At 38.7% G+C, this 144179-nt stretch overlaps 5 protein-coding genes and 1 long non-coding RNA gene across 7 annotated transcripts; 4 read left to right on the top strand and 2 right to left on the bottom strand.

Moving 5' to 3' along the window:
• Positions 1-2624: 2624 nt before the first annotated feature.
• LOC148348593 (uncharacterized) lies at positions 2625-24351 on the top strand. The gene is made up of 6 exons (XM_088322537.1): positions 2625-2737; positions 14028-14069; positions 19110-19220; positions 19292-19408; positions 23914-23997; positions 24075-24351. The coding sequence occupies exons 1-6, from the start codon at positions 2627-2629 to the stop codon at positions 24126-24128; spliced, it is 519 nt and encodes a 172-aa protein (XP_088178663.1). The 5' UTR covers positions 2625-2626; the 3' UTR covers positions 24129-24351.
• Positions 24352-26014: 1663 nt separating this feature from the next.
• On the top strand, positions 26015-52736 carry LOC148348592 (uncharacterized). Its single transcript, XR_015847660.1, has 3 exons — positions 26015-26277; positions 50612-50823; positions 52619-52736. It is a non-coding gene; the product is annotated as an uncharacterized LOC148348592 (long non-coding RNA).
• A 3933-nt stretch (positions 52737-56669) lies between these two features.
• LOC148348591 (sperm-associated antigen 16 protein-like) lies at positions 56670-61413 on the bottom strand. Its single transcript, XM_088322751.1, has 2 exons — positions 60763-61413; positions 56670-57720 (listed from the first exon to the last, which is right to left on the bottom strand). Exons 1-2 carry the CDS (start codon positions 61270-61272, stop codon positions 57349-57351), a joined length of 882 nt encoding a protein of 293 aa, XP_088178877.1. The 5' UTR covers positions 61273-61413; the 3' UTR covers positions 56670-57348.
• A 1577-nt stretch (positions 61414-62990) lies between these two features.
• ndufb4 (NADH:ubiquinone oxidoreductase subunit B4) lies at positions 62991-65782 on the top strand. The gene is made up of 3 exons (XM_088322731.1): positions 62991-63208; positions 65397-65540; positions 65633-65782. The coding sequence occupies exons 1-3, from the start codon at positions 63032-63034 to the stop codon at positions 65693-65695; spliced, it is 384 nt and encodes a 127-aa protein (XP_088178857.1). The 5' UTR covers positions 62991-63031; the 3' UTR covers positions 65696-65782.
• A 920-nt stretch (positions 65783-66702) lies between these two features.
• Positions 66703-103761, bottom strand: hgd (homogentisate 1,2-dioxygenase). 2 transcript variants are annotated; one of them, XM_088322035.1, is made up of 16 exons: positions 102640-103761; positions 92950-93071; positions 89409-89567; positions 86506-86577; positions 85268-85356; positions 85091-85196; positions 81266-81325; positions 81094-81185; positions 79909-79943; positions 79713-79792; positions 78207-78306; positions 75058-75182; positions 69668-69772; positions 69469-69595; positions 67570-67751; positions 66703-67505 (listed from the first exon to the last, which is right to left on the bottom strand). In XM_088322035.1, exons 3-16 carry the CDS (start codon positions 89421-89423, stop codon positions 67362-67364), a joined length of 1332 nt encoding a protein of 443 aa, XP_088178161.1. In that variant the 5' UTR covers positions 89424-89567; positions 92950-93071; positions 102640-103761; the 3' UTR covers positions 66703-67361. The 2 variants fall into 2 exon arrangements, with proteins under 2 accessions (XP_088178161.1, XP_088178162.1); XM_088322036.1 differs by having other exon boundaries at positions 92950-93065.
• Positions 103762-120310: 16549 nt separating this feature from the next.
• arxa (aristaless related homeobox a) lies at positions 120311-138059 on the top strand. The gene is made up of 5 exons (XM_088322037.1): positions 120311-120487; positions 123574-124114; positions 126032-126077; positions 133486-133808; positions 136366-138059. Exons 1-5 carry the CDS (start codon positions 120334-120336, stop codon positions 136604-136606), a joined length of 1305 nt encoding a protein of 434 aa, XP_088178163.1. The 5' UTR covers positions 120311-120333; the 3' UTR covers positions 136607-138059.
• Positions 138060-144179: the final 6120 nt, after the last annotated feature.

The following is a 144179-nucleotide window of genomic DNA, read 5'->3' as shown; positions in this document are numbered from 1 at the left end:
AGTTCCCCGCTGTTCCTGTAAGCATCATTCTCCACTAGGTTGCATTGACCTCGCCCCACAGCTCAGCCAGTGAATATCTTTTGCATTTAAATGTAATTTGTATTTGATCATACAAAATCCTTTATAGTCAATTGTATGAAATCCTTCAACACACACACTCACACACCGATAGCAGCGTCAGCTATGCGAGGCAACTACCTGCTTATTGGTTATCAGTGTCAAGCCAGGGGACACTTCGATATATAACACAGAGGATCCGGGAATCGAACCTGCGACGTCTCGATCCCGAGACGAGCGCTGGGACAGACTGCAAAGCGTTTCGACACGTCACATAAACTCATCCTCCGAACTTCTTGAGAAGGTCCCAGTTTGAGTGCCAAAAACAACCCAGGTCGTTTTTCACTCGTTCTCTTCGCGTCTCCAGACCTTCATCCGTCCTGTCAGCAGGCCTGCAGTTGTGGTCTCACTTGAGAGACATTCACAATAACAGTCTCCTCAACATTCTTGGCCCTGGTGGGGAAATTTCTGGAACAAGGACATGTTTCTTTAAGAAAACTGTGTAACCTGGAGAGAACCTATTTACTCCACTTCTTCTCCACTGAGGGTTTCCAATACCAGAGGGGAACAATACAGGAAGTCCTGGAGGCTCTTATAGAGTCACTCCTTCCATCCAGTTAGACAAAAGGACTATTCATGCACAACTTACCCAAGGATTGTCAGGACTGGAACAAGCAGTGGACCCAAACGTGTAACGTTTCGCACGATGCTTTATTGAGGGATCGGGGAAGTCAGGACGAGAGGAAAAAGACAGCGATCTGGTGCTCACTGGGCAGGAGGAGCAGGAAGTCAGAGAGAATGGTGACACGTGGCGGGGCAGACAGGCGGGGCCGGAGAGCAGAGCGTGATCGTGGATCGGAGCAAGTCGGGGAGCTGTGACGGGAGAGCGAAGCGTGGATCGGGGATCGATACAGGAGACAGGGGACAGAACAGGCAGGATACGGGTAGCCGGGACAGGAGAACGAAGCATGATCGTGGATCGGAACAAGTCAGGTAGCCGGGATGGGAGAACGAAGCGTGGATCGGGGATTGATACAGGAGACTGGGGACGGAGTCATGCAGGATACGGGTAGCCGGGACAGGAGAACGGAGCGTGAATCGGAACAAGTCAGGAAGCACGAAGCGTGGATCGGGGATCGATACAGGAGACAGGGGATGGAAACAGGCAGGATGCGGGTATCCAGGACACGAGAACGGAGTGTTGATCGGAACAAGTCGGGTACCTGGGACGGGAGAACGAAGCATGATCGGGAATCAAAACAAGTCGGGAAGCCGGGATGGCAGAATGAAGCGTGGATAGGGGATCGATTCAGGAGACAGGGGACAGAATCAGGCAGGAACGGAGCGTGGATCGGGGATCGATACAGGAAACAGGGGATGGAATCAGGCAGGATAGCCGGGACGGGAGAACTAAGCGTGATTGTGGATCTGAACAAGTCGGGTGTCCGGGACGAGAGAATGAAGCGTGGATGGGGGATTGATACAGGAGAACAGGAGACAGGGGACAGGATCAGGCAGGAAACAGGTAGCCGGGACAGGGGAATGGAGCGTGTATCGGACAAGTTGGGTAGCTGGGACAGGAGAACGAAGCGTGATCGTGGATCCGAAAAAGTCGGGTAGCCAGGACGGGAGAACGAAGTGTGGACAGGGGATCGATACAGGAAACAGGGGACGGAATAAGGCAGGATACGGGTAGCAAGGGAACAGAACGTGGATTGGGCATCGATACAGGAAACAGGGGACGGAATCAGGCAGGATAGAAGAACAGGTCGGGAACAAAACGGGAGCCAGAGTCAAAAGTGCCATCCTTGCATGCGCTGAGGTTTGCTGACGGACTGACAAGGAGTGAACGAGAATGACGTGCTTAAATAGGGACAGGAGTCATTAGGAAACGAGTGGCAGCTGGGGCTGAAAGAGTGAGCGCAGTTGAGGGCAATTCAAGTCTGGTCTTTCACGTAGTAAGCATATATAAGTTCCCGAACGGTTATTCGACTTCCTGTAGTGTGCAAACTATCTTTACACCATCCCCTGATTCAAATTGTTAGGGCTGTGGTTTATTAAAAAAGCACCAAAGAGCTGCATGTTCTTCTTGTACACGAGAGCAAATGTTTATCAATTGGTATTTACTGGGGCCACCTTGACACAAAACCAAGTTAAAAACACTCGCAGGGGCTTAAAGGGCGACTATGAACTTTTGGCACGAGAACCGGTTCTACCGTTTTGGAACTTATAAGTCACATACAAACACACACAAAAATAAAGACGAATAAAGTAGTTTAGTTTAGCAAAAAAACACGATAGAATCGTGTAGGTTGACTGGTATGAAATCTTTATTGTTGCTTGACGGTGTTTGGAGCGAATCCGGTCTTCAGAAGATGTCTCTTACACGTTCGCGCTGGACCGCGGTCGGTTGGCTTGAGTGGGGAGCGCTTGGTTTGCGGCGAACTGCGTGTCTGCATGAAATCTGGCAGGGGCGCATGTTTCCCCGGCATCTGGTCCTCATTAGAGGAGGCGAGAGTATAAAGGGAGGAGCGGACGGGGGTTGGGAACACTCCGCTTCTGGGACCGGATGGCGATGGGGCTTACTCCGTGGTTGTTTTTGCTCTGCCTGCAGGCCAGCCTGCTGTCTTATGCGCTGGACTGCCCCGCAGACTCTTGCGTCGAGTCCGCCCAAGAGCAGGTAGGACTTATCTTCTGACATTTGCGGACCTGATTCAGAAAACGCTCAGAGAAGCGCGAGAGAAAAACGAGCTGCTGGTTGGAATATGTCCACTTGATCTTGCCAAAGCCAGGTGCCACTCACAAATGCTTCAGTTGTATTTCTTTCTCTGTCTCTTTCTTTTACTCCCTTACTCTCTATTTCTCTCTTTCACCCTTTTTCTCTCTTTTTCTCTCTCTTTGTCTCTTTCTCTCTCTGTGTCTCTTTACCTTCTTTTGATCCCTCTTCCTATTTTCCTTTTCTTTCTTTTCTCTCTTTCTCTGACTTACTTTCCCCTTCTCTCTTCCTCCTCTTCTCTATTTTTTCTTCCTTTATTTTCTCTTCATTCTCTCTTCCTCTCCTTCTATTTCTCTTTGGATTTATTTCTATGTCTCGTTTTTCCCCCTCTCGCACTATTTCTCTTTTTATATCTTTTGTTTATTATGTTCTAACTCTGTCTCTCTCTCTTTCACTGTGTCTCTCTTTCTCTCTCTGTCTTTTTACCTATTTTTACTCTATTTTGTCTTTTTCCTTTTCTCTCTTTTCTCTCTTTCTCCCATTTGCTTTCCCTTTCTCTCCTTATCTTCTTCTCTCTTTCTTTCCTTCTCTTTTCCCTACTCTCTTTCTCTCTTTCTATTTCTCATTGTATTTTTTTTTCTTTCTCTCTCATTCTTTCCCCCTCTCTTACTATCTCTCTTTTTATCTATTTTGTTTCTCATGTTTTCTCTCTCTCACTCTTTTCTTTCTCTCTCTCTCTCTCTCTCTCTCTCTTCCTTCCTTTTTCTCTCACTTTCTGTCTCTCTCTTGTTCAGTCTGTGTGTCTCTCTTTTTCTCTTTCTTTGTTCCTCTTTGTTTCTTTCTCTGTGTGTCTTTTTACCTTCCTTTGCTCCCTCTTTCTTTTTTGTTTACTCTCTTTTCTCTCTTTCTCTCACTCGCTTTCCCTTCTCTCTTTCCCTTTTTCTGTCTTTCTACTTCTCTTTGGATTTCTTTCTTTCTCTTTCTTCCACTCTCTCTCACAATTTCTCTTTTTATCTATTTTGTTTCTCACGTTCTCTCCCTCTCTTTCTTCTCTCTCTAGCTCTGTCTCTCTCTTTTTCACTCATTTTTTTCTTTCTCTTTTTCTCTCTTTCTATTTCTTTTTGGATTTCTTTCTTTCTCTCGCTTTCTTTCCCCCCTCTCTCACAATTTCTCTTTTTATATATTTAGTTTCTCTCGTTCTCTCTTTCTCTTTTATCTCTCTTTCTTTGTCCCACCCTCTCTCTTTCTCTCCCTGTCTTTCAGATTATTTCTTTCTCTCTCTTTCTGTTTCTCTCTAATCTACTAGTCCGGCCCCCGAGTTAAAATGAGTTCCCCCCTGTTCTCTTTCTATCCAAGAAATGAAATTGCCTTCAATTCTGGACTACAAAGCGCTCCTTAACAAAACCGACATGCGTCATTATAAGAACAAAACTCCATTTGTTTTTCTCTGTACAAGCCTCGCTGGATTTTAAGCCGCAGTGTGTCATGTTGGAACGCCAGATCTCTCCGGAGGGTGTCCCTCAACAGAAAACGAGTGCTAAATAAGCAAGAAGGAATACAAACTATGAATCAAAGCGGCCGCGTTATTTTCCCTGTATTTACTGAAATGTATTCAAAACTGAGGGGCAGCCGATATTTGTAACACTTGTTCTCGGTTACGCTTTGCGAAACAGTGACATCTAGTGGTCATTTTTAACACAGTGTCCCTTTAAGACAGGGGGTCTTAGAGCTACTTTTTGTTTCTAAGTAGCGCAAAGAGCATCCGGTTTGATATGAATTTCTCAAATAGAAACTTAGCTAGATGGCTTTTTAAATACGTAGCTAAAAGGGTTAGCTTGATAGCGAGAAAGGTAAACAGGCAAAAACAAACTAAAAGGAAGTTAGCTCAAAGAGCAAAAAGTCAATCAAATAGCCAGATGGAACACTAAAAAGGCTAATAGCTAGCTAGTAATGAAGCCAGAACATAACTTGATAACTAGCAAAAAAGAGAGAAATAGAAACTTAGCTAGGTGACTTCCTAAATAGCTAAAAAGTTAGCGTGAAGGCTAGAAAGGTAAGCAGGTAAAAAAAAAACTAAAAGGGAGCTAGCTCAAAGAGCAAAAAAACAATTAAATAGCCAGATAGAACGCTAAAAAGGCTAATAGCTAGCTAGTAATGAAGCCAGAACATAGCTTGATAACTAGCAAAAAAGAGAGAAATAGAAACTTAGCTAGGTGACTTCCTAAATAGCTAAAAGGTAGCATGATAGCTAGAAGGGTAAACAGGTAAAAAAAAAAACTAAAAGGAAGCCAGCTCAAAGAGCAAAAAGTCAATTAAATAGCCAGATAGAACGCTAAAAAAAGGTTAATAGCTAGCTAATAATGAACCAGTTCAGGGTACCCTGCCCACTGCTAGGATGGGCTCCAGCACCCCTGCGACCCTACTGGGGATAAGCGGTGAAGATAATGGATGGATGGATGGGTGGATGGATGGATAACACAATCTTCACTCATTGTACCACCCTGTACAACAATGTTTTGGCTGAACTCTTTCCCATAATGCCCCATTATAACCGTATCTAAAAAAGTAGCAGACTTCACTGTAGCAACGAACACTCGTAATATGTCATTGTAAAACAAATACTTTAATGACTAGAGAGAGAGAGAGAGAGAGAGGGAGAGAAAGAGAGAGAGAGAGAGAGAGAGAGAGAGAGAGACAGAGAGAGAGAGAGAGAGAGAGAGAGAGAGTACAGTGAACATTCGTTTGGGTCATGTTCCATGAGGAATTTTCTTTCTTTCTCCTTCTTTGTCCCTCTTTCTTTCTCTCCCTCGCTTTCCATTCCTCCTTTTCTTTCCTTCTCTCTCCATCCCTCCCTTTCTTTCTCTCTCTCTTTCTTTCTCTTTCTCTTTCTTTTTTCTTTCTTTCTCTATTTCTCCTATGTTTTCCCTCTCTTTTTCTTTTCATCTCTACTTCTTCTCTTGTTTACCTCTCTTTTCTCTCACTATTTCTTTCTTTTTTCCTCCACTTTGCCCCTCTTAAAATTAACTGACAATTTATTTACATTAAATAGACAGTTTTTCTATTTATTTAAACAACAAAAACGATCATGTTTGTGTTTTGGTTGTTTTTTTTGTTTTTAATGCGTTTTGCGCTTATAAATAAAGTGCTCGATAACATACATCGCTTTAGACGATATCCGCCACATGTGAAAAGAAAGATCTCGGGGGGCCAGACTAGTAGATGAAAGAGGAAGAATGGAAGAGAGAGGTACAGAAAAAGAGAAAAAGGGAGGGAGAAAAAAAGCAAAGAAAGGGAAAGAGAGAGTGAGAGAGAAAGAGAAAAAAGAAAAAGAGGTGAGAAAGAGAATATAAAGAAAAGAGAAAGGGAAGAGAAAGAGAAGTGAAAGAGAAGAGAAAGAGAAGAGATAGAGAAGAGAAAGAGAAGAGAGAGAGAAAAGAAAGAGAAGAGAAAGAGAAGAGAAAGAGAGGAGAAAGAGAAATAAGATAAGGAGGGGGTGGAAAAATAAGAAAGAAATAGTGAGAGAAGAGAGAGGGAAAAAGAGATAAAGAAGAGATAAAAAGAAATAGTGAGAAAAGAGAGAGGGGAAATAAAGAAGGAAAAGAGAAAGAAAAAAAGAAAGAGAGAGAGAAAGAAAGAGAGACAAAGAGTAAAAAAGAAAGAAAAAGAGAGAGACAAAGATAGAGAAAAAAGACAGAGAGAAAGAAATAAAAACAGAAAGAGAAAAACAGAGAGAGAGAAAAGAAAGAGAGAGAAAAAACAGAAAGAAAAGAAACAGAAAGAGAGAGCGAGAGAAAGATAGAGACAAACAGAAGTGTGTGAGAGAGAGAGAGAAAGGGAAAGAGAAACTGAGAGAGAAAGAGACAGAGACAGAGACAGAGAGAGAGAAAGAGAGAAAGAGAGAGAGATAAAGATAGAGGAAGAGAAAAAAAAAGAGGAAAAGCCATAAAGCAAATCATCTCCAGCATCTTTGTGAGTGGCACCTGACTTTGGAGAAATCAAATGGACTTATTTCATAGGGTAGCCCGTATTTCTCATGTCACGCGTGCCTGATCCGGCCCGCGGGCCGCCTTTTAGACACACCTGCCTTAAAGGCTCCTTGTCTAATTAAGGACTTTGCCTAATATATAATATATATAAAAAATAGATTAATAGGTTACTTCACAAATTAAAAAATAATAATATAAGACCCATTTCTAAATAAATAGATTGAAAATTAAAAACGTACTTTACCAAAAAATACCCCCAAAAATGACAAAAAAACTTAAAAAAAAAAAAAAAATTCGACTAAAGATGTGTTAATAACGCCCCACTGAGTTCAAAGAGCCCTTATGCATTAAATCCCATGGCACCTATCTGCTTTTATTCCATTTTTAATCAGGGGCGGAACAAACCCCCAAAAAGATGAAATAAGAAGAGCGAGTCTACGAAATAAACTCAAAACACGTGTTACTCTGCTGCCATCTCCTGGCTTAAAGTCATGATTGCAGGATAACAATATACCTAAACCTAAATAACTGGAAAAAAAAAAATATTTTTCCATAATTAACGATCTGTACTACAGTAGAATTTTCAAAAACTAGGGTCTCGAACTCACGACCTAAATATAACAGTTTAAAGGGACAGTGTATATTATTTAGCACCCTCTACTGGTAGAAAACAACAATCATGAAAAAGGAATAATTAGAACATCAATTTTTTTAACTACTCGTCCATCAAAAAACTTGTAAAAAGTACACATAACTACAGGCTCACCTAGCTGACATAGTGGTTTGCCATCTTGCTGCTACGGGTACCCAAAAACCTCAAAAAGGCTGAGGAGCGAAATGGTGCGTTATGGTCACTTCGTCGTTGGTATTCTTTATGTAGCTTGTAGCACTCGTTTTTCGGTTGTACTACATTGGTAGAGTTACCGTATTTTCCGCACTATAAGGCGCACCGGGTTATAGGGCGCACCCCCAAAAAATTGTTTTTGGTCCTATATTTTCCATACATAAGGCGCACCAGATTATAAGGCGCTACAATGGGAACGTCGTAGACACGTGCGGATGCGGTGTCCGTACGATGTCACTCAAATGCATCGTTCCATCATTCGGAAGGTTAAAGTCTTGGGATTCAAGAAATGCCAACCATTCCTTAGTTTCTATTTTCTTTTTCGCTCGCAACTTTATTGTGCATATGACAATAAACACTTGGAATTGAGTTTAATTTAAAAATAGACACTCCATTCCATCCATTATCTGCACCGCTTATCACAGTTCAGTCTGAAACAAGATACAGGGAAAATATATAGCCGGAGTAGCTCACCGAAGTCGTTGTGTTCAATAATAATGTGCAACCATGGTCCTCTTATATCCGTGAGTGTAGTAAATCCAGGAGAATATAATATTTACAAATACAGAATAGTAAAAAATGCTTTCCCTATGCTGTCAACCCAACGTGTGATTCACATTCATCTTTTTCAGCCAATTGCAGGCTTTGTTTTGCCGCTTTAGCCTATGCCAGCCTGTAAATGATAAAAAGGATCCGCCCCTTGACCTCCGAATAACTTTAGCCAATAGTGAGCGATTCAAATGATGATTGACACATTGGTTAGCCAATGAAACGCCGGTAAATAAATCCCAGCATACACCGCGTTCTTTGCGACTTAATATTGATCCATATATAAGGCGCACTGTATTATAAGGCGCATGGTCAGCTTTTGAAAAAAATAAAGGCTTTTAGGTGCGCCTTATAGTGCAGAAAATACGGTACTTAAAAACGGAGATAAATTCAGCAGTACTACAGAATTTAAAAAAAAACACAAAAGAGGAGTGTTTTTTACCCCAAAAAACACACTTAAGTACTTCGTAGGTTCCCCTCAGAAAGAGAAAGCATCCACGTGTGATAGCGTCTGTGCACTTGGAAATCGCAGCAGACAAAATAACTCCGAAAAGCAATTCCATATAATTAGATTTCCAAAGCGGACCAACATCTCATTGTAATGGTTTTTGCAGCAATCTTGCCCAAAACACTCCAAATAAAACCCACTGTGGAAACAAAAAACCCTTTGAGCTTCATGTGGCCGCAGCCTGTTTGACTTCAAGCTTGCGGTGAAGCCGTTTTCTGCAGGAACTTGGAGGCTTTTGTCCATAATGGTCCTCCTCATCTGGTCTAGGGATTGTCCGGCCGCAAGAGTTTAAAAAAAAAAAAAAAAAAAAAAAAAAAAAAAAAAAAAAGGCTCCGCCACCACATGGAAGAAACTTTCTTCTCGATCTAGAGGAGGGGTGTCGATGTTGTTGTAGCTCACTTGGTAGAAAAAGCACTGGTAAATTCAAGGGAAAGAAAGAAAGAAAGAAAGAAAGAAAGAAAGAAAGAAAGAAAGAAAGAAAGTGAAAGAAAAGAAAGAGAACAATAAAGAAAGTGAAAGAAAAACAAAGAAAGTGAACAAAAATAGAGAGAAGAGAGAGAAAGAGAAAAGAGAAAGAAAAAGAGAGGGAAAACACAGACGTTAGACAGAAAGAAACAAAAAGAAAGAAATATAAAAAGGGTGAGAGAGAGAAATAAGAAGAAAAATAGAAAGGGAAAATAGAGGAAAGGAGAAGGTGAGAAAGAAAGAGAGAGAGAAATGGAGGAACAAAAAGAAAACGAGAAAGAGAGAAAAAGAGGGAAAGGGATTAAGAAAATAGTTAAAAAATAGAAAAAAAGAAAGATGAAGAAAAAGATAATAAAAGAGATTGAGAGAGAGAGAGCGAAAGAGAGAGAGAAAGAGAGAGAGAATGAGACAGAAGAGAGAGGAGTAAGAAAAGACACAGGGGAGATTAAGTGAAAGAGATAAATGGAGTGAAAGAAAGAGAGAAGGAAATGGAAAGAGAAAGAAAGAAAGAAAGAAAGAAAGAAAGAAAGAAAGAAAGAAAGAAAGAAAGAAAGAAAGAAAGAAAGAAAGGAATATAAATAAAGTGAAAGACAAACAAAGAAAGTGAAAAAAACAGAGAGAGAAGAGAGGGAAAGAGAAAACAGAGAGAGAAAAAAAAAAGGGGGGGAGACAGTCATTGAGCGAGAGAAAGAAACTAAAAGAAAGAAACAGCCAGAGAGAGGAAATGAAAAATAAATAAAAAGGGAAGAGGGAACAAAAGAAAGATAGATTGAGTGAAAAAGAAGAAAACAGATGATGAAATAGAGAAGAAATACAAACAAGAGAGAAAGAGAAAGAAAAAGAGAATAAAAGAGAGAGGGAGGGAGAGGGGGAGAGAGAGACAAAGAGAAATAAAGAGAACTAATTAGACAGAAGAAAGAGGGATAAGGAAAGAGAGAGACAGAAAGAGTGAAAGAGATAAAGAGAGGGAAAGTGAGAGAAAGAAAGAGAGGATGTGATAGAGAAAAAAAGGATTCAAAGAAATAGAAATAGAAAGAGAAAGAGGGATAGAAAGAGAGTGACAGAAAGAGAGAGAGGGAACAGAGAGAGAGGGGGGTAAGAAAAGAGAGTGAAAGAAAGAGAGAAAGGAAGAGAAAGTGATAGAGAAAAAAGGAAGTCAAAGAAATAGAAAGCGTAAGATAGACTGAAAGAGTGAGAGAAAAAGGGAGACAAGGAGAAAGAAAGAATGAAAGGAAGAGAAAAAGAGTGAAAAAACAGTGATAAACAGAGAAAGAAAGATACAAAACAAAGATAGAAAGAAACAAAAAGAGAGAGAGAAACGGCTTCGGCGACATCACGAGGACATATTTAAAACCTCAGCTCGTTCTTCTCTCGCTCTTCTCTCACCCTTGCCTCGCGGACCGGATTAAACATCATTGGTGGACCAGATCCTGCCAGCGGGCCTTATTTTTGACACCCCTGATCTAAAAAGCCTGTGCCACACATGTGCTTTTCTCATGGAAATCCAAGAGTTTAAATGTACGTGACGGAGATCCAGAACCACATGTTGACTTTCCCCTGCTCATTAGCACTTTGAATCCAATGAAAAGTCTGAAGAAGGAATTTACAACACTCTGGCTCATAAGAGAGGAAAACGGGAGGCCGCTTTTAAGAGAAAAACCTGTCCAACTCATTGCTCTGAAATGTGGGCAGTGAGGAGAAATAAACTAAAAGAAAGAAACAGTGAGGGTAAAAATACAAAGAGAAATAGAAAGGGAAGAGGGAACAAAAAGAAAGAGAGGGAAAGAGATGATGAAATAGACAAGAAATAGAAACAAGAGAGAAAGAGAAAGAAAAAGAGAATAAAAGAGAGAGGGAGAGAAAAAGACAGAGGGTGAGACACAAAGAGAAACAAAGAGAAGAAAAGGGACAGAAGAAAGAGGGATAAGGAAAGAGTGAAAGAGATAAAGAGTGAAAGTGAGAGAGAGGGAAATTGAGAGAGATAGAACGTGAGAGAAAGACAGAGAGGGAGTGATAGAGGAAAAAAATGATTCAAAGAAATAGAAAGAGAAAGATAGACCGAAAGAGAGTTAGAGAAAAAGGGAGACAAAGAGAAAGAGAGAATGAACAAAAGAAAGAGAAAGAGAGAAAGAAAAGAGAGAGAAAACGGGAGGCCGCTTTTAAGAGAAAAACCTGTCCAAGTCATTGCTCTGAAATGTGGGAGGTGGGCATTGGGGAGAAAGAAACCAAAAGAAAGAAACAGTGAGGATAAAAATAAAAAGAGAAATAGAAAGGTAAGAGGGAACAAAAAGAAAGAGAAGGAAAGAGATGATGAAATAGATAAGAAAAAGAAACAAGAGAGAAAGAGAAAGAAAAAGAGAATAAAAGAGAGAGGGAGAGAGAGAGAAAGACAGAGGGTGAGAGACAAAGAGAAACAAAGAGAAAGAATGAGACAGAAGAAAGAGGGATAAGGAAAGACAGAGAGACAGAAAAAATGAAAGAGATAAAGAGAGTGAAAGTGAGAGAGAGGGAAATTGAGAGAGATAGAATGTGAGAGAAAGACAGAGAGGGAGTGATAGAGGAAAAAATGATTCAAAGAAATAGAAAGAGAAAGATAGACCGAAAGAGAGTTAGAAAAAAAGGACACAAAGAGAAAGAGAGAATGAACAAAAGAAAGAGAAAGAGAGAAAGAAAAGAGAGAGAAAACGGGAGGCCGCTTTTAAGAGAAAAGTCATTTTTCTGAAATTTGGGAGGGGTGCAGTGAGGAGAAAGAAACTAAAAGAAAGAAACAGTGAGGGTAAAAATAAAAATAGAAATAGAAAAGGAAGAGGGAACCAAAAGAAAGAGAGGGAAAGAGATGATGAAATAGACAAGAAATAGAAACAAGAGAGAAAGAGAAAGAAAAAGAGAATAAAAGAGAGAGGGAGAGAGAGAGAAAGACAGAGGGTGAGAGACAAAGAGAAACAAAGAGAAAGAATGAGACAGAAGAAAGAGGGATAAAGAAAGAGAGAGACAGAAAGAGCGAAAGAGATAGAAACAAAGAGAAGAAAAGGGACATAAGAAAGAGGGATAAAGAAAGAGAGAGACAGAAAGAGCAAAAGAGATAGAAACAAATATAATTAAGTAGGATGATACATTTACTTATTCAATTAGAAATTCATTTTCTGCATTCAATTATTGTTGGTAATATACAGATTCAAGGGATAACCACAAACCTGTCTTTTTTCATTTTCTCCTTTTATACTTCCTTTGTTTTTAACTTCTTTATACAACATAATAATACGTAATATAATGCATCAAAGCAAAGGAGCCGTTTGAGAGCCGGCTCTCTTTAATGAGTTGAGCCGAAAAAGCCGGTTCTCTAAAAAGAGACGGACTTCCTTTCACTACACAACTACCACATAAAATCCAATGTTTTTTAAGACCACAGCCAGCTCTCTTTAATGAGTTGAGCCGAAAATGCCGCTTCACTAAAAAGAGACGGACTTCCTTTCACTACACAACTACTACATGAAATCTGATGTTTTTTAAGACCACTTGTATTTCAAATTTACTCAATCAACAACGCGTGTTGTTTTCAGATCAGAATGACTTGCGAACTCGTTTGACTTGATTGGGTTGCCGTTTGGTGATAGTCGGTGTTTAACGGACGGTACCCATCATTGACAAATTTGCGTTTTTCCGTACAGATTTTTTCGTACGTCGTACACGTCTCAAAATGCATAATAAAGGTACTTTGTACGGCAAAAACGTATGGGTTGACAGGTATGCGTCTTATTAAAACAATCCAAGTTAGAGGTAAGATAGGGCCTAAAAATTTCAGCCCGACCCGAACCGAGTCATGGGTATATAAACCCGAACCCGCCTAAACCCGACGGATTAACTTGATTTGATAACCGAGCCCGAAATAAACCCCAAGCTTGACTACGGCTGTGCATACTTCAACACCGAACTGGGCGTTACTTGGAGTCCGTCAAATCAGGTCGAGATCATACTAATATTTCATTCCTGCAGTCCAAATTAATAAAATGAGATAATTTAGTACAATTTTTCACCGCACAACTGCTATTTAAGAGCAACAAAAACAGTGTGCCAGAAAACATCCGTAAATTATTCATTCGGAAAGAGGGAAATTATAACTTAAGGGGCTGTAGTGAATTCATAATCCCATAGGTGAGAACCACCAGGAAAAGTATGTGTGTGTCTGTGTGTGGAGTCAAACTTTGGAACAATTTACAAGACGAAATCAACAATGTCCAACTATTCACTTGTTCAAATTTAAACACAAAAAAACATGTTTTTATTTTGAATAAAGTTTTCATTCATTCATTCATTCAATCAGGTCTGCACTGCAAGTGCGCATCTCGGCGGCGTGCAGCGTAGGAAAGTGAAACCGAACAAAATGGCACTGAAAAGAAAATCGTATTCCGCAGATGACAAGCTGCAAATAGTGAAAGAAAAAAACTTTGTGAAGCTTGTAAGCTATTGGCAAGAAGCAGAAATGACGCATGACGTAAGGGAGGTGGAAGGAGGAAGTCACGCGGTTTTTACCTTCAACACAGAGGAGGAAAATGTCTTTGGATTTTGTGATTTGGAAAAAAAAAAAGAAAGAAAAAGGCGAGAGAGAAGTGTTTTCTGGAGCATACTTGTACCCAAAATACAACGTCTAGAACTCGTCTTTATAAAATACTGTCTTTTAAACACAGCCCAGTATCGGCCTGACACCGATACTTGCTATCGCTACAAGCCCATCCATAAAACAAGTGGTATCAGTACTTGGTATTGGCCTAAAAAGACCCCATGTGGCCCCATCATCACGGAGAAGAGCGTCGCGATGTCTGTCCTTGTGCGTCTGGCCTTCTCGAATTGCTGTTGAAAAGAAATGAATTTAACATTTTGTTTTTTCTGTCATTTTATTTTCAGAAGGGCGATCAAGGCCCGGAGCGATCTGCAAGCGAAGATCAGGTATGTTTATAGTGAAGTGTCGAAAAAATAAATTGTACTATAATAAAATAGAATTATGAAATAATAAAATACATTTTATAAAAGCATTAAGTCATTATGTGCATAGTGTTCCAGAATATATGGCAATGTATCGATAGAACCGTTTGCGTGGCTCTTTTTAGTGAGCCGAGCCAAAAGAGCCGGCTCTCTGTAAAAAGCCGGAATTTCCATCACTGTTGGACAGGAAGTGAAAGAAAAGTTACAGGAAGTGAAGCAAAATGTCTCCAAATCCCTACAAGAGGTTTAGGGGGTGTCATGGCCTATTTCTAGAAATTTGTTAAAGCTTTCAGGAAGTGAGTCCTCTTCTACGGGAAGTCATTCTAAATTGCACAGGAAGTGAACAAAAAGTTACAGGAAGAGAATCATAACTTATCGGAAATCATAAGAGTGGCATAGGGCATGTTAAAGCCAATTTACAGATTGTTTGAAGCTTCCAGGATGTGAATGTTCTTCCACAGGAAGTAATTCCCAATTGGACAGGAAGTGAACCAAAAGTTACAGGAAGTGAAGCATAATTCTATGAGTGGTTTACAATATTTCACAGCCTATTTCCATGTATTGGTTGAAGCTTCCAGAAGGCGAGCGGTCTTGTACAGGAAGTTGTTCCAAAATTTACAGGAAGTGAACACAAAATTACAGGAAATGAAGCCCAATGTGTCCAAATTACTATGATAGTGTCAAAGTATTTCACAGCCTTTTGCCAGAAATGGGTGAAATATTCCAGGAAGTGAGTACTCATCTATAGAAAGTGATTCCAAATTTGGCAGTAAGAGAACAAAAAGTTACAGGAAGCGGTTCTGGATTGAAAAGGAAGTGAACAAAAAGTCACAGGAAGTAAGGCAGAATGAGTTTAAATTCTTAATATTGGTTTGCACTACAGCCCCCCCCCCCTCTATATTTCCAGACTTTGGTTTAAGCTTCCAGAAAGTGAGACCTCCTGTACAGGAAGTGGTTCCAAATCTTACAGGAAGTGAACACAAAATGGGTGAAATATTCCAGGAAGTGAGTACACATCTATAGAAAGTGATTCCAAATTTGTCAGTAGAAGAACAAAAAGTTACAGGAAGTGAGTCACACTTTTGAGTCCTATTCCCAGAAATTGGTTCCAGAAAATGAGTGCCCTTTTACAGGAAGTGATCCCAAATTGGACAGGAAGTGAACAGAAAGATACAGGAAGTGATATACCAAAATACCAAAAATTGGTTTAGGGTCCGTCACAGCATATTTATAGAAATTAGTTAAAGCTTCCAGAAAGTGAGTGCTCTTTTACAGGAAGTGGTTCCAAATTTTACAGGAAGTAACAACAAAATTACAGGAAGTGAAGCTCAACATGTCCAAATTCCCATAAGAGTTTTAAGAAATTTTATAGCCTATTTCCAGAAATGGGTGAAATATTCCAGTACTCATTGAAATAAAGTGATTCAAAATTTGGCAGTAAAAGAACAAAAAGTTACAGGAAATCCAGATATTGGCTCCAGAAAATGAGTGCCCTTTTACAGGAAGTGATCCCAAATTGGACAGGAAGTGAACAGAAAGACACAGGAAGTGAAACACAATATACCAAAATACCAAAAAGTGGTTTAGGGTACGTCGCAGTATATTTATAGAAATTAGTTAAAGCTTCCAGAAAGTGAGTGCTCTTGTACAGGAAGTGGTTCCAAGTTTTACAGGAAGTGAACACAAAATTACAGGAAGTGAAGCACAATGTGTCCAAATTCCTACAATAGTTTTAAGCTATTTTATAGCCTATTTCCAGAAATGGGTGAAATATTACAGGAAGGGAGTACTCATCCATAGAAAATAATACAAAATTTGGCAATAAAAGAACAAAAAGTTACAGGAAGTGAGTCACAATTTTGAGTTCTATTTCCAGAAATTGGTTCCACAAAACGAGTGCCCTCTTACAGGAAGTGATGCCAAATTGGACAGGAAGTGAATAGAAAGATACCGGAAGTGAACAACAATATACCAAAATACCAAAAATGATTTGAAGCTTCCGGAAAGTGATCAACAAATGAATCCAAAGAGTCGTTCATTAGCCAAAAAGAGCCGTCTCCTTTTAGCGACCCATGACCAAAGAGCCAGAATTCCCACAACTAGCGCTCTACCCTCCAGATCTCTTTCAGACACACGAACCTCCATTTCTAAACGAGTGAGGAAAATGAAATGAAGCACGGCTCGTTTGCTGATTTGAATCTTCTCTACGCTGCGAAACGACGACACGGTTTCATCCGAAGCTATTAAGACTCGATCGGCGATTCGCGTAATCGAGCTACTACGGCGTGACCATGGAAACATGGCCAAGCCCAGATGAGCAATCTGGTTTCTTGCCAGTCGGGAAAACAGGAAGCTATGAGATGCAGGTTTCAATTATTTCGGTGAAAAGATGGACACAATTGTATCAATGAGGTCTCAAAGGCGATCAAGAAGCATTAAGAACAAGGAAAGCTGGACTTATAACATTGGTAAAATGGCGGCGCCCTCTGTTGGCTGCGGCTGCATCGGCTCGCTACAACGGGTCAGGTGTATCGACATTTCGTTCTGTGTACATTGTTACAAAGAATGACAATACAAAGGAAATTATTATTATTAATTATTATTGTTCCGGGTCAAAAATGGAGTTATGATCTCGATCAATGCATAGGTAACACTGGAGTCGTAGGGGCATCATTTCCTGTGGTGTGTCTTGGGCAAGTACAACCTGGTGGTACCCATCCCTCTCCAGGCCAACATGTGTTTTCACCCGGTCTCGAACCAGGGAGCGTTACCGATTTAGCTGAATGTGCTAACCACTGCACTCCATGTCAAAAAACATGACAAAATACATGACAAAACATATGACAAAATACATGAAAAAAAATACATGAAAATATACACTACAAATACATGAAAAAATAAACGACAAAATACTTGACAAAATAAATGACAAAATAAATGAAAAATAATTGTCAAAACACCCGAAAAAATACATGAAAATATACACTACAAAAGCACAACAAAATACACGACAAAATAAATGACAAAATACATGAAAATCTACACTACAAATACATGGAAAAAATACACAACAAATACTTGACAAAATACACAGAAAAATACATGAAAATATACACTACCAATACACAACAAAAAACATGACAAAATAAATGACAAAATACATGAAAATATACACTACAATTGCATGAAAAATACACAACAAATACTTGACAAAATAAATGACAAAATACACAGAAAAATACATGAAAATATACACTACAAATACTTGACAAAATACTTGACAAAATAAATGACAAAAAAAATGACAAAACACCTGAAAAAATACATGAAAATATACACTACAAATACACGACAAAATAAATGACAAAATAAATGACAAAACACCCAAAAAAATACATGAAAATATACACTACAAATATACAATAAAATACACGACAAAATAAATGACAAAATACATGAAAATATACACTACAAATACATGGAAAAAATACACAACAAATACTTGACAAAATACACAGAAAAATACATTAAAATATACACTACCAATACACAACAAAATACATGACAAAATAAATGACAAAATACATGAAAATATACACTACAATTGCATGAAAAATACACAACAAATACTTGACAAAATAAATGACAAAATACACAAAAAAATACATGCAAATATACACTACAAGTACACAACAAAATACTTGACAAAATAAATGACAAAATAAATGACAAAACACCTGAAAAAATACATAAAAATATACACTACAAATACACGACAAAATAAATGACAAAATAAATGACAAAATAAATGACAAAATAAATGAAAATATACACTACAAATACATGGAAAAAAATACACAACAAAATACTTGCCAAAATAAATGACAAAAGACACAGAAAAATACATGAAAATATACACTACAAATACACAACAAAATATACGACAAAATAAATGACAAAATACATGAAAATATACACTACAAATACATGAAAAAATACACAACAAATACCTGACAAAAAAATGACAAAATACACAATACCGAGATGGTGGGGCCGCGTGTTTTTTTTTTGCCTGGCACGCCCATGGGAGGAGCCGGCACGCCAGCTTGCGGGAAAAAACGTGGGCCGAGGGAGAGAAAGAAAATCTAGAGGGAGAATCGAGAGAGAAGGCTTGACAGAGACTCAAGCGACACTAATTCGGCTAATTCGATGGAGTTCACTTAGTTGAATACTTTAAGAAATTAAAACTGCCCCCATGTGGAAATGTCGGCCTCTTGTCCATATTTTCCCATCAAAAAATGAGCATGCATTGTTAGAAGAATGCAGGTTGTGTTTGGTTAATGGAGTCACATAACTAATAAGAACAATTTGGTAAACGGTACATTAATAATATTATTACCTAACAGTTATAAGGCGTAGGGCAGCACGGCGGCGCAGTGGTTAGCGCGTGTGCGGCACAGTTCTAAGGTCTTGGGAATCTCCTGTGTGGGTTCAAATCCAGCTATCGGACTTCCTGTGCGGAGTTTGTATGTTCTCCCCGTGCTTGCGTGGGTTTCTTCCCACATTCCAAAGAAATGCATTTCAGGTGGATTGGCCGGTCCAAATTGTCCCGAGGTGTGAATGAGCGAGCGAGTTGTCTGTCCCTGTGTGCCCTGTGATTGGCTGGCAACCAGTTCAGGGTGTCCCCTGCCCACTGCCCGATGATTACTGGGATGGACTCTAGCACCCCCGCGACCCTACTGAGGATAAGCGGTGCAGCGAATGAGATGAGATGAGTTATAAGGCGCACTTACAAATGATTGGCCGGTTTGGGGGTTTTAGGTGCGCTTATAGTCCGGAAAATACGGTACATTAGAAGAAATTGGAAACCATGCTGATAGTCCATTTCTTAGAGAACACAGCTTTATGACTTTGTATTGTGAATACTCAGATCAATGAGAAAAGCCAGAATTGATTTCCATGGACAGCGTGTTTAAATGATGGTGTTCATTCTTTACGTTTCAGGTCCTGCTTCGGCGTAAGAGACAATCGGAGAGGAGAAGCCACCTTCACTCGGGTCACACCAAACTCCCCGGAGCTTTTACTGTGAAAGGATTCCCCAACAGTCTCATCCAGGTACAAGTACAAGCGTTTCAGATATTGTCGGAGGAAGCTAGTTTCTAATCGCCACGGCAACTGCCTCTCAGGCCGACAGGTCCAGGAGACACTTGCCTCACGCGGCCAACAAGAAGAAGAACAAGCGCAAATCCCGAGTCGGCTCTTTTTCCCTCCTTAGCAACGATAAGAAATCCAACCCCCTGCAGGTGAGTCTCCATGACAACCCTCAAGTAGACACACAGCTCGGGGAGAGCGAGTCGGATCAATGTGCAGGATGCGCCCATAAAAGGAGGACTGATCAGTGTTCCCTCTAAGCTATGCGCGTGCGCAATTGCGCACTACTCACACATTCTCAGCGCACAAGAAAATCTAGCCAGCGCACAAAAATCAGGGCTCGAAATTGCTAATTAAGAAGCGAACTAAGTCAAAGTTACAGTGCATGAAGGTAAAAATACACGGGTACCCCTGACCTTGTGTCCTAAATGTGGTGTTTTGAAGTCGAGTCGAAGTAGAACGAAGTTGAGTAAAGTTAGTAGAGTTTGTCAGGAACTGGCTTCTTCGGCTCGGCTCACTAAAAGCAACCGGCTCTTTCGGGTTCTAAACGGCTCTTCGGGTTGTTTTTGCTTCTTTAATCCCAACATGACCAAATATTATGTAAAATTATGCAAAAAAATGACTTAAAGGAAGGGGGGAATAGAACAAAAAAGAAAAAAAATACCAAAATGAAGAAGTAGTGAAAAGCTGAGAAAAAAAGAAACAAAAGGTAGAGAAAAAAAAGAAGGAAAAATTTAGAAAAAAAGCCAGAAAAAAACAAAAGAAAGAAACGTAGGAAAAAAAGTAAATAGAGAACAAAAAGAAAAAAGTAACAGCTCGGAAAAAATAGACACGATGAGATTTTTTTTAAAGAAATTTTTAAAAAGTAGAAAAAAACACTGAAAAAAGAATAAAAAGTTTGTGTTGCATTCAAATAATTTCCCATTATATCAAGTGAATCTTGTTGCCAACATTGTACTTCCACTCAAAAATGTGATTAAGTACAGTTCTGTATCCTATAACCGACTAAAGCCCCCAAAAATGTGAATATTATGCGACAAAATATATCAGGAAATAAAAAGAAATGGATATCTTGTGAATGAATTGTAAGAACAAACGACGTATGTAGGCCGTACAACCTTTGCAATAGTACATGAGTCAATTCATTCAAAAGAGAAAAATCATTTTGTATTTGCGGAAACTCAACAAAATGTAACTTGATGTCAAGTTTTGGACATGTTTGATCATAAATTATCTTGCCACACTTGGGATTATGGTTGCTCACTGTTGTTTTAAGCGTTGCTCACCGACTTTGTGTGAACGCTCAGATCCGTGGAAAATTACAGGGAACATTGGGACTGATCCTCAATTGTATGCATATTCTCATTTATTGATGTGATTAAGGGCTAAACACATAAACGTGACTTGACTATTTAAGTATGTTTTCGTCATAAGTTTCTTCGTATAACAACAAAATGTTATTCAAATGAGGGGGCGGGTCAAACTGACTGAGCTCTTCACCTATTGGTTGATCAGGGAGAAACTTGGTGGCTGTCTACTCGCTAGGGGAAGACAGGCATTGCACCCGTCAATCAACCAATAGGTAAAAAGCAATATACATAACAAAATACCTGAAAATATACATTACGAAGTACATGATAAAATGCACTTTAAAATAAATACCGAAATATATATGAAACAAAAATACCCGAGATAAAATGACAAATGGTTGGTTGGGTGGTTGGTTGGTTGGTTGGTTAACCACAAATTACATAAATACACAATTAAATACACAACAAAATACAAGACAAAAACATGACAAAATACATGAAATGTTATATTACAAATTACCTGACAAAATACTTGACAAAATACATGACAAAATCTGTACCAAAATAAATATGTAAAAAAAATAAATTCAAAATACATAACAAAATACAAGACAAAATACATCAGATGTTATGTTACAAAATACACTACAAAATACTTGAAAATTACATGATAAAATAAATACCAAACTAAATTTATCAAAAATAGAATTAAAACATACAAACAAAACACAAGACAAAAAATGACACAGTACCTGACAAAATACTTGACAAAATGCACTACAAAATACATGAAATATTATATTACAAATTACCCGACAAAATACATGAAGAAATATACGACAAAACACACAACAAAATAAATGACAAAATACATACGAAAACAAATGTACGAAAAATTAAAATAAAAAACACACAACAAAATACATGAAATATTATATCACAATTTATCTGACAAAATACATAACAAAATACATGACAAAATAAATACCAAAATACCGAAAAAAATAAATATATGAAAAAACTACATAAAAAATTTACAACAAAATACAAGACAAAACCATGACAAATACACGTCAAAATACATGAAATATCGTGTGACAGATTAACCGATAAAATACTTGACAAAATACATGACAAATTACACAACGAAATACTTGAAAAAATAAATACCAAAATAAGTATATGAAAAAATAAAATAAAAAACACACAACAAATACAAGACAAAAACATGACAAAATAGATGACAAAACAAATACTAAAATAAAATTGACAAAACACACAACAAAAAACACAATAAAAAAACTGACAAAATACACAACAAAATACATGACCCCCCAAAAAATTGAAATGAACAAATGACAAAAAACACAACAAAATAAAACACAAAAATACTAAAATAAAACTGACAAAATACACAACAAAAAAACACGAAAAAGAAAAAAATGACAAAATACATGACAGAAAATTTTTAATGAATTAATGACGAAAAACACAACAACATAAACGACAAAACAAATATTAAAATAAAATTGACAAACACACAACCAAAAAACACAATAAAAGAAAACACTGACAAAATACACAGCAAAATGCATGACCCCCAAAAAATTAAAATGAATAAATGACAAAAAACGCAACCAAATAAACGACAAAACAACTACTAAAATAAATATGACAAAACACACAACCAAAAACAGGAAAATAGAAAAAGATGAAAAAATACATGACAGAACTTTTTTTAATGAATAAATGACAAAAAACACAACACAATAAAGTACAAAAATACTCAAATAAAATTGACAAAACACACAACCAAAAAACACAATGAAAGAAAACACTGACAAAATACACAACAAAATACATGACCCGAAAAAAATTTAAATGAATAAATGACGAAAAACTCAACAAAATAATTGACAAAACGAATACCAAAATAAAATTGACCAAACACACACCCAAAGAACACGCTAAAAGAAAAAAAAAAAGAAAAAATACACCATTAAATAAATACAGAAATAAATAAATGACAAAGTAAATGTCAACACACATGAATATATAAATAACTTGCATTTAAGTCATGTATTTGGATATTACATGATTCATTTATGTGTTCACTTGTTCACATGGCATATACCGTATTTTCCGCACTATAGGGCGCACCGGGTTATAGGGCACACCCCCAAAAAATAGTTTTTGGTCCTATATCTTCCATAGATAAGGCGCACCGGATTATAAGGCGCTACAATGGGAATGTCGACAAAACAGTCAGATAGTTCAGTCGAAATGATTACCCCCTTAACATTCCCAAAGCTTGCAAAGAAACAAATACGTGTAGTAGACACGTGCGGATGCGGTGTTCGTACGATGTCACTCGAATGCATCATTCCAAATATAGTTCGGAAGGTTAAAGTCTTGGGATTCAAGAAATGCCAACCATTCCTTAGTTTCTATTTTCTTTTTCGCTCGCAACTTTACTGAGCATATGACAATAAACACTTGGAATTGAGTTTAATTTAAAAAAAGACCCATCACAGAAACATCGATATCACTCTGAAACAAGATACTGGGAAAATATATAGCCGGAGTAGCTCACCGAAGTCGTTGTGTTCAATAATGATGTGCAACCAAGGTCCTCTTAAATCCGTGAGTGTAGTAAATCCAGGAGAATAAAATATTTACAAATACAGAATAGTAAAACATGCTTTCTCTATGCCATAGACAACAAACCAAACTTGCTATTCACATTCATCTTTTTCGGCCAATTGCAGGCTTTGTTTTGTCCCTTTAGCCTATACGAGCCTGTAAATGATAAAAAAGGATCCACCCCCTTTACCTCGAATAACTTTAGCCAATAGTGATCGATTCAACTGATGATTAACTCATCTTTTTCGGCCAATTGCAGGGTTTGTTTTGCCCCTTTAGCCTATCCGAGCCTGTAAATGATAAAAAGGATCCGCCCCCTTTACCTCCGAATAAGTTTAGCCAATAGTGATTGATTCAAATGATGATTGATACATTGGTTAGCCAATGAAACACCGGTATATAAATCCCATCATACACCACGGACTACTTCACGTTCGGGGGAAAATCTAGTCGCGGCTGTTGCACTAGTTGCAAGACTTTGCGACACACCATTCAGCCATATATAAGGCGCACTGTATTATAAGGCGCATGGTCAGTTTTTGAAAAAAAAAATTAAGACTTTTAGGTGCGCCTTATAGTGCAGTAAATACGGTATATGTATGCATTTTTTAATTTCTTTTTACATTTGGCGGGATCCGATTGGTCCTCCAAACCGACCCCATACAGAAACTGAAAAGGGATTTACCGGTATGTTTCTCCTTCAGGTGATCAGAGCCAGAAGACATTTGAAGAACCAGGAACCCGGATCCCAAAAGTCGTCCGGCTCCCGTACTTTCTCTGCCCTGTTGGTGAGTCACCGAGTGTATCGGATCGTTTCCTCCTTCCTCCAAAACATGTCTTCTCATAAGTTGCGTTTGATGTCCAGGGAGATCCGCGGAATGGAAAACCCCAGAGGAGCATCAAGACCAGAACACCGTAGTGCCGCGTTACTGTCACGAGATCTTAGAAGGCAAACAAAGACACAGGCGGTTTCATAGTTTGTGAGTGTATGTCTATCATCTCGAAGATAGCAATTATATGCTAAACTTGTAATTTGTATGTCCATTATTATTATTGTATTTTATGACATATTGAAGGCGTCTATTTTTGCAGAAATGTTTGTTGTTTTTTAATGATATCAATAAAGATTTAGTCGATAATAATCTGTTATGTTTTCATTTCATTTCGAATCAAAAGACGGGTGGTGTTAGGTATAAGGTGAGAAGGAGAGTGCAAGGGAGGCCGGACTAGTAGATGAGAGAGAAAGAAAAGGAGAGGGAAAGAAATAGGAGAAAGAGAGGTGGAGAATAAGAAGGTGGGACAAAGAGAGAAAGGGAGAAAGAGAGGGTGAGAAAAGAGAGAAAGAGAGACATAGAGAGAGAGCATGAGAATGAAAAGCGATACAAAGAGAAATAGTGAGAGATGGGAAGAGAAGCAGAAAGAAAGAAATCCAAAGAGAAGGAGAAAGAGATGAAGAGAGGAGACAAAAGAGAAAGAGAGAAGGGGAGAAAGAGAGAGAGAGAGAAAGAGAGAAAAGAAAAAAGAAAGAGAGAGCAAAGGGAGGTAAAAAGACACAGAGAAAGAGGAAAATAGAAACTAAGAAAAAGAAAAAGAGAAACACAAGAAAAAGGGACAGAACGTGAGAGAAAAAGGGAGGAAAAGAGAGAGAGAGAGACTTAAAGGGTAAATGGTCTGCATTTATATAACGCTTTTCAAGTCAATGAAGACCTCCCAAAGTGCTTTACAATGTGCTTTACACTTACCAATTCACACACACACTCACACACTAATAGGGAGTCAGCCATGCAAGGCGCCTACCTGCTTATTGAATTGAATTTTTTTGAAAGAGAGAAAGTAAAAAAGAAGGAAAGAAAGACAAAAGGAAAGTCATTAAAAAGAGAGGGGGAAGAGAGAAAGAGACAATAGAGAGGAAAAAAAGGGGGGAAGACTGATATTAAGAGAAAGAAAAAAATAAAAGAGAAACAAATATGAAAGAAGAGTGAGAGAAAGAAATATAAAGAGAAATAGAAAGGGAAGAGAGTGCAAAGAAAGAGAGAGGGATAATGAGAGAGAGGGAGAGAGAAGAAAGAGGGAACAAAAGAAGACGAGAGAGCGAGAGAGAGAGAGAGAGAGAGAGAGAAGAGAGAGAGAGAGAGAGAGAGAGAGAGAGAGAGAGAGAGAGAGAGAGAGAGAGAGAGAGAGAAATACAAGCACAGCATCTATGTGAGAGGCACATGGCTTTGGCAACATCAAGTGGAAATATATTCTGCAGCCCGTTTTTCTCTTGCGCTCCTCTGAGCGTTGCCTTGCGGGCCAGATTCAATCCCTTTGCTGGCTTGATCTGGCCTGCGGGCCACTTGTTTGACACCCCTGCTCTAAACCTTTAAAGCAATGTAGCATTTCTGAATATCTGAAATAATACCTTCCCACACTGTCCTACGCAAACTACGTTATATGGCCGACTCACAAAAGCAAATTCGAAATGCTTCAGTCTCCACTAACAGATGACAATGTTGCTAAGCCAGAGTTCAAATAAAGTGTTTTTGCGAGTCAAAGACTTTAGAACGGAAATACTTGTGCAGTCATACCTCTACTTATGAACGTCTCTACAGACGAAATGTTCAGGTTACGAGCAAACTGAGTGTAAAATAAATGACCTCGAGTAACGAATTTTTCTTCATGATACGAATAAACAGACCAGTACCGTGTGCACGGCTTTTCAGCACAGTATTGGACCTGTCAACCCGATTCGTATGCGTGAGGGCATCATCTTGTGTCTACCGCTTATTCTTTGTGCCCACTTCCTCTTTGTGTCCACTTCCGGTCCCATTCCCTTTGTAAACAGTACTATACTGTACTTTATGCTAGCAATACGAAACATGAGCAATGGACCCCAAGAAAGACATTTGTAAAAGTGAGCAGAAAGGAGAAAAAGAAACAGAAAAGAGTTTTTCTGGACAACCAAGCAGGAAATAATTGAACGGTATGAAACAGGGATGCGCATTTATGACGTCACCAAAATATATGCCCGTCATACATCTACAATCGCCACGATTCGTAAACAGAAGGAAGCGCTAAAAAGTTAAAAGGTAAGAGAATCTGTTTATTATTATTTTTTTACATTTTTTGTGTGGTATTGTATTTTTAACATGTATTTGGTTCAAGTTCTGATGCTTTTTCATGTTCTGATACTTTAAAACGCTGGCAAAGGATTTTGATCGGGTGAGCAGTACAGGTGAGCGGATCCCTGCACACAGCGCAAGGCACTTTCTTCAGTGAATATGACGATATGCTTATCGTTTGCAGTAATTTGTGACATTTTTACATAACAACTTTGCATGCACATTGTTTTGAAACCGTTAGTAAGGATAAATCTCATGGAAGAAAAATTGCATCAACACTTTTTTTTTTTTAACTTTTTATTTCTCACACCAATTTTGACAGAGGTTTGATTCCACCATCTTGCATCAACACAAAATATATACACTTGACACACTCATAAATAACAGAAGGAACAACAAAGAAGAAAAATACTATTAATAGAAAAGAAGAATAAATGTTCATATGCATCAACACTCTCAATGTAACGACCCTCAATCATGCGCGATACAAGGTTTCACAGTCACTCGGTTTATTGGCTGCATTCAGTAAACAAAACAATACAAAAGTCAGGGCATCTGTTCACCACTGCAATAATCTAAAACATTAAAAATACAAAAAACGGGTCATCACTCAACAGGCCGCACCTCGTGGCGTGTTTGCATCAAAACATGTTGCATCATCGTTTCAAGCTGCATTACTTTACTTCTTATTTAGTGCTTTTTTAATATACATCATTTAGCACAACTTGTCTTTGTATACAAAAATAATTTGTGAAAGCAGCTCCTATATTTTTATATTTAGCAAAATATGCATTTTTTTTATCCTACTAATATTGGGCACATCTTACCTTCAGCGCGATGCAAATTAGCTGAAGCTACGGCAAGCGCTGAAGCCCATAAAGTGCCAAACGAAAAAGACAGTCGCAGACGCCCATGACTTAACATTTCAATGAGGTACCGGAATATTAACAGTAATACAACAAAAACACAGATTTTGTGAGAATTCAAAAAAACATTCAAAACAATCAAATTTCAACTCTGTTACACCAACTTAAGGTGGAAGATAAATTGTAAATGGCATATTTACATTGATTTGGGACACAGGTTTTGGCATTATTATAATTTCATACATTTGATTAAATCATCAAATGACACACAGTGAAATAAAATCTGCTGGAAAATTAGTTTTTGTCTAGAGAGCGTGTTTGGCAGTTTTTTCAATTTTGTCTGAAAATATAAGATGTGGCTCTCTCAATTTCTTTTTAAATTTTTTTTTGCTTTTATGGCTCTTTGGGTCAAAAAGGTTCCGGACCCCTGCTTTAACATTTATTGGAACGGATTAGTGATTTAACATTGAAAAGGCGCCTCTACTTACAAATTTTTAAGGTTACAAATATACGGATTGAATTAAATTCGTAAGTAGAGGTACGACTGTATTTCACAGCATCTGGTCCATGCTTCAGAATACATCCATTTGTGTATCTCATGACACTCTTAATTTATTGTCCCACAAAATGGAAGAACCAGACCAGCAGATTAGTCTGGAGTGCTTGTGCAGGACACTGACGTCAATGCGCACACATTAACCAGAGCTTGAACAACAAATCTCTCTATATACAGCGTTGGCGTGAGCCGAGATTCAATAAATCACCAAACGAGTGATGTGTTGCAAAGAAAGGCTGCAGGGAGTTCTTGCTTAAAACGGTTTCCTCAACAAAATCTGAAATGTTACATGTGGAAATTTGATGAACTGCGTGACTCATCTGACATTTGTTCACAAATCAAGAGAACGGATTTACAGATACAGTATAAATCTTATTTTCCTGTATAAGACGCACTGCTGTAAAAGGTGCATGGAATCCTAGGGTTGCATACAAAATACATAAATACTGGTTTCGGCAATAGCAGCAAGATGGCAGTCAATAACAGCAGCTTCCTCTAGGTGAGGCCTATGTCATGTAAAATAAGTACAAATTCCTCAACCCCCGGGTTTTCAAAATGCACATTGTTGGCAAGTAATATAAAAATGTACCGTTTACCAAATTGTTCGAATTAGTTATATGACTCCATTAACCAAACACTACCTAAATTCACCCAACAATTTATGCGCGCTCGTTTCTTGAGGGAAAAGATGAACAAGAAAGCCGACATTTTCACACGGGGGAAGATTTAATTTCATTAACAATTTAACTAAGTGTACTCCATCGAAAACGGCCGAATAAGTCTCGTTGGCATCTGTGGGAAGCCTTTTTCTCAAGTCCTTTAGCTCTCTCCTATTGGCCATCTTCTCCCCGCATAATGGCGTGCCGACTCCTCCCATGGGCGTACCAAGGAAGCCCCCCCTGGGCTTCACCATCTTGTCGAAGAGCGTCGCAATGTCTGGAATACATCAACCGGTTTTGCCCTGTTTCCTGCCTGATACTTGTTGCTGACCTTTTTTCTGGACTCGATTACCGCCCTTGCTCCCCTGTCCCGGCTACCGAGCAGCTTTCCTGCCACCCACGACTATTCCCTCTCGACACGGAAGTGCCACTTCTCCGTTCCTGCCATCAGCTACCCGTGTCCGACGGTCATCGGCTCGTGGAAGCAAGCACTTCTCTCTTTTTCAATAAAACTGAGTTAAACGAACGCTATTGGGTCCTGTCTCCGTTTCTGGCTTGTGACAATTATTGTCCAAAGCAACAACAATAGAGGATTTGCAATGGGAGTTCAAAAGCTGCCATCCAAGTTCTGTACTTCTCTTTTGTTTCCTTTTAGAAACTGACAATTAACCACATGAGGGTACTGGAATACCACTCAATATGTTTCTCAAAGGCAGAAAAGTTACCATAGGCAGTATTATTTAATTGTAATTTTGCATTTTCAATTATATCAATTGTATTTTTTCGGTATATAAATCACACTGGATTATAAGGCGCACTTTCAAATTCCTGGCCATTTTGAGGTTTTTAGCTGTGCCTTGTACGATATATTGAATATGCTCTGTCAGGGAGAATATAAACGCGACAGTGATCCAGTGGAGCCGTCACACTACCTGGATTACCGGGATGAGAGTGGTTGTCTTGGTTACGGACCAATGCGGGAAGCCAAAACCATTGAGGCGCTACAAAAGGCCAAGGTCTTATTATGTGGATTCCCAGACATCTCGAGCTATGTGGCCTCGATTCACATGTTTGTCACATATCCCTTTTTGTGGCGTATCCTCAAAGAATCACAGTGGAACTTTTACATCTGAAATTAAGTACATGTTAGAAGGCGCTAACTGGAAAAGGGAGAAGGACGCCTTGACTGTTTTGTTTCGATCTAAAGATACAAAAACCTATCTCAATGTACTATAAAACAACTGTGTATGGACTGTGGTCACGTAAAGGTATGAACATTAGAAGTTAGTTTAGCACAGTAATACTGAAAGGGGACAATTTTTAAACATTTTTCACCACTCCTATTACTTTATTTAGCTTGCGTAACAGTATACAGTATTTGCACGTAAACTGGTTCTCTTTCGTTATTTATTGAATCATATGCCGCACCGGCTCATAGGGTGCGAGAGCTGCATGACCACCTTACAATCACACAGACAAGCATACAAGTGTACGTATTTTTAAAAATGCAGCGGGAGCAAAACTGAGTTTGGTTGTGGTTTATTAAAGTTGGTTGGTCGGTCGGTCGGTCCAGGTGCTGCTTGTATTCTTACAACAATTGTATCATTTTGGGGCCCGCTAACCATTAATGAAGATGGCCTTCACTTTAGCGCCGGGATGTCTGGTCAAGAGCTTGCCTCCCTTTTCTACTTCCCTCACTTCACAGTGATTGTACCTTTTGTGTGACAAAGTTTCACTTTTCTTATTGCTAATTTATTATGCTCGCACACCATCTAGCGACCAGCATTATTTGATTTATTTAAACATGTGATTTCTGTTCAAACCAATCAGATTTGTTTCATGTATTCATGTGATATCGCTTAACCCAATCAGATGTGTTGTTTAATAAATGAGCTGGTAGCCATTGGGTGTGTGTGTTTCCTGCCTGAGCCGATCTTGGAAGCAGATCAAGGGGAAAGTTCAGGTGGGACGTGCCTCTGATAGAAGGGCTATCAAAAACCTAATCTCCGACTCAGAGTGTGTTCTATTCTTTATCCTAATACAATCTCAAGTTTAGACTTTGACATTTTCTTTGATGTGTCTTGGGCAAGTAGAGCCTGGTGGCGCCCATCCCTTACCAAGGCAACATATGTTTCCATCCGATTTATTCAAGTATTGATTACAAAGTAATACAATCGGATAGAATCTTGTCAGAGTTCATTTTTTAGCTTACTCCAACTTGTGAACCTTTGATTAATTAATCTTCAGATCTCTCGTGGTTGCTTGATTTTTCCATGCTCTCCACACACCACAGAAGACAAAAACACGGAAATTTGATGGAGGGAAAGTGAGGTTTTGGATTTAACTAATATTCCGGGGACAATTCTCTTCATCCTTATGGGTGTAAAAATACAGAACATTACAGATTTGGTACATGCAAATTGCCATCAATGAAAATTTGGTAAAGACGTGTCTCTGGTCTGACAAACCTTGGTGACCATTCAAGTTATAATTAGAATTGTCTTAATTGTCATTGATATCAATGTAGTGAACGTTGTTTACAACGAGATTAGACATGGCACTCAAAAATAAACACGTAAGAAAACTTTTCATAGAAATGACCTAAGGGATTGCTTTATTTATTTTATTTTTTTGAGTTACAAACAAACTTATTTATTAAAGAAAAGCAAGCACAAATATAGACAAGGTAAAGCACTCCTTGATTGGCAGGCAATGAATTCCACAAGCATGAGCACCCTTCTTATACCGTTTCGTGGATTCTGATTGGAGGATAGAATAAACCATGTGCACATAGGAGTATTCTGATTGGTTTATATGAACACAGGATATAAATCGGATTGGTTTAGACAGGAATCACATATTTAAATGCGGTGTATAATGTTGGTCGCTAGATGGCGTGCTTGCTTTTTTTTAGACTTACTCTAAAATGTATAATGGGCCGAATCAAATCCTCTATTCGGGGGGGATACAGCCTGCGGGCGGTATGTTTGACATGCCCTAGCTTGAGAAACTATCCCATCCCCTGATCTTAAACCAACACCCGGGCAAGGAAAAACCCAAAAACCTCAGCATGAGCAAAATAAGAAACCTTGAGAAGGGGGCTTCACTAATGGTAATCCCCCTTCCTGGATGACCAAAAATATATCATACATTTTGATTGAAATGACCTAAAGACTTGCTTCTTTATTCAACTTACTCAGAAATTTATTGTGGGCCGGATTAAATCATCTATTGGGCCAGATCCAGCCCACGGGCTGTATGCTTGACACGCCTAAACTCGAGAAACTAGCGTCCTCTCCAACCCCTTGACTTATCCCTAAAGAAAAATACTCCCTTTTTTAACTCAACAGAGCAATAATTTATGTCTGGTACTGTGAGCCCACAAAGGGACAATATGACGAAAGTGAAACACCCTAAAAACATCATTATGCCTGGAAAACTCCTCACAATACATGACTAACATCCAACTACGACAAAGTTCACCCGACCGCGAAAATACTACGATGTTTTGGACAGCCGCTTTGTCATAAACGGGTGTTACAACACATTTTTATCTGAGTCACGCTGACTTCCTGGCTCTCAGTGCTGAAGCCATTAGCTAGCAAAAAAAGCAGCAGGCCGGGAAAAGGAAACAGTTTTGTGAGAAACGCGCTTTTTTTTGTCGTTTTCTCGTGCGGTGTCTACATAGTTAGCGGGCTTTACGGTCAATTTGCTGGGTTGTATCCCCCGCAAACGCACATAAAGCACACCGGGTTGGGCATCAAGTGCAAAGAAATCGGGGTCGTAAAAAAATAGTGTCAAAAATGGGAAAAATATGCGCTAATAATGTTAAATGAAATGAAATGGGGGCGGCAGTAGCTCAGGAGGTAGAGCGCTCGTCTTGGGATCAAGGGATCCCAGTTCGAAACCCGGCTCGTCCGTGTTACATGTCGAAGTGTCCTTGGGTAAGACACTGAACCCCTATATCCAGTCTCATGGTGCCCCACTCCAAGTGCTATGTTCTATTATCCCTCATTCGCAATTTGGTGAAAATAGCCTGGAAACGGCAAGAGTCTGGAGCAGGGAAAAGAAAAATGAGAAGAAACGAGATAAAGCTCATGAGACGCTTGCCGATAGTCAATGTTCAGGGTTGAGTAGGGTTACTTTAACTTGATTACTTTCAATTACTTTTGGATTACTCCAATACCAGACATGCTAATAAAAGACAAAAGAAACTAAATATGAATAAAATGATGACTCACAACACGTGGTAAGCATTCTCTCCTGGCTTTGATCTCTTTGATCTCCGGCAAAACTGACATAAAATGCGACAGAAACAAAATGAAAATAAATCCAAACATCATTTTTGCCGTTCCATGTATTCCGTTACTACCCAAGCCTGCACAAAATTTAGTAATTTTATTCATATTTAGCTTTTTTTGTCTTTAATTAGCATACAGTGGGACCTCGGTTCTCGACCATAATCCGTTCCAGAACCCTGTTCGAAAACCGATTTGTTCAATCACCGAAATCGTTTTTCCTATTAAAAGTAATGTAAAATCGTTTTAATCCGTTTCAACACCCTGAATGTTTACCATGAACGTAAACATGAAGCTAACCCAGGCTAATCGTACGTTCGCGTTAGCGTAATCTTTCGTACGAAAGATTACGCTAACTTGAACGTGTAAAAATAAAAAATCAGGTCGTTTACACGTCATTTAGCATCTCTACAAAAAGTGGCTAGCGCTTCATTGGAAAGGGAGCTCAGTTCCAAAACCCTGAATGTTTTACGTAAACAAAGCTAACCCAGGCTAATCGTACGTTCGCGGTATCGTAATCTTCCGTACGAAAGATTACGCTAACATGAACGTGTAAAAATAAAAAAAGGGATTATGAATAGGATTTCTTACCTTTGTGGTGGACGGTGGGAAGAGAAAAATCATCAAAAGTTTTTCAACAGCTTCCAAAACTTGCGGCAGTTGCATGCTTATAGCGCTAACTTCCTTAGCCGCATCACTCGATTTCACAGCCTCCTTATTCTTTACTATCGTACTGATAGTAGATTTAGCCATGCTGCATTCACTAGCAAGATCGGAAATTCGTACACCTCTTTCATATTTAGCTATTATGTCTTTCTTAAAGGCAATAGTTGTACGAACAACTTGTCTTTTTTCACCTGTCCTGCTTGCACCGACCTTATTCGGAGGCATAATTAGGGGCTAAAACACCTGTACGCCGCTCAGCATCGCACCCTAGCGTACCGGCGTTCAAACTCCGATTTATGCAACGAACAGCGAAGCAAGAATTTCTCTAAATTTTTGGTCGAACACCGATTTGTCCGAACTGAGAGGCGTTCGAAAACCGAGGTTCTACTGTATTTGGTATTGGAGTAAGGGCAGCACGGCGGCGCAGTGGTTAGCGCGTGTGCGGCACAGTTCTAAGATCTTGGGAACCTCCTGTGTGGGTTCAAATCCAGCTACCGGACTTCTTGTGCGGAGTTTGTATGTTCTCCCCATGCTTGCCCGGGTTTCCTCCGGGCACTCTGGTTTCCTCCCACATTCCAAACACATGCATTTGAGGTGGATTGGCCGGTCCAAATTGTCCCTAGGTGTGAATGAGCGAGCGAGTTGTCTGTCCCTGTGTGCCTTGCGATTGGCTGGCAACCAGTTCAGGGTGTCCCCTGCCCACTGCCCGATGATTGCTGGGATGGGCTCCAGCACCCCCGCGACCTAACTGTGGATAAGCGGTGCAGCTAATGAGATGAGATGGGATGCGGTATTGGAGTAATCCAAAAGTAATTGAAAGTAATCAAGTTAAAGTAACCCTACCCAACCCTGTCAATGTTAAAATAGAAAAAAGCTTATTATTGTACCGGATTTCCACACCCATTTGGCGCACTGTTTTAAAGGGCGCGCTCTCCTTGGTTCGAATTGTTTGTTTGTCGGCTCAAATGGCGCACTGACCTATTTAATACCAACACAAGTGTGCATCGTGTTCATTTGTATAGCCCCTCATCACAATGAGTCTCAAAGGGCTGCACAGATTATTGCAAACTACAGACTATTATTATACCATCCACTGATCTAAAACCTACATGAGGGCAAGGAAAAACCCAGAACAAAACTGTGTTTGATTGTGGTTTAATCAAGTATTTATCATAAAGTAAATCACCAGAATACAATAAAATTATAAAAAATAAAAAATAAAAAAAGATCAAACAGTTTGGTAATCAAATTTTTTTAAAACAAAGCTCTCAAACTTAGTGGATGATAGTGTTGGGCAGGTAGTGAAAAGTGTCACTAGGAGGCGTGCTTTCACTGTCAGTGTCAGTGAAAGTTTTAGATTGATAAGGTGACGGAGGCTGGGTGGTTAGCGCGCAGCTACACGGTCCAGAGGTTCAGGGTTCAAGTCTAGCTTACGCAGCTTCCCCCCATGAAGTTTGCATGTTCTCCTCGTGCTTGCTTGGATTTCCTCCCACATTCCCAAAATGTCAATTGGCCGGTCTAAATTGGCCCTAGGTGTGACTGAGTTGTCTGTCTTTGTGTGCCCTGCGACTGACTGTTTTATGTAAAAAAATATATTAACATAACTAAATTATTAACACGTATCACATACAAAGCATGTTAAAAAATTATATTACCAAGATAACAAATTAAAACGTCCTCACCTTATTAATCCAAACGAGACAAAAGAAAATTAATTATTGAATTCTCGGGGTTGGTTGGTCAGGACACAGCCCCACGGTCCAGAGGTTCAGGGTTCAAGTCCAGCTACCGCAGCTTCCCCGTGTGGATTTTGCATGTTCTCCCTTTGCCTGCATGGGTTTCCTCCGGGCACTCCGGTTTCCTCCCACGTGGTAATATAAGCATTTGCTTCTTACTACCCCTTTCGGAAATATTATGTAACGTTATTTTGTTGTTGAGTTATTGTTTTTGTTCTATTTTTTATTTTGATGTTCGAATAAAGTTTTCATTCATTCATTCACGGTCCAAAAACGTGAATGTCAGGTTGATTGGCCTAACCAAATTGTCACTAGGTGTGAATAAGCTGTGCAGATAATGGATGGATGGATAATTCTTGTGTTTGTTGACATCCATCCATCCATTATCTGCACCGCTTATCCTCAGTAGGGTTGCGGGCAGGGTTGGGTAAGGTTAGTTCAAATGGATTACTTTCAATTACTTTTGGATTACTCCAATACCAAATATGCTAATAAAAGACAAAAGAAACTAAATATGAATAAAATTACTAAAGGCTTGGGGAGTAACGGAACACATGGAACGGCAAAAATGATGTTTGCAAGCTGTTTGGATTTATTTTCATTTTGTTTCTGTCGCATTTTATGTTCGTTTTGCCGGAGATTAAAGAGATCAAAGCCAGGAGAGAAAGCTTACCACGTGTTGTGAGTCATCATTTTATTCATATTTAGTTTCTTTTGTCTTTTATTAGCATATTTGGTATTGGAGTAATCCAAAAGTAATTGAAAGTAATCCAGTTAAGGTAACCCTACCCAACCCTGGTCGTGGGGGTGCTGGAGCCCATCACAGCTATCTTCAGGCAGTGGGCAGGGGACACCCTGAACTGGTTGCCAGCCAGTCACAGGGCACACAGAGACGGACAACTCACTCGCTCATTCACACATAGGGAAAATTTGGATGGGACAATTAACCTGACATGCATGTTTTGGGAATGTGGGAGAAAACCGGAGGAAACCCACACGGGGGAGAACATGCAAACTCCACACAGGAGGTTCGATCTCATGACCTCAGAACTGTGCCGCGCACGCGCTAACCACTGCGCTGCCGTGCTGCTGTTTGTTGACAGTGTTATGTAAATAAACAAAAGCACTGAGAAATTCCATTTTTTGTGAGTGGTTGTGGTGGTTTGGGGGTGGCACCACAAAGCATTCGGGCACACAAATGGCCGCCCCGCTTCAATGTTTTTCGCTTGTTAACAAAAGCCTCTCATCCCGACATGAAATACGGCACGGAGATTAAAGTCGACAACAAATTCGGGTCGTCTCCAAAACCAAAACTCTTGTGATCGCTCGCCAAAAGCGTTCCCTACGCGGCATTTAGTTAACATGTCCTAAAGTCCGACGTGACGGCTTTAAGTGAATGATGGCGGTAAAGACGAGGTTTGACACCGGGTGAACTTTCTACAAATGGGAGGCTAAACCAACAAGTACTATACAATCAAAATCCTACTTTCGTTTCATAGTGCCGTCAAAGCAGTTTTTACTTCAAGCGTATTTCCTGTGTGATTTTGTGGCCATTGACAGCGAAGATGAAGTATTCCCCTACCAAGCGTCCCTGCTACAGAACTCTCTCATCTATTTTCAAGCGACCACAAGGTCAGGCTGGAATCGCTTCTCTCCCCTTTATTATTTCCCGGAGTCTCTGAGTCTTTGTCTTCCTTCGACCGACCCCCTACCCAGAGGCAAGGCAATAGGCGAACTAAGCGGCTGCTTAAGGCCCCGCCACCACTAGGGGACCCCAAAGAGCGGTTCACATTATCGTGAATAATGGTTTCGAAACAAGGTGCGAGCAGAGTTCTTTCATGAAAACGTCTCGAAATTCTGCAAAGAAGGATGCAGTTATGTACCTTCAAGGCATAAGCAAAGTAAGTGGCTGCTTAAGGCCCCGCCACCACTAGGGGGCCCCAAAGAGCGGTTCACATTATCGTGAATAATGGTTTCGAAACAAGGTGCGAGCAGAGTTCTTTCATGAAAAGGTCTCGAAATTCTGCAAAGAAGGATGCAGAGTTGTGTGCCTGCAAGGCATAAGCGAAGTAAGTGGCTGCTGAGGGCCCTGCCACCACTAGGGGGCCCCAAAGAGCGGTTCACATTATCGTGAATAATGGTTTCGAAACAAGGTGCGAGCAGAGTTCTTTCATGAAAACGTCTCGAAATTCTGCAAAGAAGGATGCAGAGTTATGTGCCTTCAAGGGATAAGCGAAGTAAGTGGCTGCTGAGGGCCCCGCCACCACTAGGGGGCCCCAAAGAGCGGTTCACATTATCGTGAATAATGGTTTCGAAACAAGGTGCGAGCAGAGTTCTTTCATGAAAAGGTCTCGAAATTCTGCAAAGAAGGATGCAGAGTTATGTGCCTTCAAGGCATAAGCGAAGTAAGTGCCTGCTGAGGGCCCCGCCACCACTAGGGGGCCCCCAAGAGCGGTTCACATTATCGTGAATAATGGTTTCGAAACAAGGTGCGAGCAGAGTTCTTTCATGAAAACGTCTCGAAATTCTGCAAAGAAGGATGCAGAGTTATGTACCTGCAAGGCATAAGCGAAGTAAGTGGCTGCTTAAGGCCCCGCCACCACTAGGGGGCCCCAAAGAGCGGTTCACATTATTGTAAATAATGGTTTCGAAACAAGGTGCGAGCAGAGTTCTCTCATGAAAACGTCTCGAAATTCTACAAAGAAGGATGCAGAGTTATGTGCCTTCAAGGCATAAGCGAAGTAAGTGGCTGCTGAGGGCCCCGCCACCACTAGGGGGCCCCGAAGAGCGGTTTACTTTTTTGAAATCGACTTTGTCCCAATCGTCACTTTCGTATGTCTATAACAAAAAACTTCTACAGAAATAATCCAAAAGTACTACAAAACAAAATATCAAATCTAGTGCTTAAAAACAGGGACCCATTATAGTGTGTCTCTTTCATTCAGAAAAGAAAAAAAAGTATAGAAATACTACAAAAATACTATGATACAAAATACTTTAGAAATATTACCCCAGAATTACTAAAAAAAACACAACTATAGTAAAATGAAAAAAATATTGAAGAAATATGACCCAAACAATATTATGTCAATACTTCAAAAAAATATAAAAATATTACTAATGTACTTCTTTGGAAATATATCAGAAATAGGTCTACAAAAGTACTTCAAAAATAACCACTTCATTATACTATAATACAAAACGCCACCAGAAAAATATTACTACAGAAATACTACTACAGAAGTATTAACACAGAAATACTGCCAAAATACACCTACAGCGATACTATAAATATTATATGACAAAAATACTATTATATTTCCATTGTAGAAAATGTTCTGTATATCTGTGGTAAAATACTACTGTAGAACTATTTTAGTGGAATTTTTGTCGTATTTCCATAGTATAATTTTTGTAGCGGTGTAGGTGTATTATCTGCAGTATTTCTGTTGTAATACTTCTTAAGTAGTATTTCCTTAGTCACATTTTTCTGGTAGTGTTTTGTATTATAGTATTGTGAAGTGGTATTTTTATAATATTTCTGTAGACGTATTTTTTATGTATATCCAAAGCAGTATTTTAGTAATATTTTTGTATTTTTTGTTGCATACACATAGTATTTGTTTGTCATATTTCTTTAGTATTTATGTAATATTACTGTAGTTGTGTTTTTGTACTAATTCTGGGGTAATATTTCTGTAGTATTTGTATCATAGTATTTTTGTAATATTTCTATACTATTTTTTCTTTTCCGAATAAAAGCAAAATAATGTATGATGGCCCTGATCTTGAGCACTATATTTGATATTTAGTTTTGTAGTGTTTTTGTAGTATTTCTGTCGAAGTTTTTTTGTTATAGACCCACGAAAGTGAAAATTGGGACCGGCACCAAAAAAGTTAACCCCCTAGTGGTCGTGGGCCCTAAGCAGCCGCTTAATTCGCTTATGCCTAAAAGGTACATAATTCAGCATCCTTCTTCTTTGCAGAATTTCGGGACTTTTTCATAAAAGAACTCTGCTTGCACCTTGTTTCGAAACCATTATTCACGATATAAATGACGATCTCTTTCTCACCTTCCAAAAACGGGTAGACAAAAAAACATCCTCCAAGTGCTGTCATGGCGGCATCAGTCATGCTCTTGTGATGAAAGCATAAAGCATCAAAGAGAGAAATGGATTTTCTCTTCCTTGACCTCAAGTATAGATTTTCTTATTGCATGAATAAATCCTCTGGCAGCCCATGTATGGATTTTATGTTAATTCCTTTACTTTAATGTCACATTTGCATAAATCTTAGCTGTTGCTTATCAACTTACCTGGTATAACATATAGCACACGCAATGGAATGCTAACTGGTTTGTTAAGAGCAGGGGTGTCAAACTCATTTTAACTCGGGGGCCACGCAATAAAACAAACATTCTCTCAGGGTCCGGACTAATGAGGAAGGAAGAATGAAAAGGAGAGATGGACAGAAAGAAAGAAAGAAAGAAAGAAAAAAGGATAAAGGAAGAACAAAAAGGAAAGATGGGGAGCAAGAAAAAGAAAAAACAAAAGAAGGAATGTAAGAAAGAAGGAAAGAAAGAAAGAAAGAAAAAAGGATAAAGGAAGAACAAAAAGGAAAGATGAGAAAGAAAAATAAAAAAACAAAAGAAGGAATGTAAGGAAGAATGAAAGAAAGAAAGAAAGAAAGAACCAAAAACGCTAGTAGATTGAGGAGCAAGAAAAAGGAGAAGGAAAGAAATCGGAGAAAGAGAGGGAGAGAAAAAGGGAGAGGGTGGGACAAAGAAAGAGAGAAAGGGAGAAAGAAAGAGAGAGATAAAAGAGAGAGAGAGAGAGAGAATGTGAGAAACAGAAGAGAAATAGTGAGAGAGGGGGGAAGAAAGAGAGAGAAAAAGAAATAGAAAGAGAGAAGGAGAGAAAGAGGGAGACGCAAGACAGAGAGAGAAAAGACAAAGAAAAGAAAAAAGGAAGAGAGAGCAAAAGAAGGTAAAAAGACAAAGCTAGAGAAAGAGACAAAGAGGAACAAAGAATGAGAAAGAGAGACAGAATGAAAGAGAGAGAGATAGAAAATGAGAGAAAAGGGGAGGAAGAGAGAGAGAGAGTGAGAGAGAAAGAAAGAAATACAAGTACAGCATTTGTGAGGGGCACCTGGCTTTGCCAACATCAAGTGGACATATTTCAACCTGCAGCTCGCTTTTCTCTTGTGCTTTCCTCAGTGTTGTCTCACGGGCCGGCCGCCTGTTTGACACCTGTGGTTTAGAGTGTACCAATTTCTGTCATTAGTAATATAACAGTATGTCAGGGTTACTGTAGCCCAAAGGTGCACAACTCATCTTTGCTGAGGGGCCAAAAATGAAAGAGGATTGAAAAGTATGGAAAAATAGAATACGAGAAATTAACCAAAGTACTGAAAAGCTTTAAAATGTACTAAAACGTCTGAGAAGTATGAAGAAAGTATAATAAAATGTATGAAAAAGTACGGTGTAGTACTGAACAGTAGTAAAAGATTCTGAAATATGTGGGAAAAGTACTAAAAATGTAAATGTAAAAAAACTCTTATGCACCTAAGAGTATTTAAAAGATCAGTCGTGCCTGTAATCACTAGTATAAACAACTACAGAAAAGTATGCAAATATAGAAAAGGACTGAAAGCTACCAAAAACTGAAAACTACAAAAACTGTACTGAAAAGAAAGTAACTGATCTGGAATGTATAAAAAATGTATCAAAAAGTACTCAACTATAAAAGTGTAACGAGTGTAATAATAACTTTTGTTTTATTGAAATTCCTGCTGAAATATGTGTATAGTTTTTGGTAAGTGTCCTGCAATGATGAGTCCAACAGTGCCACCTGCTGGTATGGGGTAGGGTTTGTTTTGGCTTTTGACATGTGACCGAAAGGCGGGGTTTTGTTGGCAGTCTGCAGAGCGAGCTGCCAACGGTAAGACACATCTTTTGGTGCTCCACAAAAAAAGTTAATTTTAAACATTAATACCACAGCTGACAAATCTCTTAACATGCACAGTAATGTGATTGATGTTGTCAAGCTGATTTATTTTCGTTTTGTTTCTGTTGTGCTAAAATGTTAATTCCCCTTGTAGAGATCAAAAAGATCAAAGCCAGCAGAGAAGCTAATGTTGTGACTCATTTCATTTGCAGCAACTGTAATAAAAACCTCATCATCCAGTCCAGCGTGAATGTGGAACTTTAGTGGGACAGGTACACCGCGGTTACAAAACCGTCAAATGAACTATGTCCTTTTAAGACCCCTGACTTGCGATTTTAGGTTCGCTTCTATTTATTTGTTTTGTTTTTACTCCATCTTAATTTTACCATTTAGCAGACAATCAAAATAAAGAGAAGACCCCAATGGATTTGAACTTGCAAGGAGAACAAGAGAGGACTGTACAAAAAGCCTCAAGATGCATAATCTTGTTTTTAAATCTCCTAGGTTACAAAAGCAGATCTGCCCTAAAAGGTGTGGGGATCAAAGAACAGCAACACGATTGGTCGATATTGTTGCAATCTCCTTTGCATTCATCCAGTTTGTACTTCTGGGAGTATTTTTAAATCACAATACTTTTTACTTTTACTTGAGTAGATTTGTAAAGAAGAAACTGTACTCTTACTCCGCTATATTATGACAAATTGAACCCGTTATTTAAGTTTGTACACGCATTCCTCTTTCTCTTCTTTTCTTGTTCTCTTCTTCTCTCTCCTCCTGTGTCCCTTGAAGGAGAGGCTCTCAGTAATCCAAGCTGTGCGTTCCAAGCCCCGTCCCTTTTAAAGAGGTAGCAAACCGGCGTGTGTGTTCGATCCGCCACAGACCCTAAAGGTAAAAAGAGAAAAATAACTACACAGAAATCAAACTTCTATTGTATTCCTGTGATTTTATTGACTTTATCTTTTCAAAGGTTGCCATTATATTTTTATAAATACATCAAAAAATGACATAAAAATTGGATTTCTTATTTGCATTTCTTCTACTTTATAAAACAATTAAACGTTCGGTCATTCATTAATATTGTAACAAAGTCAAATTTGAGGCAGTATCGTACAACAGAGAGCAATTCTCCACAGGACGATAGTAGGCTAATATAAAAACAGTAAAGGAGATACAAATTTGAACACCCTGTTACTTTGCTATTACTCCCTCTTAACAAACATGAAGGGGTATGAAATTTTCGTCACAGATGCAAGTCCACTGTGAGAGAGATAAACTAAAAAGAAAAACCCAGAAATCACAATGCATGATTTTTTTTAACAATTACCTATGTTCTTCACCATACAAACAACATGTGTTGCGTCAATTGTAAGGCTTATATAAGGCTTTCTATTTTTTGCGGCTCCTGACAAATTTGATTTGTTTTGAATAAAAACAATAATAATTATACATTCTACTGCAAATGGCCTTTCAGGACAGCCAAAGTCGCTGTATACAGAGTACCAAACAACAACAAAACAAGCAAGTAATAGATACAAAACAAAAACAAAGTAAAGTTAGAAAATGGGGGCGGTATGTGAAGCAGATAATTATGAAAGGACAAGTCTGAAGACCTGGGTTTTGAGTCCAATATGGCTCTTTTAACATTTTGGATTGCCGACCCCTGTTCTGCCTTTCTTTGATCATTATTAAATTGAGTATTGAAATATTCGAATTTACCTTCTTTTAATATATTTTTAAATAAAATGAAATTTATTGTTCATGGGATGGACTTTGGTGATTTGATGATCTGATCGAATGGTTTGTTTTTTTAAAAAATGAATAAATAAGACGTTGCTACGGTTACTTAGACAGTGTTCTCGTTTGCCCGCGTCCCTGCGTCCTAGACGCATCATTTTTGCTGGGGACGCATTCGGTCAAATCAACGTGCGTCCCCTGGACGCAACTTTTTTGACACCAAATTGTCATTATTACCCGATTACTTGTTTTTTTTTTTAACAAAGATTTACCTCACTCCAAACTTTTCGTCAGGCAGATCCGCCATTGTTGTTTTGGTCTCGGCAAACGAGATCTCGTTGCTTCGAGATGACGTCATTGTTTTGGTGGTTGTCGAGTGAAAGAGAAGTATGCCTCCGTAAAATCAGTTGGTAGTAGGTGGAAATCAACAAAAAAAATGGTAATTTCTTCAGTGTCGGTAATAAGTCGAAACATAATACAGAAAGTGATATCAACTGCAATAATTTTGGCACGAAAAAACGGCGGTGAAATTCTTCAGGAGACCGCGAAGGCAAGGAAAACACGTGTTTTGAAGCGAACAATTCGACGAAAGATGAACAAAAGAATACTCCTAGCAAGAAAAGGACTTTTTTGCCAAAATGGACTCAATTATATTCCTGGTTACGCTATGAGGAAGATGATAATGGAGGCTACATGTTATGTGATGCGTGCACCCAGCGTGACAAAAAAACTGGATTGCATTAATCATTTTGCAATACAAACTTTCAGAAAAGCACAACGACAATGAAAACCACAAATTAGCTATGGGAATCCTGTTGCTGCAATTAGACCTTGAGAAGGCATTACAACTGTGGCGGGACAGCAAACCACGAAGAATATATGAACTGAAAAATCTAAAGTGATTAAAACTGCATGAATATATAGACTAATATTTCAGCAATATTATTTTGTATAATGTACAATATTTCTGTGAACTGAAAAATCTGATGTGATAGCTGCTTTGTATTACTATTTAAGTGTGATGATTAAAACTGAATGAATATATAGATTTATAGATTTATTTACATATTTGTCGCCGATTTACAATTTCAACTTCGATAACACAAAATTTTGGGGACCCATAGATCTCCGTTGGGACCCATAGATTTTTGAGCATGCGAGTCCCCGGGACCCATCATTTTTAAAGGTAAAATGAACACTGCTTAGTACATGAGTAGTATTTTTTTCACTTTTACTCAACTTTTTACTTCTTGTTCTGAAGTAACAGTACTTTTACTTGAGTAAAATTATTGGCTCCTCGACTCACCTCTGGTCTTTGGGCAAGTACAGCCTGGCAGCGCCCATTCCTCCCCATCGAATGTGTCACGATACGGACCGGGAAGCAGGAAGTCGGAACTCATATGCGTAGACGATCTGTCACTTTAATTAGGAAAGAAAAAGTTGTCCAACACACAAACGGACCAAAACCAAAACAAAACAGGTTCAATGGCAATCAAAATTACAAACTAGGCATTACTCAGATCAAACGGGCATGAATGCGTCTCAGCCGGTGTCAAGGGGCGGGACCAGCTGGGCGCCATGACAACCGTGCAGGACATGACAGAATGTAATACTGACTCCAATATAAGATGATCTGGCGTTTACATTTTAGAATAAAGAAACACAAGAAGTCACCAATTTAGACGCAGACAGTGAAGAGAAGATACAAGAAGGAACATGGAGGGTGAAAATGCAGTGACCGTGAGGTATTTATTTCTCGTGCTGCCACAATTTTGCAGATTTCCTATATACAGAACAGAAATGGAGACCAGAGGGGAAATTAGCACAAACAAAGAAAGCAGCTTGGGTGGCACCAAATTGTACCCCTTTGTCTCTTTTAACCACCTGCCTCACTCATTTGTTTTATTCTATTATACAGTGAAGAAAATAAGTATTTGAACACCCTGCTATTTTGCTATTTCTCCCACTTAGAAATCATGGAGGGGTGAAAATTTTCATTGTAGGTGTGTGTCCACTGTGAGAGAGCTAAACTATAAAGAAAAACACAGAAATCACAATGCATGATTTTTTAACGATTTATTTGTGTGATACGGCTGCAAAAAAGTATTTGAACACCTGGGTATCATCTAGAATTCTGACCCTGACAGACCTGTTAGTCCGCTCATTAGAAGTCCACCTGCACGCCATGTATCATCCTGAATCAGATGCATCTGTTTGAGGTCGTGAGCTGGATAAAGACACATGTCCATCCCATAAATCAGTAAGACTTTAACTTGTAACATGGTGAAGACCAAAGAGCTGTCCAAAGAAACCAGAAACAAAATTGCAAACCCCCACAAGGCTGGAAAGTGCTACGGAACAATTACCAAGCAGCTTGGTGAAAAAAGGTCCACTATTGGAAAATGGAAGAAGCAAAGCATGACAGTCAAACTCAATCAGGGTGGAGCCCCATGCAAGATATCACCTCGTGGGGTCTCAATGATTCTAAGAAAGGTGAGGAATCAACCAGGAACTACATGACAGGAGTTGGTCAATGACCTGAAAAGACCTAGGATCACCATTTCCAAGGTTACTGTAGGTAATAGAATAGAATAGAATATAGAATTTACTTTTATTGTCATTCTTTGTAACAATGCACACAGAACGAAATGTCGATACACCTGACCCGTACAGTTAAACTGTAGCGAGCCGATGCAGCCGCAGCCAAATAGGGCGCAGCCATTTTAGTCATTGGGTGACCAAACCCCCCAATTCCAACCCTTAATGCCGAGCGCTAAGATGTCATGATTTGAAATCATGCATGGCACGAAAGGTTCCCCTGCTTAAACCAGCACATGTCAAGCCCCGTCTTAAGTTTGCATATGGCTATTTGGATGATACAGAGGAGTCATGGGAGGATGTTTTGTGTTCAGATGAGATCAAAATAGGAAGAATAAGAATAAAGAGTACAATCCAAAGACCACCATCCCTACTGTGAAGCATGGGGATGGTAGCATCATGCTTTGGGGGTATTTTTCTTCACATGGGATAGGCCTAGTGCACTGCATTAAAGAGAGGATGACTGGGGCCGTGTATTGTGAGATTTTGGGGAACAACCTTCTTCCTTCTTCAGAGCATTGAAGATGGGTCGTGGTTGGGTCTTCCAACACGACAACGACCCGAAGCACACAGCCAGGAAAACCCAAGGAGTGGCTCTGTAAGAAGCAAATCAAGGTTCTAGCATGGCCCGGCCAGTCTCCAGACCTGAACCCAATCGAAAATCTTTGGAGGGAGCTCAAAAGCGACAGCCCAAAAACCTGAATGATCTAGAGAAGATCTATGTGGAGGTGATGGCCAAGATCCCTCCTGCAATGGTGAAAAACTACAGGAAACATTTGACTTCCGTAATAGCAAACAAAGGCGACTGTACTAAATATTAACATTCATTTTCTCAGGTGTTCAAATACTTATTTGCAGCTATATCACACTAATAATCGTTAAAAAAGCATGCAATGTGATTTCTGGATTTTTCTTTTTAGTTTATCTCTCTCACAGTGGACATGCAACTACAATGAAAATTTCAGACCTCTCCATGATTTCCAAGTGGGAAAAATAGCAAAATAGCAGGGTGACTTAATTTCTTCACTGTATGTGTGAAAAGTCTTAATGAGCTGTTTCTGAAAACAAGGCTGGAACATGACATTTCTATAACATTCCTCAACGGCAGGAGACTCATGGAATTTTCAAGGCAGGGCATGTTATGAATAGGAAGTAGCATGAGGTCACCGTCTGCAAGTTTAAAAGCCACTTGAAGAAGCTTTGGCGAAAGCTTGGTGAGGATGTGGCCGCAAAAAGGAACCTGCTTGGGTTTTCGAAGCTTTACCTCAATTAGAGGTTAGCGATGGGTCGTTCGCGAACGTAGCGGCTCCGCGAGCCGGCTCTTTGGAGTAAACGACAGATTAGCGATTAGGAACCGGCTTCCTTTTTTTCTCACCACGTGATTGGTTATACTGTATCCATTTGTTGACTTTTTTGAGGATATGAAAAGTTACGTATTGTTTTGTATTTTATGAATTATTTTTGTTAGTGTTAGACCCAAACGAGGGCACACAAGCAAAGTTGAAAGTTTATTGGAGGCAAGGGGAGCTAACAAAAAGCGCTCCGGTTAAGGGAGATGATCAACAAAAAACGAAAGTCTGAATAAAGTCGTGGGTTGGCAAAAAAATCCCGGGTTGATGACGGAAAATGTGTCAGGAAACAGGAACAAAAATTACTATACATACGAGCAACTCGAGTGACAAAAAATTCAAGGTAAGAGATGTCTTTTGAGCAAAAATGTTGCCCCGCATACAAGACAAAATCCAAGTTTAGCCCTTCATAGTCATTTTATTGTATTTCCATTTATCTTATTACTGCATTTTTATGTTCGATGACTATTTGAATGGGATTTATTGCTATTTAGGGTGAATTTGGATTCATAATGGAGTATTCTTGCCACGTTTCAAACCTAAAGCTAAAAAAAAAAAATTGAAAATATTTTTTTAATAATCAACAACGAGTGAGGCACAATTGTCAATCAACATTTTATATTATATTTGCAACTAAAAAACTGAAATATAGGTGTAAAAATATTGGGCCCCAGTTCGCTCAGTTCAGCCAACTGACTCTATAAGTTCTCTGAGGACTTCTGAATGATCCAATGTTGACCTAAATGACAAACAGGACCTGTGTCTCATTAAGTCTCATTTTGAATGCATCTGCTCTGTGGCAGGCTCAGAGATTGTAAAAGTAGACTCTAGCATTATGGAGACCAAAGAACACAACAGGCATGTGCGGGATAAAGTGAAAAATTTCAAGGCACAAATGGGACACAGAAGATTGTGCAACCTTTCACACATTTCCCGGAACACTATGCAACAATAATATCAAAATAGCGAGAGCATAAAACCACTGAAAACCTACACTGAAAACACTATCTCCAGTGTCAAACATGGTGTTGGCAGGATCAATGGCCGTCTCTCTAAACTTTCGGCCCAAACAAGGAGAAAGCTAATCAGAGAAGGAACCAAGAGGCCCATGGTCACATTGGATGACCTACGGGCAAATACAGCTGAGGTAGGACAATCTGTACATATGACAACCATTAGTCATGCTCTGCACAAACCTGCCCTTTATGGAAGAGTGGAAAAGCCCTTTCTGAAAGAATACCATGAACAGGCCTGTTTAGCAATTATTTGCAAGAAGCCACATGGGAGACACAAATAACATGTGAAACAAGGTGCTCTGGTCAGATGACACTAAAATTAAACTTTTGAGTCTGAATGCAAAGCGTTACATTTGGCATTAGAGTAACACTGCACATCACCCTGAAAACACGATCCCCAGTGTCAAACATGGTGGTGGCAGGATCATGCTCTGGGATGGAAAATAGAAAGCCAATGTCTCGGCCTCAATCCTTTGTGTAAGGATCTAAAAAAAAAAACAGTGGCGCCAAGTTCCTTTAAGGCAGGGGTGTCAAACTCGTTTTAGCTGGGGGGCCACAAATGCTATAAAAAATCTCACGGGGGCCAGACTAGTAAGTTTAAGAGAACGAGAGAGGGAGAAAAAGACAGAAATAGAGAGCGATAAACAGATAGGGAGAACAAGGGAGACAGAGTAACAGTGAGAGAAAAAGAGGGAGTAGAATAGAGATATGAATGGAGAAGAAGGGGGAAATGAATATAGAGAGAAAAAAAAGTGAAAAAAGAGAAAGAAACAAAGAATAAGAGAAGTGAAACGTCAGAAAGAAAAAGAGTCAGCAGGAGAAAAAGAGACAAAGTGAGGTGAGAGAGAAAGAGAGAGAGTGAGAGAGAGGTCGAAAAAGGAAGAGAAAAGGTGAAAAAGAAAGAAAAATAGAAAGAAAGAGAATTCAAGTGTAAATTAGAGAGAGAAAATAGAAAAAGAGCAAGACAGAGAAAAAGAAAGAGTGAGAGAGAAATATAGAAAAGAGAAAAAGAGAGAGATAGAGAGAGTGAACAGGAGAAATAAAAAGAGGGAGAAATAAATAAAAAAAGAAGTGAGTCAGAGAGAAATTGGAGAAATACTACCACAATTGTTTTGCAAGTGTTACCTGGCTTTGGTGACATCCGGTGGAAATATTTAAAACTACAGCTCATTTTCCTCTTGCGCTTCTCTCACTGTTGTCTTGCAGGCCAGATTCAAACCATTGGTGGGGCTGATCTGGCCCACAGACCGTCTGTTTGGCACCTGTGCTTTAAGGGGTGTGCGGGTACTTTTGAACCCATGGAACTCCCTTTTCTTTTCTTTTTTTTACAATGAATCAGGTGCAATAGCACCTCCACTACACTAGGGTGCAGTGTTTTGTTCACACTTAACCTCCATGCCGTGCATATAGCACAATGTATAAGAATTGAGTATGAAGTGTGGCGAACCCTCAATAATTAAAAAATTAGCCCGGCTGTGGAGACAGGGCGCGAGAGGATTTCTTCTTCCGAGGGGGTGCGGGATAGAAAATAACTAAGACACAGGTGTCAAACAGGCGGCCCGCGGGCCAGATCAGGCCCGCTGAGGGATTGAATCCGGCCCGCAAGACAACACTCAGAGAAGCGCAAGAGAAAAACGAGCTGCAGGTTGAAATAGGTCAACTTAATGTTGCCAAAGCCAGGTGCCTCGAACAAAGACACTGTACTTGTATTTCTTTTTTTTCTCTCCCTCTCTTTTCCACCCCTTTTCTCCCACTCTGTCTCTTTCACTCTGTGTGTCTCTCTTTTTCTCTTCCTTTGTTGCTCTTTGTCTCTTTCTCTCTCTGTGTCTTTTTAACTTCCTTTTTTCCTTTTCTCTTTCTCTCTTCGCGCTTTCTTTTCTCTTTTCTTTCCTTCTGTCTTTCAATTTCTCTTTGGATTTCTTTCTTCCTCTCCCTTTCTTTTCCCCCTCTCTCATGACTTTTTATCTCTTTTGTTTCTCACGCTCTCTCCCTCTCTTTTTTTTATTTTTTTTGTCCCGCCCTCTCTCCTTTTCCCTCCCTCTTTCTCTTATTTCTTTATCTCTTTTTCTTTCTCTTTAATCTACTAGTCCGGCCCCCGACAGAATGTTTGTTCTATCGTGTGGCCCCCGAGTTCAAATGAGTTTGACACCCCTGAACTAAGATAATAACTGGATTATCATTTCTCCACATTCACTTTCATATAGTATTGTTAAAAACTGGGTCATTTTCTTGGAATACAAGCAAAAGAACTACAACATGTGGTGTGTCTTGGGCAGAGGTGGGTAGTAATGAGTGACATTGACCACGTTACATTTACTTGAGTAGGTTTTGGAACATTTTGTACTTCTGGGAGTATTTTTAAATCACAATACTTTTTACTGGGCAGCACGGCGGCGCAGTGGTTAGCGCTTGTGCGGCACAGTTCATGTCATGGGAACCTCCTGCGTGGGTTCAAATCCAGCTCCAGACTTCCTGTGCGGAGTTTGTATGTTCTCCCCGTGCTTGCGTGGGTTTCCTCCGGGCACTCCGGTTTCCTCCCACGTTCCAAAAACATGCAGGTGAATTGGCCAGTCCAAATTGTCCCTAGGTGTGAATGAGCGAATGAGTTGTCTGTCCCCGTGTGCCCTGCGATTGGCTGGCAACCAGTTCAGGGTGTCCCCTGCCCACTGCCCGGAGATGGCTGGGATGGGCTCCAGCCCCCCAGCGACCCTAATGAGGATAAGCGGTACGGCTAATGAGATGAGATGAGAATACTTTTTACTTTTACTTGAGTAGATTTGTAAAGAAGAAACTTTACTCTTACTCCGCTATATTATGATAAACCTCCTTGGTTTGTTTAATTCACCAGGTTAAATATTTCTTGGCTTTGTGTTGACAGGCTCGACACTTTCCTGCCAATGGAAGTGTGAACTCGCCGGGAATTTTGATTCTCAAGTGCCTGAGATGCCACGAAGAAGATCGATGGCTTGGTCAGCTCCTTTCAAAGAGTTTCATCAGCCATTTTGGAACCAAGCACGCATAAAGATGTGTGAATCACTTTCTCCCTAAAGACGCTCCCCGACTTTTGAAAGAGATTGGTTCCAATCGATCGTAAGTTGAATTTCTTCATAAGTTCCTTCAGTGCTATATTTTGTAGGTTTAAGATTTATATAAGTATGTCTAAGGTTCGTATAAGTAACCTGTATTGTTCTGAACTAAAAAACACAAATTATAAAGTGACATACTTTTCATTTATATGGCGCACTGGACTATAAAGCCCATAGGATCAACACTACAGTAAGGAATAGGGTTTCATAGATATGAATACAAATATTTATATAAAAATAATTGATTTCATAAAACATACATTCACATAATGATATCTGGTTTCACTACTAAATTGATTCATTCATAAATGGTTACTGCACTGTCCTCATCTCCAAACGGAAGAGCAGCTCTCACAGTCTTGTTCCACGGACAGACTGAGATCATTTCTTCCTCATGCCATGAGGCTCTTTAACTCCACCCAGGGGAGTAAAAGCCCACATTAAACCACATTGCATGTTACCCTATTTTTATTACAGTGTGTATTTGATGTAGCACTATTTAAATACTCTATATCAGGGGTCGGGAACCTTTTTGACTCAAAGAGCCATAAAAGCAAAAAATATTAATTTTATGTTGGGAAAGAGCCACACCATATATTATGAGACAAATTTACAAAATTGCTAAACCCGCACCCCAGACAAAAGCTTAGTCTTCAGCACATTTATTTTTGATGATTTGATAAAAATTATGAAAAGAGAATAATGCCAGAGCCCCTGTCCCAAATTCAACAAACAGACCACTTTAAACTTGTCTCTTTCTTGCAATGACTCAAGATCGGTTAAACTCCTTTTGACCTTTTTTTTTCATACATATTGGTTTCAAAACCAGATGCAAGCATTTCTTTTGTAAAAACGTCACAACATTCTGAGAATAGGGAGCCTTATGTGCTTACCTTTGGCGAGAGATGGGAGGGAATGCTTGTACTTTTTGCATAGCTCCACCCATCCCTCCCACTCACCCAATCAAATGACTAAGTTCTCTTCCGGTGTTTTGGCGTATTTACAGTTCTGTGGATTCATCATAAAGTATCTGAACACTGAACACAGATTATATAGTGAACTTTTAAATAAAGGATTCTTTAGCGTTGTACAGCCAAAACGAGTTTTTTTCCCCCTTTTTTTGTGTGACACCTTGACTGTAAATTGTAGTGAAAAACGTGCCCTATATATACTGCGAAGTGTTATTCTCGTGTTTAGCTTTGGTTTGGCTTTACGTGTACTTGGATAGGATAGACAACTCCGGTTTTGAACAAGATGGAAAAATTTTGCATGCAATCAAATTGGTCTCTGAGCCACAGATACTCATAGAAAGAGCCATATATGGCTCGCGAGCCATAGGTTCCCGACCCCTGCTCTATATCAACACGTTACATTAAGTATTTATGTATTATATTCCTTTTACTTTATTATTGTTTTTTTTTTCCACACAAGGATACTGCTGGAAGTGTGAATTTCCCTACGTAGATGAATAAAGTATCTATCTATTTATCTATCACTCCGAATTATCAAATTTTTCGCTAGCTAGACGAAAACCATTCTTTCCTTTAGTTGCTGGTTATTCGGAAAACGTCTCTACTATTACCCTTATAAGGTAGGTGTATCGCTAAAAACAAAATAGAAAAAAATATTGTTAGCCTGTGAACTATACAGAAAGTATTTCTTAACTTCGCTTAAAGGCTAACAATCCAAACAAGAGTACGCCATTTGTGAACTCCATCGAATATATGGCCGAATTAGTGTCGCTTGCGTCTCCGTCAAGCCTCCTCTCTCTATCTTCTGCCTTTCTCGATCTTCTGAAGTTCTTCTCCCGGCCCACGTTTTCTTCCGCAAGCTGGTGTGCCGGCTCCTCCCGTGGGCGTGCCAGGAAAACCCCCACTTGGGGTCCACCCCCTCACCTCGGTGTCTGAAATGGTCAAATCTCCGTCTCCTACCAGACCAGGGTGCCCTGAACTTTCACTGCTCATTGTACTTAAGCCTTCTCTGTGAAAATCTTTATTGCACTCCATAAATTTAACTTGTATTCAATCGTATAAAATCGTTTATGGTCAAATGTATAAAATACTTCAATAAACAAAAATCTTCAAGTAATCACATATTTACAGGCAATTATTGTAGAATTTGCAACGAGCGTTTAAAAGTTCTGAGCAATTTCTGCACTTCTCTTTCGTTTCCTTAGCAACAAACAACATGATTACCACAAAAAGGCATTCGGTGACCACTGTTTCTCAAAGGCAGAACAGTTACAATAAGAAGTATCACATAATTGTAATTTTGCATTTCCAGTTTCATCCATTGTATTTTCCGGTATATAAATCGCACAGGATTATAAGGTGTACTATGAAATATCTGGCCGATTTTTAGTTTTTCCGTAAGCCTTATAGTCTTATAGATAGGCAAAATTAGTCAATTATCTGGCAATTTAGACAATGTTGCTTAATATGTGTTGCATTATCATGTTGCTAAATCATCTGCTTAACATGTACTACACAAAGGCGCTGTTTTTGCTTACGCTGCGAAATAATAATAACCTCTAGCGAATCAATATGATCATCTTAAAGGGACAGTGTGTTGTTTGACCACCGGATCCCACTCCAACCTTTCACAAGACGAGAGCTACTTTTTGTTACTAATCAGCGCGAAGGGCCCCCAGTTTGTTATGCATTTGTGAAATAACGTATTGTGTTATTACTATGTCGTTACTATGTTATTACCAGGTTAGTAATGTGGAAGCAGGGTTAACTAGACTCGGTTAACCGCTAAAAGTAATCATTTGACTAGAAAAAACAATGACCCTGGTGACTGGTGTGCTATTTTCAGAACAGGTTCGCGGGAGCCTCTGTATGGTGCACTTGCAACCCAAAACGAGTGCTAAAAAGCACAAGGGAGAATCTAAACTTCGAAGACCCAAACTGCACCATTTTTTTTATTTTTTTTCCCAAGTTTTTGTTTTTTTCAGGTACCTATAGCAGCTAAATAGTGGACTGGTTTGTCATCTACCTCTAAATGCAAATTTTGGGAAATACACGTATTTTAAAAGTGCATGTTTATATGATAGTTTGTGTATTTTTGCTTATTATATATAAACTATAATATAATCTCAGTATACCTTGGCTCAACTACACAGTTCATCCGAAAAATTAACTGAAAGTGACGTCATCGCTACTTTACGGGTTACCCGGTAGACATTGCCCTCTAGCGGTTTTATTATGAACCTACAACAAGATTAGACATTTCGACAAGGTTCTTTACACGAAGACAATCCATGTTTGTATAAATTGGATATATTCTCAGCGTTTTCAAGCCTTTTTGAGCCAAGGCGAAAATCAATTCATTAATAGAAAAAAATATTTTAAAATGTAATCCAGTTTTTTTTTAAATCTTAAATTACTTGTTTTCTAAATTGTCAGTTTTTCGGGTCACTGTGGATCAGGAAGCAATGAGGCTCTTCATTTTGGTGAATCAATATTAAGGTATTTCGCAATATTTTTAAGTTTTGCTGTATTTAGGTCTTTGTTTTCCTAGGAAAATAAATAAATGATTGCTTAACATGAGCAATTATGATCTGCCAGTAGAACAAATAGGATTTTACTAGTTTCCAACCTTTTTCATGTTTTTAGTAGTATAAGAATATAATTTAAATCGGCAAAATAATGTGCATGGTTTTTACCTTATTTATTTCATTTTGATGTAGTGCTATCTTTAACAACTTCACCAAACACATTCAATTAACAAAGTTTAGGGTGAATTTGGATTCATCAAACCTAAAGCTAAAAAAAAAATTGAAAATATTTTTTCAAGAATCAACAACTAGTGGGGCACAATCGTTAAGTGTAAATAATTTTTTTTCAACATTTTATATTATATTTGCAATGAAAAAACTGAAAAGTAGGTGCAAAAATAAGTTCCCTGAGGACTTCTGAATGATCCAATGTTGACATAAATGACTAAGAATGACACACAGGTCCTAAATTAAGAAAATAATTGTTTGATCATCCTGCTATTTTGCTGTTTATCCCACTTAGAAATCATGGAGGGGTTTGAAATTTTCGTCATAGGTGCATGTCCACTGTGAGAGTGATAAACTAAAAAGAAAAATCCAGAAATCGCAATGCATGATTTGTTAACAATTTATTTCTGTGATATAGCTGCAAATAAGCATTTGAACAACTCTGTATCGTCTAAAATTCTGACCCTGAAAGACCAGTTAGCCCGCCCATTAGAAGTCCACCTGCACTCCGTGTATCATCCTGAATCTGATGCACCTATTTGAGGTGGTTAGCTGCATAAAGACACCCATCCACCCCATACAATCAGTAAGACTTTCCCTTGTAACATGGCGAAGATAAATAGCTGTCCTAGGACACCAGAGACAAAATTGTACACCTCCACAAAGCTGGAAAGGCCTACGGAGCAATTGCCAAGCAGCTTGGTGAAAAAAGGTCCACTGTTGGAGCAAAGAAAGGTGAGGGATCAACCCGGAACTACACAACAGGAGTTGGTCAATGACCTTAAAAGAGTTGGGACCATCGTTTCAAAGGTTACTGTAAGTAATACACTAAGACGTCATGATTTGAAATCATGCATGGCACGAAAGGTTCCCCAGCTTAAACCTGCACATGTCAAGGCTTGTCTTAAGTTTGCATATGACCATTTGGATGATACAGAGGAGTCATGGGAGAAAGTTTTGTAGTCAGGTGAGACCAAAATAGAAAGAATAAGAATGAAGAGTACAATTTGAAGAACACCATCATCCCTACTGTGAAGCATGGGGGTGGTTTCATCATGCTTTGAGGGTGTTATTCTGCACATGGGACAGGATGAGCGCACTGCATTAAAGAGAGGATGACTAGGGCCATGTATTGTGAGATTTTGGGGAACAACCTCCTTTCCTTACTCAGAGCATTGAAAATGGATCGTGGCTGGGTCTTCCAACACGACAACAACGATTTTTTCTTTTTAGTTTATCTCTCTCACAGTGGACATGCACATACGATGAAAATTTAAGACCTCCCAATGATTTCTAAGTGGGAGAATAGCAAAATAGCAGGGTTTTTAAATACTTATTTTCTTCACAGTATGTATTAAAATTTCTCCCTGTACTTCAAAATGAGTATTGTTGGTTGGTTGGCTGGATCCCTTAACCACTACATTCATAGAGGCACCATTTCATGTGGTGTGTTTTGTGCAAGTACAGCCTGGTGGTGCCCATTTCTCCCCAGGCCAACAGGTGTTTCCACCCGGTCTCGATCTGCTGCCACCTACTGATATAAATGTAAGAAAGCAGATGTACCGTAAATTCCGGACTATAGAGTGCACCTTATTATAAGCCACACCCACCACATTTTAAGAGGATAACCAATTTTGTACTTACACAGGCCGTACCTGTATATAAGCCGCATGCGCCCACATTAAAAAAATGTAACACAAACACAAAATTAACCCAAACCCGACTTTTAGTCCCGCGATTGAAACTGAATGTCCTTCATTAAAGTACACGGTCCAAAAGTCACAGCCGGCAAAATGAATAAAAAATGATAACGGTACTTAAGGTTTGATGCAGACCTGCAGAGTCCGGGTCCCGTTGAAAGTAATCCAAGGAAAAAAGTGTATATTTCCAAAGGTAAGGGTGGGAAAAACATATATCCACTATTGTCCGCCAAGTCCACAAACAGGTCTCCCCTTTACCCCACTTCCTGTCACCCCGCGTTTGTTCCGCCCCTTCTTTCTCATTTTCCCGTGCAAAACATATCAGAATAAGTGTCTCAAATAAATACATTACAAAAATATACAGTTGCAAATACATATTATACATGGTTATACATATTTACAAAGAAGGACGGTACACCGAGAGAGTTTTCAAAGCTTTAATAATAATAATATAACTTTCATCCCAAACGGTGCCTGTGACGGGGCAGTTAATGGTAGCAACACGCTAGCAACACGCTCGCAACACAGTAAACGGGTCTGTTAAAAAAACATACCTTACTTGTAAAAATCACGGTAAACCGTCCTCACCTTCCTCCTTAGAACTGAAGCCATCAAAGTCGTCTTCCTCAGTGTCGGAAAGAAACTTTGTCATATTGACGTCGTCCCACGCTCCCTTATTCCAAAACATGCTAGCAACACGCTCGCAACACAGTAAACGGGTCTGGTAAAAAAAAAACATACCGTACTTCACGGTAAACCGTCCTCATCGTCATCTTCCTCATGTGACTTTCTTTTTGCATTTTGCATGATGAGGGTATGTTTATGGTAATTTAATTTATGCACAAGCCAAGAAGTTGCAGTCTTCCTCGGCGCATGTATTCCACCGGTCTAAATCTTACCTTTTGCACTAGAGCGCCACTGGCAGCCATTAGAAAGATTACGTAAATTGGCCGCATCACTGAATAAGCCGCAGGGTTGAAAGTTTGGGAAAAAAGTAGCGGCTTATAGTCCGGAATTTACGGTACTTGTTTTCAGGGATAAGATTGAGGTTATTTCGCAGCCCACTAGACAATGTCTCCCGGCACACTGGTTGAAAAACGCTCTACCGCGTTTTGGTAAAATGTAATCGATGTGAGTTTGTCAGGCAGCGGTTGCTTTTTTGCGCTCTATCTTTCCGGACAGCGGGGGGGCAAGGAAGACTCTGAGCAAGACTGGCCATCTTGTCTCGGCCTAGAGCCGCCCGCATGGTTTGTTCTACCATCAGGTGGAACTTTTCGTCCATTTTCTTGATGGCGGGTTCGTAGCCGTCGCACTGGATCTTCAGCCTCCTCATCTCCTCCACCAATCTACTGTTCTCTTGGCTGGCGCGTTTACGGCTCATCCACTGCGCGTCTCGGGCCTTCTGGACCCTGGCCAGGGTCTCGGACGAGGTCCGGGCCGCTTTTCGGAACTCCTCTCTCTCCCGCAGCGCATTCTTTAAAGAGAATCCCAAATTCTTAGACATGCAAAAAGTGAGGGAATAGTTTTGCATAAAATCGATATATATATTTCATCAGTATATTCCAATTATTCTCCCAGATTATGAATTTTGAAGACAACAAATACATTGTTAGAAAAATCATGCATTGATATTTCTGGATTTTTCTTTTTAGTTTATCTCTCTCACAGTGGACATGCACCTACGATGAAAATTTAAATTGTCACTCTAATCCTGAACTGTGATGTCATCAGAGGAACACCAGCCATTATTTTACGTGTTAATGAGTCGAATAGGTTACGAGTGTTTTAAGTAAAGTGTGGGTATTTTTGTGGGGAATGCCTAGGTGTTGCTCCCTCTATGCCAGGCATGTCCAATGTCCGGCCCGTGGGCCAGTTAATCATTCGTAGCTTGCCAGTAAACCAACAAAAAAAAATTCAAGGGAATAGTCCTTTGCCCAAACGCCCTCACCTTTCTATAAGAATTGGTGACTGTTAATAGAAAAACGATAGTTGACTGTGAGGGCCGCCACTTCCAGGACAACATAAGAGTATTTTTTCACTGAACTCCGAAACAACAAAGAATATGATATCAAGAGTCACTGTCAGGCGTCACATGCTGACTAGAAAAAGCCGACTGGAAATGAAAGCTGTGAAAATGTGAAGCAACTGGAAGCTGTTTTAGCACCACAGCAGTGTTTTTTCACGAGACCCTTGCGGGTCAAATGAAAATTCTGCAAACTTTTCACAGTGATTTTTTTTTTTAAACTGTTCCAAATAACGCCATACTGAATAATCGGCCCTCACACATTTTAGCTATCCAAATCTGGCCCGCTTTCTGAAAAGTTTGGACACCCCTGCTCTATCCAGTAATGGTATAAGGGCGAGCAACCAAAAAGGGGCGAATTGGCAAGAATAACACACAGAGTGCCGCAAACTGGGGGCTAACCGGGACTGATTATCGGAAGGCAGGCGCAGTCTCGGCGGCAAAAGGCAAGACTGGTCGACCAAAAAACCCGCAATGAGCAGCCAGGCTAACAGGGAACCAACAACAGAAAGCAGCGACGGTAAGGAATAAACAATACAAGGGACACGGCAAAATTGGAGCTAACGCCAGGCTAGCTGATTTAAATTAAACACGCAGTGAGCAGCCAGGCTAACCGGGAACCAACAAGGAAAAGTAGCGACGACAAATGCAAAGCCGGCCGGGAATAAACAAACCAAGGGACACGGCAAAACCATCGCAAACAGTTGGCTAGTAGACCAAAAAACATGCAGTGAGCAGCCAAGCTAACCAGGAACCAACAACGAAAAGCGGCAATGGCTACAGCGAGAAAGGCGAAGCCGGCTGGGAATAAACAAACCAAGGGACACGGCAAAACCATCGCAAACAGTCGGCTAGTAGACCGAATAACATGCAGTGAGCAGACAAGCTAACCAGGAACCAACAGCGAAAAGCGGCAATGGCTACAGCGAGAAAGTCGAAGCCGGCTGGGAGTAAACAAACCAAGAAACACGGTAAACCCGGTGCTAACGCCAGGCTAACTGATCAAACGACACACAGTGGGCAGCCAACAAACGACAACTGGGAGCAAACAAAACAGGAAAGCACTCGGCAGCCCTGACTCTAACAAAGAGCTAGCCGAAAAAAAAATTCCTATAGTGACATTCGAAGCAAAAAAAAAACATAAACAAAAAAACCTGGTATGCAACCTTTTTAAATTCGTACAATATAAAACACCACACATTTTCACCAGATGATGAGAGTAGTCCTTTGGCCACCTTGCCTCTGGCTTTCTGTGAGAATTTTAGCCCACCCCATTTCTGACATGGGGACTGTAAATATAAAAGGAAAGTTGACTGTGAGGGCAGCCGCTTCCAGGACAAGTAAATGTGGAGTATTTTTCACCAAAATCGGAAACACCTGCGGCTGTTTTCAAAAAATATAATATCAAAAGGTACTGCCAGACAAAACATGCCGACTACAAAAAGCTAACTTGAAACAAACACTGTGAAAAGGTGAAGCAACTGGAAGCCGTTTTAACAGCACAGCAGGGCTTTTTCACGAGACCCTGTGGGTCAAATGCAAATGCTACAAAAGCGAGCTAAGAGGTCACAACGCTGATCGGCAAGGTGAATTTATAAAAGACTGTCCAAAGAATGCTGGGCTAAATAGTCGGCCCTCACACATTTTCAGCTTACCAAATCTGGCCCGCTTTCTGAAGTTTGGACACCCCTCCCTTCAAGGGGACAAAATCAATTGAATTATTGAATAATTAACTACATTTTTTTATTTATTACTGAATGCATTTTGTATTTACCAGTATATATATCTTAAGATGTTTTTTTTGTACTGTAGTATCAGTATTGTATTTTCATAGAATTTCTGTCAAAGTATTTTTGAAGTATTTCCATAGTAGTGTTTTCGTACTATTTCTGTAGTATTTCCGTGGTATTTTTGTAGTATTTACATTGTTGTTCTTTTGTTGTATTTTTGTCATGGTATTTCTGGGTTAGTATTTTTGTATCATAGTATTAAAGTGGTGGTATTTTTGTAGTATTCCCGTAGTATTTTTGTGGTATATCTTTAGTAGTTTTGTAGTATTCCCGTAGTATTTTTGTGGTATATCTTTAGTAGTTTTGTAATATTTCCGTAGTAGTATTTTTGTTTTCAGAATACTACTGTCGTAGTTATTTTGTACTAATGCTATAGTAGTTTTTTCTAAATATTGTTATTGACGTTATATAATAATAGTCTGTATAGTATGTACAGCACTTTGAGACTCCGAGTGATAGAGGGCTGAACAAATACTGTAAATATGACTCGACAATCGCTGGCCTCACATGTTGTGTTAATGGGATTTCCCATTTAGAAAGTGCTGTGTTCCTTTGATGATGTCACAACTCTACCCCAAAAAAGTAAACGTGGGGGTCAACTTTGAGACTCCATATTTTGCAACATGTTAGCTTAATCCTGGGTAGGAACACTACAAGTTCTGAGCCTAATTGGAAAGATTAAAAAAAATCCGTTTGGGAATACCTTTAATTCATTGTGCAACCGCTGGTTCAGTACGTAAACATCCGGGACTTCTCCGAGACGCTTGTTATTCAGCAATCCCCTTTGCGTCATTTCCGTCCACTCCGTTTGGAAAGAGTCGAGAGTGGCGGTCATTTTGAACTGACTAAGAAAATTGCGTATAAAATCGTCGGCGGTGACGTGAAGTTCGGAGGCGGTCGTATCGCAACCGGAAGAAGAAGCGATCCTCGCGCGGTCATTGATGGTTTTCACTGCCGCTTCCAAATCTTCTTCTCCTTCTGTCAAACTGACATAATCCTCACCGTCATCTTGATCCTCGTCGTCGTCTTCGTCGGGCCTGGCGTCGCTGTTTTTGTCATCGGTGTCCGCATCCTCGGTGCCTTCTTCCTCGGCAGCGCTTACGTCACCGCCATCTTGAGCGTGAACTTCGACTTCACTGTTGTCTTCTTCGCGACCATCGCTGTCACTTTCCAACGCTTCGTGTTGGTCCATTGTGGTATCTTCTGAACTCATAATTCGGGTGTTGAACTTTAAACAGTTCCCACTTCTATTCTCAATCGACTTCTCGGTTGTAAATAAGGCAACGAATGGAAAAAAATTACTTCGTCATCAAAAGCGGTGACGTAGCCGCTTGTTGTTATCTTTTGCCACTGTTATGAATGTCTTCCTGGTTTCCATGGAGATGGCAAACAAATTCACGCGAGATTTGCGCAAGATACGTCACTCACTACCGATTTTTTGTAAATAAACGATTTTCATCGAACATTGCAAAGTCAAAAAACAATAGAGTTGATATTTTCAATAAAAAAATAATGTGCTGCAGAAATACAGCAAAAAAAGTAGAAAATGTCAATAAATATCCATTCCTTTTCTATGTCGTTCATCCTACTGCTGGAAGTGGGAATTTCCCTACGGGGATGAATAAAGTATCCATCTATGCACCCATGCATCTATCTATCTAGGGTTACGGGGTTCCTGGAGTCAAGCCATCCATCCATTATCTGCACCGCTTATCCTCAGTAGGGTCGCGAGGGTGCTGGAGCGAGTCATGTTTATTATATGAGTACTGGGCGGCAGTAGCTCAGGAGGTAGAGCGCTCGTCAAGGGATCCCAGTTCAAATCCCGGCTTGTCCGTGTTACATGTCGAAGTGTCCTTGGGTAAGACACTGAACCCCTAATACCCCCAATAAGCAGGTTAGCGCCTTACATGGCTGCAAGGCCGCTATTGGGAAATGTGGAGCACATTGTAAAGCGCTTTGGGAAGTCATTGACTTGAAAAGCGCTATATAACATGGTGCTTTAAACAGGCTACTTGTGCTTGATTTGTGTCTTTGAATTCTACTTTTATCATAAGTTGGTTATTAAAGTACTTGAATTTACCTTGTTTATTTTAATTTATTTAAATGAAACGTATGTTTTGTTTATTTGATGGACTTTTGTTTTGTTTATTTGATGAACGGTTGCTGTTTTTTAATTGATAAATAAGACCTTGCTGCAGTTATTCAGTACTTGATTCCTTTTTACTAAAGTAATTAGTTGGATAGAGGTCTAAATATAATGGAAGCTAGAGCTCTTGTTGGTGATAAGGAAGGAGTGGAGAGGTGTTGTGAAAGGATAGTGGGATTGTGGACGCGTTCTTAAGGATGGGCTGGGCACCTGTATGATGCGGCAGGGGTAAACCAGTGAAAGCTGTCGGGCCCTGCTGTTGAACAGAAGAGTGTGTTGTGTCACCCTGACCCGAGTGACATGGCCGCTTTCTTGTGTCCCGTTTCATCTGGAGGGACGAAAGCATGACCAACTTAGGTGCAGAGGTGCCTAACTTGTTTGGGTGTTTGGGCAATTGGGTTGGCCATGGTCCAAAAAAAAATGTGTGTGTTTTTGCTTTTTTTTTCCTTTTATTTTCTTTGTTATTGTATGTGTTTGTCTTGCTGTCGGTCACCCCTTTTGAGGGATATGACCAAGGTAGATAGATAGATAGATAATTAGTTGGATGACTACTTTTTACTTCTGAGTGATATTATTCTGAATTAAGAGTACTTTTACTTGAGTACATTTCATCAAAACATAAATTAATAAATACTAATAGCAACGCATACTTTAAATAGAATTTGAAGAGTCAATGGAGTTAGTGAAATAGCGGTTTGTATGAGTGGAAATAAGACTAATATCCGTAACGGTAGAGGGCGATAGTGCTGAAAGCCAACCGTTATTAAACTCAAAAAAAGAAGAAACAGAGTTCAGTAGTCTCGCGTTTTGTCCCCGGCAAACAATAATGGCGGACTACCGAGAAGCGCCCTTGGCGACGCGGCCACAAGTCTTGGACCCGAAAGAATATTTCCACGTTTCGCCAGAATTTCGAAGAACCGAAGAGGCCAGGGAGGCCATGCGGGCCAACTTGAAGAGGCAGTATCAGATGCAACTTAACGACCCGCATAACCGAGGGCTCATAGTAAGTAGCTACCGTCGAGCTAGCAATGTCACCCTTGTGAATAATCGTAAAATGGACTCATTTATATAGCGCTTTTCGAGTCACCGAAGACCCTTCAAAGTGCTTTACAAGTTTCTTCACACCCATTTAGAAATATTTTATCCCAATTCAAACTATAAATATACGTACGTTACGGGCTAAATATACAAGTGACAGCAGTCTAGTTTTATTTATATATCCATCCATTACCTGCACCGTTTATCCTCAGTAGGGTCGCGAGGGTGCTGGAGCCCATCCCAGCTATCTTTGGGCAGTGGACACCCTGAACTGGTTTCCAACCAGTTGCTGGGCACACATATTTGGATAATAAAGCCATAAAAAAACGTAATATAAGACCCGAAACAATCTTAAGGTAATAAGTAAAAATATAAGACAGTTAAAAGTAATTTGGAACAATAGTCAAATAGATAAAGTAGTGCAATGCCATTTAGCAGCAACTTATTTCCAAAAGAAGTAGGTTGCAAAGGCAAGCTATGTTCTTTTACAGTTTTGTGGGCTTGTTTAGGGAAGTGATGGCCCCTGGGAAGAAATCCCTTGTCTTAAATGGCCAGTGTGTTTTATTTAGCGCTTCCTAGTGGTAAAAATAACTCTATTCCTTAAAATGAGAAACACTATTGGTTTAAGTAATAAGTAAAGATAATTGAACCATCTTATAATTGTGCTTTAAAAAAAAGATTTAGAATTGATCCCTTACTTAAGCCTCAGTCATAGGGAGGTGACATGATTGTCGGCCATCTTGCTGATACGAATACCCATAAAACTCAAAAAGGCTTATGAACAAAATGAGTAAAATGGTGTAGTTTGGTCATTATTAAGTCTCCGTATTTTGTAGTATTCCCTGTACTTTTTAGCACTCATTTCTGGTTGCAATATACACAGCAACATCTAGTGGTCAAATAACACACACTGTCCCTTTAAGGGACTTGTAACGTCAGATGGAAGCAGGTAGTGGCAGGGTTAAGAGGAGTTCATTATGATGTAGGCTCACGTGTAGTATCACAAAATCGAAAATGTCATCCAGACTGGGTATAGAGCAGCCAATGATCTGTTGGGCTGTGTTGATGACTATACGGATTTGTAAGGAAAGCAGACGCCAACCCAAATCTTTTTTTTTTTTTTTTTTTTCAATTTATTTTGCCCTCAAACAAGTGAATCGGATAATATGCTGCATGCATTAAATAGGCACTGATTGGGTTATGAATAAGCACATGCTAAAGTCCAACTTTTAAATCCTCCTAGACGGTATCAATTACTTTTCCTTTTTTTTGTTACGCTTCATTGTTATCTTTGCAAAAGTGTGGGCACCCCTGACCAATTTCCAAATGTTCCTTTTACAAATCATAAGTTGAGTTTCAGTTCAATATAGCAGACAAACAACAGTATCATTTGAGACTGGCTGGCAACCAGTTCAGGGTGTCCCCTGCCCACTGCTCGAAGATGGCTGGGATGGGCTCCAGCACCCCCGTGACCCTACTGAGGATAAGTGCTGCAGATAATGGATAATGGAGGTTTTTCATTAACCATCATTTTAATATCTTTACTAAATCATCCAAAAACTTTTCATATTTTCCCCAAGCAAAAAAATTGTTCCACCTGCAAAAATCATCAACTGAAACGATGTACCTTGAGTGGTTGTATTAATGTATGAAAAAGGAAATGACGTATTACTGACTTGTGCCCCAAATTTGGGCCGGGTTCAGGTATAAAATGTTATTAAGTCGAGCCGGGTGTAGAAGGCTAAAATCCCCCTTCCGCCTCTCAAATAAAAATGTTTACTTCGGGCTCGGGCCCTCAAAGTTAATTCTTCGGGTTGGATCGGGCTTTGATACCCTCGGGCCAGGTCGGGTCAGATTTTTTACGGCCTGATCTCACCTCTACTCACATAATTTCATTTTTATGAGATAAGAATCACAATTTCTTCGTGCTATCCATCTCGAGGGTGGCCACTTTACTATTTTTACTAGCTGAAAACTACATCTGAGTTGCCCTTACTTGAGCTGACCAATCGTGGCCCTTCCCCAGAAAGCAGCTGAACTGTGATTGGTCGTTAACTGAAGCTTTTGTTTTATCGAAGGCAAGAGTTGACCCTAATGGCCTAAGTTCATTTCGACGTGTTTTTTTTTTATGTTACTATTCGATTTTGTTACAGGAAGACCCGGCCGTGACCCGCTGGGTGTTCGCCCGTGCCAACCCTTTCGAACACTTCCGGCCCACCTACAAAACATCTCTGTTGGGATTGGGTTTTGGCGTTTTACCACTCTTCTTCCTCTACTATCTCTTCAAATCAGAGAGGGTATGCATTGTTTTGATGTCATGGTGTCAAGTAACCAATCATTGTTCTCATTTTGGGTGGCGTTTTCCTTTCTTTTTGCGGTTTCTTCCCAGGATCGACGAGAGCAACAAATAAGAGATGGAACTCTGAAACGCAAGTTCAAATTATCTTACTAAACGCTGCTGTACAAAGGCCACTTTGTCACTTGTTTTGGTGTACGTGTAATTATAAAGAAAATAAATCTAATTTGCCGAAATCTGAAATTTTGTTGAATTTTTTAATACACTTTAGAAGGGAATCACAATATTTTGATGGTAAGAACATCCAACTTCCTTTATTTTACTCTTGGAATTCATGTCAAGTTGTTATAATGTATATCTCATGACTGGCGATCAGGGATGTAAATGGTATTTTACCAGTGATTAAAATTTTGAATAGTGAGTACGTTCAGGGTGTCCCCTGCCCACTGCCCGGAGATGGCTGGGATGGGCTCCAGCCTCCCCGCGACCCTAATGAGGATAAGCGGTACGGCTGATGAGATGAGTACGTCATATGAGTGTACTGAGTGTCTGCAGATGCAGAGTAAGGCACGCAATTCTCTTGCCAAATGGCAGAGGGCGACAGTGAGGCCAAAGTGAGTCCAAACTCCGGCCCAAAACTCAATTTTTACTGGCCCGCAGCCTTTGTCATAAAACTAATAATATGTGGCCCGCTAGTAATGGTGGCCGCAGTATACAATAAAAGTGTACTAAAGAAATTTCACCAATTCACCAGGTGGTGGCAGTAGCCCTTTGAGAACCATCCCCATTTCCGACATGGTTTAAAAAAAAAAAAAAAAAAAGTTGACTGCGAGGGCAGAACATTTGATTATTTTTTCACCAATATCCAAAACAACTGGGCTTCCAGAATTTAAAACGAGGAACCGCACGTTAATGTGCATTGGAGCTTGAATCAAGAGAACTTAAAACGTTAGCGTGCGTTAGCCAAAACAAAACGCCACCAGTACTGTAAAGTCTTCCTCCATTTTGCTCCGGTTTGACTGTTGTTATTTCTGTGAGCACACTGTTTTAGTCAAGTTACCTAATGTTTGGACTAGGCACGGTCATGTGACCGCACTTCCAGGTACTTCTGTGTATTGTAGTTGTTCCTTTCAAATGTAAGTAAGGAGTTAGGATAGTGAATGTTGCATTAAAGTATATATCATTTAATTGTTTTATTGAAATGAAAGCAAAGTCAATTATGTTTATTGTATTGTAGGTTAATAACCGAATGGCTGAATGCTGTTGCAGAGTTAGTAACACTGATTTTGCTTCCTTGGCACCCTTTTAGTGGGAAGAAAATGCGCGAGTCAAATAAGAATGCTACAAAGCGAGCTATGAGGTCGCTGATTGCTAAACACTGCAAACCTTTCATAAAGGGTGAAGTTATAAAAGACTGTGTCAATAAAATGGTAGAGAGAATTCGATCGACCCTCAAACATTTTCGGATAACCAAATCTGGCCCGCTTTGTGAAAAGTTGGGACGCTCCTGGGCTAAAACCTTAGCCCCAAAATATAGATTTAGTAATAGTGTTAACAAGGTAACTGCAAGTCAAGCCTGTGATTTTCTTGATGCATGGGCTTTTTTTCCTAATGAGGTCTACCTACATACTGGTGTATTTCTATAAAATGAGCAGCGCATTGGACTCCATTTATAAGTGAAAAATGAAACCGTTTTTTTTCCAGTTTATATGTTGCTTTCTTGCTTTACCACGAGGAATGACATGTCGGTTCATTTATGTTTGACTGCCCTACCAGACATGGAACGTATGTTTCCATCTTTTTCCATAAATCCATTCGTTATCTAGTGTTTTCTGGGCTTCCAGTCGGGATTAAAATGGCTGCGGAGATTCTCCCAGCACCGGTAGTAGCTCTTGTCGAGTTTCTGGCACGTCTCCAGGCCCCATTTGGTCACCGCCATACTGAAGGACGACTCGAACATAAAGGCCTGAGGGGACACAGTATTTCATTTTTTGATACAAATCCAAAGTTTTCCTTTTTGGAGTATTTACCATAGTTCCTTCCGCTACTCTTTCCGGTTTAAGCTCAGCCACGCTGTTCTTCTCGAAACATTCGGCATCGGGACCGTGTGGAGTCATCATGCTGTGTAGGCTGGCCCCACCTGGCTGGAAGCCCTCCTCTTTGGCTTCATAGTGGCCCTTGATCAGCCCCATGAATTCACTCATGCAGTTACCTAAAAGAACGGAAGAGGGAGCTATGACACCACTTTGCTTCTCCATGTATAGTAAATTCCAGACTTCAAACTGCGACGTTTTCCAGCATTTTAGACCAGAGGTCGCCAACCTTTTATACAGTATAGCTACTTTTTGCTACCTATTAGTGGAAATGGCACCCACTTTGATATGCAATTATAAAATAATAACTTATGTTACTACTATGTTGTTACTATGTTATTACCAGGATAAGTAGAAAGAAGAGAAATACGACTGACAGAAAGAAGATAAAGTGAAAAACAGAGAAAAAGAAAGATAAAAGCAGACTGAAGAGAGATGGAAAAAGAAAAAGGGAGAACATAAGAGATGAAGATAAAATGAGAGGAAGATAAAGAGTCAAATACAAAAAGAGGGAAAGAGAGAAAGAAGGGGGAAGTAGGCTTAATTGGACCCAGCTAACCACAGGGGAAAAAAAAACATTTTACCAGAAAATCACAATGACCCAGCAGCCAGCACTGGTGGGGTATTTTCATAATGCGGAGCACCTCAGCTGTCCTCAAGAGGGCACCAGGTTGGAGACCCCTGGTAGCTTCAGACCAGACCCTTCCTGCAGCTCTCCTCAGCTGCATTGCTCAATGTATTGTACTAGCTAAAATCCAGAAGCCAGAATCACAACAGCCTTTACACATGCTTAGCCCACTGATCTTAAGCTCTCCCATCCCTTGCACACATGACAAAGTGATCGAGAGGAGCCCAAGTATTGCTACTACACATAAAAAAATACTAGTAGTCTGTGCAGCCCTTTAAGACTTCTTGTGATTAAGGGCTATACGAATAAACTTGACTTTACTAGTTTGTAACTAAATATGGGTACACGCTAATCATCGGGCTAACAGTTATCAGACTCACAGCCTAATATGACGTCACAATTTTCAGGCCAATAGGAAAAACACCTGATAATTAGTCACTTGCTGCCACACTGAAATACAATATATTCAATTAGTTGACACTGCTTGTTAGAAAGATTCCAAGAATTTACATACAGAGATTTTTATAGTTGTAGTAGCAATACTTGGTCTCTTATCTATAATTTGCCATGTGCGCAAGGGATGGGAGAGCTTAAGATCAGTCCCATGGCTCAGCATGTGTACCATACATGCTTCTGGATTTTAGTACAGCACAGTACATTGAGTTTTGTTTTGATAATGTTTTTGTCACACTACTGCATGGACAGTTTATCAATGCAAATGTATTTAACATTGACTGCTAGTTGATTATAATTTAATTCTGCAGACACTGGTGGTCAGTAACCACGGCGTTCCCTTTTTGCCATATCTCCTCTCTGCGTATATTTTGGGGCGACGCCCAACGACGTTCTCTCCAAACCGGATTTCAGCCAAAATTGTTGTAAGGCTCGACACAGCCAAGGCTCGAACCTGTAACCTCCCATTTTTGGGAGCGGGCAAAGTGGATTTATAACTGTTATGAGTAAAGTTATTATTGGGCCAGATTGAACCAGTCTGTGGTGCAAAAAAGGTCGGACCACTAGACATTTTCCCACTGAATTCTCTTATAATGTAAGAAATGGACGTGAATGAGTTCATTTTCATGGCTGTTTAAGCCTGCTGCTTTAAATTCAGTGCCGCTTATACAAAAAGAAAGTTGAGTTTCTTCTTAAATTTGCGCTCTGTAGTCCAAAATGTACGGTAGTCCTTATGCGTGAAAATTCAATCTCACGGTGATAATACGGCGGACGGAAGGTATGCTCCGCAACACCCCAGCGCGGAGGGAAGATGACAAAGTCGGCGATGGCCACGCCGGGTCTGGTCGATTTGGCCGTCAACACGGTAAAGATGGATGGATCCTACCAAATCAAAAATGAGAGAACGCTGGAATTGTTTGCTCCTAAAATAAAAACCCACAAAAGAAAACTCACGGCATGATCAAAAGCCACACAGTTGATGACCATGAAATCCTTGAGGTTGTACTTGTACGGCGTGTAATTGCCGTGCCAGGCCACCACGTTGAAGAGAGAGAAATCCTAAACACACCAATGCAAAAACTATCATTTTTTTATACAATTTATATATATATATGTTATAATTACAACAGTCTTGGAACAAAATTCAAGACAGTCAAACCAAAAAAGCTGTGATGTACGAAAATACAGATATAACAAAGTATATCTATACTATACAATATAAAATACTTCTACAAAAACTGTTTTAGAACAAAAAAACATCAAGAAAGTCAAACCCAAAAAGCAGCAATGTAACGAAAATGCATTTAGTTCCTAGTCAAGAAGACAACTGAAACATAAATATTTTGTTTGTTTGTTGTACATGATTCAATTGTTTGTTTGTTTGTACATGATTCAGATTGAATCGTTTCTTGTACATGATTCAATTGTTTGTTTGTTTGTACATGATTCAAATTGAATCGTTTCTCCGGCGCCGTCACGAATGGCAGCCACTCCAGCAGCTCCCGTGTTATTTTCGATTGTTCTGTTATTTTCGATTGTTCTCAGCTTAGGGATGCTGCTGGAAAAGTGAATTTCCCTTCGGGGATGAATAAAGTATCTATCTATCTATCTATCTATCTAACTAAAACACCTTCCGTTGAACAATATGTTAAAAATGAAGTAGTGCGGATAAAGTATAAACTTGTAATAAAATACTTCTACTACAACAACTGTTTAAGAACAAAAAAAACCATCAAGAAAGTCAAACCCAAAAAGCAGCAATGTAACGAAAATACATATACTTCCTAGTCAAGACGACAACTAAAATACCTTCCGTTGAACAATATGTTAAAAATGAAGTCAGTAGTGCAAATAAAGTATAAACTAGTAATAAAATACTTTACTACAACAACTATTTCATGGTAAGACTCTCTCAGTCATGAGAGTCAAACCAAAACAACAGCCCTTTGAGACTCCTTGTGATAAAGGGCTATACAAATAAACAGGACTTAGAATAGAATAGAATATACCTTTACTGTCATTGTTACAATAAACTTAACAAAATATTCACTATTTAAGTGTACTAAGTGTGCCATCTGAACACTAGATGTCGCTGCATAGTGTTGTGCATCTGAAAACGAGTGCTACAAAACACAAGGAAAAACAGAAATGACGGGGACTCAAAATGACCCAAAACGCACCGTTTTCCCCATTCGAGTGTGTCGAAGAAATAAATGCATAACGTGTTGCCACTCTGCTGCCATCTCCTGGCTTGAAGTCATGACTGCAGCCTTGAGGTTTCAAATTGCGCACCCCACCTTTAAGGACTTACATTTCTTTCTCTCTAAATACACTTATGGAATGATTGATTAGATAGACAGAGATACATAGACAGATAGAAAGATGATGAAATGAAATGATCTGCATTTTTATATAGCGCTTTTCAAGTCAAGACTTCGCAAAGCGCTTTACAGTGGGCTTCACATTTTCCAATAGTGGCCGTGCAGCCATGTAAGGCGCTAACCTGCTTATTGGGGGTATTAGGGGTTCAGTGTCTTACCCAAGGACACTTCGACATGTAACACGGAGGAGCCGGGATTCGAACTGCGATCTCTTGATCCCAAGACGAGTGCTCTACCTGCTGAGCCACTGCCGCATAATTTACATTTACAGATAGAGATGGATAGAGACATATAGATAGAGTTAGATAGAGCTAGATAGATAGATTGAGAGATAGATATAGATAGAGAGAGATGGCGATAGATAGATATAGAGATAGATAGATAGATACTTCATTCATCCCCGTAGGGAAATTCACACTTCCAGCAGTTTCCTTGTGTTGAAAGCTAAAATAATAAAATAAAAGATATAAAATGAAAAAATACCCAACATAACGTGTCAATATAGAGTTTTTAAATAGTGCTATGGAAAATACACATTAATAAAAATAGGGGGATGTGCAAATGTGGGGGTGTGGTTTAATGTGGGCTTTTACGCCCCCGGGTGGAGTTAAAGAGCCTCATGTCATGAGGAAGAAATGATCTCCTTAGTCTGTGAAACAAGACTGTGACAGCAGTCTGTCGCTGAAGCTGCTCTTCTCTTTGGATATGATGCTGTGTAGTGGATGTGATGGTCGAAAAACCTCATAAAGGAAAATATTTTCTGAAATTAAACGTACTTCTGCAACCCCCTTCTTTTCGTAAGTTCTTTGTAAGCCGACTCTCCGAAAGAATTACGCGGTAATTGGCAGCAAAATCTAACTTTGGCAAACTTTTGTCATTTCGACGCTCGCAGTGTTTGATGGAACGAGGCGATGTTGTTCGACGGTAACAGGGAGCGCAGAGCTATTTCTTTATCGTGATTGTTAAAAAAAAAAAAAGAAGCAATTTTGTAGCATTGCTCGGTCGAGAAAAAGAAATCCAGCGCCGGCACTAAAAATCGATACAGTTCATTACGACTGGAGTTGTCTTTTTGACCTGGACGCCCTCACGCACGCGTTACAAAATACGCTTCCACACACTAAAAAGAAGTCCCCGTTCCTTTCGTAACCTAGATCAACAATCTTGAGTCAACGGAGCGCAGGATTATTCCTGAACGTTCCAATGGCGGCGCCTCGGCCGGCTTCTATTAAAATGAAAAGTGGAAGAGAGGTGTGCGGACGCACACACGCGAAAAAACAAACATATTTGCCCAGTCAAGCAAATAATAAGTTAATTTGAGCGATTTTGCCGCTCGGCGGGGGGTATGAAACAGCAGGGAAAGACAGGAACGTCTTCCCTAAGATGAGACCCCCCCCTTTTCTCCCATCTAGGCCCACGCTCCAAGCATGGGGGGGAAAAAAGAATTACCACTTTTAACCCTCAGCAAATATATACAAATATATACAGTCTGTCACCCCTCACATTTCTGCAGAGATTTCATTATAATGTTTAGTAGAAAGTCACTAAAAAAATATCGCTTTGACACAATGAAAAGAAGTCTGTCAACAAAGCCCGTGGGTAACTGGAAATACAGTGGAACCTCGGTTCTCGACCATAATCCGTTCCGGAACCCTGTTCGAAAACCGATTTGTTCGATCGCCGAAATCATTTTTCCCATTAAAAATAATGTAAATCGTTTTAATCCGTTCCAACACCCTGAATGTTTAACGTGAACATAAAGCTAACTCAGGCTAATCGTACGTTCGCGTTATCGTAATCTTCCGTACGAAGGATTACGCTAACATGAACGTGTAAAAATGAAAAAATCAGGTCGTTTACAAGTCATTTAGCACCCGGGTCTCCACAAGTGGTGAGTGGTCCATTGGAAAGGGGGCTCCGTTCCAACACCCTGAATGTTTAACTTGAATGTTTAACGTAAACATAAAGCTAACCCAGGCTAATCGTACGTTTGCGTTATCGTAATCTTCCATACGAAAGATTACACTAACATGAACGTGTAAAAATAAAAAAAAAGGATAGAGAAAAGAATTATGAATAGGATTTCTTACCTTTGTGGTGGTCAGCAGAAGGCGCTCGCACACCTCCTTCACATTTTGCTATTATTTTCTTTCTGACATGCAATAGTTGTACGCATAGTTGGTCGGACTCCGTCTTGTTCGAACAGAGAGGCGTTTGAAAACCGAGATTCCACTGTATATCCTCTGGTCTGATGAGACAATCATTAATTTATTTGGCTCAGATGGTGTGAAGCCTGCCTAGTTAAGCATGGTGTTAGGTATGTCATGGTTTGGGGCTGCATGAGTACAACTGCAATTGGGGAGTTGCATAACATTAAGGCAGGGGTGTCAAACTCATTTTCACTCGGGGGCCACACAATAGAACAAACATTCTGTCGGGGGCCGGACTAGTAGATTAAAGAGAGAGAAAAAGAGATAAAGAAATAAGAGAAAGAAGAAGGGAAAAGGAGAGAGGGCGGGACAAAGGAAGAAAGAGGGAGAGAGCGTGAGAAACAAAAGATAAAAAGTCGTGAGAGAGGGGGAAAAGAAAGGGAGAGGAAGAAAGAAATCCAAAGAGAAATAGAAAGACAGAAGGAGAGAAAAGAGAAAAGAAAGCGCGAAGGGTAGGAAGAGAGACAGAGAAAAGAGAAAAGGAAAAAAGGAAGTCAGAGCAAAAGAAGTTAAAGACACAGAGAGAGAAAGAGACAAAGAGCAACAAAGTAAGAGAAAAAGAGAGACCCAGAGAGTGGGAAAAAAGGGGTGAGAGAGAGAGAGAGAGAGAGACAGAGAGAAATAAATACAAGTACAGTGTCTTTGTGAGAGGCACCTGGTTTTAGTAAGTCATGGCTATATTTTAAGTTTCTTTAAAGGAACAAATACATTTACACAGCTATATAAGCTTGTCACCGACTACCTTTCATTGTGTCAAAGCGATGTTTCTTCAGTGAGCTTCAATTAGATAGATAGATAAATACTTTCTTCATCCCAGTAGGAAAATTCACACTTCCAGCAGTATCCTTTGTTGTTTATTAACAGATTAACAGGATGGCCTCGGGGTGTTGTGTTGTAGTTTAGCCACAGCGGAGTGGATGACGTCACATGCTAGGCCAAAAGTTCGACGTCCCTGCAGCAGATGGAAATCTTGGTGCCCAGGGTTACACCACCTTTTAGATAGCGAGTCCACCTCCTCTCCGCTTCCCGCTGGCTTTCGTGTCTTTGTCTGTCCTAAAAGCGCTGAAGCCGGGATGCTAGACGTGAGCCACGTTTCCATAAAGCACAGTAAACTGCACTCCCTGTACGCTTTTATGTTTTTCACCGGCACAGCCAGTTCGTCGGTCTTATTTGGTAGAGAGTTCACATTTCCCATGATTACGGACGGTACCGAAGACTTAGAACACCGCTAGCCGCTTAGCTAGCTCCGGCTCTGCATCCACGATAGGGCCCCCTCAACACGCCGGCACGAGAATTCTTCAGGGCAAGGAGGTGATTCCTCGAATAAACGCATTTTTGTGCATTAAAACCCACAACGATAGGATAGATTAAATCTCTGCATGAATGTGTACCCACTTTTGTGACATACTGTATGCGTATAAGACAATGAGGAGATGCGGTCGGCACGTTCTCCGATACGCGGATATTAATGTCGAACTTGTTTTTCTCTCATAACCGCCTGAACTAATTGTAAGCGATCAAGACGCATAATTGAGGCGGAAACATTTTGATACGAAATCAACAGTGACGGTAAATCAGCGGAGGCGCGTAATGGACGTCTGACGTCCCCGGGACAGTTTCCCCGCCGTTAGCCATTGTCGCGCCTGACTGCTTGTTTACTGAAGCACACACGGACCTCAAATGGGGGTAATAGGGCAGAGACGCTATACAAAGGACATTTTCCAAGTACAAGGACACAAAAAAACACACAAAACACCTGTTGGCAGGCGAAGAGCTTCCCCTGGTACTTATTGATGACGGTGTAACCTGCGGGTACTCGGCGGTCTTCGTACCAAGCCACCGGACACAGGAAGTCCCTCGGGTTGGCCAGACCGTTTGCTCCTGGTAAGTCACACAAATGTACATGTATAGAATAGAATAAAATAGAATATACCTTTATTGTCATTCTCACAAAATGGGTTGAACATATTGTGACAACGAAATTGGACTTGGCACTCAAGTTCACATTTAACAGTGAGGATAAAAGAAAACAAAGAAGATAAAGGAACAAAGAAGATAAAGGTTATAATTTACACAATATTTACACAAGAAAGTGTGGGCATGTAGGATGTTAGATACAGTTTTGGGATCGTATTAGTGCAATTGTCATGTTGTCATGGCGCCCAGCTGGCCCCGCCCCTTGACACCGGCTGACCCGCATTCTCCTGATTACTCCTATGGGTACTTAAACGCCCCTTTTGGAACTGCCCTGGGCCAGATAATTGTTTACCCTTGTTGAAAACCTGTTCATGCCTGTTTGATACCCGTTTATTCTTGTTGTGCTTGTTGGACTTTGTTGCACTTCGGTGTAACATTCTGAGAGATTCCTGCAAATTCTGTTTAATCCCGTTAAATGCCTAGTCTGTAGTTTTGCCTGCATTTGAGCCTGCTTTGTTTTGTTTTTGGTCCGTTTGTGTGTTGGACAACTTTTCTTTCTCAATTAAAGTGACAGATCGTCTACGCAAATGAGTTCCAACTTCCTGATTCCCGACCCGTTTCGTGACAGCAATATGCGGTAGTGCAAAAATAGGCAACATTGTGCAAAGTGAGCATAGGCATGAATACAGTTTTACATCTGTATGAGGTAGTGTGTTTGCAAGATTAGTAATAGAGACACTTATAAGATTGTGTCTCATTGTTTGAAACTAAAGGTTTTCAATCTAGAACTGCCAATGTGGAGTGAACATTCCGGAACCAACAACAAAATCGTTTGAATGTATTTGAAATTTCGGATTCAGAAAGACTTTATTATATATATATTCTTGAATGATTTAATGAACATAAGCCAACATTTTAATAAGTATTGTCCAATATCTTTACCTTTGAACGACTTCATCAATATTTTCTAATGACTACAATTTTTTATTTCTCCATTTGATCTGTCGAGAAGGATTACAACTGTAAATATCGAATAAAAACTATCTAAATATGTGAGATTTTATGAATATGATGATGATGATTATTATTATTATTATTCACATCCACTACACAGCATCATCTCCAAACAGAAGAGCAGCTTCAGCGACAGACTGCTGTCACAGTCTTGTTCCACGGACACTGAGGAGATCATTCCTTCCTCATGCCATGAGGCTCTTTAACTCCACCCGGGGGAGTAAAAGCCAACTTTAAACCTCACCCCCATATTTGCATATTACCCTGTTTTTATTGCAGTGTGTATTTTACGTAGCACTATTTAAATACTCTATATCAACACGTTATATTGGGTATTTTTGTATTCTATTTCTTTTATTTTATTATTTTATTTTTCAACACAAGGATACTGCTGGAAGTGTGAATTTCCCTACAGGGATGAATAATCTATCTATCTAAACGTCTTTATGAATAGGACCAAATGACTAGATGTACATTTGAATGACTTCACAGAGCTGCCAGATATTGAAAATTGTATTTCAGAATAAAAAATGTTTAGGTTGAAAGTGCTTCCTAGACAATATTATCATCAATAATTTTCTTGAACAAATTTGAAATGAAAAAAACGGTTTAGAATTTGTAAAAATCGTATTTTTTAATGTGCGGCACGGCGGATGGGTGGTTAGCACGCAGCCCCACGGTACGGGGTTCAAGGGTTCAAGTCCAGCTGCGGTCCCTGTGTGGAGTTTGCATGTTCTCCCTGTGCTTGCGTGGGTTTCCTCTGGGCACTCCGGTTTCCCCCATATTGCAAAATCATGCATTTCAGGTTAATTGGCCGGTCCAAATTGTCCCTAGGTGTGAATGAGCGAGTGAGTTTTTTGTCTCTGTGTGCCCTGCGATTGGCTGGTAACCAGTTCGAAGATAGCTGGGATGGGCTCCAGCACTCCCGCGACCCTACTGATGATAAGCGGTGCAGATAGATGGATAATTTTCAGTACAAAAACAAACATTGTTTGACTTATTTTGAATTTGGGTAGCTTTAATTGGTAATGTGAATTTTTAGTTTGCTATAAACTAGCATAGTAACCCATGGAAGATTCATCGTATTTGGTAGCTCCGACCTCATAAACCTTGTTATAGAAAATATGGTCGAACGGAAAATTTACAAAGATTGTTCTTAAAATTTGTATTATCAGTGTTTAATCACCAATAATTAAGATAGGTCCAAAATCTTTATTTTGTAGGTTGAGTCAATCATGTTTTTGTTAAATTGAACAGTATTTCACTACCCATTCTAACACTTTTTAATTGCAATTTGAAAAAACATATATACACTTGCATATAAGCCTTATACGCATGTACACCTGCGTTGAAGTAGCCACCTACCACAATGAAATATACAAGGAAATGTAGACCTGATTATTCAAATGTGTGGCTAAGAATGATAAATATAGACGCAATGAAGATAAAAATAAAACAATTTAAAACCATTTATTGTACTTTAAAGTAGCGCTTCGACACTCGCATTTGGCAATCATTTCCATCTTTGACTCGATCATTGTTGTCACAGTTTTCCTTCGCTCCATCACTTACTTTCTTGGAACTCATTAGTATGGGGAAAACATCAATAAAACACACAAAATCACAATAAAATGAGATAGGGTCCCTCTCATACTCAATATTGGTTGTCTGAACAGGAAGGAAAGGGAGGTTGAGGACATGGCATGGCCAAGGTACAAAAGGTGGCTACTCCCCCTTGTGTTCATTCTGTTTAAATGCGCCTATAGATCGACCCTCTGATTTCGGCTTATACGCGAGGACAAATGTTAATTTAAATTTAGGAAGAAAACAAATTAATAATTATAATAATTGCAATGATTCATCCTGTAGAAACCAAGAAAATTGATATTTCAGCGAAAATAATGTGGGGCATTTGAGGGAATTCCTAAAATAATAATAACTGTAAACCTACTCTGACTGCACGCGAAAACTCACCTATCGGGCCGAGGTCAGGGAGTTCAAAATGTGCTCCGTACACCTCCAGGATGTAACCTCTGCTTTCTCCGAACACATCCACGCTGAAGCGCATCCCTTGCTGGAGCCACAAAGTCAATAAATTCATTCATAGGTACTCCTAGGACAGGGGTGGGCAAACTATGGCATACGGCCCGTCCGGATTCTCGAAGGCCAAATGTTAAAGATATGATAATATGTGTAAAATAGTTTAAAACGTACAGTATTTTCAGGGTTATGGAATATGTCGTAGTGAAAGGTTTTACCTTACATAAGAGGCTAAGGCGCATGAAACCAAAACAACTTTTTTTTTCAAGTCAAATTTACAAAAAAAAAGTTTCATTTAACATAAAAATTGGGATATCCTGGTTTCACACCTACAATGAATTGATTCATTCATAAATGGTTACCCCATGTAAACGCATCGAGTTGAAATCATGCATATCCGATTTTATTTACCCTAGTTCCTGACTAAAAGGCGCACCGGATAAAAAGGTGCACTTTCGAATTTCTGGCATATTTGGGGTTTTTAGGTACGTGGTATGAGTTAATTTGGTACCACTCTTGTCCCCAGTGTCCCCAATATTCAAATAGCTGGCAACACTCGTCTTTACATGCTATTTTTTTTTTATATGGGGAAAAAATGACTTCCGGGTAAGCTGAATTGTATATTGAGTTTATAATGCTATTAATCACATTTTGTGCTTAAAAAGGGCATTATCAATTATTTTAATCCTGAGTGTTACAAAACCAATTTGATTGAATGGTCTATAAATGAAATTATATTAAAAATGTAATATTATTAAAATAATGAAATGTAATTAATTAAGATAAAATAACATATAGATGTCTTAACGTTTATTTGTCGCTGCTATTCTAAAAAGACTTCTCAATTTTCGTCATTTATTATTTTAGGCATCATCCTTCCGATCTCCTCTTCCACTCATTCGCTTTACTTCCACATCCTCTCACATTTAGTGACCCAATAACCTTTCGGTCGCCTGCCCCCCTTTTTTTTTTCTTTGTTTTTGTATTTGTATTTGTTTGTCTTGCTGTCAGTCAACCCTCTCGAGGGATATGACCAGGGTAGAAAAATAGAGAGATTATTTTTGGCATTAATGAAAAAAAAAAGAAAAACAATCAGATATGACTTGTCTAAATAGAAAAATTGGACACGCCTACATTTTCTTTTTTTCCTCGCGTTTTGCTAACGAATTGGATTGCAAACTCTATTGGTAGCGATAAAAAAAAAATCAAATCAATATTTTTTCTTCCTGGCCATGCCCTTCCACCAAATGTTTAAGCTCAAAGTGCCCTGCGAATCAAATAATTTGCCCATCCCTGACGCAAGACGAAATACTCTCAGTCACTACACAATCGTTCCTTAAAAGTTTTACCACGAGATCAATTTCTATCATGCAGGTAATTCAACCTCTGCAAAACCGTCAGCGGATTGCAGCCACTAGCAAAAAAAAGGAAAAAAAGGACCTGAATGACACAAATCTCATTGGGCTCGACCATCATTTTGCCAAACTCCGTGGTGACCAAGAGCTCCCCCTGCTGCGGCACTGCAGAGGCAAACAGGAGATGGAACAGCAAAAAGAAAGTATGAGGGAACCAGCACACACAGAATTGAGCGATCTGTGTGAGATTAGTGTGCAAACATCCTTTTTAGTTCGCTCACCGATCAGAAAGTCTCCGTCTGAGTTGTTGAAGCATCTAAGGGGGGAGAAACGAGAAACAACAGTGGGCTAACGTTAACCTACAGTGCTGTGAAAAAGTATTTGCCCCCTTCCTGATATCTATGTTTTTTGCATATCTATCAATCAATCACAAAATTTTCAGATCATCAAACAATATCACACAGAGACAACCCAAGAAAATACACAATGCAGTTTTGTATTGTTGACTCTTTATAAAGGCACAAAAACATCAAAATACTATCTGTCCCTATGTGAAAAAGTAACTGAACCTGAAAATGAGTTGGGCCACCTTTGGCAGCGATAACAGAAATCCATCATTTACGATAATTGGTAACGAGTCTTTCACAACACTGGGGAGGAGTTTTGGTCTACTCTTTTTTCCAAAGATTTTTTTCAAATCTGCCATGTTGGAGAGTTTTCTAGAATGAACTGCCCGTTTAAGGTCACGCCACAGCGTCCGAACTTTGACTTGGCCACTGGAGAACCTTCATTTTGAGCCATTCAAAGGTGGACTTGCTGGAGTGTTTCGGGCCATTGACCTGCTGCATGATCCAAGAGCGCTTGAGTGGGAGGACACAAAATAATGGCCGGACATTCTCCTTTAGGATCTTCTGGTAAATACCAGAATTAATTGTTCTGTTAAACACAGCAGAAAAGCAGCCCCAGATCGTCACACTGCCACCACCATGCTTTACGATTAGCATCAAGTTATTTTTGTCGAATGCTGTGCCATTTTTCTACTAGAAGCACACCTTCCAAAAGGTTCACAGAATGTTTATCCAGAAGTCTTGAGGATAATCAAGATGCTTTTTGGCAAATGTCCGACGACTCTTTGTGTTCTTTTGGGACAGCAGTGGATTTCGACTGGGAGCTCTCCAATGGACGCCATTATTGCCCAGTGTCTTGCTTTTAGGGGAGTTATGAACACTGACCTTAACTGAGGTCAGCAAGGCCTGCCGTTCCTTGGATGTTTTTTGAGGTTCTTGTAACCTTTAGGTTCAGCGGGAAATTAATTTTTCACGTAGGCCATGATAGGTTTTGGATTTTTTTCTGTGCCTTAAGAAACAGAATCAACATCTTGAAACTGCATTTTATATTTCTCTGGGTTGAATCTGTACTGTAACGCTACAATAAAAACATAGAAATGAGCCAAAGTCCGTCCTCACTTGTTCATCATTGAAGTGTTGCAGGTATACACGTGGATGCCGATGCCGTTACGGGATTTAGCGTCCCCGGCGCCACAGACGGTGTGGATTCCCTGCCGGTTGCCCAAAAAACACAATTACGATTGTCTGTTTAAAATTGGTAACTTTGAAAAACAAAACTGAATTGACCCACAGCCACAAAATCAATGATCTTCTCTGTACGCTTCGGGATGGAAAATGGCCGCCATCGCATCTGAAAAGGCAAAGCAATCAATGTCATTACAAGTGAAAGATGAAAACAAGTAATTTATACACCTTATAAAGTGCACTGGATTATAAAGTGCACCCCCCCAAAAATTATTTTGTGATGTTTTTAATACATAAGCAAAATGGACTATACCACACATGGAAATAAAACTACAGTAAGAGCTAGGATTGCATAATAAACAAAAACTTACATTTAAATCAAAATAATGTATTTCATAGAACATAAATCAACATTAAGACCTCATCTTCCACCACAAAAAATAATATTAGCAACAAACGATCAACATGTTAACTGTTTCTCAAAGGCAGAACAGTTACCTTATGATGTATAATTTAACAACAAATCAAACAAGAGAACGTAATTTCATAAACAAAAATCTTCATTTAAATAATCGCAATACGTTTCATACTCATGGACTATTATTTGTCCAAAGCAACAAAAAAAAGAGGATTTGCAAGTTGGTGACTGAGCTGCTGTCAAAGTTCTGTGCTTGTTTTGTTTCTTTTCGCAACAGACAAATAACATGTTAACCACTAGAGGGCACTCTAAGAACACTCTATATGTTTCCTAAAGGCAGAACAGTTACCATACACAGCATTATTTCATTGTAACTATGCATTTCGAATTTTATCCACCGTATTTGCCCGTATATAACAAGGATCAACCGATATGAGTTTATTGATACCGATAATGATAAATAGAATTAAGATATCTGCATTTGGTATAAATTTGCTATAAAAGCTTAAAAATTGGCTTGAGAAAATTTTAATAATGCAAAAAGAAACAAAAAATATTTGTTATAAGTTCAAATAATAATGATAATAATAATAAGTTTAAATATGATGAAAACACTACACAACAAATGAAAAAAAAAGGAAAACAAAACAAAAATGTGAACAACGCAGGGTTGGAAACACTCCCCTGCTTTTAAATGGTTCGGTCCATTTGATTCGATGTATTCTGATCATTAGGTATTCTCTCCTCAACAGTTGATCACATTATCATGACATTTTGATGGATTATCAATAAACCGCTCACTATTCGGGGCGGCAGTAGCTCAGGAGGTAGAGCGCTCGTCAAGGGATCCCAGTTCGAATCCCGGCTTGTCCGTGTTACATGTCGAAGTGTCCTTGGGTAAGACATTGAACCCCTAATACCCCCAATAAGCAGGTTAGCGTCTTACATGGCTGCAAGGCCGCTATTGGGAAATGTGGAGCACATTGTAAAGCGCTTTGGGAAGTCATTGACTTGGAAAGCGCTATATAAATGCAGATCATTTCATTTCATTTCATCTTAAAAATATATTAATTGATACTGAGTTTTAAGATACTGAATTCTTATCTTCTTGTTAATAAAACAGCTTGTGTTTGGGAACACGGGGGTTGATTATTTATCATTTTATTGTTTATGACTTATTGAAATGACGGATTTCATATGTTTAATGACTGAAAGACGTTTGTACGTGGATGTTGGTGTAAAGAGAAAGCGATATCACACTCTGGGTGCTTAGAAAAGCTCACAACCTGAAATCGTGAATACTATAGCCTTTAGCTACATTGGGTCGACTCCAGTGTGAGTGACGTTCTCGCGAATGTCTTAGTAAACTCATTATATAGACAACGATCGCTTTTTGGTTTTAATCACGCCAATCAATATTTCGTAATAACCATATTATACAGACTACGATCGCGACAGAGACAGAAGGCAGAAGAGGAAACAAAAGCTCAGGCTGGCTATTGCTCGTTGTTGTACATCATAATATCGCGATAACAATGTCTATCAAATTCCAAAATATCTGTGCCGATAATCGGCCCGCCCGATAATCGGTCGACCTCTAATATATAAGGCGCAGTGGATTATATGGTGCACTATAAAAACCAAATACCTTGTGAAAGGCTGGACAAAAATAAATAAATAAATAAAATGGTATGGTTTGGTCACTGAGTCTCCTTAGTTTGTTTTCTTCCATGTGCTTTTGTAGCACATGTTTTCGGTTGCACTACACAATTAAGCAACATCTGGTGGTCAAATATTACAAATGAGTGGCGAAACGGCTGCCTTGTAATAGGTAAAATCCCTGCATTTTACGGCTTATTCTATAGTCCACCAAAGCTATAAAAATCAGAACGTGTTGTTTGGACAATTCATTTCAAAGCAAAATACAGAGTATAAATGCTGGAAATAGAAGTACAATATTTATATTAACCCAGTCTGGCGTCAAACGAGTGAGAGAAGAGTGAAGTTAGAGACTTCTAGATACAGACGTGGCCCTACTTACGAACAAGTCCCGGACGTTTTGTAAGTTGAATTTGTTCATAAGTTGCTTCAGTGCTATATTTTGTATGGAATGTATGTGTAATGTTTATATAAGTATGTTTAATGCTTGTATAAGTAAACTGAATTTCTCTATAAAGATAAATAAAGTTGAGTTTAACTTACTTTTGGAAGATGCGCTTCAAGATATTCTCCTCTGTGTTAGAGAGTGGCCAAAATAAAGCGTTCCGACCATTTTCTCAACCGCATCAAGCTTTCTTATTCATACCTGTCAACCTGTACGTTTTTGCCGTACAAAGTACATTTATTATGCATTTTAAGACGTGTAAGACGTACAAGAAAATCTGTACGGAAAAACGCAAATTTGTCAATTATGGGTACCATCCGGTATACACCGACTATCACAAAACGGAAAATCAATCAAGCCAAACGAGTTCGCCGCGGCAGCCTCTTTATCGGTATAATTTTTTTTGTTGCAAACGAAGCGAGCGTTTGATGCTACTGTGCGCATGCGTCTGCCGCTGTAGTGCCTAATTTCGACTCCCCTGCAAAATCCTCCCCCCCTCGCGTGAACGCGCATTCTGCTGCGCTTCAGACAATAGCGATCGTATTCTATATAATAAGCTTATTAAAACAATAAAGCTATCACTTCACAAGGGTTATGAAAAACATGTTTCCCAGTCACAAGGCTGCAAAGGTTTGTATTTTCTGTCCCTGTTAAATAGTCTGTTTGAAATGTAAATGGGCAGGGGACACCCTGAACTGGTCGCCAGCCAATCGGAGGGCACACGGGGACAGACAACTCACTCGCTCATTCACACCTAGGGAAAATTTGGACCGGCCAATTCACCTGAAATGCATGTTTTTGGAATGTGGGAGGAAACCGGAGTGCCCGGAGGAAACCCACGCAAGCACGGGGAGAACATACAAACTCCGCACAGGAAGTCTGGAGCTGGATTTGAACTCATGCAGGAGGTTCCCATGACTTGAACTGTGCCGCACATGCGCTAACCACTGCGCCGCCGTGCTGCCCTATAACATGTTAAACTACATAAATAAACACGTTTGAAAAAAAATGTGGTGTAAGATTTTTTTATTTTGTAAGGGAAAATACGACGGTTTGTAAGGGCATGCGGCCCTGGAGGTTGACAGGTATGCTTATTGCACTTTCATTTCAAAAGAAACGGCTCGCCTCTTCTTTACACTAAACACCAACTATATTGAATGGATGCACGAGATATTCAACAATAAAAATGTCAAAGTTCTTGGTGCGCTGGAGAAACAGTACAGTATGTTTACACACGGAGTAGGAAGAGAAGCGGATTTCTTCTTCGGGGTGGATGCTGGGTGACCTCTCACAGCGCCACACGCCGGTAACTTATAGCAATGTCCAGATATTTCTCGACATCCCCAAAAAAATGTTCGTATCTACCGTTTTACGTAAGTCGAAGGGTCTAAGTAGGGGAGCTTCTGTACCTGGTTGGGATCGGGCTCCACTTGATTCCAATTTTCCGTCAGATCCCCGCAGGAAGCAGGGACAAAAGGTTTATGCTTGACAGATGGCAGAATGCGATAAAGCCAACTGGAAACAAGACATGTAATTAGTTTGACAAATGGAAACGAAAAATAATTATCCCAAAAAAAACCTGATACCTCTTCTTATTGGTTGGACGCGGGCAGGTGAAGGCCGAGCCGGAGAGCTGCTCGGCATACAAACCGTAAGGGCACACCTGAGGATTATTCTAGAGACACAGTGTGGTGCGTTCAAGTGCCATGAAACAGACGGATATTATACATGAACTCCGCATCCATACCAATGTTCCCTCTAAGCTGCGTGTGTGCGCAATTGCGCACTGCCCAGAGCTTTTCCGCGCACAAGAAAATCTAGCCAGCTCACAAAAATCAGGGCTCGAAATTGCTAATTAAGAAGCAAATTAAGTCAAAGTTACAGTGCATGAAGGTAAATATACACGGATTCCCCTGACGTTGTGTTCTAAATGCGGTATTTTGAAGTCAATGTCGAAGTAGAACCAAGTTGAGTAAAGTGAGTAGAGTTTTTCGAGAACCGGCTTCTTCGGCTTGGCTCACTAAAAAAGAAAACGGCTCTTTCGGGTGCCAAACGGCTCTTCAGGTTGTTTTTGCTTCTTTAATCTCTATACGACCAAATATTATCTAAAATTATGCACAAAATGACTTAGAGGAACGGGGGGCAATAGAACTAAAAAAAGAAAAATACAAAAATGAAAAAGTATTGAAGAGCTGTGAAAAAAAAGGAGAAAAAAAGAGGAAAAAAAGAGCAGGAAAAATTCTAAAAAAAGCCAGAAAAAAGAAAAAAACAAATAAAAGGAAAAAGGAAATAGAGAACAAAGAAGCAAGAAAAAAGTAACAGCTGGGAAAAAATAAACACAATAAGATTTTTTTTTTAAAGGATTTTTTTTTAAAAAGTAGAAAAAAAACAGGGAAAAAGAAGAAAAAGTTTGTGTTGCATTTAAATAATTTCCAATTATTTCAAGTCAATCTTGTTGCCAACATTCAACTTCCACTAAAAAAATGTAATCAAATACAGTTGAGTATCGTGCAACCGACTAAATAAGCCCCCAAAAAGTTCCCCCCCCCCAAAAAAATAGAAATCTTGTGAAAGAATTGTTGTGAAAACAAATGACGTTTGTAGGCCGTACAAATAGTGCAATAGTACATGAGTCAATTAATTCAAAAGTGAAAAACAATTTCGCATTGCCGGAAACTCCGTTTTGGACATGTTTGATAATGACTTAGTTGCCACACTTGGGATTGCTGTTGCTCACTGTTGTTTCAAGCGTTGCTCACCGACTTTGTGTGAACGCTCAGACTCGTGGAATATTAGAGGGAACATTGATCCATACGTGTCCTACCTGTCCTTGAGGTAAAGAACCAGGGCAGCGAGGATCTTCGGATGAGAATTCGTTCCCGAATCCGCTCAAGTACTGTGAAATTCAACGAGACCGGCGCTCACCATGCGGCTTGATTGTGATGTGGGATAAACGCGTTCACGCTGGTTACAATTAAATTGCTGAGCTCGTCAAGAAGTCTTTTTCTTAATTGTTGTCACACGGATTCGCATTAGATTTGTGATCAAACAAAGCGCAGTCATCCCTTGTTTGCTGTCCAATTAGAGCAGTAATTGTTACACTTTTATTGATATTTTCATTGAAGGGGCAGTGTGTGTGTGTGTGATCTGACCACTAGATGTCGCTGTATTGTCATGCAACTGGAAAGGAGTGCTCAAAAGCACAAGATTATAAACTATGGGAACTCAGAGTGACCAAACTGCATCAAAGTTTTGGTTTGCAGTTACCCGTAGCAGTAATATGGCCGACATCTGTGAACTCCCTCTAAGAGAGGCTTTTTTCAAATAAATACAACTTTCTTAACCTATGTGTATTTTTTAATGTATATATAATGTATATTTATTTGTATTTTTATTTTAATCAATAGTTTTTTCTCTTCATTGGATGGAACCTTTTTTTTACCACTAGGAGGTGCTAAATAATACACAAATGTCCCTTTGATGTTGATTAAAGTTTGCTTACGAATGTCACATTTCCCAAATCAGAGAATAGGTTAGCCATAACTAGTCGTTAGCTGTTTTTACTTTAAAATCAAGTGGCAAAGTTGCAGCCATTTAAGAGTGAAAAACAAATATTTATTTTTGCTTTATTTTATTGCACAAAATAAATACTTTTACTATTAGTGTATATTCATAATCCATACATTTATATATAAATAAATTAAATTTTATGTCAGTTTTTACATATAATATTAATTGCTTTGCCTTTTTTCAAAGTGATAGCAGGTATCTTCCATCCCCAAGCGTAAAGACTGTATTTATTCCTGTACAACACGTTGCTGTTGTTTTTTTTTTTTTACATTTTTTTAAAAAACCTATAAGTTTGCTGCGTGATACAAGAGGATTTATGTTAGTATAACATAGGATTTGTGCACAAATTGATCAGTCAAAAAATATCCTTGAACACTATCGCAAAAGAATACATGCAATGGGAATTGAACCCGGGTCACAGCGTTTAGAGTGCTGAATCCTAACTACTGGACCACCAAGTGGTATGGATGACATGTAAAATTACATTATCATTTTTTTTTATCTATTTGGTTTCTGATGTTCTCTCTTTCTCTCGCTCTCTCCCTCTTCCTCCCCACTTTTCTCACTCTCAATCACTCTCTTTCACTCTCACTGTCTCTCTTTTTCTCTTTCTTTGTACCCTTTTTTCTCTTTCTCTGTGTCATTTTACCTTTTTTTGCTCTCTTCCTTTCTCTCTCTTTTTTGCTTTCCCCTTCTCCCTTTCTCCTCTTCTCTGTTTCTATTTCTCCTTGGATTTCTTTCTTTCTCTCTCTTTCTTTCCCCCTCTCTGACTATTTCTCTTTTTATCTCTTTTGTTTCTCATGTTCTCGCCCCTCTCTCTCTCTCTTTTTTTCTCTCTCTCTTCTTACCTTTTTCTCTCACTCTAAATCCCTCCCTTTCACTCTCAGTCTCTTTTTGTCTTTCTTTGTACCTCTGTCTTGCTCTTTTTTTTCTTTTCTCTCCTTCTCTTTTTTGCTTTTCCCCTTCTCCCTTCTCTTCTCTCCTTCTCTCTTTCTCTTTGGATTTCTTTCTTTCTCTCTCTTTCTTCCCCCCTCTCTCACTATTTCTATTTTTATCTCTGTTTCTCATGTTCTCTTTTCTCTCTCTTTCTCTCTCTCTCTCTTCTTCCCCACTTCTCTCACTTTCAATACATCTCTTTCACTCTCCCTGTCTCTCTTTCATTGTACCTCTTTGTCTCTTTCTTTGTGTCATTTTACCATATTTTCCTTTCTCTTTCTCCTTCTCTGTTTTGCTTTTCCCCTTCTCCCTTCACCCTTCTCTTCTCTCCTTCTCTTTGGATTTCTTTCTTTCTCTCTCTCTCTCACTATTTCTATTTTTATCTTTGTTTCTCATGTTCTCTTTTCTCTCTCTCTTTCTCTTTTTCTCTCTTCCTCCCCACTTCTCTCACTCTCAATACATCTCTTTCACTCTCCCTGTCTCCCTTTCTTTGTACCTCTTTGTCTCTTTCTCGGTCTTTTTACCCTGTTTTGCTCTCTTCCATTTTTCTTTTCTCTTTTCTCTCTTTTGCTCTCTCTCTTTTCCTTTCCCCTTCTCTCTTTCTCCTCTTCTCTCTCTCTCTTTCTATTTTTCTTTGGATTTCTTTCCTTCTCTCTCTTTCTTCCCTCCTCTCTCACTATTTCTCTTTTTATCTCTTTTGTTTCTCATGTTCTCCCTTTTCTCTCTTTCTCTTTCTCCCTCTCCTATTCTGTTTCTTTGTCCCACCCTCTCTCCTTCTCTCACTCTCTTATTCTTTCTCTCTAATTTACTAGTGGGGCCCCCGAGAGAATATTTGTTCTATCGTGTGGCCTGAGAGTTAAAATGAGTTCAACACCCCTGCTTTAAGATTTATAATATCTACATAGTAAGGATGCTCAGTCATTGTTAGGGTTGAGGCATGAACGCAAATCTGTTCAATGTGTTTCTTTGGCAAGCTCTAAACATTAGTCCAATACAAATCCTCGCTTTTTTTTTAAATATCTTCCAAAAAGTTGTTTTTAACAAAAGCTCAAAGTCTCCCCCGGTCAAATCTGAGCGTCTGTCAAATGCCGCATCCTGATTGGCTAGAAACAACACCGCCCGTCTCACAGCCTGTCTGCTTCATATTAACCTGCTCAACATTGCACTTTTAAGAAGTTGCGTCTTCATAGAAGTCTAGTATCATGTACATAAATGCCTTACCTTGAGGTCAGCCATCTTGCTGTCAGTATGGGAGGAGATTGCGAGCGTTATTCAATGAAGGACTCCAGGAGCAAACTCTGCGTGGACGTGGATTTATCCTCTTTGTCAATATGGTTTCAATTAGGCTTTTGCGGTCTGCGTGACGCAGCGAGAGAGGGCCTATGGGGAAAGGGGGCAGAGGTCCGGTCAGAGTTTCACGCTGCACAAACAAAAATGATCCTCCAAACACCGTCGGGACAAACAGAGAAAGTATAGCAAGTTGTTTTAGGCTTGCAAGTAAAAAAAATTACCAACAGATCAGCGTTCAGCGTCCTTTTTTTCCACCGAAAATCTTTAAAAATCAATTCCCAACAGTGAGTTATTTTATCATTAATTAAAAGAGAACTCATTTTTTATACTAAAACAAGAAAAATACCAATGAAACGACTGTTTGTGTTCTTTTAAGTTTAAACTTTAGTAGAAAACAAAAGAGCAGCACGGCGGAGCAGTGGTTAGCGCGTGTGCGGCACAGTTCCGAGGTTATGGGTTCAAATCCAGCTACCAGCCTGTGTGGAATTTGCATGTTCTCCCCGTGCTTGCGTGGGTTTCCTCTGGGCACTCCGGTTTCCTCCCACATTCCAAAAACATGCATGTCAGGTTAATTGGTTAAAGGTCCAAATTGTCCCTAGGTGTGAATGAGCGGGTAAGTTGTCTGTACCTGTGTGCCCTGCGACTGGCTGGCAACTAGTTCGGGGTGTCCCCTGCCCACTGCTCCAGCACCCCCGCGACCCTACTGAGAATAAGCGGTGCAGATAATGGATGGATAGAAAAAAAATAAGGAGAGAAGACATCAATGGACTTTGCACTTGCAAAGACCAGGAGGGGAGCCTTCAGATGAGGGAATTAATAGATCCAACAGAGAGCGTGTTACGGTATCCATGTATCCCAAGCAGAGCCAATAAGGCGGCCGAAACAACAACGAGCGACTTTTAAGTCACTATACCTGATAGCCTAGCCCAGTGTTTTTCAACCCTTTTTGAACCAAGGTACACTTTGTTATAAAAATGTTCCGAGGCACACCGTCCGTCAAAAATGTTTGAAAATGAAGTTATGTCAAATATTTCACTGTACTACCTCATAAGCAGGTAATTAGTAAATAAAAAGAAGAAAATAATACTTAAAATAAAAAAGAATGGTGTGCTTTTTTTGTTTTTATTTTTACAGTGCAATCTTGAACCGCTTTGTTAAACAAATTAAGTTATTAAATGTACTGTGCTACCTCATAAGCAGATAATTAGTATATAAAAATGCACTGCCACCTACTGCTATGGATGACTATTACAGTTCCTTATCTGAAGAAAGCAAAAATACCGAACAATGGCCTGATTTTTTTGGAAAGGGAAAATTGGGCAAATTCCAGCAGCACACTAGACAAGGTCTCACGGCACACTAGTGTGCCCCGGCACACTGGTTGAAATACACTGGCCTAGCCGTATCATCTCTTTCTTATTATGCACACCTATCTCAAAAGACAGTAGAAAAAGGTCTCAATTATTATAGACAGAGTTATATTCAAGGCAATAAGCTGTCCAAAGATGCTAATAACCTTGTAAGTGGGTGCCAATTGTTGGTGATCTATGAGGAAGTCAGTACCCAGCTACACAGAAAATTAGATTCACATTTGTGAGAGACAATGGTATATAGAAGATATAAAAATGTATTATTTTTACGTAAATTACAAAACGCCACCATCGCTTGTATTTGTTTTTACAAGGGCGCAGTGATATACTCCAACTGGCAATGGACTCCGGCGCTTCATCACTCTTGCTGCTGCTGGACCTTAGTGCTGCCTTTGACAATGTGGACCATAATATCTTACTAGAACGGTTGGAAAAATGGATTGGTAACTCAGGAACCGTCCTCTTATGGTTCAGATCCTACCTCTCTGATAGTACGCACTGTGTTAAATATGGTGAAATGACATCTGAGCCCTTTAGTGTTACCTGTGGTGTTCCGCAGGGTTCAGTACTTGGCCCCCTTGTTTTCAGCATTTACATGCTTCCATTAGGTGATATTATTAGCAAGTATGATATCAGTTTCCATTGCCACGCAGATGACACTTAACCATGTCTTCCGATGGAGGAATCTGCCATACTAAACTGTGGAAATTTGGAGGCCTGTTTTACCAAGATAAAAAATGGATGTACAGCAATTTTCCAATATTAAAAACAGAATACGCTTATGAGTTATTGTTAAAGAATATATTTATAATATTGCTAGAAAGAACACTTTAAATAGAAATAGAATAAAATATATTTTTTGATAAACAACAACAACATATTGCAAAATATTAAATATAATTCATATTATAGGAACAAATATTGGAAAATTGGACCAGGATTTTCTCACTCATTCATAACTATCAGTTTCTAATAAATTGGCTTTCAAAGTGTGGTATGCCGGCACCCGCAAAAAACAGAACACAAGAGCCAACTAAAGTGCTTTGCGTGGCCCCCGTATGGTGTTCTACCTTTGTCCACTATGCCCCACTCTGAATCTGTTTGAGAGGGACCACATCTCATTTTATTGGGATTTAGTGCGTTTTATTGCCTTTTTTGCACATATTTGTGGATCCCAAAAAAGGTAGTAATAAAGTGAAGGAAAAATGGAAAAGAGTGAAAAAGGAAATGGTGTGCAAGTGTCTGCCAACAAAGTGTTACTTGAAATGATTTCAAATAGTTTTATTCTTATGTTTACTACCGGTATATTATCTCTACTATCTACACATTTGAATAATTACTGTTGTTTTGGTGCATATTTCATGAAATTTTGTATATTGCTATTTTAAATCAGTTTTAGGGGGCCGGTTTCAATGCGAATGTTAAGTTTAATCTCCAGAACTTTAGTAGACACTCAAAATAAGGGGAAAGGACATCAATGGAGAAACAGGGTGAGGGGCTTTCAGATAAGAGAATTCCAATCCCCGTTTTTGGCGCCTCCCTTGAGCCCCCTTTTTATCAAAACGCCATGGTTACCAAAAATAGATCGGCCTTAAAGGGTGTGGATATCAAAGAACAGCAAAGAACAACAGTGCGGTAATAGAAAATATAAGGAGTTGCAATCCTATGAAATCTCCTTTTCATTTGTCCCATATTAAAAATAGAGTAAACTGATCAGCGATGTGGGTTTATGTACAAGTATAAACGGTAACAGTATTACAAATACTTACATGAGGTCTTTTAAAATGAGAAAACATTTACATAAGACTTTAGTTTTATTTCAAATACATTTTTATGTCATTTTGTTCGCTAGCCAACACTGCGGCTGGTGCGAAGAGGTCACTAAGGACAATTGATGTGTGCTAAACAACAGCAGGGCTGAAAAAGGTTATGCATACGGTATTTTTCTCCCATTTATCTTCAAAATAGACGGTTAAACGAGGGTCTACCCCAGGTAGGCACATCAAACCAAATCAATTTCGTCTTTCCCATTCGCGCCCGGCTTGTCCATTCCGTTTCTTTAAATGAAGGCAATTCTCCTAAAAAGGCGCAGATCAACTCACCACGGCAGAAGTAACGTTTCCTCCGGCGAAGCGTGCATTCGGGCCCCGGGGCCTCCCCGCTGGCAGGCGCTCGGGGTGCAAAACGGAGGCCGAATACGGCGTCCCCGGAAATTGATCTACAGCTTGCGCAGACAGAGAAAATAAGGCAATATTAATTTCATCCCGGTCTCATGATGGAATCGGAGAGTATTTCGGGTACGATTCCGGAGGCGAGCGAAAGAGTTGACAAATGGGGCTGTATGTATGCATGCGTAAGTGGCCCAGAAATGCTTTGTTATTAGATGCCTGCTGAACTGAATGACTCCAAGGTAAACGCTACGCTAACCGTGGGCACAAAAGCACACAATTTGACTCCTATATACCGTGACAAAGTAAACAAGCTTTTTTTGTGGTAATTACATTTTTTGTCGTGACAGAATCCAACTGTAAACAGAACAGGGATTTAAATAACATCAATTAGCCGTCCACATCATTTAAAGCAAGGAAGGCAGAACTGGCGCGAATGAGAATTAATTACATGAGCACATGTTCCCTCCCGAAGGTTTCTTGTCATAAAAATGTCAAACGTTCATGTTATTATAGTTTGCACAACAGTTGGTTCTAGTCAAGAAAGACAATATTGTTTTCAAGTCCAAATGTCCTGTTTCAGTGACAGATCTCATCTCATCTCATCTCATTAGCTGTAACGCTTATCCTTATTAGGGTCGCGGGGGGGCTGGAGCCCATCCCAACCATCTCCGGGCAGTGGGCAGGGGACACCTTGAACTGGTTGCCAGCCAATCGCAGGGCACACAGGGACAGAAAACTCACTCGCTCATTCACACCTAGGGACAATTTGGACCGGCCAATTCACCTGAAATGCATGTCTTTGGAACGTGGGAGGAAACCGGAGTGCCCAGAGGAAACCCACGCAAGCATGGGGAGATCATACAAACTCCGCACAGTAAGGCCGGTATCTGGATTTGAACCCACGCATGAGGTTCCCACGACTCAGTGACATACTTTTGCTAATTTTTTTCCTTCAAGATTCTTAAGATTTAAAGTGACAGTAAGTATTATTTGACCATCAAATGTTTGTGTATTATACGGTTTAAACTAAATGGTAAATGGTCTGCATTTATATAGCGCTTTTCAAGTCACTGAAGACCTCCCAAAGCGCTTTACAATGTGCTTCACATTTACCCATTCACACACACTCACACACCAATAGCGGCCGTGCAGCCATGCAAGGCGCCAACCTGCTTATTGGGGGCATTAGGGGTTCAGTGTCTTACCCAAGGACACTTCGACATGTAACACGGAGGAGCCGGGATTCGAGCTGCGATCTCTTGATCCCAAGACGAGCGCTCTACCTCCTGAGCTAATGCCACCCCAAAAAACGAGTGTTAAAAAGACAAGGAAAAATATTCAATACAGAAAACTTAAAGTGACCAAATCGGCCCATTTTTCTTCCCATTGTTTTGGTCATGTCATGATTACTCATTACTCATTACTCACCTGTGCCCGCTCGTTTGGCGCCAGCTGCTGCTGGTTACCTGATTGGTTCCCCGTCCTACTTAAGCTCAGTCCTTTCACTCGCCTGTTCTCAGTCCGTCAGTGAACCTCTGTTTTCACAAGGCAAGCATTTTTGACTCTGACTCCTGTCTGTCCCGTTTTGTCACCTGTTTTCCACTTGTCCGTTCCTGATTTCCCTGTTTGTCTCCTGCTACGACCCGTTTTTTGACCCCGACCACGTTTTGATCACCCGTCCCGGCTAACGACTCGTTTTTTGACCCCGACCACGTTCTGCTCTCCCGTCCCGGCTAACGACCTGTTTTTCCGTCTAACTACGCCACAATCTCCCGATCTCCACTTCCGCAATCGTAACACGCTCCGATCCCGTGAGCGGTTTTCTTCCCTCGTTCAGTGAGCACTGGATCGCTGGCGCTGCCTTTCCTCTATATTTCAATAAACTTGCGAGTAACGTTACGCATCAGGGTCCTACTTCTGTTCTAGTCGTGACAGGTCAGCCGTTTTCAGGGTTTTTTTTTAGGTAGTCAAACATGTCAACTCTCTCGAATTGAGGCTCATGCTACGTAAAATTAATGCAATTTTTCCAAAGGTGGTGAGCCCATAGGAGTGTTGACCCATGTTGTCCATTTGGGATGTGCCCAGCCGGCCACCAGGCAATCGTCAGCAAACCCCAACTCCAGGATTTACATGACCGAAAGAACAAGATCCCAAATAAAAGCAGCTGAAATGAGTTTGTCGCCGCAGGTTGGCTGGGCTCTCCTTTAGAGATAGGGTGAGAAGGTCGGTCATTCGTGAGGGACTCGGTGTAGAGCGGCTGCTCCTCTGGGGTGAGGGGAACCAGCTGAGGTGGCTCGGGCATTTGATAAGGATGCTACATCAAGAGGGGTTCAGGGCATGTACCAGTGGCAGGAGTCCCTAAACACAACCTAGGACACGCTGGGGATGCTTCTTCTCTGGTCTAGCCTGAAAATGCCTGATGATGTGAATAAAGTGTCTGGGGACAGGGACGTCTGGGCTTCAGTGCTGAGGCTGCTGCTCCCGGAACCTGACCCCAGATAAGAGCAAAATAAATCATCTACCTTTAAGAAGCATTTCACTAAGTATGGGAAAGTAGAAATACCATGTATCTGAGCCTGTTGTATTGATACATTTTATGTCAGCTGACGGCCATAACGGCTGTTATCTAAAAATCAGGAACCTGAAATTAAAGGAATGGTAAATCTTCATATGATAGATACAATTTCAAAAACTATAAGTTGAGATTTAAATGTATTTTTTCAATAAATGTAAGCGTTTTATGCAGAGAGAAGGACATTTACATACTTGGAAAAATGATTTTGAAACTACTTTACAAAATACAATTCAGTATATTTATAATTCAGTTTTTTTTCAGGGTAGTTTTAAATTTAAAGCATCCTGTCTTATTGACATCATTATAGTACATTTTGTGTAGCAAATCGAATTATTCACAGAAAATTCCGGACACAAATTAGATACAGATAGCTTCAGCAAATCACAAGTGCGACAAAAAAATGGCTTTCCTATCAGGGTGGTCCATAAGATCAAACTAAACCTAAACTTAAAAGAAAACAAAACTTAGGGTACAGCACTGGAAAACTCCACTGCACTACAACCCTTTCTCTAAAACTGTACCAACAAGTCTGATATAATAATGTTCAAGGCCACTTAGTGCTACAAAATAAAGCCCCCAATAAGCAGGTAGGCGCCTTGCATGGCTGACTCCCTATTAGTGTGTGAGTGTGTGTGTGAATGGGTATGTGTGAAGCACATTGTAAAGCGCTTTAGGAGGTCTTCATTGACTTGAAAAGCGCTATAAAAATGCAGACCAATTATCATTTACTAAAATATATCAGATGTAGTCTAGGTATCAAATCCTTCTCAGTCTGAAAAAATGTGGTATAGAACATCCAAAGTGTTTAGTGAAATGGTGAATCAAAATGAGCATGCTTATCTGCCACTGCCATATCAGATATTTTTCCTAATTTTAAGAACCATTTTCTATTTATGCTAAAAAAAAAAAAAAGTTCAAAATGTAGCAATATCATTATCAGCCTGTGCCATGAAGCAAGAGCAACACAGTAATACGTTACATATCTGTTGTATTAGTATAGTCATAGTTAAATTACAAAGATTCACCAACTTTGAAAAAGAAAATACAAAAATTGTCAAGTCAAGTAAGAATGGAATTTATCACTGAATAGGTAACAGATCTGTACATCTGTTTGTTTGTTTTTTGCACTACTAGCAGTTCTCTTATACCTAGCCACTCCTTTGCACATCTGTTCTCCTCTGCACTATCGTACTCCAGTGTTATTGTTATTGTACAGTGACTTGTTTACCTGACTGCCCATTTTGCACATCTGGTTAGCTGCTCCTCTTGCACTCTTTGCACTACTGTACTATACTATACATTGCTATAATTATTTAGTATATTATTAGTACTTTAATACTCCAACTCAATACAACATTTTATTTATATCTGTACATTCAAGGAAACTGTGCGGGTCAGATGTATCGACATTTCGTTCTGTATACACGTGTATAAGAATGACAATAAAGTATATCTGAATCTGAATCTGTAAAGCAATTTAATATGTTTATGTTTCGACAATGGCAGGTGAGGCACAACCTACCTCCCCTGACTGCACGTCACTGGTTCAGTATCTAAAAACTTGTATTGGAAAGATCAGTACTCGTTAAGATCGGTTAAGGATATCTCTATAGTTATGGCAAGTTAGTTATGGTTCGACTAAAAATAGGTTCCTTAAAACAGCCAGGGAGTCGAAGTAGTGTCTTGGTACAGTTGGCCGTCGATACACAATTTTAACACATTTGCTCCTTTAGCTTTTTTTCTCACATCATCAAGAAAAGTACTTTTCACTGCTCATTTATCTCTCTTGGAAACTGGTCGCTCATGCAAAAAGATACAGCTTTCAGTTCTAGTTCTTGACTTTTAACCTAGCCTTTTGTTTTTTGAATGTTCAAATTTTATATTCTTGGACTGTATTTAATCTCCCGGGATACTTTGATTCAATGTACCCTAAGAAAAGAGATCAGTATTTGCTTATGACTACATATTTACCGTCTAATCTAGTCTAAACTTGTTTAAACATTCAGAATTGCTGTGCGTATGTGTGTGTTTGTGTTCGTATGAAGATTATAGGCTCGGAAACTGCAGAACCGATTTTGATTTCCGTAAAAATGTACACAATTGGTACTTTAGGCCTCTGGTAGTGTCTTTAGTTAGGTTTCTATGTAAATACCAACTTAAACTGTAAACATCTGCTTTCATGTACAGGCGGCTCTGGAGCTGCATTCAGCCATGTAGCTCTTGGGCACTCCCTAGTGGCACCCTGGCGCTTTTCTAACAAACCACGGCCCCAACAACCTCGCCCAAGTAGAATGCCCAGCCATTGTGCTTGTTTAATCTAAATCTAATCCAAACTCTTTTATGAATCCTGATTAGTGTGTGTATGTTTGCATGTCAGCACAGTTCTGAGGTGATGAGATCGTACCTCCTGTGTGGAGTTTGCATGTTCTCCGGGCACTCCGGTTTCCTCCCACATTCCAAAAACATGCGTGTCAAGTTAATTGGCCGGTCCAAATTGTCCCTAGGTGTGAATGAGAGAGTGAGTTGTCTGTCTCTGTGTCCCCTGCCCACTGCCCGAAGACAGCTGGGATGGGCTCCAGCACCCCCGTGACCCTACTGAGGATAAGCAGTGCAGATAATAAATGGATGCATGGATGTTTGTATGTGACTTATAGGCTTCGTAATAGCTGAACTAATTTTCGTGAAAATTCATACAGGTGTTCTGTAGGCCTCCACAAGGGTCTTTCGCTAGGTTTTGTGACAAAGCACCCCAATAAATATCAACAAATCGATAAAACATCTGCATTTGTTTGGTCTCTTTTTGTGGGGTTTCTCACCCCCTCTGCTGGGCAAGGTGGGTGCTGCAGCTTCCGACCCCCCAGTCAACCGAATGCATTTTTCTTGTTCAATTAAATTTAAAGGGTTGACGTTTTAGAATGCTTTCTATAACTTTTTTGAAAGCTACCACAGCAAGCATCCATTGAGGGAAGAACATGTCAAACGTGGACATCGTCCGTGACTTTGGCTACAAGCAGTGTCTCACTGTTGCGTTAATAACAATGAATTGCTCATCTGACCAGAAATAGCTTGGATCTAGTAATTGCAGATCAGTTGAAATGTTAAATTAGCCCTGACACCAGACATCCATTTTCTGCCTCGCGCTTGTAAATTTAACTGCTCCATTTAACACTGATTAGATTTGCAAGGACACGTACGCACACACCGAGTGCGAGAGAGGATCTTCGAAATCCTATCGGTGGCCAAATGATATGCAAATGGTTTAATAGGAAGATAAAAGACGCTCTCCTTGCAATTCCAGGACGGTAGCTCTATTCGGGGGTAGGTCATTAAACGGAGACCTCGCCAACACGGCGCCCACTTCCTCGCCACCCGCGCCGGCCATTAGAAGGACTCAAACCCACCCGCAAATGCCTTTTAGCGCCTGCTCCCAGTTTCTTACACATCACAGTGTCACAGAATAGAAAATTACACTCTCCTCCCACAGAGAAAATTGCTTTGGAATTGCTTGGTTATAAAGATGTGCCTTAAAGAGAGACGGGCGCTTACAATAAGAAAAAAAAGATCGGGAGCGCACACACACACAATTACTGAAGCACTCCAAGGCCAATTCCGACAAGTTAATCAAAGGATTTAACAATTATTGATGTCATCGAAGTTGTGCAGTTATATTTTCTGATTACAAGCTGCTCGGTTTGTGTTCCATGTGCGTACAGTATTTTCTTTTGTTGTCGTGTATTCAATAATGCTGGGAAGAACGCTGTTGGGATGAGGAAACCGCTTATTTATTCGATAACAGATTCGTTGATTTTACCGTACTTTAAAACTTACTAATTTCGGGGGAGGGGGTTAAATGCTTTTGTTACAATTGATTTATTAATAAACAAGGCCACTAACGCATCACTCTATTTTACCCGATTCATTCTAACTTTAATCATGAAGTACTTTAAAAGGAGCTGTACGGAATTTGGAACTTTGTTACTCTCTGCCGCCATCTCCTGGCTTAAAGTCATGATCGCAGCCTCAGCAAGGTCACTAATGATGCGGGTGCATGTACGTGCATTACTTAGACACTCTCAAATACACTCTTTTTTTTCCATCTTTTTGTGTGTTTGGGTTGATATTTGGACTCTACTAGAAACAGGCCTTTTCTTACTTTCACCATTTTCATGTTAAGCTGAAACAGATTTTTTTTTTTTTTTTTAACTGAGGGGACAAGGATGACGTCACCCTCTCCTGCCCCCTTTCCTCGAAGCAAATGTGTTCCGTCTCAATCAGCTGATAAAGTCATGATAAAAGAAGAAAGGGGCAGTGGAAAATAAGCATAAGGGCTCTTCCAACTCTGTTGTGCATTGTTAACACATACTTAATAGAGAAAATATTTAACTTTCGACCTTTTTAGGAGCACTGAACGACGCACCTCCCATTTAAAGATGCTGGAGGAGTTAAGTCATGTTCGTCTGCGTGTTTTTTTTTAGGGTTTGTATTTGTTAGGGTAGCATGAAAATGGTGAAAGTGAGAAGAGGACTCCTTCAAGTAATGTCCGAATGCCAACTCAAACCCCAAGAACGATGAAAATAGAAGTTTATAACAGCACATAATTGCATCACGAACACACAAGCCAGAAGATGGCAGATGTGAGTAAAAAAACTTCCAAATTCTATCCAGCTCCAATAAAAACTATCCAATTTAGTATTTAAAGTAGTGTTTCATTATAATGAATTAAGAAAATGTTTGAACGCATTTATTCAAATCTATTTGGTCAGTGTCAGTGACCCTTTTGGAATAAAAGCTAATGTAAAAAAAAGCAAAACTTTCAAGTAAAAGAATAATTATGAAAAGACAATTCCTAACTTAATATTTGATAGTAATTATATGCACTTGTGCAACCTCTTTTGAACAATATTCACTTGTTTTATGATCATACTCCAATCACAAGAAAACTTTGTTATTTATTGTTATTTTACAGCCTTATTCTAAAATAGATACAATATTTTTTTAAATACAATATTATTTTATAATAATATAAGTTTATGAGACTCTGGCAGGACCAATTAAACCCTGGCTGCCCATCAGGATGTTTCTATGCATAAGAAACACTTCACAGTACTTCCTGAGATTTTCAGGACCCGAACAGACGGGCTAACAAGATAGTCTTAATAATGTCCAATGAATATAGATAGATGTAGATACAGCATGGGTCTCATACCTTTTTAGGCTCATTTGGACCCAAACGCGTAATGTTTTCACACCAAGCTTTATTTACAAAAGCGGAGCAGTCATGCGTGGGAACTCAAACGCCAGCAATTCAGCGATCGCTGGGCAGAAGGAAGCGGGGCAGAGAAGTCAGGCGCGGGAAAACGGGAAGCCAGGGAAAGACAAGCAGGATATGGGACAGGACGGGACAGACAGGATCGATACTGGATACAGGATGACGGAGGTTTGGTTCAGGGATCGATACAGGATAAGGGACAGACGGGATCAATAACAAGCAGGATACCAGACAGGACGGGACAGACGGGATCGATACCAGATACAGGAAACAGGAGGACAGGGCTTGGATCAGGGATCTATACAGGATACAGGATATGGGACAGACGGGATTGATACCGGATACAGGATAGTTTGGGAACGAAACGGGAGCCAGTCAAAATGCTTGCCTTGCAAGTGCGGAGGTTCGTTGACGGACTGACAAGGAGTGAATGAGAGCACTTAGTTTAAATAGGAGGGGAACCAATCAGGCAGCGAGCAGCAGCTGGCGCAAATGAGCGGCAATGGGCAATCATGAAAGAGATAGATTTCAAAGGATGGCAATGATCGCCGTTTTTCAAAAGTTCTTTGGCCTTAGCACACAAAAAAAGGGCTCTGATTTACCTAAAATTTCAGCATTTTTTGTTGCGAAATCATAAAAGTACACGAAATTTGATGAAAATCAAAATGTGCTAGGTTTAAATGGTTTTTGGAGGTAGTTTGACAAGGAATAAAATAAATGTAAAGTAAAACCTCATTACCGTGTTGCTTGCAAATGTTCAACCAAGTGAAATTCTAAACCATCACACTGCTAAACATCAAAAATCGCAAAAAATGCCAAATGGAACTCAGCGTCAAAACTTTTTATTGTCATTTCCTCTCTCTATAATCATAATAAGGGTTGGGTAGGGTTACTTTAACTTGATTACTTTTGGATTACTCCAATACCAAATATGCTAATAAAAGACAAAAGAAACTAAACATGAATAAAATGATGACTCACAACACGTGGTAAGCTTTCTCTCCTGGTTTTGATCTCTTTGATCTCCGGCAAAACTAACACAAAATGCGACAGAAACAAAATGAAAATAAATCAAACAGCTTGCCAACATCATTTTTGCCGTTCCATGTATTCCGTTACTCCCCAAGCCTGCACAAAATTTAGTAATTTTATTCATATTTAATTTATTTTGTCTTTTATTAGCATATTTGGTTTTGGAGTAATCCAAATGTAATTAAAAGTTAAAGTAACCCTACCCAACCCTGATCATAATCAACTATCTTTTCCCATTGATTCAATATAGAATGACGCATACTTGTCACTAATGAATTGCCTTATCGACTCGCATTTCATTATTATATTATATTATTATCATAGTCTGTAGTTTCCAATAGTCTTTGATCTGTGCAGCCCTTTGAGACTCTTAAGGGCTATACAAATAAACATGACTTGACCTGACTTAAAATGATTGTGCCATAAAACACAGCTTTGTTGTTTTATAAAGGGGCTGAATTGTTTGAAACAAAAGAAAGAAGTGTCTCTAAAACAGAAGCAGAATTGGAGTGACAAACAATGAGGCTAAAATACAAAAAAAAGTGGAAAATGGAAAAGACATTTCGACGTCAAATGTGGCTTTGCCATCACAAAGGATTTGGGCGTAATAGGACCAGTATTTGTCAAACCATGCCGACTATTTTCTCTGCTTTGGACAATCTGGCTCGAAGTGAACCATCTCTGTCCAAGAGGTAAGTGTTCAAGAGCAAACAATAAAGTGCTTGTCAATCACATGGAGTCTTACCGCTGTTGGGGTTTGTCCGCAGTCTTGCCATCAGATCATAGGCAGCTTCATCTTGGGGGGTGTCGCTCTGCAGCCTCTCAGACCAATTTGGAGGAGTGGGGAGGACGGAGGTGGTTTTTTGATCCCGGCCTTGGAGTCTGAGGGTCCTCGGCGGGAGGCCGCAGCGTCCCCGCCACCTATATTGGATTTGAGGCCTTTCCACTCCTGCAGGGAGGAAGTCTCAGCCATGACGCTTTAAAACAATATGTCGTCGCGGCAAAAAACGCGGTCAATCTTGGAGGCGCACTCCCTCGCAGCAAGGAAGTTCTAACGACGCACTTTGTCGCGCAGCGGGGTTGCGCCGGGGTCAAGGAAGGATTCTTCAAGCCTTTTTTTCTCCTCGGTTATAAACATGCAGTACAAATCCAATGTGTAACAGTTTTTTGATCACATTACAGTGGTACCTCTTTAACTCATTCAATGCCAGACATTTTTCTCAAATGGGAAGAGCCGATTTTGACTCATTTTTGAAGGCCTACAAAAAAAAAGATTCAGTAGCTATTCAGGTATAGGACTTATGAAAATAAAGTTTCAAACTACATATTTTAGTTGAAATCAGGGGTGTTTCTATGTGTGTAAAGTTGAACATTGCCAGGTTTCTTAAAAATACTCGTTTCAAAGAAAACTTTTGAGAAAAATTGCTTTTTGTGAAAGGATGCATTTAAAGCATAACTTTTATTTATTTATATTTGGGATAACTCCAATATCTAAACAATGCTTTCCATAAACACAAGGGTACATCACTTGCAAAATAAAATGTTATTGCAAGAATATTGGACTTTGCATGAATGATGCAAAAACTTATCAGCGCCCTGTGTTTCCGGTGACATGATCACACGATTTGTCACCATGGAGATTACAGAGGTGCACGAAACATCTTCCCTCTCTGCCCTGACAATATGTCATCTATTTTAGAAAGAAAAAAAGCTTTACCCATCTAGACTTACATCTTTGCTTTTCTTACCACACCGCTTCAGTGCACCTACTCACCATATGGGCCGCCTACACACTCTCATTTGCTGGATACGGGAAGCAACACAAGGAAATGGGGGTTTCCTTGATGTGTGGACAAAGATGTGATCAAAGCCACTCCCGCCATCTAAAGGTGATTTTTGATACTGAAATTATTCCCAGAGGCTTGATACTTGCTGATGAGCTATGCCAAAGCATTTGTAATATTTTTTAAATAAAAAATTAAAAAAACTATATGTTATGGCACTGAGCGAGTTAAACGAGCACCTCTAAACACAAGAATTTCTTTAATTTCAGTAATCCCTTGATATATCGTGTTTTACTTGTCAGTTTCGCTACTTTCGGACTTGGATATTTATCGTGCATGTGTTTCTCATTCTGATTAAATAAAAAGTTGTTCCGCCCATTTTCTACTTGTATCTGCCTGCACGTCAATTACGTTGCTTTCTGAGTTGTACACACACATAAAACTTGACTAACCAACATTATTATGTATATATGTGCATATCTATTTCAACTTCAAGTTTCTGTCAAAGCCAGCATGTTGGTTGTGGGTCCAAAATAGCTCGTTCAACATTTTGAGTTGCAAACTAGAAAGTAGATGCAGTTTTCAATAACTTCCATATAATGAAGAAAAAGTATCCTGTGAAGTAAAGTGGAGGTTTATAAAGAACATTACTTTAATTTGTACTTCCAAAGTGGGTTTATTCTTTGGTTTCAATGTCTAATAGAAAGATTACTGGATATGAGTTTTATTTGCAAAATAAATGATTTCTATAAGAAGGATAATCCAGTTCATGAGCTGTCCCAGAGGCTACCACTAAAAATCGCTCGAGACCACTCACCGCTCGTGACAGCTCACTAACAGTATCAGTTCGTCCAGTTAGCAAATGCAAACTACTACAGGAAAAAAAAAAAAGAAATTGTGCTGTAAGAATTGTGTGCGTAGGTTTATTTGAAGTTACAAAAACTACTTACGCAAGTACTTACATATCACCAACAGTCTCAATCTCACACCTGTCAACCTCCACCCATTTCTCCCCTTAGTAATGATCGGCGGTGATAAACCTTACGAACACAACGCGGCACCTATTCACTCACATCAAGAAAGACCCGCGAAAAAGGTAGAAATCTACGATGACATCGTTGTTTGCTACCAGTGCCCGAGACAATCTGGTTTAGAGCTGAAATGGGCTAGACGAGATTGCTTTTGTTATTTTTTTTTTTAATCGTATATACGGCGTACAGAATTTGAAATGATCAAAACACTTATTCATTGACAATCATCCAATCTCTGTCACACTTCCTTCTAAACAGCCTTCCCCTGCATCACACTAAAACCTTTGTCACTACGGCTAGTAAATGCTCATAATATACTTACATTTTATTTCATTGATATATCATGTTATGCTTATTACTATTTGCATGTGTTTTTAGTGATCAAGATGTGTTTCTAGCTATTTAGGGATCACTTTTGGGAGGTCGGGAACGGACGATTACCTTTGAATGTTTTATCATAGGGTAAATTGGCTCGTTACACGAGCAATTCGAGCTACGAGCACAATCTTCGGACGAATTAAGCTCGTATGAAGAAACCACTGTACAATATGGAGGAGGAAAAAACGATCATTTACATAAAACTCAGACAAGGTCAGGCTCTTAATTTAGTCTAATCAACTGTCATTTGCATGGTGTCATTCGCTCAAGGTATTGCCGCTAAGTGAATAAAAGGACTTCTTCGCACTCAAGGGGGTGCGTGAAAGCGGGGGGGTGGAAGGGATGGGGCACTTGTGGTTTTGATAAGCTGGCATCATAACTGATTTGCATATATTACTCTGATTATCTCATTACTAGGATGATGCTCGTCGCATTTTATTTTTTTCATAACCCGAGCCGACGCTGCTGCAATTGAATTAAAATGAAGGTGCGCAATCAATAAAAGGGCAACACGGCAGCAAAAACACAACAGAGAACACAATCGCCAATGGATGAACGCCAACCCCGTCGACTCGCAATCTGGTCTGGATTCGCCCGCATAATGGCCGCGGACAAGAGCGGGCCGTGAAATGGCCTGGCTCTTTTGAATCACCTTTTAACCCGTCATGAATCCGAGCAGACGACTTGGAGAGAGCGCCCCCGCACCTTACCCCACTCCGATAATGGCGATTGTATCTTTTTCTATAATTCGAGCCATTTGCGGGATGATGAGGTCATGCGTGAAGACGCCGTCATTTTTGCAGCAGTGGGCTGAAATAAGCTTTAGTGGTGTTATTAAGGCGTGATTGACCCTCGTTCTACTTTGAATTTGCTATAAAACATCTGCACCTGATTGTTGCTTGCAGGCACAATTCTATTCCAGTTAATTGTGTGAAGTTGTAAACAAAGTAAGCTTGATGTATACAACATTGCAATACAGGGGTCGGGAACCATTTTGACGCCATAAAAGCAAAAGTATTTTGATTTTGGGGGGGGAGAGCCACACCATATATCATACCTTTCAACCTGTACGTTTTTGCCGTACAAAGTACGTTTGTTATGCATTTTAAGACGTGTACGACGTACAAGAAAACCGGTACGGAAAAACGCAAATTTGTCAATTATGGGTACCATCCGGTATACACAGACTATCACCAAACGGCAAATCAATCAAGTCAAACGAGTTCGAGTTGTGTAGTGAAAGGAAGTCCATCTCTTTTTAGAGAACCAGCTTTTTCTGCTCAACTCATTAAAGAGAGCCGGCTTACTTGCTTTGATGCTCATCATTAGGGACCCCTCTCACCCCCATCATGGACTGTTCACTCTGCCAGCCTCTGGGAAGAGGTACTGCAGTGAGCAGGTGCAGGACCACCAGGTTCTGTAACAGCTTTGTCCCCCTGGCCATTAGACTGTTAAATGGTCAATCACACACATAGTAAGCCTACACAGCTGCTAATCTGTACATCTGTTTGTTTTTGTTGTTTTTTGCACTACTGGCAGTTCTCTTATACCTAGCCACTCCTTTGCACATCTGTTCTCCTCTGCACTATCGTACTCCAGTGTTATTGTTATTGTATAGTGACTTGTTTACCTGACTGCCCATTTTGCACATCTGGTTAACTGCTCCTCTTGCACTCTTTGCACTACTGTATAATACTATACATAACTATAATTATTAGTATATTATTAGTACTTCAATACTCCAACTCAATATAACCTTTTATATATTTCTGTACATTCAAGGAAACTGTGCGGGTCAGATGTATCGACATTTCGTTCTGTATACACGTGTTCAAGAATGACAATAAAGTATATCTGAATCTGAATATAACATGTTAAACTACATAAATAAACACGTTTGAAAAAAAAAATGGTGTCAGATTATTTTGTATTTTCTAAGGGAAAATACAACATTTTGTAAGGGCATGGAGCAACAAAATCGCTCTCCAGATAAAAGCTAATTCTTCAGCACATACTATTTTACCGCGTGTAATAATGCAAGATCCCATTTCAATACAAATAAACCACTTAAAATTTGTCTTCCTCCCACCATGACTTAGAATAGTGTTGTCTCCCTCCCACAATGACTTAGAATAGTGTTGAAACTTATTTTGACCCTCATTTTTTTACTAAATAATTGTTACAAAACAAGATGCAAGCAAAGTTCATGTGTAAAAATGTCACAAAATACTGCAATCAAGGATACCAACGTGTTTACCTTTTGTGCAGACGTTGCTGGGCAAGGAGGAGTGCGCGCTCTGAGTATATCTCCGCCCACCCGTACCGCTCACCCAATCGAATTGCTCTGGAGTTTTCGGGTGTTTTTAGTTTGTTCTGAGGATTTTCATCATAAAGTGCCTCAACAGTGAACATACATTGTTGAACGAGCTTCCATATAAAGGATTATTTCGCGATGTACAACCAAAACGGGGTCTGAAGACTGTAGTTAAATCAGTGTCATAAAAATATGGGACTTAAATTTCTTATTTATCAGTGTTGTCCTGACTTCACATGCTACATACGGCATCACATGAGCATGTTCTATTTTATCTCAGGGCTAGATGTACTCATGAAAAGAGCTATTTATGGATTAAGAGCCATAGGTTCCCCACACCATTTCCAATTTATCAAAGTAATAAATTTGCAAAAATAAAAGTTAATGGTCAGAATTAATTGCTAAAATCTTTCTCATTGTACTGCTCATTGACACTTGTCAATCCAGGCAACAAAGAGGAAGCACTGCACACTAGTCACATGGTGGTCGATCCTGCCCTATGTAGAAATAAATGCATACCTGTAAACCTATATGTTTTTGCCGTACAAAGTACGTTCATTATGCATTTTAAGACGTGTACGACGTACAAGAAAACCGGTACGGAAAAACGCAAATTTGTCAATTATGGGTACCATCCGGTATACACCGACTATCACCAAACGGCAAATCAATCAAGTCAAACGAGTTCGAAAGGTGTAGTGAAAGGAAGGCCATCTCTTTTTAGAGAACTGGCTTTTTCGATTCAACTCATTAAAAAGAGAGCCGGCTCTCAAACGGCTCACTTGCTTTGATGCATTATGTTACGAATCTTTATTGTTGTATAAAGAAGTTAAGAAAAAAAGGAAGTATAAAAGAAGAAAATGAAATAAGACAGGTTCGTGGTTATCCCTTGAATCTGTATATTACCAACAGTAATTTAATGCAGATAATGAATTAATCATTTGAATAAGAAAATTCTACTTAATTCTGAAATGAAATGAAATGATGAAATGATCTGCATTTATATAGCGCTTTTCAAGTCAATGACTTCCCAAAGCGCTTTACATTGTGCTTTACATTTCCCAATAGCGGCCGTGATCTCTGCGCTAACCTGCTTATTGGGGGTATTGGGGTTTCAGTGTCTTACCCAAGGACACTTCGGCATGTAACACGGACAAGCCGGGATTTGAACTGGGATCCCTTAATCCTAAAACGATCGCTCTACCTCCTGAGCTACTGCCGCCCCAAATTCTATTTGCATGTATTTTTTCCTTCTACAGTTAACGTCCAAGCTACTTCATTTTCGAACTTTTTTTTTATAATAAACCTCATTCATGTCGAGCAACTCAGTATCTCTCAACAAAATGTTAATTAATATATATGATATATCGAAACACATGTACAATATGACATGCTAAACTACATAAATAAACACGTTTGGGAAAAAATATGGTGCAAGATTATTTTGTATTTTGTAAGGGAAAATACAAGTTTGTAAGGGCATGGAGCCCTGGAGCTTGACAGGTATGCGATGGAATCAATTACTTTGTCAATGAAGTAAAGAGTAACTGTATCTCATTAGTAACGCGCCAAACTCTGGTCGCTGAGACAAAATGGCCGCCGAAAGATGAAACACTAAAAACGTGTGATGCTAATTAATTAGAGGCCCATAGTCCCGCGTGACGTTCCCCTCGTTAATATCCGCTTCCTCTTTCTTTCAAAACGAAAATTATACACCACGCTACGTCATTCATTATTTCCCTTACGTAAGGGACAAATTATCGAGTCAGTTGAGCGAAATTAGGGCCTTTGTTTCCGATCAGAGCGCATTAAGGCTGCAAATTACACATGATGGCTGCGCGCCTTTGTTGTCTCGCTTCGCGCCTGCCTGTCGCTCTCGACTCGGCGCTAACAAAGTCATTAAATCGACTCCCTCTCGCACTCATTATGCGGCCTGTTAATAAGCGCTAATTAACTTTGCGAAAGCGCGTATTCGAAGGCCTCCTTCTTCCCCTCTTCTCCTCGGCACACCAAACAGTCGCTACTCCCTCCATCTTTTTCCGCTTTTGGCACGTAAGGAGCGGGACATGTGCGTGATGACGTCACGCCAGGGCCGTTGCCAGACATGAGTCTCGGAGGGCATATTAAATGCACGGGGGGCCCCAACAATTATCTGCACAGCACTGCAATTTGTGTTTTTTTTTAACGTGTACAGTTTAATCTTCTATTTTGTGGTTTATTTAAAAGTAAACATTTTAACAGGTTTTTTTGTGTGTCATGCAGGAATTTCTAGTTTAAAGTTGCTTAGTATTAAACGGTTTAAATGAGTTAAAGGTTGACGTCATAGCGAAAAAAATTGTTATTGTCATTTAGTAGAACACTAGATGTTTCAAAAAGGTCATTTAATTAATTTTGTGCAGCATATTACATTATTGTTAATAATACATATTGAACAAAGGATCCTCCCTGTGAAACCTGTATTTTTTTCCTGCTTTTTTTCTTCTGTTTTGTTTCTTTTTTACTTTTCATCCTTTAATTCTTTTTTTATTTTTTTAAATTCTGTTTTCTTGCTTTTTCCTCTTTATGTTTTTTTCTGCTTGCTTTCTTCTACTTTTTTCTCTCTTTTTCCTTTTTGTATTCTTCTGTTTCTTTTTTTCATGACATTTTACTCCTTTCTTCTTCCTTCATTCTTTTTCTTCTTTTCTTTCTCCTTTTTTATTTTATGTTTAATTTTTCTTCTTTTGTTTCTCTTTTCCTAGATTTATCTTTTTTTTCTTGATGTACCTAATTTTTCTGTTTTTTCTTCTTCTTTTTCACTTTTTCCTTTTTCTTTTTTGCTATAGTTTCCTTTTTCCCAACTTTTACTACTTTTTTTTCTTACTGTATTATTTTCTTCTTCTTTTATTTTTTTAATTTTATTTGTTTCTTCTTTTAATTGTCGTTTTTTTCTCTTTTTTTCAGATTGCTCTCACCACTTCATCCTGTTTTTCTCTGTGGGTAGGCACACCTATGAACAGTTAACCTGACATGCATGTTTTTTGTTTTGTTTTTTTTAATGTAAGAGGAAACCAGAGCGCCAGGAGGAAACCCATGCAGGCACTGGGGAGAACATGCTAACTCTGCATGGGGAGGGCGCAGTAGCTAAATTGAACCCTGGACTTCTGCACCGTGGGGCTTCGTGCCCTCATTCCAATAAAACTGGACCAATTATTAGTGCAGAGGGATAGAAAATGTGAAGAGAGAGAAAATGAGAGCGACAAGAGAAAGACAGAGAAATTGGGAGAGAAAAGAGAAAAAGAAAAAGAGTAAGAGAGTAAGAAAGAGAGAGGGAGAGAAGGAGAAAGAAATAGAGAGACCAAAAGAAAAATTGGTGAAGAAAGAAGGAGAGAGAAACAAAAAAGTAAAACCAACAATTGATAATAAAAACAAAAAAGTAATAATAGGATTGGTTTTGTTCCCAAAGTGACAACGAATTTACAGGTTTTTGATCAGGAACAGTAACATGTTAACATTTTAGATTACTGCCCGTTGCTCTTTGCAGGGTGTGCTTTCTCTAGGTGTTGATGTAAATTGTTGGTGTTGCCACAGTACCAGACCACATTACCAAATATATTATTAATATTGCATCAATAATATATATATATATATATATATATATATATATATATATATATATATATATATATATATATATATATATATATATATATATATATATTAGTCCCTTGTTAAGCAGTAAATTTAAAACTTAGTTTGGTTTTAATAATGTGGTTCTATTTTTTAGTATTTTTTTAGTATTTGTGCAGTCTAAATTTTGTAATAGAGTAATTCTGTGGTGTTTTAGTACTTCTATAGTAGATATTTGAAGCATTTCTTTAGAATTTTTGTAGTATTACTGCGGTTGTATTATTGCAGTATTTCTGTCTGAATATAAGTAGTAGTATTTTGATAGTATTTGTGTCATAATGTTTCTGTAGTGGTATTTTTGTATAGTAGTATTACCGTAGTGGTATTTTTGTAGTATTTCTGAGAAGGTATTTCCAAAGAAGTATTTTTGTAGTATTCAAGTAGTATTTCCATTGTAGTATTCTATAGTATTACCTCAGTGATATTTTTTGCAGTATTTCTGTCTTGATATCTTTGCAGTATTATTTTTATAATATTTCTGTCAGTAGTATTTTAGTATTACAGCATTACAATAGTGATATTTCTGTAGTATTGTTGCTCTATTTTTGTAGTGTTTCTATACTAGTATTTCTTCAGAATTTTGCAATAATACTGTCGCTGTATTTTTGGTGTAATATTTAGTTAATATTTTTTGTTTTAAAATATTTTTGTAGTAGTATTTTAGTAATATTCCTACCATATTTTTTTCAGAATGAAAGCAAAATAATAGATAAGGTACATGTTTTTAAAACCAAATTTCATATTTAATTCAGTTGTAAATATGTAGTATTTTTGTTGTATTTCTGTAGTAGTATTTTTGTTGTAGACACACTCAATGTAATTTTTTATTCATGATTTAATTTAATTTAATTATATTCATATTTAATATTGAGATTTTGCAGGGGGGGGCTGTACAGTGTTTTTTACAATATTAAATATAGGACGTAAAAGTGGAATATAATATTTTTGATATTTGAAGGTAAAGAAACTTCCGCTTTTCAAACTTAAACAACGAAAATCTTGATTAGAGCATTTCAATGTACTATTACTTTATTTTGAAGCGAGACTAAAGACGCTAAAACGATCATGTTAGATTTCCGTTTTGATAAAAGTTTGGCACTTCCGGTTTTATTTCTCGTTTTGTTTTTTTGTTTTTAAAGCACTTTTTTTATTAAATATTTTTTTAAATTATATATATTCTGGGGACAGATGGTGTTTTTCACATAAAAGTAAAGTAACATTTACTGCTTTTTTACGTCAAAAGGTTGGAAAATGTATGCAAGATAGTGGGTCGCATTAATAATATTTTGGGCCTATTCATTCGAACATTCTTTTTTATCTTTTCTAATTTATTTTTTTTCCTACATGATAATCATTTATTTTGGTTGTAAACAATGTTCATTACGTTTATCTATGACAATAAAGACCATTTTCATTCATTTAGTTTCAATGAATTTCAAGCCCTTTACGGCCACTAGATGGCGCTAATAGAATGTTTAGCAAGGAAAACACCGTTAGATTGATGCTTTGAGTCCTTTTTCAAATTGGACTCGATATTAAGTAGGCATTGTTCTTTACATACAAAAATAAATGAAAGATAATCGGAACAAATAGGTGAATGTAAAGGAGTAAGAATGTCAGAAAATACTAGTTAATAGTTATTAACATATTTTCCAATTTGTCAAAGACAAAACAGAATCTTAAAGGAACAGTGTGTATTGGTTTAAAAGAAATAAACATATACATTATTTTAAATGATAAGCAAAACTATATGCACTATAAGACATTAGAATTGATTTGATATAAAATGATCCTAACTAGAGGGGGTTGAAATAAAAAGCTGACATCTTGCTGCTAAGGCTACCCTCAAAACGTAAGGGTTTTTTTTTGTTTTGCACATAATTTTCTCATAAAAAAACAGAAAAGGTAGAACATAGTTAGAAATAATTGCTCCACTGTAAGATCATTTTTGTCACGGTTGCTATGGCGCCTAATTGGCCCTGCCTGTGAGGCGCCAGATGCAGATTGGCTTTCCTTCTATTTAGGCTCAGTGCTCTCACTCACCCTTGGTCAGTCCGTCAACGAACCTCTGCCCCGCAAGACGTGGGTTTTGACTCGGTCCGGTTTCCTGATGGTATTTCCTCTCCGGTATGGTTCCTGTTTATTTTGTCCTGTTTAGTATTGGTTTCCAGTTTTGTTCCCGTCAAGTTTTTTCTGTTTTATTTCGATGTCCTGTTTTTATATCAATACTGTCTGTCCCGTCCTGTCCGGTATTGAACCCATCGGTCCGATATCTGCTCGGAAAATTGGTATCGATCTCGTCGGCCTCTGGCTTCCTGTCATTCCACGCCAGACCGCTGCCTAACATGCACGACTCCCTATTTCCCATAGAATAGAAGGGTTGTGTGAGAAACGTCATGCATCTGGGTCCTGATCCTGTTCTGGTTCATGACAATTTTTGCTCATTTTAAGTATTATTTGTATTATTTTTCCTTGTTTCTCTTTTGTTTTTTAGTTTGTCTTCTTTATCTTTCTTCTATTTGTTTTTTCCTTTAATCGTTCCTTTTATATGTACTTATTTTCCCCTTTTTGTCTTTTTTTGTCTTTTACTTTTCTTTTTTTTCTTTTTTTTTCGTTTTTGTTTTCCTTTTTTTCCCTCTTTCTTTTTTATTATATTATTTTATTCGTATTATTTTCTTTTGTTTTACCCTCCTTCCTCTTCTTTTCTTATTTTTTTCTCTATTTATGTGAAAAGCTAGGCCAAAAAGCGAAAGAAAAACGGTCTTTCGGTCACTACGATTCTTAGTATCTCTTCCCTGTGCCTTCGAGCATTCTTTTTCGTAGCACAGCACCGTGTACGCCTTGTCGTCATATATTACACACTGTTCCTTTAAGATATCCATTGGTGTTGTTTTAAATAGGCCCCTAGCAGGCTTCTTCTCAACACCTGCAAGCTAACTTGAACGGGAAATGCGAAATTGCACGCGGGTCTATTCCCTTCTAATGTAATGCGCGTAATTAGTCCATTTTAAACAAAGTGCGGATGTCCTGCTGCTCCAAACGGCGGCTGACATCTCTTTTTCCGCAGGGTTAATAACAGTGCGCGGATAAATGAATCAAATTGCGGGCCGCAAATTACAGAGCGACTCTAAATGGCCGTCTGAAAGAGGCAAGAACCGCCAAGAACATTTTATGGTTCTATTGTTGTGACGCTCATTACATTGATTTGCCTGCAAATAAACAAGCTCGGAAGTTTAAAAGTTCCGGAGGATTTGAACGTGACACGAGCAGTGATATGCAGGGTGGGTTGATGTGTGTTACCGGTGTTGCGTTTTGGGGTATGGTTTGTGGGAGAATCTTGTAGTTGTTTGTTTTAAAGTGATTAAAGATAAAGCTTAAAGGGGAACTGTGTAATGTATGATCACTAGATGTTGCTGTAGGGGCAGGGGTGGGTGGTTATATGGAGTCAGGGGGCGATCATGGAGACAGATTCAATTGTGTGTATTAATGTCATGTTTTTCTCTTTAAGTTTTTATTACATAGAGTGCAGTGTCTAATCTCGTTGAATAGACTGTTTAACCAGGTCCTCTCCTTTTCACTTGCCTTCACTTCTCTTCTCTCCATGCCCCTGCTCTTCTCTTCTTTCTCCTCTCCTCATCGGTTCTTTTCATTTTCCTCCTCTCCTCTCCTCTCCTCTCATCTCCTCTTCTCTTCTCTTCTCTTCTCATCTGTTCTTTGCATTTCCCTCATCTTCTCTCCTCTCTTTCATCCTAATCTCTCCTCTCCTGTCTCCTTTTCTCATTCATTCTTTTTGTTTCCCCCTCTCCTCTCCTTTCTTCTCTCCTCTTTTCATCTGTTATTTTTATTTCTCCCTTCTTCTCTTCTCTCCCCTCCTCCCTTCTCTTCTTCCTTCCTCTTTTTCTCATCTCTTCTCTCCTCTTCTCTTCAATTCTTTTCATTTCCCTCTTCTTTTCTTCTCCCCTTTCTCGTCTCTCTCCTCTCCTCATCTGTTCTTTTCATTTCTCTCCTCTCCTTTCCTCTTCTCATCTGTTCTTTTCATTTCTCACCTCTTCTCTCCTCCCTTCTTCACATCTTTTCTTTTTATTTCTCACCTCTTCCCTCCTCTCTTCTTCACATCTTTTCTTTTCATTCATATTCTTTTCTCTTCTCTTCTCCCCTCTTCTTATCTGCTCTTTTCCCTTTCTCTCATCTTCCCCCCTCTTCTCATCTGTTCTTTTCGTTTCCCTCCTCTCCTCTTCTCTTCTCTCCTCTTCTCATCTGTTCTTTTCATTTCTCCCCTCTTCACTTCTTTCTCTCTTCCCTGCTCCTCTTCTCTTATCTCTTTTTTCCCTCATCGGTTATTTTCATTTTTCTCCTCTTTTCTTCTCTCTTCTCTCATCTTTCATCTTCTCATCTCTTCTTTTCATTTCCCTCCTCTCTTCTCCTCTCTTCGCCTCTATTCTCCTCTCCTCATCTGGTCTTTTCATTCCTCTCTTTTTCTCATCTCTTTTCTTCATTGCCTTTCTTTTCTCTTCTCTTCTCTTCTCTTCTCTTCTCTTCTCTTCTCTTCTCTTCTCTTCTCTTCTCTTCTCTTCTCTTTTCTTTTCTTTTCTTTTCCTGTCCTTTTCTCTTCTCTTTATTTCTCTCCTCTCTTTTCTTCTCGTCTCTTCATTTCCCTCCTCTTCTCTTCTATTCTCTTTTCTTCTCTTCTATTCTCTTCTCTTTCCTGATCTTCTCTTTCCTTCTCTTTTCTTTTCTTCTCTTCCTTTCCCTCCTCTTGTCTTGTGTTGTGTTGTGTTGTATTTTCTTCTCTTCTCTTCTCTTCTCTTCTCTTCTCTTCTCTTCTCTTCTCTTCTCTTCTCTTCTCTTCTCTTCTCTTCTCTTCTCTTCCTTTCCCTCCCTTTCACTTGCCTTCTCTTCTCTTCCCTTCTCTCTTCTTCTATTTTTTTTTTTTAATAAATGAGGGAGTTTTTTAACCACTCGGAGACGCAAAATAATACACAAGGCCCCTTTCACCTCATCGGAGCAATCGCTAAAATATAAAAATACGACCTGGCTTCAAATAAAAAGGGAAATTGCGAATTATGAGCAACTTTCTCGACATTGGGCTTCTTTTATTCCACCCGAGAGTCATCGGAGGGAAGAAAGAAGGGATAAAAAAAGAGGGCAGAGAAAATTGCAGCTTGCTCAAGTTTTTGGGATTGAATTCTGAAAATGATCCTTTTAACAGTGATGGGCTTCTGAGGCGAGGAGAGGGGTCACAAGCCATTCACAGCGGGTTAAATAGACTTTCATTTAAAATTACATTCTCCGTCCACGCTTAGTCCACTCCAGATCCACACACGAGTGACAGAACCCCCACGCACCCCCCACCTCCATAAAAGGGAAATTAAGCTATATCGTGATCGTGTTACAAGCGCATGAGACGGTATTTCTAAATCTTCTTGGAAAAACTACTTTTTTGTATTATCGTGAACATTTTAGCATCGCATCATTTAACATTTTTTCATTCCAAATATAAGTAGAGATATTTTCAATCGTCTGTTTGAAAATGTTCTTGGAGTTAACGCGTTAAGCAACAACTGCGCGATCGAAATCGGAAAAATGCAGAGGAAAATTTAACGAGAATCATTTAGATATTTATTGTACATACTCAATTGGTGCATTGTTTTCTAATAGTCATCATTTCGTTCGTTTTTTGAACATTAACGAATTGAAATGTCGAATTTCAAACTACAGCCTGTCAATATAGGCAGCCATGTCCCAGCCATCTCCGGGCAGTGGGCAGGGGACACCCCGAACTGGTTGCCAGCCAATCATATATTTTTTTTAATCAATTTTTCAATATACCAAATAAGGTCATTATCAGTATAGTAACTACGACTGATAATAGTAATAATAATTCAAAATGGGAATTACTATTATATTATTATTGTTATTATTGTTATTAATTATTATTCATTCATTATCTGCACCGCTTATCCTCAGTAGGGTCGCGGGGCACACACAGACAGACGACTCACTCGCTCATTCGCACCTAGGGACAATTTGGACCGGCCAATTAACTTGCAAGTTTTTGAAATGTGGGAGGAAACCGGAGTGCCCGGAGGAAACACATGCAAGCACAGGGAGAACATGCAAACTACACACAGGAAGGTTCGATCTCATTACCTCAGAACTGTGCGCACATGCACTAACCACTGCACTGCTGTGCTGCTCTTAATTATTTATTATTATTATTATTATTATTATTATTATTACTAGTAGTTGTAGTAGAAGTAGTAGAAGTATTGTTATTTTTAATGTTGTTGTTGTTATTGTTATTATTGTTCGTACTACTAGTAGTAGTAGTATAGTACATAGAAGTAGTAGTAGTAGTAGTAGTAAGAGTAGCAGTATTGTTATTTTTGTTATTGTTGTTGTTATTGTTATCATTATTAGTACTACTAGTTGTAGTAGTATAGTAGTAGTAGTAGTAGTAGTAGTAGTAAGAGTAGTAGAAATATTGTTATTTTTATAATTGTTGTTGATGCTATTGTTATTATTGTTAGTACTACTACTAGTAGTAATACAGTGGTAGTATTAGTAGGAGTAAGAGTAGCAGAAGTATTGTTATTTTTATTATTGTTGTTGTTATTGCTATCATTATTATTAGTAGTAGTAGTAAGAGTAGTAGAAATATTGTTATTTTTATAATTGTTGTTGCCATTGTTATTATTCTTAGTACTACTAGTAGTAGTAGTACAGTAGTAGTATTAGTAGGAGTAAGAGTAGTAGAAGTATTGTTATTTTTATCACTGTTGTTGTTGTTATTGTTATTATTATTAGTACTACTAGTAGTAGTACTAGTAGTAGTACTACAGTAGTAGTAGTAGTAGTAGTAGTAGTAGTAGTAGTAGTGGTAGAAGTAATGTTATTTTTATTATTGTTGTTGTTATTGTTATTATTGTCAGTACTACTAATAGTACTAGTATAGTAGTAGTAGTAGTAGTTGTGGTAGTAGTAGTAGTAGTAGTAGTAGTAGTAGTAGTAGTAGTAAGAGTAGTAGAAGTATTATTTTTATTATTGTTGTTTTTGTTATCGTTATTATTATTATTATTACTAATAGTAGTAGTAGTATAGTAGTAGTAGCAGTAGCATCAATTACTAATTACATTTTTGAATCAATATTGTGACAATAAAATTATTTGAAAAAATGCTATTGGTACTAAGTTATGAGTATATAGGTACAAAAATTGGTTATTTAATGATGATAATAACTAATAATATTACTAAATTCAATTAATACTTTTTTTTGTTTAGCTATTTTGGGTTTGAAATATTAACAATAGTTAATTTTTGTACAAATGTATTATTACTTTTAGTAGTCATATATTTGTTACAAAATGGTTGGTCTTAGTATATCTAATAACACAAAATAGTGATTATTATCATTATCAGAATTATTGTTATAACTAGTAAAGGATCAATTTTTTCAAATATATATTTGCATTAAAATGATAATACAATTATTTTCATCATTATTAACCAAACAAACAAAACAAAAATAATAAGAAAAATGACAGTACAACTACTGTATTTTTTATCATTATATGGGCAAGTGACAGATAGTGAATAATTCAATAATGGATTGATTGAATTAAGCTCATTTATAAATGCTCGTAATAGTTATTGGTATTATTATTATAATATTTTCGAAAATGAACATGGTTTGATAAAATATTGTTTTTCTTCAGTCTTTTTGAACATAAGAGCTACTTTTTTTGTTACTATTTACCACAAAAGAGTATCAGTTTGATATACATTACTTAAATAATATCTTATTGTGTTATTACTACGTAATCACTATGTTGTTACTATTATTAAAATATCACCAGGTTATAATTATTGTAAGTAAGATTAAAATAGGCTCAAAGACCAAAACATCATGCCTGATTGAAATCACATATTCTGGAAAATCACAATGACCCAACCTGTCTTAAGGCTACCCAGCTGTTCTTAGGGGGCTACCTGGTGCCCACGAGCACCACCTTGGAGACCCTTGGTGTAGATGACCCCTAAAAATGAATACAATGTATCAAAGGGGGTTCAAATGAATGAGAAACTGCAACTAGAATAGTACAATTGTAGTAACAGTATTTTTATTTATAAAAAGCGCAATATAATCAGATTTACTTTTATCATCACTGTATTGCTACAACGAGATTACGGTTGCACTTTAATTGGCAATACAAGGACTAATAAATCTGAAAATATAAAGTGTTTACCTCTAATATAAAGTACAGGTATTCACATCTGCAATAAAAGCTATACACAACCGGGATATTGCACTTTGAACGGGGATAATGCACTTAAAACTGTAACAAAATAACAGGAAAACTGAAATATATTTCATTTGGATACATATTGGGATTTAAAGTCAAGTATAAATAAACAGTACAATATAAAAACATTAGCAGCATGGAAATAAAACAAAGTGAAATACTTATTCTGCAATCAAATACTTGTACTGCAAATAAAGTACTTCTCTGCACAACTGTTTTAGAACCAAGTCCAGCACATTTAAAATTTGAGAAAAACTGTACATTACTGGATAATTACACACACAAAATGGGGTATTGCGCTTCGAACTGTGGTATTGCACTTTGAACGGGGATAATGCACTTAAAACTGTAACAAAATTACATGAAAATTGAATTATCTTCCATTTGCATACATATTGGGATTTAAAGTCAAATATAAATCAACAGTACAATGTACAGGATATCTCTCAGTCGGTTTCTTCAGGCCTTGTGGGATCTGAACCATCAACCCGATGGTAGCAGTTCGAAAAGACGCTTGCCGGGGTGTGATGAGTCTATCAAGGTGTGTTTAGCTCTGCTTAGGTGTCAAAAAACTGGCGATGTCCTCTAGACTGGGCAGGGGACAGCCGTTGATCTTTTAGGCCGTGTTTATAATTCTCAGTATGGTTTTCCCGTCCGCTCCAGAGAATCCCACGTACCACGGCATGATACAGTATAAAATAAAGCTCGCTCCGCGTCTTGTAAAAAAAAACTCCATGTCTTCGTTTGTCGCCATCCCCCCAAATTAACTTTAATGTCAACCATATAAAGCAGCGCCTCCGAGTCTCAAATCACGCACACGCGCTCAACCAATCAGGAGTCGCCCACGCCAAGCCAGCACGCGCGTCCGGACGCACGCGCGCGACAGATCCACGGAGAAGCCAAGCCGCGTCTCGTCCTCTGCATAGCACACAACCAAGGGTGGCCGCACATCGACTCGCGAACATGAGCGGACGCTTTAACGAGGACGTCCACGAGAGGAAGGGGGCAAAATCTCCCACGCTACTTTCCTCTTACTGCATCGACAGCATTTTAGGACGCCGGAGCCCCTGCAGACTCCGAATTATTCCCGCCAGAGAACTCGACAAGGCGCCGGAGGGTACGCTTGCTATTTTTGTTCCTAATATAGAGCGCATCCGATGCTGCAAACATGACGTATCCGAAGAAGTGTTATAAACGACATGTTTTAGTCTACTTTTTTGCTCGTTTCTTAAACTTTTACTTCCATAAAGTGTCTTAAACTTTCTCTTATAGTTTTTAAATAGTCACATTTGTAATTTTAAAGTCAAATCCTAATTGAATTCGGATTGATTGCACAGCACCGATATATATATATTTTGTTTGTTATATTTTGCTTCCCCTCAATCACACCGTTTAGTATTATTATTTAAAATGTAAGATTTAAAATCGCGTGCTTAAAACAAAGTACTTAAATTATAATCAAATTGAATAATATATCATAAACTGATTTTGTGTTGGATTAAATAATCCGATCGGCATTTTTCGTAACTAATTTAGTCCGAAGATGTCATTTGAGTTAACGCTGGAAGACCAAATTTATAACTGATCGATCACTACACAGATAATTGTTTATTAAATTAATTTACAGTTATTATCAATATAAATACTCATTTCTATACCGTTTAGAGTCAAAATGATACTCCACAGGGTTGCTAAACACTTGGAAAAAATCCCTGAAATTACATTTTATTTTAATTTAAATATGACCTTAACTAGATCAGTCCCAGCAGTATAAAAAATAATAATTTTTAATCCATATTTCCATGTAATCTGGACTAAAAGGTGCCAAGATAATCCTTAAAATATTCTTAAAATACGATCGTCGAGTCGAAACGGATCAAAATCCTGTGAACGTTTGCGTCTTAAATTCAATATTCGATGGTTTTATAATTGTTTATGATGAAACACGAATCATATATGTTCTCATTAAATCTAAATGTGTATTATAATTTAGTTTTGTTTCTTGTTTTTTAATGCATCTTACAAAAGATTGACCTTCTCTTACATTATTTTGTAGGAATAACGTTTTGGCCTGGTTTAAGAAATTCATATATATATATATATATATATATATATATATATATATATATATATATATATATATATATATATATATATATATATATATATATATATATATATATATATATATATATATATATATATATATATATATATATATATATATATATATATATATATATATATATATATATATATATATATATATATATATATATATATAATATTCCATTCCATTAGTTTGCTGTTTTATAATAACGTGTTTTTGTTTGTTGTTTATCCAATTAATCAACAACAAAATCGACAATTATTTAAATACATTTCAATTGCAGCTTGTTTAATATTTTAGGACGCAAAAATGTATTATTGATACTTTCTTCTGGAAGTTTAAAGCAAAACCGTTTTAATTTGAATGTGTTATGATTCAAAACGTTTAAAAACAATTTGAATTAAATCTGCATTTAATTTGGGAGCATACATTCGAGAAAAATGAAATAAATCGCATTTATTTTCTTTTTTATGACATTGTTTTTGCGTAAATATTAACTCTTCAAAATGGGTGGATATTATAATAATAAAGGGATTTTTACTCCAAAATTTTTAATAAAACCCGTTCCTATTTTAATGTGTCAATATCTATAAATAATCCAAACTTAGTAGAGCATTTATGATAAATCAGAAATTAAATTATTTCGAGTTGAAGACAAAAATGTTGGATTAAATCTGAAAACAAAAAATTACATTTTATTTTATGTTTTATTTTATGCTTTAATCCCTTAGGGAGAAAAATTCGATGTAGTTTATATTTAATAAAATGTACAAATATATAGGTAAGGTGCCCTTTAAGGGGAGCGTGAACTCAAGCATTAGAAATTATTATTGTTATTACGCTTCAGCCCACACCCTAAATTTGTTTTATGTGTTATAATATTGTACTTTGCATTGTGTTTTTTATTTAGTTTTTTATTTTCTTTATTTTGCTTTGCCTAAATAAAAAGCCACAAACCTATTACAAACTAACGGAAAATATTTTTAGGAAAGATTATAATCCACTCGTGAAAATTTGTAAAGATTTTTGTGTTGCATCACACAAAACTACAGTATAGCCAGGACACTGCCTTGCTCAACGGCAATCTCGACAGGTCGCTATTTAGCGTCTTTTATTGGGATTTATTGCTGGTATCAATGGAAACGTTTTTTTGGGTTGCACAGACAACCCGATCAGGACGCTGCCTTGCTCAAGGGCAATTTCTACGGATGCCTGGTTGCTTTTTGGCATTTTAGAGTAGGATTTATTGCTGATACATTTGACTTATTTTCTATTTTTTTTATCCATGGAAAATTCAATGCCGTTTTTATTTTGTGTTGTACACACGACCAAATAAGAATACTGCCTTGCTCACGGGCAATCTCGTCAAGAGCCAGGCAGCTTTTGGCATTTTAAGTCAAGTCGGTCAACTCAAATTTATTTATATAGACCTTAATGACAAAAATGTCTCAAAGGACTGCACAGGATTACAATGACATGGTTTTTTTGTATCCATCAATGGAAAATTCGTTCATATTTTGTGTTGCACACTAAACCAAATCCGGATGCTGCCTTGCTCACGGGCAAACTTGACAGTCAGTATTTTTAAGATCTTATTGTTGATATTATATATTTATTTTGTGGTTTTTGTATCCATCAATGGAAAGTTCAACGTCGTTTTTTGTTGTGTATAGGACCACACACGTCCGAATTTGGATTCTGCCTTGCTCAAGGGCAATCTCGACGGGTGACAGACAGCCATTTAATATTTTGTAGGATTTATTGTTGATATTTTGTATATTTTTTTTTTAATCAATGAATGGAAAATTTGACGTCGTTTTTATTGTGTGTTGCACACACAGCCAAATCAGGTTGCTGCCTTGCTCAAGGGCAATCTCAACAGATAGCGTTTGGCATCTTATATCAGGATTTATTATTGATAATTTGAATTTATTTTTGTTTTTAGATCTAGCAGTGTCGTTTTTTATTTTGTGTCGCACACACACAATTAAATCAGGATGCTGCCTTGCTCAAGGGCAATCTTGACGAGCAGCTTTTTTTGCATAGTAGGATTCATGGTTAATATTTTTTTGTTTCCTTTTTGATCAAATTAGTTTCAACTAAAGACCTTTCCCTGAACGCCGACGCGCACTTGCCACCGAAGCTCCGCCGCCTGTACGGCCCGGGAGGCAAGTATCTCCTCCAGGAACCGGACAAGCTGGAGCGCGATCGGCTCCTCCTGGAAGGAGCCGCCGAAAGCCTGAAAATCATCCAGGCTCCGCAGGTGAGCATAAGCCGCAGCAAGTCGTACAGGGAGAACGCTGCCACCCTAAGCCGGTCGGACTGCGCCGAGGAGCCGGCGGAGGACCAAATTGGGACCCTGAAGTTCGAGGAGGTGAAGGCGGAGGAGGAGGAGAACAGAGGTCCTGCAGGAGGAGGAGAGGGGGAATCGGTCCCGAGTCCTAAAGAAGAAGAGAGAGAGGGTTTGAACGGAGGAGATGGGGAGGATAGCGTGTGTTTGTCCGCGGGAAGCGACTCGGAAGAGGGCTTGATGAAGCGCAAGCAAAGGCGCTACAGGACCACCTTCACCAGTTACCAACTGGAAGAACTGGAAAGGGCTTTCCAAAAGACGCACTACCCTGACGTCTTCACCAGGTAGCGAACCTATTTTTTCCTCGCTTGCTTATTAAACCCTTGTCTTCGAAACTCCACCACAGCAATTTAAAATGAATATATTCCTCTTGAAGGTCGCAAATAATGTTCTATGGTTGCCATTTGCAAGAGCGTGGGTTTGATCTTAAGAGCATTTTTAAGGCGATCACATAATATCAGTGGGGACATGTCCCTTCCGTCCATGTCACACCTACGCCCTTCGTTATATGCTTTTTTTACGTCAATTTTTAACCAAATTAATTAACAAATCGCGTCATATTTTCTTGTTTTCCCCCAAATAACGACAGAAAAAAAATTATCCACTCAAAAATAATTGTAAAAGAGAGAGGATATTAATACATAGCCATACATTTATTAAAACAAAACGAAAATAAAACAAACAAACTAAATACACATTAATAAACAATCTGGTTGTATAAAAATACATAAACAGATATGGAATGTATTTCCACATATTGATATCGTTTCTGTATCCAATTTCTTACAAAATACTCGGATAATTTAATTATGCTTACCATCACAACAATAATAATAATTATTGTCCAAATTTAGTTCCAATTTAATTATGAAACAAAATTAAACACATACTAAAAATAATATATTATAGTAACATCATACCTGCTTATCAATAATAATGTAAAATGATCAATTTAGGTCATTTGTGTACTATAATTGCGAATAATAGGTAAGTACTGTATAATATAATAATGATAATAAAATAAGGAGACAAAAATAAAATGTATAGAAAAAGGTGTTATATGAACAAAAATATTAAAAACCATCTCAATGAATTATTAAATTAAATGTGAGTCATTTACGTAATCTTATTGCAAATACTTTTATTAAAAAATGAAAACACACCTAAATAATGTTGCTACAGTAGTAAAAATATTAAAGACCAAGTAATAATTAAAGTCATGTATTTACTACAAGAGCAAATATTGTCATCATTATTGTTATAATTTATAAGTAAGTACTATTATAATAACACTAAAATTGTGATTAAAAAAGAAAGAAAAAATATTTAAAATGAAGTATATGCAAAAAATACTAGCATGTCAGTATATAGTTTAGCTCGTCTCATTACAAATACATTTGTCATTAATGTTATTTTATACAAGCAAGTACTATAATAATAATAATAATACCACGAAGATTATAAATTGATAAAAATAGAACATTTAATGAAAATAATCCATAAAAATGTATAAACATGTCATTAAAAAATATTATTTTGGGTCATATGTGGACTGTAATTGCAAATAAATGTATAATTAATCGTCTGATTTCCAAACAAGTACCATTATACAGTCCTATAAACTATAGTCATAGAAATCCATACTAAAATAAAATCCTTAAAGTAGGTTATTTTATTAGAAAAGGATTTAAAGATGTCAATAAAACCTTGTTAGAATCAGTATGGTCAATCCAAAAGCATTTAAAAAAAACTTGACTTTGCGGCCTATATGAAGATTTTCGATATATTTCCTGTGCGATTGCAGAAATTGGTATTTCCAGGGTCTTTTTTATGGGTCTCATTTGCACTAGCTGCAGCTGAATGGAGCTTCAATTGCTTTTGTGCGTGCAGACTCGTTTGGATGTCATTATTCCAGCCATTATGTTGTTACACTGACAGGTCCGGAATGGAGGAGTGAGGGACTGAGAGGAGGAGGGGGGGTGAAAAATAAAATCAAACGAACAATCGCTACGCTTATTTCCACCTATTGCAGCTGGTGGAAAATAGAACATGTACATTTTTTTTCGAGCAAGCTGCCTAAGAAGAGGAAAAAAATGAAAAGAATCACGCTTGTGTTGTTGACAGGGCACAACAGGACAGGACAGGGACAAAACAATTCCGAATGATGACTTTCTTTTTCTTTTCTTTTTTTTTCCTTACAGGGAAGAGCTCGCCATGCGTTTGGATTTGACCGAAGCTCGAGTGCAAGTAAGGCATTTGAATGAATTGATCCGATTAGGTCACGAACACAAGAAATTAGCGAACTAGTAAAAAAAAGGAGGGAAATTTATGCATGAGTATAAGATCATCTTTATCTGGGTTTATCGAAAAATAAGATAAAGAAGATGGCTATGAATAAGTGTGAAAAAGGGGCGTTACCAAGGGAAAGCAGTGCCCACAAACTCAGCTAAAGAAAGAAGATGTAGTAGTGACGGCAGTCAGGGCAGCGCATATGCAATCTCATTCGTATAGTGTATGTCAGCTGACACTATAAACTCTCCCGTGTCCTACAGCACACAGTGTGCGCGTCAGTCCCTATGGGAGGGTGCAGCCCCTCCCAGCATATCCAGTTATCGTAGTGATTGTATTTTATTCTCCTTTTCGAGTAGAGTTTTTTTTCCGGCAGACTAAAAAAACTAAAAACTCTTTCAGCTCCTGAGCTTGTTTTTGTAGCTTTAATCCATATAGTGGCAATTATTTTGTAACATTATGCAAAAAGTGACTTAAAAGGGGGAAAACGGCAAAAATTTTTTAGGAAAAGACGATGATGAAAAGGGAAACAAAAGAAGAAAAAATGAAATAAAAAATAAGAAAAACATGACAAAACAATATTTGTTTTAAAACTAGGGGAAAAGGACGTAAACAAGCAGGAAATAAATAAGAAAAAGGAAAAAAGCACGAAAAACGAACTAAAAAGCTAGGGGAAAGATAAACAAAAAGAAGAAAAGAAAGAAAAGAAATGGGGAACAAAATAATTAAAAATGCAAGAAAAAAAGAAAAGATAAACTAGGATAGCAAGAAACAAAAGAAGAAAAAAATGGAATAAAAACAAGAAAAAGCCAGGGGGGAAAAAATGGGGGTAGACAAGGGAAAAATAGGTTTTGGGGGCTCCCTTTGATCGTTTTATACAAATAATAATTTAACATTAGGTATAAAATGAATTTATATATTTAAAAAATACAAATAGTTCTACAAAATTACATGATAATTGATTTTTTACAATGCAGTGAACTTTTAACTTATTTACACTTGGAACCTCTTTATCCTGCACAACTCTAAATTAAAGCACCTGGAACCCCTGCGTGACAAAATGTCAATTAAAAATATGAAAAAAACTAAATGAATTACGAAATACAAAAATAAACGACACAATAAAAAAAAGTAATTGTGAAAGTAGCAGTTATTATGTTCTATTATGCACAACATCAGTTAAAATGTGAAAAACAGCAACAACAAAAAAGACGACGACGAAAAAAGAAACAAAAAGGGAAAGAAAAAGAGAAAAAAAGAGTGACAAAACAAGAAAAATAAGTAAAAAGATAGGGGGGAAAATTAAACAAAATAACCAGGAAATAAATAAGAAAGAGGAAAATGCAAGAAAAACGAAGTAAAAAGCAAGGAAAAATAAACAAAAAGAAGAAAAAGGAAAAGGGAGAAAATAGAGAACAAAATAATAAAAGAAGTAAGCAAAAAAGAAGTAAAAGGCTAGAAAAACAAGAAATAAAAGAAGAAAATTGGACATAAAAACAAGAAAAAAGCTGAGGGGGAAATTTGAGAAAAAACAACGTGGAAAACTACAGAATACAGATTTTAGGGGTCCCTTTGATCATTTCCTTAGAAATAACAATATAAAATTAAGCATACAATGAATAAATACATATTCTTTAAACATTAGCTGTGCCCCTCCATGCATTCGATATTCGCACCCTTAAACTCATGTATGGTGACGTCACTGATGCGAAGCCTTTTTCCCCCCTCCCTTATCTTAAATATTATTTATTTATCTTTTTACAAAAGACCTAAACCTCTCGTTCGAACATTATTTTTCTTCTATTGTTGTTTTCTTCCTCCTGGAACCCTTCTCTGTCACGTACAGTAATACCTCGCTAAAACGCGTTTTACGTTTCGCCGTTCAGCTTCTTCTCTGATTTGCATCGCGCATTGTTTTCTGCCTTCTGATTGGCTTAACAGTCCCCTTGCATAAAATGATGAATTCGTTAAAATAAAAAAATAGAAAAGTTTTTAAAGTAGACTCCCTTCATTTGTTAAATGAAATGCCGTGGTTTCAGTGCATAATAACAGTATTTAATAGTAATATCGATTTGAAAACTAAAATGACTTGCTAACCACCCCTCCCCACTATTTGAGAACCACTCAACCAGCCTGACTTTTATAATCTTATATATTATTTATGACTACTGTATTTCCAAAAACTGCCCCTACAATGTTAATCTTTCTAAATTCTTGCTTTTATCACACAAAACTAAAACGACTTGCTAACCTTCTGCTATCATATACCTAATATGTTAACTAGCCTGAGTTTTACAACTTTAATAGCATCTATTTTATTGTTTTAAGGCATAAACTTCTCATACAAACATTTAATTTGCTTTTATTGTTGTTTTCCCCTGAAAAAAAAACACTTACTGACCTTATTTTCTGTACTTACCTCACTTTTTACAGTGCGTTAGTTTAACTAGCCCAGTGCTTTTCAATTATTTTCCTTCTAAAAGTTAAAAGCATCAAGTCAAGTCATGTTTATTCATATAGCCCTTAATCACAAGGAGTCTAAGAGGGCTGCATAAATCACAGATTATTGAAAACTACGTACTATTAATGCACCATCCCCTGGTCTAAAACCTACATCAGGGCAAGGGAAAACTCAAAAACCTCAACATGAGGAAAATAAAGAAACCTTGAGGAGGGACCGTACATGATGCAATCCTCCTTCAGGCTGCAACAGATGATGCAACAACAAATAATGCACAGATATTGTCAACATGAAATATAGGTCATTCATAAGCTTTCGAATATAAGTGTGTTTTAAGTCTAGAATTAAACAGTTCCACTGAGGTTGCAGATCAAATCTCAGTGGGCAGATCATTCCAGAACACTGGGTTCCGAATGGAGAACACTCTCAAACCTGCAGATTTCTTCTTGGCTCTTGGTATCACTAGTAGACCAGCATTTTCAGAGCAAAAGCTCCTGACCAGAACATAAGGGGGAATTAAATCTGAAAGATTGCACAATTTTGTATAATACCAACAGAAAATAACATCTGAAGCTAACAGGGAGCCAATGCAGGTTAGCCAAAATTGGGTTCATTTGATCAAACCTTCTTGCAAAGCCTTGCTGCAGCATTCGGTTCCAGCTGCAGGCTCTTGATTTTGGACTTCGGAAGACCGGAGAGTAGGGCATTACAGTAATCAAGACGAGTGGTATCCAAAGCATGAAATATAATCTCTGCATCGGACTGGGACAGCGATTTTGAGCTATATTACGAAGATGGAAAATAAGATGTACTAGTAATAATATTCTTAGTGTGTGTTTGGAAGGACTGTCCTGTGTAGAGCTCAGCCCATTCCTACCGCTTACCCAATCAAATTGCCCTTGATGCTTTGCTAGAGCTTTTTAGTAAAACATTTGTTTTGGGTTAAAGTTTGTCCCGTGAGTTTTCATCATAAAGTGTCTCAACAGAAAACCTAAATTGTCAGTAAGCTTCCATATAACAAAAAATAAAATAAGAAATAGAAAAAACGTGACAAAACAATATTTTTTTTGAACTAGGGGAAAAAAAACACATAAAAAAGCAGGAAATAAATAGGAAAAGGGGAAAAGCATGAAAAATGAAGTGAAAAGCTAGGGAAAATATAAACAAAAAGAAAAAAAAGAAAAGGGTATATGGTGTGCAAAATAATAAAAGAAGCAAGAAAAGGAAGGGAAAAACAAGGATAACAAGAAACAAAAGAAGAAAAAAGGAAATAAAACAAAAAAAAAGCCAGAGTAAATGGGAAAAAACAAGAAATAAAACAACACAGTAAGCTTCCATACAAAAGATTATTTAGCAATTTGTTAGTGGGACACTGAGACTCTAACTGTAGTCAAAATTGTGTCCTATATTTACTGGACCGAACTTATCTCAGCTTCGCATGCGCGACAATCAGTAGCTCTTCATGTAGCAAGTCAAGTCACGTTTATTTGTATAGCCCTTAATCACAAAATGTCTCGAAAGCACTGCACAGGTTGCAATTCCACCATCCCCTGATCTTAAACCAACATGCAGCCAAGGAAAAACCCCAAAAACCTCAGCATTAGGAAAGTCGAAACCTTTGACAGGGGCCTCACAAGTGATAACCTCCTTCCAGGATGACCAGGGTTCAATAGATTTAGCATTGGACTTCTTCTTGGCTCTTGGAGTCAAAAGATGACCGTCAGTTTCCGAGCGGAGGCTCTGAGTAGGAACATAGGAGGAAATCAAATCAGAGAGATAGGAGGGGGCAAGTCCATGTAAACCTTTATATGTTAGAAAGAGAACCAGAATAATAAATAGAGCCCATGTTCTATTTTTATATCCAAGCCATTTTTTCTCATGAAAAGAGCGAGCCATAGGTTTCAGACCACTGACTTAAATAATCGACTGTGACTGGAAATGGACGACGGGGCCACTTCCGGTTTCTCGCTTCTTGACGACGATTAAGCGATTCATAAAGCGTTCGAGTAAACATCGTTCGTGTTTGGATTCCCATCAGAAAGTGTGTGTGGGGGGGAGAAGGGTGATGGGGGAGAACAGGGTGGGGGTTGTTAATGTTATTTGATTTCCTATTCTGTGATTGCAGTCAAAGCACGCATTGATCCCATGCTTTGCACTCGGGAGCGAATGAGAGGCCATTAAAGGTGTTTGTTCTCCCCTCCTTCGTTTTCGCGCATGGTCCAAGCGGCCGAGGGGGTAGGGCGGTTGGGGGGGGGGGGTGTCATAACCACAGAGACAGTTCAAACACTGCTAGATGGTCAAACAGATGTCTCATTAGGAGGCTGGAGGTGAACAAATCACTTAGAAGCGCCATCGGGAGGTGATAAAATCTCATAAATTCCCCAGAGGCCTTGTAATACTGAACGTCCCTTTCGCTCAATCACTACACTCCTCTCGCCTTTTTTTCCCTCTCTCTCGTGCGCATGCGCGAGTGTGCGCGCGTGGGAAAGTTAAATACTCCCAATTGCTCCGCGTCGCCTTTAAAGAATTTCATTTAAAGCGCATTAATTGTCATTGGAGGCAGTTCAGCGGCGATTTTGTGGGTCTTTCGTAAACAGAGCTTTTAATTACCGAGCCCCACCACCATCCTCCTCCTCTTCCTCCGCGCCTGGCTACAAAAAGCAGGGTTTAATTATTGGTACTAGATTTAAGAAAGCTGATTGTCCCTTGCGGGTAATTACCGTAAATCGGGATTAGACGGGAAGGCAACGGCGTAATTTTTTTCCAAAAATAAATAAATTGATGCAAAATTATTTTTATTAAATACAAAAATAAAAATCTAAAGGAAACATTTTTGGTGAAAAACAAATAAGGTAATACCATATTCTCTAACAGGGGTGTCACCCCCAAATTCAACCCAAATGATAGCGTTTTAAAACTCTCGTTTCCTTAAAAAATTAGAGGCTTAAATATAATGAAAACGATAACTAAAATATAAAAAAGTAAAACAAAAATAACATTTGAGCAACGCAGAGTCGGAAATACTGCCTTGAAATGGTTCTGTCCATTTGATTTCTCGCACCGCTGCTCCCGCCCCCCTCGCTCCGCCCCTTTTGCTCAGCCCGTATGGAAGCCCAAGTGTGACTTAATTCAATTAATACCAATAATAATAGGCCTTTATCAAAACATATTAAAATGTTATCATAACTGAATTTTAAAAGTTGTATCACTTTAAGTGAAATGAAAACTAAAAGTTTTTAACCCCCCAGACCTCTGAACCTAACATCGTGCCTGTTCTCTGGTGTATAGACTACAAGGCTCACTCAAAAACTTGCCGGAAATTGGAAAGTGTTAAATTAGTGTGATTACGGTAAATTGAAAATGCTAAATTACGATGAAATGCTACTACATACAGTGAATATCTATGAATGAATCTATTCCTATATTTTTTAAACTATTTTTCTTGATGTTACTCTATTTTTTTCCAAAGTTCTTTTTATGCAACTCTAGGTTTTAATTTCACGCATTTTATTAATTGCGCCTGATCAAAATGTTTGACAAAATACTGTGTTTTTTGGAGATGAGCCTTATATCCTGATGTATAGTCTGGAAATTACGGTGTGTATATAATGATTTGATTTATCAAGGGCTTTAAATTACCATAAGAGTTCTAGTTTATTTTCATCGCAGTCAGTACAATATTAATTTAATAGTATTTTTTACGGATAAAATATACTTTTTTAGTATCAACAATACAAATTTAAAACATGAATTTCAAATTAAATTATCGGAAAAATTTAGGTTATTTTCAATATTTTTTACAAGTATTTTAACACAATAGTTATTTTTTGTGTTTTTGATTAGATTAGAATCAATATTACTCAATATTGATTTATGTTTATGGAAAATCCAGCAGGAGTCTAACTTAATGAGAGCTGATATCATTGTCCGCCATTTTGATACTACGAGTACCCGAAAACCTCAAAAAGGCTGGGCAAAAAAATGAGAAGAAAAATGAAGCCTTTGTTACTTCTTTGTGCTTTTTAACAAACGTTTGTAATTACACTACACAACACGGCGTCATCTAGTGGTCGAATATTACACAGTATTTGGGTTCGTAGATATCCAAAACTGAATACAGTAATCCCTCGGTTATCGCGGTTAATGGGAACCGAGACCACCCGCGAAAACTGAAAATCCGCGAAGTAGCGGCGCCCCTTCAAAAATGCTTAAAAAACCCACTACGAACCATTCAGTATGATTGTATTAACCGTTCTCAACCACATGCAGCCATCGCAGCTTATTTCGCTTGTTAACACTACCGGTTACATATTGAAAATAAAAACAGTGAAAATGTGATATTTGATGAGTGTTTGTGAAGCGTTTTGGGAAACAACAGTTGAAAAAATGGTCTGTGTTCATTTTAATGAAAGTGAAAGAGCTACCTTCTAGCGGCATCGAACGGCTCTTACAACAAATACACGAAACCACACACAATTAGCCGTGTTTAGGTAGTACAAACAACCGCTCGCTTTTGGTATAATAAAGTCAAACTTGAGATGAAATGTGACCGAAGAGAATAAACTTAAGTTGCGTCGCCGAGTTCCTCCATGATAAGCTAACTGAGCACCACATAAGAAGGGGGTGAGGTGGGAGGAGTTGAAGGAGTGGGGGTGAACGAAGCGGTAACTCACCATGACTAAGCATTGTGTCAGGGCCTCCCCCTCCCCTTCACAATAAGAGTGTCTACACCGTGTCCTCAGTTGACATAAACTCTCGCTTGCAGAGGTCAATAAATGCTTTTATTGAGAAGGTAAGGTATATTTTTTAGACCCGCAAAGCTCTGAACCCGCAAAAGAGGAACCGCGAACTAGCGAGGTGCCACTGTATATTTATAGCGTTAAAGTACTTTGTCCGCTGGTCTAGGTGTGGTTCCAGAACCGCCGGGCCAAGTGGCGGAAGCGCGAAAAGGCCGGGGTCCAGGCCCACCCGGCGGGCCTTCCTTTCCCGGGCCCCCTCGCGGCAGGCCACCCTCTCAGCCACTACCTGGAAGGAGGCCCCTTCTCGCCTCACCCGCATCCGGCCCTGGAATCGGCATGGACGGCCGCTGCCGCCGCCTTCCCCGGTTTGGCCCCGGCTCACCACAACGCTTCCGTAGGGCCTCTGGCGGGGCCGCTGGGTTTGGGAACCTTCCTGGGAACGGCGGCCATGTTTCGACATCCGGCTTTCATCGGCCCCACTTTTGGGAGGTGAGCCTCGCCTGCCGCGTCGGGGGCGCGATCCCCCTCGTTGATTGAAAGCCAACTGATAACAGATGCTTTCCCCGTTTATCTCGGGGAGTGGGATTATTCTCAGTGTGGTGTGTAATCACCACAAACGTGTTAATAAATGAACCAAATGTGTGATCCAGCAAAACAAGCTGTGAAGAGAGCTGTCGCTGCAAACACATGTCACAATTAGCTTCTTGTTTGCCGCTACCGACTCCGAAAGACCTCAATAGCGGGCAGATTTTCATGTTTTGACAGGCGTCAAACTCCTGAAACAATGCCGAGAGACGCACAAGAGAAAAATCAGATGCGTTGCGTCACACAACGACCTGCAGTTTTAAATGAATATGGCCCTGTGTAGTGCCAAAGCCAGGCACTACTCGCCAAGCACCCTCTGTCGTTGTATTTCGTGGGTCTCCAACATGTGGTAGTATTCTGTGGACTTGTTCTGAAAATGAACCCGTGATAGGTCATTTAGATTTTCTAGGAAATTTGATCCCTAACTAGCATGTTTTACAGTAAGACAGAGTCTACTTCAACGCTACTTCTAATAAGTACAACCTGGTGATAACTCAGCGATCAAATATTAACGACACCGTAATACAGACGCTGTCCTACTGACGAATGAAATAGGTTACGTACGATGGTTCGTAAGTTCAGTGCTATATTTTGTATGTTTGAGGTTTGTATAAGTATGTTTAAGGCTTGTATAAGTAACCTGTATTCTTTTGTACTAAAAAATAAACATTTCAGAAAATAATATGCTCTATAAAGATGAATAAAGTTAAGTTTAACTTACTTTTGGAAGATGGGCTTCAAGAGTTCCCCCTCTGTGGTATAAAGTGGCCGAAAAAAAGCGATCCTAGCATTTTCTCAACCGCATCAAGCTTTCTTATTCCACTTTCGTGTCAAATGAAATGGCTCGCCTCGTCTTTACACTTTACACCAACCATATTGAAAGTTTACACTCGGGGTGGATGCTGGGTGACCTCACAGCGCCACCACCACACGCCGGTAGCGGCGGAAAGAAGCACTACAGTAATGTCCTGTACTCAGAAAGAGTTTCACACAATACAAAATCTAACTTACATCAATGTCCGGATATTTCTCGACATACCGAATTTGTTTTGGGTACCTACCGTTTTTTTGTAAGTCGAATGGTCGTAAGAAGGAGAGCGTTTGTACCATTTAAAATATTTAAAACACATTTTGAAACAGCAACCCTTCGCACTAATCAGTGACGTAAAGTAGTTTTTGGCTTCAAAAAAGTTGGAGAACCCTGCTGTATTTACTGGCCACCATTAATCAACCAGAGAACATTAAGGAAACCAACGCTGTCATCATTTTACTTGAAATAAATGTCATGGACGTGCTGTTCAAGGCACTATGGAAAAAAAAAGCACTAGAATTTTAAAGACACTTTAGCTCCTTTCTATAAAAGATATGAAATCTAGTTCCCATATTCAGGTAAAAATTCATAAAGTCTTGGAAATCAATCATTTAAATTGGTGTTTGTATGCTATTTTTGTCACTTTCCAGTCTGCACGAGTTACCCCTAGTTAAATAAACGGTAGTGGAAATGGATTCAGTAGATGTTTTGCTTTTTTTATTTTTATAAATGCACAGTTGATAAACACAAGATAATAAATCTTTCTATGTATTGAGGAAAAAAACTTAATAATACTATAATAATAATACTACTACTAATAATAATAATGTTCTGTACAACTGCCACTGTGAGTATGTGCATATTACAAAAGGTACTACGAAAAATGAATATCCTTGGAATAATCATTATAGTAAATATATGTATTTCCCCATAGTGACACAAAAACAAATAATTTCTACTGTATATAAAAAGAAAAAAATGTTAAATTGCTGGAGATTGTTAACCAAGAAATTGTTCCCATAATCAACATGCTTTTCAAATTCGATATTAATACTCAGAATAAGGGCAGCACGGCGGCGCAGTGGTTAGAGCGTGTGCAGCACAGTTCTGAGGTCTTGACATCGAACCTTCCCGTGTGGAGTTTGCATGTTCTCTCTGTGCTTGCATGGGTTTCCTCCCACATTCCAAAAACATGCATGTCAGGTTAATTGGCCTAACCAAATTGTCCCTAGGTGTGAATGAGAGAGTGAGATGTGCCCTGCGACTGGCTGGCAACCAGTTCAGGGTGTCCCCTGCCCTGGGCTCCAGCACGCCCGTGACCCTACTGAGGATAAGCGGTGCAGATAATGAATGAATGGATGGATATTCAGAATATAAAATGTTATGATCTTCAACGTCAATACCTTACAATTTAACGTGCCTTAATTGGGTTCTTTTTGTGATATTTACGTCTCAGAGGATATCATTTCTATTAAACACCCTGTTATTTAATAGTGAGCCTCCAAAAAGACCCCCAGCTCTCCAGCTAAGGGACACTTTTTACGCTAATAATTCACTAATCCGTCCCCTCGAGCTAAAAGGAGTTTGACACCCCTATGTTGTGGTATCAAAGCAGAATCCTGTTTTGAAATCAAATCTCTTTTGACCCAGGCTCTTTTCCAGTATGGGCCCCCTGACTAGTGCTTCCACTGCCGCCGCCCTTCTACGGCAGCCGGCCCCTGCGGTCGATGCGGTCCCCCTGGACCCCAACCCTTCCCCCGGGGCCCCAACCTCGGCGGACCGCCGGGCCTCCAGTATCGCTGCGTTGCGCCTCAAGGCCAAGGAACACTCAGCCCAGCTCACCCAGATCAACATCCTGCCCACGGGAGCGGCGGGGAAGGAGGTCTGCTGAAAGGCCCCCAACCCTACCAATCTCTTCGACACCCCTACCCCAACATAGTAGCACGACCAAAGTCACACAAACATTGACTCGAAACAGAGTGAGTGTGGGTGATTCCATTTCAGACTCTCCCGCCACATTTTCGAATACATCCTCCTGGAAAACGAGCGATAAAAACCCCAAACTGATAAATGGATTTCAAGTATACCCAAACTAGAGGTAAGATCTGGCCTTTAAAAAATCCAGCACGACCAGACTCCGGCCGGCAGGTGTTAAAGCCCGACCCAGCCCGAGCCCGACCAATTAACTCGATTTGCAGGACCGAGCCCGAAAAACCCCTGTCATTTCACATTTTATTTGCAAGGACTCAGGAGGGGGAGAGGTGATTTATAATAACTAATTAAAGCTTGTATCGTGTAACAAAATCTAAGTTAAACAAGATTGTTCAAACATTTACATCTGTAATATTTCTGTGTCTGCAGAGGTTACATTAACAACAATTTCCCATTATAGTCCGATTTTTAAGAATTGACAAGAAAATGTTAAGGCTTTCCGTCATTTTGACGGGTTGGGTTTAAAATTGGGCTATAAACTACATCAGCCTCCTCCCTTAAGAATCTAGCACGGCACTTTAAGAGAGAGAGGCAGAGAGACAAACAAAACAATGACGGATGGCTCAGCGACCACAAAGGTTGTCATTTTATGACCAACCCGGCTGAAATTCAGGTTGAAGTGGGCTCTGACTCGGGCTTAGGATCTTATCTCTAACCCAGGGGTCTCCAAACTTTTTCCAGTTGAGAGCTACGTTTTGTTACTCATTAGCGCAAAGGGCGCCCAGTTTGATATGCATTTCTAGAAAAAAAATTGCATGTTATTACTATGTTGTTATTATGTTATTACTAGACTATTACTGGAATTGGGGTTAAACAGACTCAATCAATCACAAAAAAAAATTGAATAATTTAACTAGAAGATCACAATGACCCAGCATTGGTAAGCTATTTTCAGAACAGGCCCGCGGGCACCACGTTGGAGACCCCTGCTCAAACCCAATGTGTCATGAGGACATATCCTGCTGTATGTAAAAATCAATATGTAAATTAATAAAGACCTACAAATATATTCCCTTTAAATAAACAAACACATATATAAATCATGTAAAACAAATATATTAATTTATACATTTATTTATGCTTTTATTTTGTCTTGTATTCATTTCGGTATTTAATTCGTCACATCCAATTGTTATTCAAATGAGGAGGGGGCCCAGTTCCCTGAGCTTTTCACCGATTGGTCGATCGGTGATGAACGAATCGGCTACTAATGTCTCTCTTTCCTCATCCTGGTAGAAAGGCATTGCAGTTGATCGGGTCACTCGGCGATCAACCAATAGGTGAAGAGCTTGGCCAGTTTGACCCGCCCCCCTCATTTTAATAACATTGAGTTTTGACATAGTACGTGTTAAATTCACAACAAAATACACACACACATATATATATATATATATATTTTTCACATATTTAGGTATTACAAGATTTATTTACGTATTTATTTATTTATATGGCATATAATTGTAGGTTTTTATACATGTATTACTACATACTGCAGTATTGGTCCCCCAAAAGAAGTACCCTATAATGCAATACAGTTGTCTCAACAATTTGGGGTGATACCACTTCTCCGGACCGATACCAGAGATCAAATATTGAATAGTCTGTATCAAGATACCAGATACCAATAGCGCTTTGAAATCAATTTCAAATTCCCACCTTTACAAGTACCTTAAAGGGACAGTGTGTATTATTTAAAATATTTTAATGAAATACAAGTAGATATGAGTTGGAAATAGATTGAGTATTTTGTAACTTTTATTAAAGGGACAGTGTGTATTATTTAAAATATAAGTAAATATGAGTTGGGAATAGATTGTCTTTTGTAATGTTTATTAAAGGGACAGTGTGTATTATTTTGCACCTCCCAACGATAACAAAAACATTGACCAACTATAAAAATATTGATTTAAATAACAACCAAAAAAACACGATCTACTGTATTAACACGTAGTTTTTTTAGATACTCAAAATTATTATTATTTTTATTTATTTTATATAACATGAATCTTACCTAAAGGGAGCTGACATTAAAATACTTGTAAGTCAAGACATTTTACTTCTTTCTTTTTTATTTGATACATTTTTATAAAACTTTGAAAAGTATGCACGGTTGCAGTAAATGATAGCTCATGTACTTTTGCTTATTATCCGAGTACATGTTTTTTTTATGAATAATTTTTTAGGGGGCGCAAAATAATACACATGGTCACTTTCATTTCGGGATTTTTTTTTTTAACTGAATGAAGTGTATGTTGTTTTTGTATATTTGTATGCATCCAAGTGGTAATTGTATCGGTATACCTTAGTTCAATACTTGTACTGGTATTGGTCTGCAACAAAAAGTGGTTAAAAAAATTGTTGAAATTTAAAAAATGGATGGTTCAAGGTCATTCAAAGCAAGCCAGGGTTCCTACAGTTAAATTCAAGAATTTTTAAATGTTTTTTGAAATTTAATTTGAAACCAAGTCAGCAAAAAAATCCCACAATTGAAACAAAAAAAAAAACAAACAACATAAATATTTCTTTTCCCATGATACCTTGTGCTTTGTACACATAACCTCCAAACACATGGTGAAAAACGTTTGTTGGATAGGTACTTCTCAGTAAATGTACTTTCCCATGGTACAAAGTAAACAACTCTGTCCGAAGCTGCTATGTGTATACTGGGTAGACATGGGCCCGACTGAAACCACATCACCGTTTTGATACTTCTGTTATTGGAGTCACACTAGTGAATTAATATAAAAGATAGCTGATAAATGTTACTAAGTCTAATAAGTTCAAACAAATATAGATCTAATCACCGTAAAATTTGGACTATAGAGCGCACCTGATTATAAACCGCACCCAGTATATTTTTTAAAACAATAATAATTAAAAAAAACAAAAACATTTTATACATACACAAGCCGCACCTGACTATAAGCCGCATGTGTCTACATTGAAGCATGAGATATTTACAGAGAGTTTACAAAGTTTTAATGATACAAGGTACCTTAACCCCTTAACTTTCCAAATGGCCGCCAAGGGCCCGTCGGACTTTTGGTAAACAAATGCCAGCCACTGAAATATGTCATGCCACATATCTTTGGAAAGCTTAAGCTCTTAGGATTCAAGCTATGTACTCTTTAGAGAAACATCACCATCAGTTTAAGCACAACATAGCCGAAAACTATAGAGCCGGTGTAACTCACCATTACGCCCCCTGGCCGTCTTCAACTTCTTTGAATGTCGCGAAAATGGCTTCTACATCAAGGACAATCCATAGAATCCAACCGTGTAAAATATTTATTCCAAAACACAAGATAATTCCGACAGATGAATAGAAATCCGCCTGAAAAATTTCTGATTCGTTGGACGTGCTTCTTGTAATCCGTTAGTTTCGCCATTTACATATAAACAGACTCGTAAAGTTATCCCAATATGGTAGTTAGCGCTCCCCTTTCGATTAAAACCTTTTCTGATTCGTTGGACGTGCTTCTTGTAATCCGTTAGTTTCGCCATTTACATATAAACAGACTTGTAAAGTTATCCCAATATGGTAGTTAGCGCTCCCCTTTCGATTAAAACCTTTTCCAGTCATGCTAGCTTCATGCACAAAGCACGAAGTTTCACTAAACTTGTGTCTCCCTCGACAATATACTCCACCTATCTCACTCTTACCCTTACTGGTCGGCGCCCCCTGGCGACCGTTAGAAAAAAGTGCATAAATAAGCCGCATCATTGCATAAGCCGCAGGGTTGAAAGCTTGGGAAAAAAGCTGTATATTATAGCCGGAATTTTACCTTAATGTGTTGACATTTTTAAGAATTTCGCAAATTAGATTGAAAACATTTTAATACCAATTAAGGCCTTATTTTTAGAATAATGAATTCAATGCCTTTTAAGACTTTTCAAAGATCTGTGGGAACCCTTGCAAGCATTATCTGTATGGCTCATATTCAATATATTCATCTTTAATCAAGGAAGGGGAACCTTGCCTCCTTGAAAAAATCAAACCCCAAAACTCTGTTGGACTTTGATAAAAACGGAACCTAAAGAAATAGGCATGCTAAGTCATTGAGATCAACTTGGCAATGCCATTAAAACAATTCAAAATCCATGAATTAAATGCTTGAATTATGAATGTTTTCCAACAAACCTCATAAACAACGACTTCATTGTGAACTGTACCAAAAAAAACACACTCCTGGTCACCCTCCGCTGACTGCACAACCAAAGGAAACCGGTCCATAGACTCAAGTCTTCACCGGTCCGGCCTCAGGACACGCCAGCCAAGCCGGAAAGGTCTCGAGTGACTGCGCGAAAGAAAGATGTACATATTCTGTAAAGCGGACAGCAAAAGAGAAGGGATCTGTTTTTGAAATTTGTGTATATTCCAAGAGAGGCTGTGTTGTGATCATTTGCACTGGCCTTGTGTGTATGGAGGGCCAATCTTGCCGTATGTAGAAATGCATGTATGAATAAATAAATACCTATAATATATGCCATATAAGGGAATTACCTAAATATATTTGATGAGTTTGTAGCGAAGTAGACACTAAAAATAAGGAGAGAAGACATTAACAGATTTTGAACTTGCAAGGAGAACAGGTCAAAACACAAATAAGAAATTCCAACCGATACCGAAACATCCTCCCCAAGCCCTTTCCTTTTTAACAAATTTAGCAGAGCGCGGACATCAAAGAACGGCAACATGATTCGGTGCTGGGCAAGAGGTAGAAGGAGTGCGCTGTGTGTTTCGCTCATTCCTACCACTCACGGTTTAGGTGCTTTGCGGGAGTTTTGGGGTGTTTACGGTTTGTTTTGTGGGTTTTTATCTTAAAGTGTGTAAACAGGGCATAATAGTCAAAATAAATAACAAAATAATATTAGGCAAAAATAACTAAAAAACGCGGTATAATCAGCAAACTTCTTTGCAGATAGTAAAAACTGTTATATCACAAAATCATGGAAACTAATCAGTTTTATGTTCAGAAAAACGGAAAAAAAAACATCAAAGGATTTACGAAACAATATGACACGAATGCAATACATTTATTTAGGTATTTATGTTGTCATGTTTTTTAATGTATTTTTTGCGGTATATTTTGTGAAAATAGTATTTCAATGAGGAGGGGAAAATAAACGGCAAAGTACATGTAAAAATCTGAAAATAACCGACAAAATAAAAGACAAAATAAATACTGAAATCAATGAATCACAAAATGCATTCATACATGAATAAATTGCCTCGATGTGATATACAGTTTTTGGGTATTACTTGTTTTCTTTACTTGTTCATTATTTCTACGGCATACATTTGCAAGTACTTATCTATTTATACAGTAAAACGATTATACATATAGCAGGAATGGTCCTCCAAAGGTGTGTAATGAATATGGCCCTGTGTAGAACCCCCCGCCTTCCCCATCGGTGTTTAATGAACTATTAGATTCTTAGATCATTATTTATGTCCCAAAGTATCTCCTGAGACGTCTATATCTGAATAAACCACATTCATGGAATGACTCCTTGCAGCTTTTGGGTGTCTGAAACGAGGTGATATATCGACGACTCGAAAAAAGGAGAGAAGACAATAATGTATTTTGAACAGAAGAGCAGCCAAACCTCAGATAAGAGATTCCAACCTGTTCTAAAAGCTCTCTCCCCTGAGCAGAAGAAAATCTAGCCAGCGCACAAAAATGAGGGCTCAAAATGACTAATTAAGAAGCGACTCAAGTCAAAGTTACAGTGCATGAAGGTAAAAATTCACGGGTTCCTCTGACGTTGTGTCCTAAATGTGGTATTTTGGAGTCGAGTCGAAGGAGAACGAAGTTGAGTAAAGTTAGTAGAGTTTGTCGGGGAACCGGCTTCTTCGGCTCGGCTCACTAAAAGGAACTTTGCTCTTTCGGGTCCTAAACGGCTCTTCGGGTTGTTTTTGCTTCTTTAATCCCAACATGACCAAATATTGTGTAAAATTATGCACAAAATGACTTAAAGGAAGGGGGGAGGGAATAGAACAAAAAAGAAAAAAATACCAAAATGAAAAAGTAGTGAAAAGCTGAGAAAAAAAGAAACAAAAGGAAGAGAAAAAAGAAGGAAACATTTAGAAAAAAGACAGAAAAAAAGAAAGAAATGTAGGAAAAAAGTAAATATAGAACAAAAAGAAAAAAGTAACAGCTCGGAAAAAATAAACGCAATGAGATTTTCTTTTAAAGGAATTTAAAGATAGGTAGAAAAAACATGGAAAAAAAGAAGAAAAAGTTTGTGTTGCATTCAAATAATTTCCAATTATATCAAGTGAATCTTGTTGCCAACATTGTACTTCCTCTAAAAAATGTGATTAAGTACAGTTCTGTATCGTGCAACCGACTAAATAAGCCCCCAAAAATGTTAATATTATGCGACAAAATATGTCAGGATATAAAAAGAAATGGATATCTTGTGAAAGAATTGTAAGAACAAACGACGTTTGTAGGCCGTACAACTTTTGCAATAGTACATGAGTCAATTCATTCAAAAGAGAAAAATCATTTTGCATTGCCGGAAACTCAGCAAAATGTCAAGTTTTGGACATGTTTGATAATGACTTAGTTGCCACACTTGGGATTGCTGTTGCTCACTGTTGTTTCAAGCGTTGCTCACCGACTTTGTGTGAACGCTCAGACCTGAGGAAAATTAGAGGGAACATTGCCCCTGAGGCCTTTATTTTGTATGAAATCTCCTTGGTTACAAAAGCAGATCCACCCTAAAGGGTGTGGAATCAAAGAACAACAACATGATTGGTTGATAGTGTTAACAGTGCATAATAGTCCAAACAATAAACTCCTATGAATTTCATTTGCAGGTGTATATTAAAAAACAGAAGGGAATTTTCCCCTCATTAATGACCGCAATAATAAACCTTAAAACACAACGCGGCACCTATTTACTCACAGTTTGAGAAACTGTGTATTGTAGAATAAAAACAAAGGTCATTTTTTGTAAATTATTTGATTTATCAAATTCTTTCAGCATCCTTCTTAGTTCTTTCCCCACTTGTAGTACATTTTGTGTTGCCTAGTATACCATTTGCTAATGTCCACTTTCGGTGGTGAGCCTTGGGCAAGTACAGCCTGGCGGCACCCATCCTTTTCCAGGCTGTTTTCCTGGTAGGGGTTTACTACTCCATGTGAAACAGAGATATCAACATGAAACATTGTATTTATATAAAGCCCTTTAAAGTCTGTAGTCATTGTGCATTTTTTGTGTTCATTTATATTTTTCAGGACGACTTTCTGTTGTTTTTATTATCTAACATCCGTTTCTACTCTTGAAATGAAAGTGGAATAAGAAAGCTTGATGCGGTTGAGAAAATGGTCAGAACGTTGTTTTTCGGCCACTTTTTACAAATAGTGTGATAATGAGATCAAATGTAATGCCTTTTCATATGTCATCTATGCAAGGTCGGGAACTTTTTTGAGCCCAAAAGCTATAAAAGCAAAAAATAT

This window comes from Urocampus carinirostris, chromosome 18 (assembly GCF_059441175.1).
Source record: "Urocampus carinirostris isolate Australia breed hairy pipefish chromosome 18, RoL_Ucar_1.0, whole genome shotgun sequence".
NCBI lineage: Eukaryota > Metazoa > Chordata > Actinopteri > Syngnathiformes > Syngnathidae > Urocampus > Urocampus carinirostris.
The sequence above is the reverse complement of the archived record's forward strand: the minus strand, read 5'-3'. Positions and strand labels throughout refer to the sequence as shown.

Bases quoted from the DNA above. Each gene is read 5' to 3' on its own strand.
- LOC148348593 (XM_088322537.1), top strand. From the start codon at position 2,627: ATGGCGATGGGGCTTACTCCGTGGTTGTTTTTGCTCTGCCTGCAGGCC. The intron at 14,070-19,109 runs GTATGTTTATAG...TTTACGTTTCAG, and splicing joins GATCTGCAAGCGAAGATCAG to GTCCTGCTTCGGCGTAAGAG. The intron at 23,998-24,074 runs GTGAGTCACCGA...TTTGATGTCCAG, and splicing joins GTACTTTCTCTGCCCTGTTG to GGAGATCCGCGGAATGGAAA.
- LOC148348591 (XM_088322751.1), bottom strand. From the start codon at position 61,272: ATGAGTTCAGAAGATACCACAATGGACCAACACGAAGCGTTGGAAAGT. The intron at 57,721-60,762 runs GTATTCCCAAAC...TTCTCTTTAAAG, and splicing joins GGTTGCACAATGAATTAAAG to AATGCGCTGCGGGAGAGAGA.
- ndufb4 (XM_088322731.1), top strand. From the start codon at position 63,032: ATGGCGGACTACCGAGAAGCGCCCTTGGCGACGCGGCCACAAGTCTTG. The intron at 63,209-65,396 runs GTAAGTAGCTAC...ATTTTGTTACAG, and splicing joins CGCATAACCGAGGGCTCATA to GAAGACCCGGCCGTGACCCG. The intron at 65,541-65,632 runs GTATGCATTGTT...GTTTCTTCCCAG, and splicing joins ATCTCTTCAAATCAGAGAGG to GATCGACGAGAGCAACAAAT.
- hgd (XM_088322035.1), bottom strand. The intron at 81,186-81,265 runs GTGGGTCAATTC...GGCAACCGGCAG, and splicing joins AGATCATTGATTTTGTGGCT to GGAATCCACACCGTCTGTGG. The intron at 69,596-69,667 runs GTGAGTTTTCTT...TTGATTTGGTAG, and splicing joins GTGTGGCTTTTGATCATGCC to GATCCATCCATCTTTACCGT.
- arxa (XM_088322037.1), top strand. From the start codon at position 120,334: ATGAGCGGACGCTTTAACGAGGACGTCCACGAGAGGAAGGGGGCAAAA. The intron at 120,488-123,573 runs GTACGCTTGCTA...TGATCAAATTAG, and splicing joins ACTCGACAAGGCGCCGGAGG to TTTCAACTAAAGACCTTTCC. The intron at 133,809-136,365 runs GTGAGCCTCGCC...CTTTTGACCCAG, and splicing joins ATCGGCCCCACTTTTGGGAG to GCTCTTTTCCAGTATGGGCC.